General features: G+C 46.9%; 6 protein-coding genes across 11 annotated transcripts; 2 read left to right on the top strand and 4 right to left on the bottom strand.

Moving 5' to 3' along the window:
• The first annotated feature begins 23,213 nt into the window (after positions 1-23,213).
• YTHDC1 (YTH N6-methyladenosine RNA binding protein C1) lies at positions 23,214-44,925 on the top strand. 4 transcript variants are annotated; one of them, XM_054383071.1, is made up of 18 exons: positions 23,214-23,279; positions 27,182-27,283; positions 27,808-28,136; positions 28,266-28,620; positions 30,356-30,445; positions 30,956-31,009; positions 31,606-31,700; positions 34,349-34,457; positions 34,550-34,667; positions 35,537-35,621; positions 37,307-37,473; positions 39,978-40,060; positions 41,414-41,450; positions 41,541-41,580; positions 41,687-41,749; positions 43,322-43,456; positions 44,287-44,479; positions 44,571-44,925. In XM_054383071.1, exons 1-18 carry the CDS (start codon positions 23,252-23,254, stop codon positions 44,600-44,602), a joined length of 2,115 nt encoding a protein of 704 aa, XP_054239046.1. In that variant the 5' UTR covers positions 23,214-23,251; the 3' UTR covers positions 44,603-44,925. The 4 variants fall into 4 exon arrangements, with proteins under 4 accessions (XP_054239046.1, XP_054239047.1, XP_054239049.1 ...); XM_054383072.1 differs by having other exon boundaries at positions 44,287-44,603; XM_054383074.1 differs by lacking the exons at positions 44,287-44,479; positions 44,571-44,925 and adding an exon at positions 44,025-44,253.
• Positions 44,926-49,655: 4,730 nt separating this feature from the next.
• Positions 49,656-65,523, bottom strand: LOC128968538 (UDP-glucuronosyltransferase 2A2-like). 2 transcript variants are annotated; one of them, XM_054383075.1, is made up of 6 exons: positions 64,788-65,523; positions 55,518-55,666; positions 53,495-53,626; positions 52,989-53,076; positions 51,923-52,142; positions 49,656-49,932 (listed from the first exon to the last, which is right to left on the bottom strand). In XM_054383075.1, exons 1-6 carry the CDS (start codon positions 65,521-65,523, stop codon positions 49,656-49,658), a joined length of 1,602 nt encoding a protein of 533 aa, XP_054239050.1. The 2 variants fall into 2 exon arrangements, with proteins under 2 accessions (XP_054239050.1, XP_054239051.1); XM_054383076.1 differs by lacking the exon at positions 64,788-65,523 and adding an exon at positions 57,513-58,236.
• An 8,673-nt stretch (positions 65,524-74,196) lies between these two features.
• Positions 74,197-75,800, bottom strand: LOC128968373 (sulfotransferase 1B1-like). Its single transcript, XM_054382799.1, has 7 exons — positions 75,653-75,800; positions 75,300-75,428; positions 75,121-75,218; positions 74,822-74,948; positions 74,639-74,733; positions 74,384-74,564; positions 74,197-74,309 (listed from the first exon to the last, which is right to left on the bottom strand). Exons 1-7 carry the CDS (start codon positions 75,798-75,800, stop codon positions 74,197-74,199), a joined length of 891 nt encoding a protein of 296 aa, XP_054238774.1.
• Positions 75,801-76,745: 945 nt separating this feature from the next.
• On the bottom strand, positions 76,746-79,193 carry LOC128968749 (sulfotransferase 1B1-like). 2 transcript variants are annotated; one of them, XM_054383326.1, is made up of 8 exons: positions 79,164-79,193; positions 78,179-78,327; positions 77,883-78,011; positions 77,665-77,762; positions 77,444-77,570; positions 77,261-77,355; positions 77,006-77,186; positions 76,746-76,931 (listed from the first exon to the last, which is right to left on the bottom strand). In XM_054383326.1, exons 2-8 carry the CDS (start codon positions 78,324-78,326, stop codon positions 76,819-76,821), a joined length of 891 nt encoding a protein of 296 aa, XP_054239301.1. In that variant the 5' UTR covers position 78,327; positions 79,164-79,193; the 3' UTR covers positions 76,746-76,818. The 2 variants fall into 2 exon arrangements, with proteins under 2 accessions (XP_054239301.1, XP_054239302.1); XM_054383327.1 differs by lacking the exon at positions 79,164-79,193 and having other exon boundaries at positions 77,665-77,751; positions 77,872-78,011; positions 78,179-78,297.
• Positions 79,194-81,082: 1,889 nt separating this feature from the next.
• Positions 81,083-83,755, bottom strand: LOC128968751 (sulfotransferase 1 family member D1-like). Its single transcript, XM_054383329.1, is given in 7 exon segments — positions 81,083-81,195; positions 81,317-81,497; positions 82,727-82,821; positions 82,923-83,049; positions 83,148-83,266; positions 83,328-83,450; positions 83,526-83,755. Coding segments are annotated over 7 exon segments (903 nt in total). The 5' UTR covers positions 83,671-83,755.
• Positions 83,756-89,126: 5,371 nt separating this feature from the next.
• On the top strand, positions 89,127-99,179 carry SH2D4A (SH2 domain containing 4A). The gene is made up of 9 exons (XM_054383147.1): positions 89,127-89,301; positions 90,057-90,216; positions 91,333-91,492; positions 93,948-94,013; positions 94,411-94,549; positions 95,830-96,046; positions 96,431-96,561; positions 97,076-97,296; positions 99,087-99,179. The coding sequence occupies exons 1-9, from the start codon at positions 89,127-89,129 to the stop codon at positions 99,177-99,179; spliced, it is 1,362 nt and encodes a 453-aa protein (XP_054239122.1).
• The last annotated feature ends 40,988 nt before the right edge of the window (positions 99,180-140,167 follow it).

Here is a 140,167-nt window from a genome sequence, read left to right as displayed (position 1 = left end):
AGACCTGGCTCCAAATCCTCATTTGGTAGTTAAAATAAAGCAACCTTGAGCCTTCAGTTGTCCTGTCTTCACACTATCCTGCTAGCCTCATGGAGCACACTGCCAGCAGGAGCTCAGATCCAAAGCCAGTGGATACAGAAGGCATTTCTTATGCCTGTGACCCTTTCCCCCTTTTTTTAACTCATCCTGTTTTGCTTCCTGTGTCCTTAAGAGCAAACTGTAGAGTTTCACCTAGGGGTCTGAGTCAAGCAGCCTTTACTCAGTCTCTCACTCAGGATAATCCTAAGGAATTCCTCCTCATTAAACAACTGTGAATTAGCTTCCTGGTTGGAGCCTCCTGCTGCCTTGTCAATCTTTCTTCTAATTGAGAAACATTATCCAGAACTGCCCTAACTTGCAGAATGCTGAAGAATTGTCTTAAACACTAAGCCATTAACAAGACCTTGCTCTATGATGTGTCATCAGCATTGCTTCAACCACCCTTTCGGCTCCTCCCCAGCGTGTTTGCCAGGACAGCTCTGGTTTTCTTACTGAAATAATAGAGACATGCATGCCCTCAGTGCATACTATGGCAGGAGTGTGGAGCCTCTCTTGAAACAGAGAGAAGCAAGATCATCTGCTGCTGTAATGAATTGCCCATGTAGACCTTGGTGCAAAACCAGAAACTAAATAGGTTCCTTGGGAGGAGGTTGAATCTCTATCCCTGGAGGTGTTTCTAAGAGGCAGAGATGTGGTGCTGAGGGACAGGGGTTAGCACCAGATTTCACAGTTATCTAAAGGTTGGACTTGATGGTCTTAAAGGGCTTTTCCAATTGAAACAGTTCTGTAATTCTGTGATTCTATGATATTCAGGCACAGGTCTACAGCTGACTCAAATCACCTTCACCAGGTTACCTGACACTGAGCCGTGCTAACACTAGCTAAAGATTTCTTCCCATTACTTCAGGGATGGCTGCTCAGGTAAAGGCCATGATGTACATGCCTGGGTAGCAAGACATGCAGCTTAGTCAAGGAAAGCATAAAGAGAGAAGGAACAGCGATATTAAGAAAAGAAAAAATACCTCCTTGTAATTTGCTTTTAGCCATATGTTCACACCTAGGGGATGAGAGAGAGCTCCAAAGAGTAAAGCAATTTTCTGTTTGTTTTTCCTGTGGTTCTGCAAAGCTAGTACTAAGATGGAGAGATTTCATCAGATTTTATTTGCAAAGGATGACATTAACTCCACATTCATGACAGGAGAAAATATTTCCAGGTTATCATTAGTCTGTATGAAGAAAGTGACTCAAAGAAGTGGAAGTGGACGTGATCCTGAGCACAGCTTTGGTTTCTAAATCAGGAAAGGGAAGGTGGTGGTGAGGAACAGTAAGATAAGAATCAAACACACTACAAATTAGCCCTTGTAGTATTTGCCCATGAAGGATGAAGCTGCCATAAATGACAAAGATCAAAACTCAGCTGTGACATGGGGAAAAAAAAAACAAAACCAATCAACATAACATTTAAAACACACAGACAACACCACCAAAACAAAAGAAAAATCAAACTAACAAAAACCAGTGTCATTCTCATGCCCATTGTTAGCCTCCAGAAAGCAGTCAGGAAAATGTCATTGCACAGCAGCAAATAAAGGAATATCAATGCTGGAACTACTGGACAGCAAAAAGGAACAGGTCTTCAGTTCTGGCCCAATGGACCCAGAAGCCTCATCAATCCAGAAACCTTCCTGCCATGCTGAGGACATACCCCACAGTGGCACTACACAGATACCAGACTCAGGGAATACAGAACAAAGACACCATGCAGGTAGCTACCAGTATATGAGGGACACCACCTATGACCTCTTGTCACCACTCTTGTCCATGCTGTGCAGAGGTGCACTAGACCACCAGCAAGGACAAAGTGCTGCCCCTGGCTGTGCACAACTGACTGCAACTCCCAACTCCAGTTTAACTCTTGCAGATTAATCCCAATATCCTTCCTGCAGCCAGAGTGTTTCAACAGCAACCCCAGCCTGGAGCTTCATCCCCCTACAGGAAACTGAGCAGGGTACAGCCCATGCTTAGGTTATCCTCAATACTGCAGAGAATACACAGTGCTGTAACTGGCAGCCTTCCACTGCAAACACTGAGTCACAGTGCTTTGATCTTTTATAAACATGGATTTTTTTGAGTTGGAAAAGCCCTCCAAGATCATCAACTCCAACCATCAACCCAACACTACCACAGCTATTAAACCATGTCCCCAAGTGCCATATCCACACATTTCTCAAATGCCTGCAGGGATGATGACTCCACCATCTCCCTGGGCAGCCTGGTCCAGTCTTTGAGAATGCTTTCAGTCAAGAAGTTGCTTCTAATCTCCAACCTAACCCTCTCTTGACCAAACTTCAGGCCATTTCCTCTCCTTCTATCACCTCATACTGGGGGAGAAGAGACTGATCCCCAGCTCACTCCAGTCCCCCTTCAGGAAGTTGTAGAAAGCAACGAGGTCTCCCTTCAGCCTCCTCTTCTCCAGAGGAAACAACCCCAGATCCCTCAAGCCCTGTTGCCTTTTTCCTAGCTGAAATACAGCATTTTCAGGATATTTTTTTTTTCCCTTTGACTCCAAGAGGAATGTTCCCAGCATGGTGCCAGCACTCACTGAAGCAGCAGGATGCACACACACAGCACTTAGCTGATACAGGGCTGCAGTAACAAAACAGCAGCACCTTTGGGATGTGCCACCTTTCCTGCTTGCTAAATCTGGGTGGTATGATCCCTGGTCTGGGCTGCCAAAAAACAAAAAGGAGAAGGCTGGTGCAGGAAGCCAGGGTACAAAGGATTTGGGTGGGGAGACAAAACCAAGCAGCGTGGTGACAGCTAAGTTTCTCAGGATGTGTCTGCATACTACACATGGTCCGGGTACCTGCCCTGCTTGTGGAGAGATGAGGATCTCTGACTCCACGGGAAGCAGCCCCCATCTCTCCCAGACCACCTCTGCAATGCACAGACATTGCCAGGCACTTGGGGAGCCAGGCCAGCACAGCAGGGCACACATCTAAGCAAGGACAAGCCAGCTCCTGGGGTGCACCAGTGCAGGGACAAGTCAGCAAGACCAAGAAAGCCAGCGGCATCCTGGGCTGGGTCAGGAATAGCATGACCAGCAGGACCAGGGAAGTGATCACACAAGGCCATACCTCGAGTACTCCATTTGGTTTTCAAGACCTCACTCTAAGAAGGACATTGAGGGGCTGGAGCAGGTCCACAGAAGGACAAGGAAACTGTGAAAGGTCTGGAGAATAGGTGTGAGGAGCAGCTGATGGACCTGGAATTTTTTAGTCTGGAGAAGAGGAGGCTGAGGGGAGATCTCACACTCTACAACTAACAAAGGGCAGAGAGTATCTTGCTGCTCCACCTGAAAGGTGGCTCATCCTTAAATTCTCTGCTCCCTCTTGACTGTGGGCAGCAGGACAAGGGAGGGGATCCTGCTCCTCTGCTCCACTCTGTTGAGACCCTACCTGCAGTGCTGTGTCCAGCTCTGGAGTCCACAGCACAAGAAGGACATGGAACTGTTAGAGTGGGCCCTGAGGCCTAAAAGGTGATTAGAGGGCTGAAGCACCTCCCCTGTGGGGACAGGCTGGGAGAGCTGGGGTTGTTCAGCCTGGAGAAGAGAATGCTGAGAGGAGACCTCATGGCTCTCTACAACTCCCTGAAAGGAGGCTGGAGCCAGGTAAGGGTTGGTCTCTTCTCCCTAATGACAAATGAGAGAACAAGAAGAAATGGCCTTGAGTTGCATGAGGGGAAGTTTAGGTTGGACATTAAAAGAATCTTCTTGACTGGAAGAGTGCTTAAAGACTGGAGCAGGCCACCCAGGGAGCTGGTTGAATCTCCATCCATGGTGATGTTTCAGTGAGGTAGAGATGTGGTGCTGAGGGCCATGGTTTAGCACCAGCCTTGGCAGAGCTAGAGCACGGTTGGACTGGATGAGCTTAAGGGGCTTTTCCAACTGAAACAACTCTGTGATGCTACTCCCTTTGAGAGTCCCACACAGAGAACACACCAGCTTGCATGCCAAAGCCACCCATCTTCCATCTTGTATGGTGGCAGTTAAATTCACAGGGAACAAGTGTTGTAAAGTGACCCTGTAAGGTGCTGAAGTTGAGGAGAGATGACTGCTGGCAGTCCAGTCAACACATGTTAGCTAGCTACTAATTACCTGCTAACCTGCATCAACTAGTCAGCTGCCAGCTGCAGGGTAACCTGACCTGACTCCCAGCTGAGGTATAACAACATGCTAAACTGATATAATCTTGGTCTGTGCTGTAATGGGATAAGGACAAGCTTGCAGCCAGCATGACTCTGCTGAGCTGTGCTGAACAGCAGCAATACAAAGGTCACCCCTTTCTGGCATCCCCAAGGATCCTTTCCTGTAACAGTGGTGTGTGGCACTTACACAGCATTGCCAGGAGCTCAGTTAACCCCTTCCCCTATCCTGAAGGGAAATACAGGAAAAAAAAAATATTAGAGAACCTAAGAACCCTGTCAACCTGAATCTTTCCTTCTCTCCCTTTCCCCACCATGGCCTGTATCTTTGTGGTCATCCTCAGCAATAGCCCCAGGACTGGTTTAAATTGTAACCTTTCCTAATTAATGCTGGAGAGGTGGAGCTGCTGTTGGAGCAGTGAGAGGCAGTCTGGCACTAGTCACCAGATTTAAGATAAAAAGCTAAGAGGCAGAATTCTCCCACACACTCTACCAAGGCCTGACAGATAGCCAACCGTAATCAGTTTGAGGAAATGTAAAGCTCACGGTGCTCTACTCCAGGTGTAATGATTGCCAATAACACAGAAAGCTTCATTGTGTGAGGACTGAAGACTCATTTATATCATTTAAGGTACTAGGTCTTCATTAGCCATTCCCAATCATAGAATGGCTCAGGTTGGAAAGGACCTCAGAGATCATCTACTCCATGCTCCCTGCCATGGGCAGGGATGCCTCTCAACTAGACTCAGCCACTCAAGGCCTCGTCCAACCTGGCCTTCAACATCCTCAGAACAGGCAGCTGATCTGTCTGGCGTTCACAGGTATAGACTGTGTCTAGCCTGGCAATTCCTCCTCAGCTCTTCCATCCTAGCAGTAAACAAAAGGGGGTTCAAGATGATGGGTTTCCCTCTCATTTGGATGCTCTGCTTCCTGGGATAAACCTACCTAGAGTTCCACTACTGCACTGCAGTATGGCTGTTCATAAACCCACAATTCTCACAAGACAGATATTGAGGTGCTGGAGCAGGTCCAGAGATGGGCAACAAAGCTGGTGAAAGGTCTGGAGAACAGGGCTGGTGAAGAGCAGCTTTTCCAACCAAAGCAATTCTATAAGTCTATGAATTTATCAGGGACAGTTTTGACTGTGAGACCCTTCTTTTGGCAGCTTACAAACATTACCCAGGTCTGTCACTGCTAAGCAGGTGCCAAGCAATAGCTAACTGCAGGAGAAAGGCCAGGAAAATCCACCCAGGGCAAGCACAACACTAGCATCACTCTCTTGAAGTCCTGCTTCCACCACATATGTGTTGAATGAGTCACCTCTCCCCAGTGCACAGCAGAAACCAGAAACAGTGAGCCCTAGCATGGCACCAGAGGCTCATTCTCTATGCCTCTCTCTGGTGCCACCTCTCTTTAGCCACTTCAGGTGGGTGTTCAAGCCCTGCACACACACAAAGGGCCTCATTTGCCACTGACAGCTTACACTCACATTGGTGAGCCACACTTCCTAGGTTCTTCCTACTTCGTTCCTTCCTCCTTGGTCTGAGCATCTCATGCTTGCACAGGAGTGACCAGCAGTTTAGAGATACTGGCAGTCCCATCTGCACCTAAATTCATTTATTAACCTTTTCCTTTCCAATACAATAGACATAAGACAGTTTAATTGATCAAATTATCTAGTGCCACGCCACCCATGCTCCTCCTCCAAGTCACTTCTGCCTCTTGCACATCAGCTACCCTTAAGCATTCCTTTCACACCTGTATGAAGCAACCACGGTTATCCATGGACATCTCTTTCAGCCAGTTTTGCAGCTCCTTGCTGTGGAAAACTACTCCAGCTAAACCAGCTTTTGATTGTTCCTGAAAAAATAGGAAATGGGAAAGAAATTGCAAAAACAGTGCTGGAGGCAAACCCCTCCAGCCCTGTGAAGCCTTTCCCAGATCCCAGACAGTGACTGTCCAGCCAGCCATGTGTGTGCAGACCTTTCTCCAGGTTTCTAAACCAAACCATCTTAAAACATGGGCCATGGTTTACTGGCCATGGTAGTGTTAGGCTGACAGTTGGACTCAGTCTTGGGAGGGCTTTTTCAACCCAAAGAACTCTATGGTTCTACAAGAACATACCACAGGGGCTCAGCCCAAACCAGAAGAGAAGCAGACAGGTAGCACCACCGCAGTTTAACTGCTCAGTTTATTCCTTCAGCCTCTTTGGCAGCTCCTGCTCATGATCAGACATCCTAGAGAACGCAGTTTAACCCATCTAATGCTGCCTGCAGGATGTCTGCCACACGCCCAGTAACAGCAGCATGGGTGTGTTGGACCTATTCTTAGTCTGTCCCATCAGGTTTCCATGACTAAATAAGTTGAAATTATGTAAGAGATGCGAAGGTTGTTTAAGGTCATCATGCTGAAAGCCAATACCAAGTTTACTGTCTTGTGACAAAAGAGGCTTTAGAAACAAGAAAGAGTCAAGACAGAGCAGAGTGAAGGGAGCCTATAAAGATGATGCCCTTCAAGAAACTGAAGACATGTCCCAGTGCTAACATCAAAATAACAATCCCTGGATCATAAAATGCTTACACAACAGAGGCTGAGAAAAATACCCAAAGAATAGTGTGACCAAGACAATCCAACTAAAACAATCCTCTTCCAGCATGTCAGAGCAGGAAGTCCATAGGATCAACAGACTATCAGATCATGAAGGGAGTATTGACAGGAGATACATTCAAACAAACAGTTAAGGAAGTTCTTCATGTCAGCCTGGGGAAACTGGTACCCTTGAAGCTCTCGGATTGACTCCCACACACTCCTTAAAGTGTCAGCAGGACAGAACTTTTATTCATTCTTCTATTACTACTCACTAAGGTCAGGCAATATTTAGGAGGGGAGGAAATGGCCTCAAGTTGCACTAGGGCAGGTCTGTGTTGGATATGAGAACAAACTGACTGAAAAGAGTTCTCAATGGCTGGAACAGGTTGCCCTGAGAGGTGGCTGAAGGTGTTTCAAAGAGGCAGAGATGTGGTGCTGAGGGCCATAGCACCAGGTGTGGCAGAGTTAGAGAATGGTTGGACTGGATGATCTGAAAGGGCTTTTCCAACCAAAATGATTCTGTGATATTTTGATAGTCCCCCAAACAAAGAGATCTCCTTGAAATGGTAGCTTCTTCCGCTCCAGACTTGTGAGGGCACCTAGGTAGGAGTGCAGCTACATTAAAATTTGAGCTGGTTCTCAAAATTGTACTTCCACAGGTATAAGGTCCCTGGCAAATAAAACAGAGACCATCAACACATGGCAATAAACACAAAGGCAGATGTAGGACAGACATTCAAATTTGTCAAATTCTCAGCTAAACCTCAGAAAGAAACAGGATGTAAAAACAGAGGCCTGAAAGCCTCAGCAGTCTGACACCTAGCAAGGTGGCAAGCAACCAGACATGCCTTCGAAACAGCAGCATGACAGCTTTAACCAGTCTGCACTGTCTCATGTCTCTACCAACTTTTCTAAGCACCTCTAGGCAGAACAAGCCTCAGCCTCTCTCCAGAAAAACAAAGTACCTCCTTTTAGCTTTTTCTCCTTAAGACACCACAACACACAGGCTGTCCATATTGCACTGGAGAGGAGTTAGGGAAATGAGGGAGGATTTCCCTAACTCCACTAAGTCAGAAACTGTGCTGACCTAGACAAGAACACACATCATCTGGCCTTTCCTCTGACCACTGAAGAGGCTGCTTCAACCTACTGCAGAGTGCACAGCTACAGACCTGCCTTGGCCAGGGCTGGGATTCCCACCTGGATGTCAGTCTCAGAATAAGGTCCATGCAGAAGCGCTGTCAGCTGCATGCACAGCCTGACAATTTCAGTACTAGCCTCATTCAGAGGAGCTAATGATCACAGAATGCTGTGATCCCAGTTCCAACTCCCTGCCATGGGCAGGGACACCTTTCACAAGACCAGGCTGCTCAAGGCCTCATCCAACCTAGTGTTAAAGAGTTCCAGGGATAAGCATCCAGAACTTCTCTGGGCAACCTGTTCCAGTATCTCACCATATAAACAATGGCCAAAAGATTGTCACTGTTGTCCTTACTTGTGACCATCCTGCACTAAAATGAGCAGAGCCAGCATGAATTTCCACAGCAGCTGTGTGGAGAAGGGGACACCAGCCTGCCTGCTCCTTTCAGTGCTTTCATCTGTCTAGAGGGTGATTACAGAGCTGTGGTGTGACAGAATCACCTCTGGCTTTAGCTGAACTGTTCAGACTGAGTTGACCTCAAACATATTCTGGTATTAAGAGCAAACACAGAAACAAATCAGATCCCAAACTGGAAACCCAGCAACCAAACGTAGGTGTTTACAGCACAAAGCTGTGAAGTGTCTTTATCTTAATCACTAAACACTGCTTTGTCCCCACCTGACGTAACCACCTACAAATGGTTCAAGTTTCAGCACTTGGAAAATTATCAGACAATGCAAATGCCCCAGGCATGCAGTGAAATTAAAAGTACTGAGCTGAGAGTGGGTTTTTACTCATTACCCAGTCACCGCCTTGCTTCAGGACACGAGTGGGGCAAATAACTTTGGAGTATTTATGAGAAATAGAAAGCAGCTGAGTATCCAGCTTCAAATTAACAGGCCAGTTCTGGGCTGACATCACTCTTACTTGTGACTGGAGGAATTTCCCCAGCTGTGGTAACACTGCAGAAGTCCTCACTTAGCATGCTGTAGAGCAGCTAGCAAATGGCTCATTAAAATGAGGATCTCCCAAGGACATGGCCTCCTGCACAGCTGGCAGTGGCCACAGAGAGACTACCACAGTAGTTAAACGTAGAGCACCCTAAGCTGTAATTGTTCTGCTCTGCCCACCTGGAATTTAGATGACTGCATTGCAATGAGGAACAGAGAAAGAACAAGCAACAAGCACATTCTTACAGGATCTCCCATGGCATTACTCCTCAGATGGTCTGATGGTCAAGTTAGAGACACTTCAAGAATTTCCATCTTCCCGTTGGAACCACAAGTGAAGCAGCAGATCTGGTTTTGGATCTGTATCAGACTGGTGTTACATTCATCCTGTTTGGTGTGAGAAGAAAAACACACCTCAGCCAAGTTTCTTATGGGAAGAAGTCTTCCTCGGTCACACTTCCACCTGTATTTACCCTCAACAGTTTGCTGCTGAGCTAGAAGTGATATCTATACCCCTGCTGAGAGAAAAGCTGGGATATGAACTCAGGTCTTCTAGACAACAGGGAACCCTCATGAGTGAGGTGGTCGATGGCACAGGCAACACCACTGACCAAAAGCCAGCCAGATAAAGATCTGTACAAACCCAGCTTCTTCAGTCTCATAGCAGACAACTGGTGTTACGGGAAGCCAGCAAACCCTAGTTCTGTGAACAGTGCTGGCCACTGGGATAGACAGACAGCAGGAGCTAGGAAAGGCATAGGGGTACTGCTTACCAGCTAAAGGCTCTGATCCAAGAACAGGAGGTTGTAGCTAGGTGGGGGATGGTCTCTTCTCCCTAGTAACAAGCAGAAAGATGAGAGGAAATGGCTTCAAGTTGCACCAACAGAGATCTAGGTTGGATATTAAAAAAAACACTTATTGACTGAATAGACTTTTCAAGACTGGAACAGGCTATCCAAGGAGGTGGTTGAAGCCACAGCCCTGGAAGTGTTCCAACAAGGCAGAGATGGGGTGCTGAGGGCCATAGTTTAGCACCAGCCTTGGTGGAGTTAGAGAATGGTTGGACTGGATGAGCTTAAAGGTCTGTTCCAGACAAAGCAAATCCATGATTCCATTCTAATTAGGCAAAATCTCCTGGTCTGTTAATCCACTAACAGTGGACAGCTTCTAATTGGGAAGAAATCCATGTCCTACTCTACCCTACAGTAGCAGAACAGAAAGCCATCATAACATGCCTTTACTTGCCAGCATGTTCTCGAGAAGCCAGCATCTATGCAGCCCAGGCTAACTGGGACTGCTAAGCAGATGCCTGCAAGCTGTTTGCTGCCATCTGCCACAGCTCTAACCCGGTGAGATGGCCTCTCTAGCTGTATCTGTCTAGATACTTCTTGAGTGCAAAGCTCTGCAGAACATTAGGAGGCTGTTAATCTCAGAAAGACAAATTTTACCAGAACCTAAATTAGCTTTTTAGGCAAAGTGCCTATGCAAAACACAACAGAAATAAGCCAGATTTATAGACGGCTCTCTCCTATGAGACTTGACCCCTTTCTGGTCACTCCAGGGGGTTTCTGGATTGCAGCAAAGCCTGTACATTCCCTCCCCCAAGGAAGCTGCTCTTTTCATCACAAGATGTCCAACTGCACTGTCTTTATTTGTGTACACAATCTAGCTCCATTTGTTTAGTTGAATTCACTGCCTGGATGTGAGGTGCATGGTGACACAGGAACCGAACCAATACTCCTGACAAACAATCCCATAAGTAGCAAAAGACAGCAGAGGCACCAAATAAAGCAGGGAAAGGGCAACCGAAAGGCACGGGGCCCCCAAAAAACTAGAAATGTCTGTTCCAAGGCAGGGCAGATGTCATCCAGCCTTCCAAGATAAGACTGCAACATTGAGCAGGAACCAAGTTTGAAGGTTCCTGGCTTCCTCAGTGCCACAGTCAGATTTGAGACTATGAGACAGTTACTTCAGCTGACTAAAATACCCAGGTGAAATAGCTCAAGACTCTAGGCATTACAAGCAGAACAAGCGGAATTGATGATGTTGAAGTAGCTCAGATAGTGAAGTTTTTTTTCAGTGCTTTTGTGCTGTTGAACGTCTTGGAAAGAAACAAACTCTGTTTAAGTTTGCTTTGTTTAAGCCGGGTGCGGGGGAAGAGTCCTTAAAACTGAAGAGGATCCAGCATTGTCAGAGTAACCACAAGCAAATAAAAACCCAGCCCAAACGTTTTTTGTTCCCAAAGCAAAGATAATTCTGCTGTTCTTTGGATTGTCAAGTTTGCATCTAATATGTCCACATTTGAAGCAACCATAATACCGAAGGAAGCCATAATTAAGATAATTAACCTATCATATACACTTAATTAATATGTCTACTTGAATGATCTGAGGAAGAACTAACATGTTACATGGCACAATTTGAAAGAGAACTTCACAAGTGGCAGTTAGTAGGCTGTAAAATAAAATAGGAGGCAATTAAAGCAGCTGGAACTCCTTGCAGGACTGTTGTCACAGCAAATGATACTTAGGCTGGTGGAGCAGGAGTTAATTTTCCTCACAGCAGCCCACGTGCTGCTGCATTCTGGCTGTGTGACCCAAGCAGTGCTGCTAACACAGCATTTCAGTTGTTGCTGAGCAGTGCCTGTACTGTGACAAGGCTTTCCCACTCTTCTCTTCCCCTCCCTGCGTTAAGCATGCCAAAGATAGGCAAAGGGTGAGGACAGGTGGCAGACAGGGTCGTTGACCCCCACTGCTCAAAGGGATCCACACCACACATGGCATGCTTAGCAAAACCTAAGAACCTGGGGGTCATACTTTCTAACACAGCATTGCTCAGGGACTGGCTAGGCACCCCACTGCTTGTGGAAGGCGGTGAGTTACTGCCCTTGCATCACTTGTCCTCCCCCCCACACACACCCCCCCTCCTTTGTTTGAACTGCCTTCACCTGGACCCACGATTTCATCTTGCTTTTGCTCTTCTGATTCCCTGCCTCACCCCACTGGGTGGGCCTGAGCCAGCAGCTGGTGGGTAATTAGTTGCTGGTTGGGGTCAGCTCCCCTTGGAGTCACACAAGTCAGTTACTCTCAACAAACCAAGGAATTGGGAGTCGTGCAGGCCAGGTTAAAGACAACTTAGGACAGCTTCAGGCAGCAGAAAGGAAAAGCTACAAGTGAATTGAATTGAACAGTTGTGACAGCTAGGGATTTGAAGAGCAGAGAACACAGATTTGCCATGCCATCAGAAGCCAGCTAACTGAATGGTTTCTAACCCACCAGGATGAGCATAAAGCAGATACAAGGCAGTACAGTGACACCACATCCTTCTGCATCTGCTTTCACTTGAGGAGATGCAGACCACAAGATCCTTAGCCTGGTGTTAACTGTTTTCAGAAAATGAGAGGTACTTCTGAACAAGAGAATGAAAACCCAAGGTACCAAAAGGCACAAATATCCTCAGCTGGGTCCCACAGGCCATGCCTGAGGAGTCCAAGACCTGCAAAATGAAGCTTTAAACTCTACATCAGAAATAAGAAGCCAAGTGGAGCTGGTGACACAGCAGTGATGACAAACTCCAAAAACCCCTGCAGATGAAATTAGACCTATGTGTTATGACTCATCTGAATAACTTCCCAACAAGCTGTGCCTGAAAAATAACCATCCCAGCATGCAGGAATTCCTACACCTGGGTCAGAGAAGGTGAGCTGTGCTTAGCTGCCTTGCGCTGCAGCAGAACTTGGCAGTGTCTTGCAAAGAAAGCCAGGTGGCAGAGGAAAAGCAGAGAGGAGAGAGAACGAATGCCAGTCCATAGTGTAGCTGCAAAGAGCTGCAGCAGCAGATTAGTCTGACAATCAAGGCTGAGAAAAAAAGGATCAGCAATACTTCATATCAACACAGAGCTACACAAACTTCTGAGAGGCCAAGTCAAATTCTTAAGCTTTTCTGGAGCGACCCTCTATTGCCTGCATCTCAACTCTTCCATTTCATTACCTACTCCCACAGAAACTCCTCTCTGGGATAAACCTCATGAAAGCAGGGGAGCTGGCTAGGGACCCTCCTGCTACCTCTGACATATGCTGCCTCCCTGAAACTCACTGCCTTTCAGCAAGGCTTAGAGAGCCCCATGGGAAACCTTGCCACACAACTGGTACCACAGCATCCAGCAGCAAGGAATCAGTCTTTGGGAGTTAGCTCACACACAGGGGCTGGAGCAGCTCCAGAGAAGGGTGATAAGCTGGTGAAGGGTCTGGAGGTTTTTAGCCTGGAGGAGACTAAAGGAAGACCTCATTGCTCTCTACAACTCCCTGAAAGGAGGCTGGAGCCAGGCGGGCTTTGGTTTCTTCTCCCTAGTAACATGTGATAGGAAGAGAGGAAACGACCTCAAGTTGCACCAGAGGTTTAAGTTAGATCTCAGAACCAACTTGACTGAAAGGGCACTCAAAGACTGGCACAGGCTGCCCAGGGAGGTGGTTGAATCTCCATGCCTGCAGGAGCTTCAGAGGCAGAGATATGGTGCAGAGGGTCACGGTTTAGCATCAGCCTTGGCAGAGTTAGAGTATGGTTAGGCTCAATCTTAAAGGTCTGTTCCAGCCAAAAGCATTCTGTGTACCACAAAACATATACCATAGAAAGAGAGGGGCTCAGCCACAATGTATTCTAGTTTACAGTGGTGAGGTTTCAGGGGAGGAGATGAGAGAGGCATATGCATCACTGGAGAAAACTTTAAGGTTCTAAATGTGCAAAAGCCCTTCTGGGCTATAGAGCTTTTAGAGCGACACAGACACAGGCTGAGAAGTGCTGTCTTGAATAAGAGACATTTCTTGAGTCCAACTCATGGAGAACTTCCTGAGAAGGACGACCAATTTCTTTGAGCTTCAACTTTTGCAGTACCCTGGGGCTCTTTAGTCTTGAGAAGAAAAGACTGAGAGGGGATCTCATCAATGTGTATAAATATCTGAGGGGTGGGTGTCAAGTGGAGGGGGCCAGGCTCTTTTCAGTGATTCACAGTGATAAGACAAGGAACAATGGGTTCAAACTTGAACATAGATTTCACCTCAAAATGAAGAGAAACTTCTTTACAGTGAGGGTGACAGAGCACTGGAACAGGCTGCCCAGGGGGGTTGTGGAGTCTCTTTCTCTGGAGACTTTCACAACCCACCTGGATGCGTTCCTGTGCAGACTACCCTAAGTGATCCTGCTTTGGCAGGGATGTTGGACCCAATGATCTCTTGAGGTCACTTCCAACCTCTAATATACTGTGATACTGTGAAATCAAGGCTCAAATGCATGCAGTCCTGGCAATACTGATTCTGATCAGTGATTCAGAACCTAAGGTTTTCCTTCCACTATTCTACCTCTTCCCAGTCGTCTGCTGTAGACAAGATACTTCTTGCTAATTGACTTTTATTCCTATAACATTGATGGTGAGGCAAAGCACTGAAGTACAAACTCCATTGCTAAAAGCCAAATCCAACAGAACACACACCCTTCTGGTGTGCAGAACACACACCCTTCTGAGCACTGGACTGTCCAACCTGTTCTCCCAAGCTTCAGCTACAGATGTTCTAAAGCTTCTGTAAATGAACGACCAGGAGCATTTAAATCATAGCTGACCATGGCTGTGGTGGAGGAGGAATTAGAAGACTCATCAGCAACCTTTCAGCCCCAACTTCTATTATAGTTCTACTGTTCAGCTATGAAACCTTACAGTTTTGCTGTCTGATTCATGGTTCTGAGCATCCAAGGACAGCAGCACAGCTTTGATAAATAAGCAAACTCACACAGGAGGAAAAAAAAAAAAAAAACCACAACATAAACCAAACCAAAACAACACGAAACTTAAAACAACTGAAGCAGGACACAGTGAGCAAGTTCAAACTCCAATCCTATGAGGCACAAGATTTCCAGCAGCCCTAGAAACAGAGAAGCATTATAGTTTACAATCAGGGTGTGATACCAGATAACAGCAGTGATTCACCAGGGAGACAAGAGGAGGACAAAAGCGAGAGACAAGCCAAAACTTGCAGGATGATGACAACACACAGAGTCACAGCCTCAGCAGCTTCTTTGCTGCTGAAATTGGAGGTTAGCAGAAGGGCAGCCTGGCTTTCCTGAGACCAAATCACAGGGAAAACGATGTCCATCCCAGAAGCAAAAGCCATCACCAACACAAACGGCTGTTATCAGCTTATCTAGGGATGGTGATGCACACTGCAATCAAATACACCAAGCCCCTTGTGAAACCTGCACAGCTTTTGCAATCCCAGGTATCTCTTCACAACTGGGAGCCTGACCATGGAGAGTGCAGATGCACACAGGGAACAATACTGGCAGCAGAGGAAATTTCCTGCCACAGTAAAGTTGCAGATCTGACTCTGCTTGACCATCAGGCACATGCTTGTATGGGCAGAATGAGAGATTAACTCCTCCTGCAGGTTATTTGCATGCTGCCCCTCTTTATGGGACAACTTAACATTTGGTCCCAGTTCTGCTGGGGTTCAAGTTTTGTGGGCCAGCTCCTCACAAAACCTCTACCCCAAACCAGACATGTATGCTAAACAAACCTCTCCACAGTTAGGAGATGGATTGTATTTGTTCTTAGCTGCATCCTGCCCTTCAATCCCCCCAGATATTGCTCCTAATAATCTCAAGATGCTACTTGGAAGTTGGTTTCTTAAAGAAAGAGCCATAACGGGGAGAGTGCCTGCCAACAAACACAACAGGCTCTGAAATGTTAAGAGCTTGAAGGGGTGGTGGAAGAAGGAACAGGACAGGAAAAGAGGCTACTGCCCCTAGAAGACATTAATGCTCACATCCTATTAGACACCAGGAACCCCACTCCAGATGGGTGGGTCAGTGGGCTGTGCTTTGGTTAGCTACAGAGCTGCTTAACAGAAACCCTACACACTCAGACACAAGCTGCTTGCTTTCTTTAAAGATGACTTCTCAGCAACATAGAATCATAGAATTGTTAGGGTAGGAAGGGACCTCAAGGATCATCTAGTTCCAACCCCCCTGTCATGGGCAGAGACACCTCACACTAGACCAGGTTGCTCAGAGCCACATCCAGCCTGGCCTTGAAAACCTCCAGGGATGGGGCTTCCACCACTGTTGGAGAATGGCTTGAATCCCAGGGATGGTTCTGTGGAACAACTATTTGAGCAAAACGTGTAGGCCGTATTCCTTTCTTTTGCTTACCGTTTGTAGATAGCTTTTATGCGGATATGGCAAGGTCACCATGCCCTTGTGGCTGTGCTTGCAACTGTGTTGTTAGTTTACAGGATGTAACAAGAGAGCTAGTTAGATAGAAGCCTGTGAAATAGCAGGAAGACTTAACCGCAAGTGGGCTGGATATTATAATGTAGCTTCTTACCAAAAACCTATCGAATGATGACACTTGTGCATATTCACCTGAGTTGTACCAATGGAATAGTGACATGTGTGCATATTTGGCTGAAGATGTTATATAAGCTGTGTATTCGAACAACAAAGTTGAAGCTTGCTTATCAATCACACGGATTGCCGCTCGTCTTCCCTCGCGTTTCACCAGTAAATCATATTGATTTCTGCTCGTCTCCTTCGCGGTCGTCAACACACCACCTCCCTGGGCAACCTGTTCCAGCCTCTCACCACCCTCATGGTGTAAAATTTCTTCCTAACATCCACCTGAATCTACCCATTTTTATTTTTCTTCCATTCCCCCTACTCCTATCATTACCTGACACACCTCACCAGCTTTCTTGTAGGCCCCCTTAAGATACTGGAAGGCCACAATAATCATGATCCCGGTCATTATATTCAGACTCCGATCAGACATCCAGCCTTGAACACATCTCTGCAGCCAGAAACTGAGCAAGAGATGTTCAGAACTGTCAGCACACTGAAGGCCTCACTGCACTTGACTCCCACAGCCAGAGCTGGAAAATGGGACTTTTATAGTCTGGTACCTAAGCAGGACATGGGCCTGCCTCTCTTGCAATTTGTGTTTTACACAGAATGGTAAGGATGGAAGGGACCTCCAGAAGACCCTCCCCTGCTAAAGTGGGTTTGCTTAGAACATGTTACACAGGATCACAATGTCCAGGCAGGTTTTCAAAGTCTCCAGAAGAGGTTTCATAGCCTCTCTGGGGAACCTGCTCTAGTGCTCCAGCACCCTCACAGGAAAGGTTTTCCTTATGTTCATATGAAACCTCTTGGGTTCTACTTTGGGCCCTTCTAGACAAGTGCCCATTGCCCCTTGTCCCATCACTGGGCACCACTGAAATGTCTGGCCCCACACCCTTTAGCTATTGATCAGCACTGACAATATGCCCTCTCAGTATTCTCCAGGCTAAAGAGCCCCAGGTCTCTCAGCGTCTCCTGGTCAGAGATGCTCCAGTCCCCTCAGCACCTTTGTGGCCCTCCCTTAGACTCTTTCACTGAAAGTCTGTGCTACCAGAATGGAAAACCCACTGCATTTCTTTCTCAGATAGGGCAGAATGGAGGCAGGGAGACAGAGAAGACTGAAATGTTCTCTTTATTACATTCCTGAAAGCTGTCTGTCTAGCATGTACGTATTTAAAATGGACTGCTGCCAATGGTTGTGGGTACAGCCTGTGCACTGATCACTGGACACTATTTTTGTGGCCAGAACAATTCCCTGGTTCACATCAGGGTGCTATTCATCTATTTCAGGATAAGTTAAGGCAGGGCTATATAGCTAATGATAGGGTCTATCATAGTTCCATTGAGACACCTAGTCTTGTCAGGCCTGTTCTTTAAGCCCCTGCCTAATTGGGCTAGACAGTTTGTACCACACAGTAATTGCTCAGACACCTGCAGTGAGGTGACAGCTAAGAAGGGATCTGTACTTTTCAGCAACTATAAATCACAGAAGGAAGAATGCCATGCACATTCCTCACCCGTACAGCAGCTGGTTTCCGGGAAGAGGGCTCCTTGGCAATAAAGAGTTAACTGTAACACAACTCAGCAAGGAGCACAAGGCAATGTTGAACTTGAACAAACTTTAGAAGAACCTTCTAGGCTGAAAGGGTTCTCAAAGACTGGAAGAGGCTCCCCAGGGGAGTGGTTGAATCCCCATCCCTGGAGGTGTTTCAAAGAGGCAGAGACATAGTGATGAGGACCATGGTTTAAGCACCAGCCTTGGCAGAGTCAGAGAATGGTTGGACTAGATGAGCTTAAAGGGCTTTTCCTAACCAAAACAATTCTGTGATTCTAAGTATCTGATTATGGGTTTGTGGCTCCTGTAAGGCTCAGACAGGAGCTCTCAGTTCTGTAGGTATCCACCTGAACTCAGACCAAGCAAATGGACATGTCAGAAACAGATCTGAGAAACACATCTCAGAGAGGACCTTAACTGGAATCTTACACCCTCTTCCATTTTCCAGGAAAGCAAATGCCACACAAGGAGCAAGAATTTACTACTTAAAGTATCACCCAGAACAAATCCTGCTATCTCCAGACAAGGTCTAGCTAGGCCAATCAGCACTTCCCATGCCAGTGACCTAGAGGGGATCCAGCATTTCCTTCCCTCTGGCCATAACCACTACAGACCACTTTGCTGCAGCAAAGGAAATAAAATAGTTCACATTGCAGGGATAAAAACCAGCACCAAACACAGGGTGCTGCCACCTCCTGACTCCCCAGGGGACTGACCTTAAGACACCCACAAAGCTGCACCCAGTTGCAGCTGGACCAAGTGCATCTAAACACTACTCACACCGCCAGAAGGGTGCAGTCACCTTTTGTCCATTCTGCATCTGGAAAAGGCCTTTCAGCTCATGCTCTGTAAAGTTATCCAGCAAAGAAAATGAAACTGGGCTGGTTTGGGATTTTTCCAATTAGCAATATAAATCAGGTAAGTGATGACTATGAGAACTGGGGCAACATGACTGAAAGCAGGGGACAGGAGAGATTAACGAGAGGATCACCACATAGTGCAACAGAAGTACACTTGATTGCCTCAGCTCTGTCATCTAACCCTGCTTCAGGGCATTTGTGATGGATGGAAAAAAGGACTCTTTAAAGTGCTCAAACCAGGGACAATTGCAGTGACAGATACAAACCAAATGCAGCAGGCCTCTCTGCAAAACCACAAGTCATGGGGCCATGCAACAAACTCAGCTTTGTCCTCACTTGCTTCTCAATGAGGTGACTACTCAACTTTCTAGACTCAGTCTACCTCACCAGCACTTCCCAAAACACTTCTTCAGGTTCATTTATTCAGAAAAATTTCACCTTCCTGAACACCCACTGCAAGCAAACTGCTATCACCTGATCACAGTCAGCATGAGAACCACATCACCTAAGGGAGGAGGGGAAGGAGGAAGATGCTCAAGGGAAAGAAAACTGTCAATTAAGAACACAGATAGGAATGACCCAGGGGTGCCCAGGTGGCCAAGAAGGCCAACAGCATCCTGGCCAGAATCAGCAACAGCATGCCCAACAGGGCTAGAGAAGTGACGGTGTCACTGTACTCAGCACTAGGGAGGCCACAGCTTGACTCCTGGGTTCAGTTTTGGGCCTTCATTCCAAGAAGGACATTGAGGAGCTGGAGCGTGTCCAGAGAAAGGCAAAGCTGGTGAAGGGTCTGAAGAACACAGCTGGTGAGGAGCAGCTGAGGGATCTGGGGGCATTTAGTCTGTTGAAGAGGAGGCTGAGGGGAGACCTCACTGATCTCTACAACTCTCTGAAAGGCTGGAGTCAGAAACAAGTGATAGGAGGAGAGGAAATCGCCTTAAATGGCACCAGCAGAGGTTTAGGTTGGATCTTAGAAGCAATTTTTGACTGAAAGGGTTCTCAAAGACTGGCATAGGCTGCACAGGTAGTTGAATGCTCACCCCTGGAGGTGTTTCAAAGAGCAGAGATGTGGGGCTGAGAGATATGGTAGAGTTAGACAGTGACTGGACATGACGAACTTAGAATTGTTTTGGTTGGAAAAAATCTTTAACGATGGGGAATGGCAGCCAAACTTCTGTGAGACAGGGACAAAACTTGCCTGCTTGCAAGAACTTAGGTCTCCCTTCCCCCCTGCCCTCCCCCTTTTATTAACTTACTAAACAAAAATCTATTTTTGAGTAATACCCAGGGGGAGTTTCCTGTTTACACTGCAGTAACTCTGTGAGCCAATAAACTCAGCAGCCTTGACACATGCTGGGTCCAGAGAAGATTAATTACCTTGTAAACAGGAAGCAGGCTGCTGCCAGAGCACTGGGGCACAGAACAGGCACAAAGGAGGGAGTTCTGCTTCTGCACCAGCACCTCCTGCAGCTCAAGGTGCAAATCAGAAATTGAGCTGAACACAACTGCAGGCTGTCTGAAAGAAAACCGTCACTGTTTTTCAGTTGTTGCAGACACCTCCCATGGGGCAACAGAGCCAAAGTTGTTCCAGGCACTGCAGTAGAGCTGCAGAAAGACTTTTAGGAATAAACAGATTAGAGCAAGAGAGAGGAATATTTGATCACTGACAGCTTCCTCTCACAGCCTGGGGAGAAGATGGCAAGGGTTAGCATGCATAGAACCTCAGGAGGTTCAACCTCAGGAGTTGTCAATAAGGACAACTGCAGGGTCCTGCCCCTGGGGAGCAACAACAGCAGGCACCAGCACAGACTAGGGGTTATCCAGCTGGAAAGCAGTTCCATGAAGAAAGACCTTGGAGTCCTGGTGGACAGGAAGTTCTCCATGGGTCAGCATTACAACCCCTTAAGGCTTTATGCTGTGAAGCACCTCTTCAGCCATCTTCCAATAGCCTCATGCTAGCAGTATTTTCACTTTGTGCCCCATGAAAGGCATGAAACCCACCAAAAGGGCTGCTTTAAAGCACAGCCTTCTCCAAACCTTTGTGCACCTGCAGCTTCAAAGAGAAGCACAGAACTGGGGTTCTTCAGTCTGGAGAAGTGAAGATTCTGGGGAGACCTTAGAGCTGCCTTCCAATACCTGAAGGGATCCTAGAGGAAGGCTGAAGAGGGACTTTTCATCAGGGTGTCTAGAGACAAGACAGGGAGGAATAGTTTGAAGCTGAGGGAGCGCAGGGTTAGACTGGATCTTAGGAAGAAGTTCTGCAGTAGGAGGCTGGTGGGACTCTGGAATAGGCTGCCCAAGGAGGTTGTGGATGGCTCCTCCCTGGGGGTGTTCAAGGCCAGCTGAGTCGAGTTGAGAGGTGCCCATGGTGGGGAGGTTGGAGCAGATGATCTCTGTGGCCCCTTCCAACTTCAGGCATTCTAAGACTATGAAAAAACAGCTCCCTTTAAGTGGGCTTAACGACACCACCATCTAGTGGATTACAAGCAGAGGGACATTTAGGTTTGCTCTTGGGTTTTTTTATTGGCTTTGTATCAGCAACAAAACACCAAGTAATAGCATAAGGTAATTCCTAGTAAAACCAGAGCATGCAGCTATTGCTTCTCAATAACACATTCAAGAAACTTGTGGCTGAAAAGTCACTCTTCCAAGTGATGTGATAGGGACATGGACACACAAGAGCTGCTTCAGATTTTTACTCAAGAACCAAGAGATTAAGTGTGTGTAAAATGACTAGTCTCAGGTCCTGCATGTTTAACAACATAAAACCTGAGAAGGTGGATAAAGACTCATGAAAGGAGCAAATGCCAGAATCACAGAACGTTAGGGGTTGGAAGGGACTTTTAGAGATTCGAGTCCTAGCTCCCTGCCAGAGCAGGATCACCTAGAGCAGGTCAGAAAGGAACACATCCATTTAGGTCTTGAAATTCTCTAGAGAAGGAGACTCCACAGCCCTTCTGGGCAGCCTGCTCCAGAGCTCCACCACCCTCACACCAAAGTTTCTCCTTACATTTAAATGAAACCACCTGGGTTCCAGTTTGTGCCCATTGTTCCTTCTCCTAACACTGGGCACCACTGAAAAGAGGCCAGCCTCATCCTCTTGCCCCACAGCCTTTCTTTAGATATTGACCAGCACTAAGATCCCCTCTCAGTCCACTCTTCTCCAAACTAAACAGCCCCAGGTCCAAAGTACCAGAGAGGACAAAACAAGCCATGATAATTGCAGGTTACACACAACCCTTATATGCTTCCGAAGGCCACTCAAGGGGCCCACCCTCTTCACAAGCTGAAAGACTAACTAAGGCGAGTGGTGAACTTTGCCTCCATTATGTAGAAAAGAAGCATACCCTAATTACACATTGCTTTAAAATATCCTGGGGGTAAAACACACAGAATCATAGAACCGTTTTGGCTGCAAACGACCTTTAAGATCATTGAGTCCAACCAGTATCTGACTCTACCAAGTCCGGTGCTAAATCCTCAACACATCTCTGCCTCTTTGAAACACCTCCAAGGATGGGGCTTCAGCCACCTCCGTGGGCAGCCTGTGACAGTCTGAGAACCCTTTGTCAACAAGCTCTAATATCCAACCTAGGCCTACCCTGGTGTAACTTGAGGCCCTTACCTGTTATCTTGTCTTGGATACAATGAAAAATAAGCTGAATCATAGAATTGTTAGGGTAGGAAGGGACCTCAAGGATCATCTGGTTCCAACCCCCCTGCCACAGGCAGGGACACCTCACACTAGATGAGGTTGCCCAGAGCCACATCCAGCCTGGCCTTAAACACCTCCAGGGATGAGACTTCTACCACCTCCCTGGGCAACCTGTAGGAGCAAGAAGGGAGCGGGGGGGGGGGGGGGGGAAGAAAAAAAGAAAAAAAAGCCGAACCCAGAACCACCCAAACTCCCCACCAACAAAGCCCACCACCCCCCCACAACCCCCCCCCCAAAAAACAAACAAACAAACAAACAAAAAACCCCAAAAAAACCCACACACACAAAAAAAAAAAAACCCAGCCCACAAACAAAAAACCACAAAACCAAACGAACAGCCAAAGGAACGACGTGGGACATTTAACTCTGAGGAAAGCCATGGTTATTTCACTCCACTCCGGATGCACAGAAGAGTTCCCAGAATCATTTCGGTTGGAAGAGCCCTTTAGGACCATCGCTCCCAACCACGCTCTGACGCTACCTGCCACAACAGCGCAGGAATACTGAGAGATGCCGGCTTCCCCTTCAGCTTTCCTCGCTTCCGGAGAATAAAAATCTCCTTCGCTACAACTCTTTTACCCTACTAACACCTTATAACTGCTTTTTAAGGGGAGCCCACCCCGCCGCACCTCCGGCCGCTAACCGGCACAAGCAGAGCAACCTTGCCCTGGCCGCCCCTCCTGCTTGCGGCCGCCCGCCCGCGGCGCACTGTGAGCGTCCAGCGTACACAACGCGGTGCGTTGTGGGAAGAGGGAACCGTTACGTGCCGGAAGAGGCAGCGTCCATCTTAGGCGCTCGGACGCGTCGCGGCGGTGGGATGGCGGCTGATAGCCGGGAGGAAAAAGGTAATCGGTGGTGGGAATGAAGGAAAATAGTAAGGTTATGGGGAGGCGGCGGCGTGGGGGATGGCTTGGGCGTCGGGGAATGCGGCCGCCCGAGCCTCCCCCTTCCCGCGGCCTACTTGGCTGCTGTGCTGGGCCTTCACTCTGGGAGACGTCTGTGAGAAGAGTGGAGGGATGATGGGGTAGGAGCATCTCGTCGAGGACGTTTTCATAATCTTATGGGGAAGCGGCTGGGGTTCGGGAGATGATGGGCCCATCGTGCCGTTGAGCTACCCCAGCGGCAGTGGGCTCAGCGCAAGGTGACTTGAGCAGGGGGAAGAGGGATGAGTTCGTGGGCCACTAAGTTCAACATTAATCTGCAGTAAGTCGTTGCCAGTATCTTTTCGCAGGAAATACCAGATTTTCTTTGTTTCTGCCCGGATCTCTAGCCGTATTTTTTTTTTCAGGGTTGTTTGCCGAGGGTCATAGTTACTTTAGCAAGCAGAAGCTGATGCTGGAATATTATAGGTTTTTTTTGCCTAGGTTTTTGCAGTCAGTTATGCTTTCTGAGCACTGTGGGTGAGTAAGTTTGAATCAAAGGATCTGAATGCTTCCAAGGTAATGTATATTCACAACTCATGCCTGTCGCTGTATGTAGCAGCTGCAGTGATCCACACTTTTTCCAGGAGGTTCTATTAGTCAGCCTTCACAAAGTACTCAATTTGAGGAGTAAAAACAAACTTTAGATGTAGGAGATTGCTGTTAGGTGATTAGTGCAGATAATGGAAGTGTTAAACATCAAGGATCACCTTGATATTGTAGCTTGGTTTGCATTGGTTTAGATTTCCGTGGAATATGTTATGTCAAGGGTTTTGCTTTATGGATAGATGTCCTTAAAACGTCTTTGCCAGAGTAGTGGAAATTTGCTGTCTTTAATATTTATTGTAAAACTCGATCACCTGGAAAATCCTCACTAGATCTTGTTAGAACTGATGAGTAAAATGATTTCTGGTGCTTGATTCTTAAACCAGTGGGATCAAATGCTATCAGATTGTCCTGAAACAAATGTGAGCTACCAGCATGAATGAGCACTGAAATTGAAGTCAAGTATAAATTTCTACTGTTGACATGTCTAAATTTCTACTTATATAGCAATGGATACAGCTGGGCTTAGATTTTTTTACATTTTGGTGGGTTTTGGTTTTGTTTTGTTTTTTACTTCTTTTTTAGTCACTGACAGTGATCAAGTCATGAGTAGTAGACAGACGTTTCTGTTTCTTATTTTAATTTGCTTTTAATTTCCTATGAAAGGGTGGATTCTGACTGAATAGCAGGTGTTGATGTAGACTTATATGTAACTGAAAATATTGCTGCTGTAAATGCAGCATTATTTTTAAGCTCCTTGTAGGACAAAAAGACTAGTTCACTATTTTTAAAAAGTGGAAATAAATCCCATGTGCCCTTTTAGTTTGAAATCACCTGGGTTTATCTCTGTTTGCCAAATTGGATACATGCTTGGACCCTTCCTTGGATAAATCTAATGCTCATGGCCAGCAGAAGAGAAATGTCTTCCCAAAGTTACTTTCCTGCTGTTTCAGGTGAGTTAATTTTGTTCTTGGAAGGATCCAACACCAGAGTCAACGAAAGATGAGTGGCAGGAGAGGCCACCTGGGAGTGTCTATAAAGAAAAGGACTCATTTGGACCTTTCTCCTTCAGCAGTGATGAACTGGAAGAAATCTGACCTGCTGTTTTTCTGGGTCTGTTGGGTTTTGGGGCTTTTTTTGAAGCTTATCTTGCTCTGTCTGAGATAATTGAACTCATCAGGTTGAACCCTAAGAGTCACAGGTGAGGCAGTGTAATCTATGAAAGTGAGTTGAGCAGCATACCCTGTGCAGGTGAGAAATGGGAACTCATGTGCTCAGACTGCCCTTTGTGCATCACCAGGCTGCTAAAGAAATTTGTGATTTTGCTTTTTTAAATTAATTAGGCAGATGTGCTTACAGAAGGGGGTGGTGGTGGGAAGTGAACTCATTCTGCTCCTGTCTTTTACATACTGGTTTAAGGTTACAGCTATAAATTAGGCCCAGCTGACCCAGGAAGGCATCAGAGGGTATGTGTCAGACTTGTTTAGTCCATGAAATTTTTCTCGTCTCCTCGTTTCTTTCTGAACCAGCTGCTGCATGGAGTCTTTTAGCACCTCTGCATGCTACTGCAGTAGCCAGGCTAAATGTCTTTTCATTAGGTGTGCTGTTGCCTCCCCAAAGGGGAGGCAAAGCTGAAGTTTGTGCATGTGGTCTCAGATGGGTGATATGTTTAGTGTTTTAATCCTAGCCTACCTCTCTCGCCCTAGTCTCCAGTGAAATAATCTCGTGCTCTGAACTTGCCTGGGTCTCCACGGGGAAGCAAGACATGGCAGCCCATGTTGAGTGTTTGCACAGCCATGACTGGACTCTTGGATGTGTAACCAGTGACAGCAGGAATATTTGCTGTGGGTATATAGAGGTCTGCAAAGGTGAAGGGCTGTTCCTAAGACATTTAGGATGGAGCTTGGTGTTAAACTGCCAGGGCAAGGCTTGACCTACCTCTCTGCACTACTTCCTTTGCATCAGCTGCAGCAATTGTACAGTTCAGAGGCCACTTCTGCCTTTGCCTGCCACAGCAGATGTGGAGAAGTGCCAGCAGCAGAGCTAGCACGCAACACTGACTTCACCTTCAGCAGTGTGCAGTAGAGACACAGTGGCAGTGCTAACTCTTGCTGGTGTGGCTTGCATCTTTTTTTAATAGCAAGCTGTAAAACTCCTCTTGGGAAACAGCTCAAGCTTTTAAGATAGACAAGTGCCAAACTCTGGAGGACTTGGTTTGCTGCCTTACCCCAGTTCCATCCAGTACAAGAGTCCCTTCCTGTTGTCTTACAGCAGTGTACAACACGTCTGCTATGGACACCATCAGCTAGCTGAGTCCTTGGAGTTTGCTCTGCTTTGCTTTTATATTCTGAGCACAAAAAAATAAGTCATTCACAGTAATACAAAGGGGAAAGAGCTAAGAATTACAGAGGTTAGGAGGAGAAATAGCAGTTTCCCAAATGAATGCCTTTTCTGTTTTCCCTTTGCGTGCTTGTACCTAGTTCACTCTTGTTCTTTAAAGTGCTTGGAAGAGAGATCTGCAGTCTTAAGGATGGTTAGTCCTCCTACCATGATCACCACCTATCCCATATGGTTTCAGGAAAAGTGAAACTGAGTCAGAAACAGTGACAGATTTTAAAAGCTGTGGGACTAGCTGTGGTCATTTGCTTCTGGCATGAATTTTCTTAAATTTCAACCCTTTTGATTAAGGGGGATTAATTGTAGCTTTTTAGTTTATGTTCAGAGCAGCTCAGAATTAATTCTGCAGCAAATCAGTGCTACTTTCCTCTTCTTCAGTGGGGTGACCTTTCTTATGGTCTTGTTAACTTGGCCTGGTGATTTTTTTCCTGCTTGTAGGTGAACAACAAAACTTTTCCCTCCTGACATGGCAACAACAACAAGAACAGTGGGATGAGGAGGGAATATCATTTAAGGCACAGGTTCCTGAGGATTCTGAGAAGGGTCACTCCTCTTTGCTTCTGGTGCTCGGGCTCCTTTTCCTCACATTTTGTACAGGCTTTGCAGGAAAGCTGACCTACAAATGAATGCTTCACAGAAAAGCCTGTGTGACATGAGCGGCCAAGTTGGACCTAAATGCATCCTGTGACGTATTTTACTTCTTTTATTGGCTTTGCTTGATCCTTCCAACTGAAATCATGGCAATAAGTCAGGAAGATGATAATTTTGCCTTGTACCAGAGCTGTAACCCTAAAAGAAATGTTTGGTTTTGTAAATACTCTGCTGTAGTTTATGTATCTGGGCATTGAATAGTTGGGTTTAACTTTTTATGTGTTTACTTTCAGACGGTGAACTGAATGTTCTGGATGATATTTTGACTGATGCTCCTGACCAAGATGATGAGTTGTATAACCCTGACAGTGAGCAAGATAAAAGTGAAAAGAAGGGTAGGTGACTTCAGTAGTGGGTGCAGAAAATCTTTTTGGTAAAAAAATCTTTGAAGCAGCAACTCTTATGACCTGATTAAAAAAGTGGAATAGTTCCACAAATCTTTAGTTCATGGACGTCTGCTTTTTCACCTAACCTTCCAAGCAGACAGTTCTCTGGGTTTCCTTTTGTCTCAAAAACACTTGAGTCTGGCTTGTGGATTCATCTCCTGTCAGAAAATGACTGTCCTGTTTGATTTGACAAAGTTAAATGGAAATGGAGCGATTTTCTCCATTTTAGCTCAGTTCTTGATTTACCTTTAGGCCAGTCCCATAAGCATTTAGTTGAGCATTCCCGTCTCTAAAACTTAGAAAACACCTACAGGATTGGTCTTGTAAAGTCAGTGCCTGTTTTGGAATACAAGCTGTGAGTGTTGCAAAGTCTGCAGCTGAAAGATGAGTATGCAACAGGGCTATGACCTAGAGTGCAGAAAGCAGGAGTCTCTGCTCTGTAAAGTAACATTGAACTCAATCTCTCTGCTCAGGATCAAAACGAAAGGCTGACAGGCTGGAGAACGCAGAAAGCAAGAGACAGAAGCCTGCTGTGCACTCCTCGAGGCAGCTGATGCCAAAGCCTCCCAGCTCCTCGGTGAGCAACAACAAGAGAGTGGTGAGCTCGAAGGCAAAGCCGGTGTCAGACTACAAGAGCGAGGAGTATCAGAGGGCTGAGAGAACCAAGCGCCTGGATGCTGAGCGAAAGATGCGCATGGCCAGCGGCGCCAGGGAGCCTTACAAAGGACAGCCAGAAAAAGCTTGCATGAGGAAGAGGGATATTGACAGGAGGGCAAAGTCTTCTACACCAGATGGTTCAGAGGTATTAAATATTCTTGCTGCCTTAGAAATAAAGCAATTAGATGAGACTTTATAAGGCACGTTCTCTTAGGACTGTGTGCACCCTGAAAATGTTGTATGGCTGCTGACTCACTTTTTCTTTAAACATCAGAGAATCAGGCATGATGTGGATAGAAGACCAAGCAGATCCAGCCATTCCTCTAAAGAAGAGGTGAACTCTGAGGAATATTGTTCAGATCATGAGACTGGCAGTAGCGGTTCCTCTGAACAAGGCAACACAGAGAATGAGGAGGAAGGAATGGAAGAAGAAGATGATGATGAAGGGGAGGAGGATGAAGAGGTAGAAGAAGATGGGGAGGAGGATGAAGAAGAATATGAACAGGATGAGAGAGATCAGAAGGAAGGAAATGACTATGACACACGAAGTGAAGCCAGTGATTCTGATTCAGAATCTGCCTCTTTCACAGATGGGTCAGTCAGATCTGGATCTGGTTCAGAAGCATCAGGTAGGTACCATCCAGCACTCTGATCTGAAATACCTTGCTGTTGAAAGTTTTGCTGCCATTTCATGGCTGTATCAAAAGTACTCCTTAGCTGCAAAAGTCCTACTAGATGTTAATTATGAAATATCATAGACCAAAAATGGTGTTTCCTTACACCAAAACTTGGGAATATCTGGATTACTGTGCTAAGCATTCAGAGTGGTTTTGATTGCTTTGGCCTTTCTATTCAATACTTCAAATTCATCCTGGCTTAAGTGTCTGATGGCTCAATTTCCTACACAGTCCATTTGAAGCTGGTGTTAAGCTGCTCTATGTTGATCAAGAGTGACCAGGTAGAACGGTGTAGTAAAAGCAGCGGCTCCACAAGGAAGGGTAGTTGGAACTTAAATAGTGGCTGCCTTCAGCACAGGAAATGTAAACTTAAGTTGAAATAATTAGCTGTTCAGGCAAACTTGAGAGAAATGTTTGAAGCCAAAACCAGAAACAAATGTTTCATGGTGTATTCTAACTGGTCTTAAATTACAGATGTGAAGTGTTAATGAAGCCAGGAAGTGGGTTTGGGTGTCTTTTAGAGTTTTTTTTAAGAATGTAACTTGCAGTCCTGTTAGGATTCCTCTTGTGTATGTTCCCTGTATGAAGCCTCCTTAGGTTGTCATTCTGTTTAACATAAAGCTTTTTGTGGCTCAACTCTGCAGTTTGAGGTTAGAGAACAGAGAAGTGAAGCTGTAATTGTGCCAGGAAGCATTGTGGCGTAATGAAATACTTCAAGAGTGGGGGTCACTGCTTGTGTTTTGTTTTCATACCTCTTGCCATTTTGTTCAGCTCTGAGCAAATGAGCCCATATCACTATCACAAAATCATGGAATAGTTTGGGTTGGAAGGGACATTAAAGATCATCTAGTTCCAACCCTCTGCCATGGGCAGGGTCACCACCTACTGGAATGGATAACTCAAGGGCTCAGCCAGCCTGGCTTTCAATGAACTTCCATGACTAGAGCCTCCACAGCTTCTCTGGGCAACCTATTCAAGGGCCTCACTGCCCTCATGGGCAAGAATTTTTTTCTAATGTCCAATCTAAATCTAGCTTCTTACAGGTTGAAGCCATTGCCCCTCATACTGTCACTCCATGCCTTTGTCAAAAGTCCCTCTCCAAATGCCCTGCAGCCCCCATCAGGTACTGGAGTACTGCTCTAAGGTCTCTCTGGAGCTTTCTCTTCTGCAGCCCCAACTCTTTCAGCCTGTTCCCATAGAAGAGGTACTCTAGCCCTCTGATATCTTCATGGCCTCCTCTCCTGCTCCTTTGTCCTTCTTGTGCTGCAGGCTCTAGAGTTGGACAGAGTATGGCAGGTGTGGTCTCGCAGAGTGGAGTAGAGGGGGAGAATCACCTCTCTTGACTTGCTGGCCACACAATGTAGTTTGGGCTCTCTGTTGCAAATTTGGTTAAAGGCTGGACAGAATAGCTAAAAAGCAGCCTTACTAAAACACCTAGAAGATCAAATCTGTCTCTGAAGGTCACACAGAGACACTGGGTCTGTAGCCTTTGTCTAAATGCAGAGCTTGAGCAGTTAGCATTTGTCTGCTGTTTCTGAGGCAGCAACTACAATTTTCAGGTGCAAGTTAACATCACTATTACAGATGGCTTTTTCCCATCACAGTACTTTGTTACCATAATTTTGCCTGTCACTTGATGTTTAAAATACTGCTTTTATTATGTTTTGTTTTGTTGTTTTTTTTCCAGATGAGAAAAAGAAGGAGAGGAAGAGAGCTAGAGGTATCTCTCCGATTGTTTTTGACAGAAGTGGAAGCTCTGCATCAGAATCATATGCAGGTATTTTTTCCTTTTATTGCTTGTCATCTTGACCTGCATCAATTCTTAATGTGTAAGCTAAAGCAAATGTAACTGGCTGTAGAGATTGGGGTATGTAGCTTTTCATGATTTGGTATTGATTTCTGGCATGTTGCGTGTGGATACCTCGGAGGGGAAGTAGGCTTTCTCCTTACTTTAATGCTATTCTGTTGCTTAAGTGGAGTTTTCACTTTTTGTTTTTTAAACTTGGAAGATGATGATTCAGTGACTAGTTTTCTGAGTAGGAAATTGCTCAAATGCTATTTCAACCAACCAACCAACCAGCAAACCCAAACCAAAGAACCCAAAACCAAACCAAAACAAGCAAACCAAACCACTCGTGCACATTGAACAGCATTTTTTTGTGTGTGTGGGTGCGCGCCAGAAAGCGTAATTTGTCATGAATGCAAATGGTATGTGACAAGGCTGTAGAAATTGTGTCTTATCTCTATTAAGGCTCAATCTGAACAAATGTGCTTTGGCTAAACACAGGTTCAGAAAAGAAGCATGAGAAATTATCATCTTCCGTTCGTGCTGTCCAAAAAGGTATCATTTAAATTTGAATTTTTAATGCATGCCCCATAGCAAGCCGTGGTCTCTGTTCATCAAATTACCCACAAGTAGTCATGTTCCGATATAGATCGCTCCGAGTGCGTCGTTGTTCTGGGCACAGGTAGATCTTGAGCTGCTTCTGCATGTGTTGGGAGCAACACGCAGAACTTCAGCCACTCTGCTCCTTATAGAGCTGGCAAAGCAACCAATGGAGTGTTTGCATCTGAGAAGGGGCACGCTGCAGCATTCTTTGTTGGATGGCTTGTGCAGATGTGAATATTACCCAGTGTTTAAACAAAGAATCTTAAGCAAGAAATAACTCCTGTATATCGGAACATCACTGAATCATGCTGATTTGATTTGATTTTTTTTCTTTATCTCAAGATTTAAGTTTTAGTTTTGATTTGGTTTTCCCTGGCATTCTGTGCTTCTACAGCTTAGACTTGAAGTTGGGGGTTGACTGTGATAACACATATGTAGGAACTGGGTGGGATATGGTGTATTTTGAAGGAAACAAATGTATACTAAAAGCAACATTTTTAAACAACTGTAAATATTTACAGTTCTGCTTATTTCACACTTTTTTTCAGACCAAACAAGTAAACTTAAGTACATTCTCCAAGATGCGAGATTCTTTCTCATCAAGAGTAATAACCACGAAAACGTATCGCTTGCTAAAGCAAAGGTATGTTGAATTTCCTTCCAGCTGATCAGTGTGGCTATTTCCAAACACACCCACCTTACACACGGGTAGATGCATTTTCTTCTCCATCATTCAGATCATGGCAGAGGCAAGGATGGAAGCTACTGCTCCATGATTCTTCAAGGGTAGCCATTTTGCCTGTACTGTAACCTAGAAGCATTTCTAGACCATCTGTCATTTATCTTGATAAGACTAGGGTTATAAAGGGGCCTCAAGGTCTGTGTGATAACATCCTAAGCCAACCTCCATTGGGAACACTGTGATGCTATTTTCTCCCTTTCATCAGCACCTGTGTTCAGATTGCTGTGCTGTGAGAAGATTCAGAAGGTTGCTTTGGTTTTCATGTGATGCTGTAAATGTAATTTTGTTTCAGCTGATTTGAGGCCTTTTTGCAGAAATGCATGCCTGGCAGTAATGCTGCAAGGAATCCCTCTTTGGGAGGGATTCCAGTGCTCTAGACTTGAGCTCTGATGAATGGCACTGGGCCGCTCTGGTGGTTTTCTTGACCTACTGTGTCGGTGTGAGCTGAAATTCCCCCCCCACCAACAATAACCAGGCTAGCCCAGTCTGGAAGCAAATGAAAAGCTGTATTTACAAGCAGAGTCTAAAATCTACAATGAAATGCAATGAATATGTACAAATATACAAAATTCACAACATTCACAAATATATACAATCAACAGAAAAGCACAACCGATCTCCCTTTGCTTCCCCCCAAGGGGACCCTCCCAAAGGGGCCTCTCTCTCCCAGGAGCTTCCCCCCAGACCCCCCTGGACAGAGAAGCAGAGTTAGTTAAGCAGAAAGTTGTTAACTTAGCTGCCAAGGTCAGTGTGTTATCTTCAGCCAGAAGAGAAGAAGAAACAGCAGCCAGACAGCCCAGCAACTGCCCCCACTGCCGAACGCAGAATGTGCAGAATGCCTACTTTGTTTTGGGTAATAGTTCTTAAACATTTCTATCTATCCAATGGAAGTGTTTAGAACAATCGTTATTTTGCTTTCTTACACCCAAGAGTGACTTATTTACACTCTTTCACTTTCTCTGTTCTGAACTTTGCAAGGAAAAATTAAAAAGACAGTTTCAAACCACCACACCTACGTCGTTTGCAGCAGCTTGTAGAGAAAATACCTGCTTTGCTGTTGCACAACATACCCAGAGCAGGTGATTCTGGCAGTGAAGATGTTCTGAAGCAGAGCAGGATTCAAACCTGTTACATGAATCTTAACATTCCTTGACAGCTTCCCCCAGCTTTGGGCCTGATCTGTGCAGTAAACACCATTCTGATCAGTGTTTGCTTTTGTTCTTTGGAGGAGCATATCCCTGCTGAGCTTCAGCCACATCTGGGGCTGAACTCAAGTTCTTGGAGAAGATGCTTTGTCTCTTGGCATGTAGACATCAGTCTCTTGCTGCTGCACTTCCATGAAAATGGCTTTTGTGGTGCCGGTGCAGGAAGTTGTAGTTCACAGCAGAGCTTCACAGCAGAGCTTCACAAGCAGCCTAAAGTAATACAGCTAATAAAAAACCAACATAGATCTCTAATGAATTGTCTCGTCAAGCAAACAGAGTAGGACATAAGAACGTACCTTTCATAACAAAGGAAGAGAAGGGACATTTTCTTTGGTAGACCCTAGATGATATTCCAAGGCTGAAGTTTGAACATGTCAAACCAGCATAAGCTTCTCCTGGCGTTGTCCAGAGAATGGACTGGGAAGCTGGTCTTGCTGAAAAGCGATAGAGCACACTGTATTCTGATACTCTAGAGCTCAGCACAGTTGGTACCTTCAGACAGGGTGTGTTTTCTTGTGCCATGCCTGGGGAAAAGAGAGGAATTAGTATATGGGGAAGTGGGAGGCTTAACGAACTGGTTTGGAGGGTCTTGCCCATTTAAAATGTTGGTCTGGTGCCTCTCAAGTTTCTGGCTTTTCACTAAGAGTTGCAAAACCTGCAAGCTGTCCTCAACAATCGTGTCTCCTAAGAAGGTTACTGAGGTCTACCTGCACATCTCTCACTGTATGTGCTACTGTTTTATCATAGTTTATCATAGTTTGTGTGTATGATACAATATTTGAGCTTCTAAAGTCTTAGAAGCATGACTTAGTGTGTTAAAGATACTAAAGGTGAAGGTCTTCATATATCTGATCATCATTATAGTTACAAGTGAAATGTCTAGCTTGTGCAAGTGCATCTACAGTGTCTGATAAAGATTGAAAAGCCAGCGGTTTACAAGATCTGTCATGGGGCTGGCTAAAAACGTGTTCTGAAGGAACTGAATTTAGCAATACACAGAATCCCAGAATGTTAGGGATTGGAAGGGACCTCAAAAGATCACTGAGTTCAGCCCCACTGCCAGAGCAGGATCACCTAGGGCAGGTCACATAGGAACACGTCCAGATGGGTTTTGAACGTCTCCAGAGAAGGAGATTCTACAGCCTCTCTGGGTAGCCTGCTCCAGGGCTCCATCATCCTCACAATGAAAAAGTTTTTCCTTACCTTCCTCTTTGCATTGTCTTCTATCTTAGAACACTAGTTTGGACATGTTTTCCTCATCTGCACTATACACCTCTGTTGGCTTCATCTACTGAAATGCACTCTTAACATGTTGATGGTGGGTTGGGGGTTGTTTTGTTTCAGGGAGTATGGTCAACACTTCCAGTCAATGAGAAGAAGCTTAATGCTGCATTTAGATCAGCAAGGAGTGTTATTTTGATATTTTCTGTGAGAGAGAGTGGCAAATTCCAAGGTAAGGGAAAGCGAGCGGATAGCAAGGTAAGTGAGCTTTCTGTGCAACAGCTTTTCTGTTGTCTTTGTTACAATTCGTGTGCAATCCTTTAGGATTTGCAAGATTGTCTTCAGAGTCCCATCATGGAGGATCACCGATACACTGGGTGCTGCCTGCAGGAATGAGTGCAAAAATGTTGGGAGGCGTCTTTAAAATTGACTGGATTTGCAGGTAAATAACTGTTTCTTTGTTAGTAACAAGGCATTATAATGCTGGTTCTGTGGATTATTGCCTTCAGTGCTGACAGCTTCCTTCTGAAAACTCCACTCAGCCAAAGATCTGTCCTCCCATCTCCCCAGATCCATTCCTCTGTTACTGAGCTTGGGAGTCAGCTCTATTCCTGGCATGCACTATGGAATTTATATTTTTTAATATAGGCAGTTAATTAATTTAGAGATTTTTGAACACTTGGGTTCCTTCACTGATCTCTTGCACTGAAAGCAGAAATCTATGTTCTGAAGACTTTGAGTGAAAACAACTGCTCACTTGAATAGACAACTGTGGATAAAAGGGGAGAAGATCCTGTAAGGAAAGATCTGTCTTCATCTGACATCTTGGCATCTGAACAAAGAAAAAGCTACTGCTCTAGAATAACATGAAATCCTAGAGATGTTTGCGTAATGTATAGGTTGTGAGGAGTATGTTCAATGATTTCACTTGAGTCTGTCTTACAGAAAAGTTTTGAACCTTCCCTTGACCTGCGAGAGGAATTTATTTCAGTAGGTACCATGAGCTAGCACCTCAGGTAGAGCCTGGGCAGTGTGTTCAGGTGGACCTCATAAGCAAGCATGATCTTCGTATTGTACAGAGACTGAGAAAACCCTTCTTTAATAGGGTGGGCTATTACAGATGGACTACACTAGTTAATGCTTAGTTAAGTCAGAGTGCAACTTTTGGTTACTAGTGCTTGATACCCACCAAGACATTCATTCAGAGACCTGGCAGAAATATTTTGTACATAATGTCCTGCTTTCTGCATTTGTGAATACTTTTTTAATGTAACAGAGAGGCCACACTAATTTCTGCCACTTGGTGCTTAGGCGTGAGTTGCCGTTCACAAAGTCTGCTCACCTGACCAACCCCTGGAACGAGCACAAGCCAGTGAAGATAGGCCGTGATGGACAGGTTTGTTACTTTTGGTGGTTTTCTCCTCTGTAACCCACATCTCCTTGTGCTTGCTTTCTGCTTGGTATGTGCAGACGGGATGGATTCTTCTGAGATCAGTTGTTACTTACAGTGGAGCACCATGATAAAGGCACTCAGCTCATCTCTAATGTTGTGGAAGAAGGAAACAGCAAACAATGCAGTGCGAGTTCTTGGTGATAAGCAATGTTTGATGCCTTAAAACTGTGTGGTGGTTTGAGTTTGAGATGTGTCATGCATTGGATGGTGTGCAAACCTTGCAGCAGTTCTCAAGAACGAGCTCTGGTGTTTCCAGCTGTGTTTATATACTGCATAGTTTAGGGCAGAGACTGCCGTTATAAAGTCTGTGCTAAGTAAATTGTAAGTGGTGGGGCTCTTTGTCTTGTTAGCTAGAGCAGAGTGCAGCTGTGTTGCTGCCATCAAGTGACCCAGCTGGGACTGAAATAAGAGGTCCTGCTTTCTTAGAGTGAGATGGGAGTTGCATAATCCCCATCTTGTCTGGCACATGTAGACTGTGTGCTATTTTGCCCATAGGCACATTCAATTTGTTGGGCAGCAGAAGCACAACAGCATTTTCATTCTTAATGTTTTGTTCGCTTCACTGTAGAGTTGCAGTCTGGAGGTGGGTTTCATCTTCATAAAACTGATGTCCTATTAGGTGCTGGGCAAGCATAGTTTGGTGCTTGCTCTGCCTGCTTTTCAACTTGGGCTCTTTCCTAAAGTGGTTGTGGTTATCCATTCAGGCTTTGTGCACCCGGGTGGAGCTCTCTTCTGAGGACATGGAACCTGAGCATCTTGCGTTTCCAACAGCCCTTGGGAAGGCAGTGCACAGGCATGTTAGTCACCAGGTGGAAGAAACACTTTTGTAGATTTGCTTTGCACCTGGCTTTTGCCAGCTTCATTTGATGGCCCTTAGTTTTTATGGTAGAAAATGGAGTCAACATGTTGATCTTTGTCCTCCAAACAACTCATGGTATCTGTCTTTTCCCCAGTGCCCCACATAGTCCTCTGTTACTCTAGACTGGGGAGGCCTGACCTGCTCAGTCACTGCATATAGAGCTTGTTGCACTCATTCAGTTACTCTCAGTGGCCTGCTTTGAAGTTCTTCTACTCTTCCCCTATTTTTTCAGATTCAGGGGTCAGAACTGCACCTGATATTTGAGGTGTGGGCTAAAGGTGGTCGTTTGGTATCGTATAATGTTCTCATTCTGTGTTCCTTTCTTAATACTGGCACTTTCATGGACCTGTCTGCCGTGCACTGAAGAATTCACTTTCAAGTGGCGGTAGTCTGCTTCATCAGGCCATGGCTTTATATGTGAAGCTGGGGTGGATTTTTTTTTTCCTACGTGTGTCATTTTTCTCTCTGTAGTAGGTGATTATTTTCTTTGATGACAAACAGTCCTCTGATTTTTTAGCAAAACAGTGATGTGGCCTGTATGTTTCAAGGGAAGATGTGGTTGCCCCAAGTGTTGGACTATTTTATGAGAGTTCTAAGTAGTGCCTAAAGAATGAAAGGTAATGTAAGTGAATTTTGCTGTGTCTCAAGTGATACCAAAACCTCTCTGAAGTGTCTTTTCTTGTTTTTTCATGTATGTTGTCAGTGTATTTGGGCAAGAGTTTTGTTTCTGCAGTTTATAAACTACTACTGAACTTCTAACTAATTCTAGGAAATTGAGCCGGAATGTGGAACCCAACTTTGTCTTCTCTTCCCTCCCGATGAAAGTATTGACTTGTATCAAGTCATTCATAAAATGAGGCACAAGAGAAGAATGCACTCACAGCCCCGATCAAGAGGACGCCCGTCACGTCGAGAGCCCGTGCGGGACGTGGGAAGGTTAGAAACGTTCTTTGGACTGATAGTAGGCACATGTGTCAGAATAACCTGATGGAGGAATGTCAGTCGTCAGAGCTTGCCCTGCGAGGAAGAAGAGAGAAAATCCTCAAATCAAGCTGCATGGACAAGTCTGTGGCTTCATTGAGGATTTCACATGGTTCCCCGGTCTGGCATTTTGCAAGAGGAAAATGGGGATCTTTGCTTTACCAGAAAAAAAAAAAAGAGATCTTAAAGTGCTGTCTAGTTTAGACTAGATCCTTTACTGAGCTAATGCAACGTGTTACACTAGCTGTAGGTAAGCTTGGCTTGATGATGAGCAGGCTAGCTGGAGAGAAGGAAGTTTTTCTTTGCCAAAAATGTGTTAATATCTTGTAAAAGCCTTTTCTTGCAGGTGTGTCTCTGGATAAGCCTTATCCAATGTGGGACTTTTATAAGGATCACTTAGAATTTTGCGGAAGATGCCGCCTCATTTTGAGGATAAAATATTTTAAGTTATTTTGCTATTCAAGAGGAGCATTATTGGGACTGTTTCAAATTGTGTCACCGTGATGTGTTAACCCCATTGCCAAATATGCTCTAACATGCACCCACTGAATTCATGCATCTTGCTGAGCTTCTGCAAACAGTAGGTTCTTCCCAAAAGGGATCGAGTGACCCCTGGAGACCCGGCAACAAACCAAACAGAATGGCTGTTGCTGTGTCTGTATTTACAACCTTTCCAGATGCTGGCAGTACCTGTGGACTTTAAAGTATTTTTAGAGGATCGACATGGTTATTGATCACTGCTATATGAACTTAACATCATTTTCCAGGAAAAAAGGGGGTATAACTTGTTACAGAATTGGAGAAGTCTTTTCAAAGAACTGATATTAGCCCTTCTGCCAAACACCTTTTCCCTGTGTAGCTGCTTTGCATACAGACTGATGTATGGTTTGGGCTGAAACCTTGGGTTAAGTTTCCTCTTTGTGGAAACATGCTGTGGTAGGTACAGATGCCCAACAAGAGGCCCCATTTCCTTGAGCTTTTTAAAAAAAAAAAAAAAAAAAGGACACTGTCACGAGTAGGTAGGAGGAAACCTGGCAGCACCCCCATATTTTTGGCTTTAAAGGACTGAACACCGAGATGCTTTTGAAGTTAAGCTAAGAGGTTTCCAGTGCAATAAAGTATATACAAGTGAAGGTTTTGCAATGGACTGCAAACTATACATATAACACCATCACACCTTCTCAAGCCTGCCAGGGCCTCCATTTATGTATGTGGCTTACAAGCTTAAAGTCAGTAGTTGGACTACTATATGAACTGTTTCTATCATATTTTATACCGGTCGTAAATGCAGTCTCAAACTACAAGAAAGCGGTATGTTTATTCTTTACACCAGCTTTTATTTACCTTGGTCTGATTTTGCTGTAGATGCAACTGCTTTGGTTTGTGGGCCTTTTGCTCATAGTAAAGAATCTGCTTTCATTTTAAAAATTTTAGTAACTGGGCATGGTTGGGGGAAGGGGGGGAGGAGAGGTGACTTGATAAAACTGAAAGCTACGTGAGCTTGTTACTCAGCAAGCAAGTTGCACAGTAATTAAGCAATTTAAAATGTTTATTTCTTGTCATGAGGAATTGTATTGCTGGGATTGGGGTGGAAAGGGAATGGTTTTGTAGCTGCTTTGTTTAGAAACACTGTTGTGTTAGCATTGGAGTAACCCATTAATGTTTATGTACCCTGGTGGAGCAAAATTGGCAGCTACTTTTCAGTGCTTCAACTGAATGTAACTTTCAGAAATTTCCTCCCTGAGAGCCAAGTTTTTGAAGATAACTCTAAAGTAAAAGAGCTGTTTGCACGGAAAGGAAACCAAATTATTTTAGTTCTCAGGAAGTTTAAGCATTCTTAAAGCTTTCTGTAAAAGGCACTGCTGCATTGCTGTTAAGTTGCTTAGAAAAGAAGTTGTTAAAAATACTCTAATTGGCCTACCCAGTTAGAAGAGCTACAGTGAAAGAAGCAACTTCCCAAAGCATGCAGAGCTGTATTTAGAAATGCTCTGGGAGTAGAACACCTATAGAATTCTTTTCCCCATGGCTATCAAATCCAGCAATGCCCTTGCCTTCTGACTGTACTAATACATTCTGCCACCTACTTTTCACTCTATTTAGTCATGTAGATTCTTTTGGTATCCAACAGCCACTTTCAAAATGGAATGTGGAAAGTGTAATGTCAACACTTAACCCTGTTTTAGACAAAATTTTTGGTACGAAAGTGCAGTTGGGTAAAGTTTCTTCCTTAACTGCCAGAGCTCCTGGAGCCAGAAAGCTAACAGTGGAGGGTATTTGATTGGACTGTTGTTCCTGAACTCTTTGAGGTCAAATACCAAACTGTAGAACATTTTGAAGCAGATGGAGTTCAGAATGGTTAAATTGAGATCCTGGGCAGCTCAAGCTATTCCTGTGACATACTCTGCTGTGCCGAATGCTCCAAGCAAGCTTGTTTAATCTTTGATATCTAATTTGTGTAGGCGTCGACCAGAGGATTATGATATTCATAACAGCAGAAAGAAACCAAGGATTGACTATCCCCCTGAGTTTCACCAAAGACCAGGTTAATATCTTACTATGAAGATTTGTGTGCACCAGTTCACAGGTGTTTTCTCTTTCAGTGTGTCTTCGTTAATCCCAAAGTAATGCAGTGATGTGACTTGGATATAAAAACAGGGCTTGGCCCAAGTGCTGCTTGCTGCTTTAACCAGGCTCTCGCAGAAGCCAGTGACACATTTTCACAGCTTTGAGAGTGGGAGATAAGCATAATCTAGGCTGAGCTCTTTGAGGAGCTTCAGAGCTGTGTATATGGTTGTGAATGGGCCTCTTGAGGGCACAAGAACTGGTTTGATCGGTTTGTCAATGCACTAGTCATCAAATTAAGCTGTTTATCAGAAATTTGATGGCCTGACTGGCGGCCTGTGCTTAGAGCTGACAGATTTTCAGTTGTGTGTTCAGAGAGAATTATTTTACCAGCTTGACATGAGGAAGGGAGGGGGAAGCTTCATTGCATTTTACAAGAGAGGGTAATGCTGAATTTGAGAAAGAAATTGTGGTGTTCTGCAGTGGGAATGCAGCAACAACAACATGAGTGATACTGGAGGGTTGGGGTTTTTCAGAAAGCAATTAGTTAAGATATTGTCACTTTTAATTGATCTTTACTGCTATTAGAAATCTCAATTCCATTATTTCTGCAGCAGATTTCTTTCTTAACAAGCTGCCTTTATCTCTAGCATGCTTGCACAGCCTGTGTTCTCTGATGCAGAAAGAGTGTTGTTGCTGCTCCCTGCTTTTCCAGGTCCATTGTTTAAAGTGCAGAACAATTTCGTTTTCAGTAATGAGGCTCAGAAGTATTATTTTATCAGCATAAGCATGTCTGGTGTTCTGCACCACTTCATTGAGCTCTTTAAAGTTTACTTGCTGGAAACACAGTGAAGCTGCAAAAATCCCTTACCCCATGGGGCTTTTCCAGATGGATTTTAGGTCATTTTTAGTCTTGTGTAACATTTTTATCCAAAAGCTTTTAGGAAGTTATCTCTAAGAGCTGTCCAGATGAACACATTGTACTGAATGCAGAGTTGCTGAGCAGTAACTGACAGCCAGGGAATAGTACCCTCAAATTTGTGAGCATCCCCAGCTCGGGTCTGCATTCACACAGACACCCTTTGCATATTTGTTTGTCCTCTGTGCAAGCTCCAGTGGGTGCATCTGCATTATATTTTTGTTCCTGCATTAGAGTAGTGCCTCCAAGAAGTTGTACATTTTTGAGATCTGTCTTGAAAGCAGGGATAGTGGCAGATAGACACAACTTGGTAGCTGGCACAGAATGAAAGAACAGTTTCTAATTGAGTCTGTTTTGTAAGAGTGTCCATTTGAGATGGTAAATTGAATTTAACATTGCTTGATGTTCAAACAGGGTATATAAAGGATCCCAGATACCCCGAAGTAGACAGGTAAGGTGTGTTCCTGTTATCCATTTTACACCCTGGCAACTTGTGTGTGGATAAATTGGATTTAGTTGTACAAATTTTTATTCCCAACAGACGATTTTCAGGAGTTCGCCGAGATGTATTTTTAAATGGGGTAAGTTGGTGCATGGAAACTTTCTGGAGAATTTATTTACATGCAGCTTTCTGCCGTTCTGAAGGATGCTCATCACAAATGTTAACACCATTGTCTTTCATTTTAGTCCTACAATGATTACGTGAGGGAATTCCACAACATGGGACCACCACCACCATGGCAAGGAATGGTTTGTGTCTTGTTGAATTCAATTTTTCCTCTAGAATATGTCTTCAGGGATTTTTTGTTCAACACTGGAGAAGCCTAGCATATTCAGTGTGTTTTAAGGCACGTTTACAATGTGCACCTCTGTATTCTTAATTTTTAAAGCTATTTCAGTGGGGTAGCTGTGCTGTAATTTATTACTGTTCCCTGTGCTACTCTGTCTTGGCTGAGCTACAGGGTTGGCAAGGAGCCAGAGGTGAGAGCTGAGCCAGCCCTCAAGAGGAATTTTTTGAGCATTGTAATTAGCTCTTCCCTTTTCCTAAAATCTGTCTTTGCTGTAACTAGCTAAAAGTTTTACGAGGGGGGAAAAAAAAAAAGGTCTCAAATAATAAAGGAGTAGTCCAGCATTGTAGTACACAGTAGAGCAGCAGGAGCCTAGCTTGCTTTGAGCATACAAGAAACTGAACACTGAAGAAACAGCAGAACCATCCTTTAGCCACAAAAGGCTGTGATGAAAATTTGTGTACATCTTCAGTAGTAACTGGCTACCTCTTGAGTAAGAAAGGAACCACAGAGGTGGACTTGCTGCAGAGGTTCATGGGATGAGCTACCATGCTCTAGACTATGGCATTCAGGAAAGCAGCAGAACTGTACTGCACACTGCAGTCGAAATGAGTCTTGCTGTATTGTGGGGCCCACTGGCATGCACTTCTTCCCCAGGCAGATGAGAACACACTTTTCTGCACTTACCTGCTGCTGTGCTCCATGGGAATTAACTGATGATTCCTTTGTACAGCTGTGGGTCATTCATGTCATGGTCATTCTGATGAGTTATTTCAGTGGTGGTTAGTAATTCTAGTCCTGAGGGTCCTAGGGTTTGATAACGCTCATAGTCTTCTGGCTGTTGTGTGCACTGCAGCACCAGGTGTAGAGATGCTACTGTAGCCTCTTTTTTTTTTTCTCAGCTGAAACACAGCTCTTGTTATAACTGAAGAAAGTGAACAAAATTGTCAGACTGGGAGGAAAATGTTTTTTCAAGCACAGCTAAGCTTTCAGGAAGTCCTATTTATTTTTTGTCCTCCCCTCTTCCCTATTCTACATTCTGCCCATATAGTCATCCTGAAATCCAGCACTTCCTCCTACTTCCTTTCTGACAGCAATGCAAGCAAAGATTGCCTCAGTAACACAGGAAGGGAAGGTCATGCTGAGTGAAGAAGTGGAAGAGAACAGCCAAGAAATGTCTTGTTTAACCAAAAAAACCCCCAAAACAACCCAAAACCTAAAAAAACCAAACAACCCCCCCAAAAAAACCCCTAACCCCAGAATTACACCACATTTAAGTAGCAGGAACCACATGAAGGCAGATACAGGAAGAAGGTGTGTTTGGGAGGGTGATGGACAAACTTAGTAAAGCAATGGTAGAGAAGTAGTAAAGCATGCTGACTGATGACAAATGGTCTGCCATTAAGTTAGGAGGCTGTGGTGGGATACAGCGAGACATTGTGTTTTCCCTCTGGACGAATGTAACTTCTGCTCTTAATTCCCAGCATCTATTTGTTTTGAAACACTCAACAAACTTCCTGTGTCTTTCTTGTAGCCACCGTATCCAGGCATGGAGCAGCCACCACACCACCCTTACTATCAGCACCACGCACCTCCACCTCAAGCTCACCCACCGTACTCAGGACACCATCCTGTACCACATGATGCAAGATACAGAGACAAAAGAGTAGTAAGTGTCCATGGAAGAGAGGCTGCAGGGCAGAGAAGGAATTTGGGGTACAGATGTAGTCTGACCCAAGATGTGTTAAACTCTGGTTTTAAGATCTGTTAGTGTTCCTTGGAGAGATCAGTTAGTAGAAGCTTCTGGCATCTCCTGAAAAGCTCCTCTACCAGTTGAGGTAGAAGTGCAAAATCCTCCCTGGTAAGAACTGAGCTGTGTACTTAAAATGGCTTCCAGCTCTCTTATCTCTGAAGCCCAGTTTGGATAAAGATGTGTGTGCAACACTTGCACAGCAAACCACATCATCAGCAGAGAAGTTTAGGTTAGGACTTAGAGGCACATCATAACTCAGAGCAGATAGCTTGGAGATTGCTGTTAGCTGGCTTTGAAGGCTGCTAGGCTTTGAGGTCTTTCTGGTATCTAGTAAGCTGTAATCCAGGAAGTTCCACCTCAATATGAGGAGAACACTTCTTTGCTGTGAGGTTGCTGGAGCAGGCTGTCCAGAGAGGTCGTGGAGTCTCCTTCTCTGGAGACTTTCAAGACCTGTCTGGATGTGTTCCTGTGTGACCTACTCTAGGTGATCCTGCTCTGGCAGGGGTTTTGGACTGGATGATCTCCAGAGGTCCCTTCCAGCCCCTACCTTTCTGTGATTTGAACCCCAGCCTCTCTACGGTGGAAGCACAGCCCTGAAGATGGAAGAAGCAACTTGTGCTGAGGGCTGCTGGCCATGTTACTTCTGAACGCTAGGCTTTGGCAGGAACAGTGGCCAGCCCTCGGGCTGAGAGAAGGGAGGGGGTTTGGACCTGGGCAAGAGAGTAACCATCTGTCCTCTGATCCAGCACGACTACGACATGAGGGTTGATGACTTCCTGCGCCGCACACAAGCAGTGGTCAGCGGTCGGAGAAGCAGGCCGAGAGAGAGGGAGCGGGAGCGGGACCGGCCCCGGGACAACAGAAGAGACAGGGAACGGGACAGAGGCCGCGATCGGGAGAGGGAGAGAGAGAGGCTTTGTGACCGGGACAGAGACAGAGGTGAACGAGGCAGATACCGAAGATAATGTACCTGGAGTGGTGCTCCCTTGAAACTAAACAGAAAGCTTGTATTTTTTTTGTGTGTTTACAGGTAGTACATTTGATTTTCAGCTGTCTACTTAAAAGTTCGTTGTGTAGAAGGATTTATAATGACCCTCCCTATTCCAAGCATGCAGTGAACTATGAACTGGAAAAAAAGCCTCGAATTGGCCAAAAATAAAATGGGCAAAGCTGGCACTCAGCTTGGTGTGTCTGTTGGAGCAGAACGGGATGCAGCTAAGAATGTAAATCCCAAGTCATTCTCAATACGTGTTCATCTACTTAGTGACTCCACTCTAGGTTTTCAGTCCTGATGGATAACTGCCATATTATAGTTTATTTTTTGCTTTGATGTATTCTTCCTGTAGTTTCACATGGTTTAGTGGGAGAATGCTGCTATCAAGTATGCAAATATTGAACATATTTTTATTTTTGAGTGTATGGCAGTGTTGTAGCAGCCTTTTTTTGTTGTTGTTCCCCTCCCCCCGTTTTTTTAACCCTGTCTGTAAAGTCAAGTGTTTATTTCAGTCTTCAGTAATGAAAGCAATATAAAGAAGACACTCTTGATACCTAATTTTTAACCTTTTTTAAAAATCCTGCCATGTTCAGTAACATTTTTGGTCAATTCTTTTTGTCTGGTCTCTTTCCCAAGTGTGCACATAGCTTGGAATGTTCCCAGCCTGCGTGCGTGGAACCAGAAAATCTTGCTGTATTCTACACTGCTACCATTTTTTTACAAAAATAAATCGGTAATTATTGAACTCATCAAAACTCCAGGTTGGATTTGTTGGTCTTCTGAGCTTGCCAGCTTGGACAGATTTTATCTGATAGATCTGTTCTGATGAAGTCAGGATGGCCAAAGCGTGGCTGGAGCTGAACTTGGCAAGAGATGCCAAGAATAACAAGAAATGTTTCTGCAGATGTCAGCCAGCTAAAGGAAGGCCAAAGAAAGGGCATCCTCTGACAGAACATAATGAGCAAGCTCCTAACAGCAGACCAGCAGAAGACTGAGGTACTCAACAACGTTTTGCCTCAGTCTTCACAGGCAGTCTTTCTCCTCACACCTCCCATATTGATGAACCACAAGACGAGGACCAGGGGAGCAGAGTCCCACTGCAAGAGAACATGTTTGTCACCACCTGAAGAACCTGAGCATGCACAAGTCCATGGGACATGACAAGATGGATCCCAGAGTCCTGAGGGAACTGGCTGATGGAGTTGCCAAGCCACTCTCTGTGGCAATTGGAAAACTCCGGCAGTGAGATGAATCCCTGGAGACTGGGAGAAGGGGAACATTGCACACATTTTTAGAGAGGGTCAAAAAGAGGATCCTGGGAACTACCAACCTGTCAGCCTCACCTCTGTGCCTGAGAAGATCATGGAACAAATCCTAGAAGCTCTGCTAAGGCACATATAGGACAGGGAGGTGATTCACAGAGGGCAACTCCTGCCTGACCAAGCTAGAGGCCTTCTGTGATGGAGCAACTTCATCAGTGGTCAAGGGAAGAGCTACAGATGTCATCTATCTGGAGTTCTGTATGCCTTTTGTCATGGTTCTTTGAAATCTTTAAATGGGAGAGATGGGGATTTGATGGTGGACTGTTTGGTGGATGAGGAATTGGCAGGATGGTTCCATCCAGAGGGTGGTGGTCAGTGGCTCAATGTACAGACGGAGATGGCTGACAAGTGGTGTCCTTTAGGGATCCACACTGGGACCAGTGCTGTTTAATGTCTTCATTAATGACATAATGGGATTGAGTTTACCCTCGGCAAATTTGATGGCTCCAAGCTGAGTGGTGTGGTCAACAGCCTGCAGGGACAGGGTGCCATACAGAGGGACCTGGACAGGCTTGAGAAGTGGCCCTGTGTGAACCCTAGGAGATTCAGCAAGGCCAAGTGCAAGGGCCTGCACCCGGGTTGGGAGAATCCCCAGTATCAGTCTAGGGTGGGGCATAAAGGGACTGAGAGCAGTCCTGTGGAGAAGGACTTGGCGTACAGGTAGGTGAAAAGCTGGACGCAAGCTAGCAATGTATGCTCGCAGCCCTAGAAGGCCAACTATCCTGGGCTGCACCAAAAGTTGTGTGGGCAGCAAGTTGAGGTAGGGGATTCTTCCCCTCTGATCTGGTGAGACACCCTCTGGAGAACTGTGTGCAGCTCTGGAGTCCTCCACACAGGAGAAAAAAAACAATAGACTTGGAGCAAGTCCATAGAAAGGCCACAGAGTTAGAGAGGGCTGGAGAAGCTTCTGGGGAGATACTACTGCAGCCTTTCAGTATTTAAAGAGAGCCTATGAGAAAGCTGGGGACAGACCTCTTAGGGCCTCTTGTGAAGGACAAGGGGTGACGGTTTGAAACTGAAGGAGGGAAATTTGGACTTTGATAGAAATAAGACTTTCTGTGCTTAGGGTAGTGAAACACAGGCCCAGGTTGCTCAGAGAGGTGGTAGAAGCTTCATCCCCAAAACCATTCCCGGTCAGGTTGGAGAGGGCTCTGAGCAACCTGCTCTATTTGGAGATGTCCCTGATGCATGCGTGAGGATTGGAGCTGTAAAGGTCCTTTCCACCCCAAACCAGCCTGCAATTCTGGCAGTTCTAGTTAAGTGTTTGTGTTCAACACTAGTTTAAAGGTTCTGATGCTAGGTGAAATTGATCCAAAGCCTGAATTCAGGCAAAGGACTGCTGAAATCACAGGGAATTGCTTTTCTGTTTCCACTTAGAGCTCTTGCAGCTAATTGGAGTTACTCAGGCTCTATGGGTTGAACATGGTCAAATGATATTTGAGCTGTTGAGAGGCTGTCCTCGGCCATAATCATACCTGTCTGCCATGACTGTGCTAGTCCTGCAAGATCCAGGCTCTCGTCTTGTTTGTAGTGATAGAACTTTGCTTGTTGCTTCTCATCAGTAGGAAGCAGTTGAATCTAAACTGTGAAAAAAGTCAGCCTTGCAGTGGAAGTCCCTCACAGGCCCCCTTCCCTCTTTGACAGCCTTCTCTGCTTTATACACAGGGTCTAGAAAAAAGAGGGTTGGTTGCTTTTCCTTTTCACTTCTAAAATTCAATACCAGATAACACAAAGGAGTCTCCAAGTAAGTTACAGAAAGGTGCAGTCACCTCCTTGAGGTGGCTGCACAGCACTTTCTTTGTGTGCCTTTGCTCAGCTATCCTGTTTCTGTGTCCTTTGTTAGCCCTGTCTGACCAGTGTCTACTTAGTATGCTAGGAGGCCTGCTGGCCTTCTGGGAGCCAGACTGGCATCTCATCAAATCTTGCAGAAGGTGGATGACTGGGGCTGTTACACTCATAGAACCATTGCTGCTGGAAAAACCCTTTAAGATCACCCAGTCCAACCATTCACTAACTCTACCAAGGCTGATGCTAAACTATGGCTCTCAGCACCACATCTCTGTCTCTTTAAAACATCTCCAGGGATGGGAATTCAACCACCTCCCTGCGCACCCTGTGCCAGTCTTTGAGAACCCTTTCAGTCAACAAGCTGCTTCTCATATCCAACCTAAAGCTCCCCTGGTGCAACTTGAAGTCATTTCCTCTCCTCCTATCGCTAGGGAGAAGAAACAAACCCCCAGCTCACTCCAGCCTCCTTTCAGGGAGTTGTAGAGAGCAATGGGGTCTCATGTCAGCCTTATTTTCTTCTGGCTGAACATCCCCAGCTCCCTCAGCTGCTCCTTAGTGATCCAGCTTGGTGGAACTGTGCCTAGGGACCCAGATCTATGAACAATCACAGATCAAATGAGATTCAATCTTCTACTGCTCTACTTTTTGTTTGCTATGAAGATTTAAATACACATAGGATCACTGCATGGAATCTCATTGTGACCACAGGAACAGGGTACCAGAAGTTACATGAGAAGAATAGTATTGTTCTAACCCTTCTTTATTTTGGAAACAATCCATTTGCTAATGTTGTGTTGTGAAGAGAGTTAAGCAGGCACCGAAACACTGACAGCACTAGTAAGACAGTTACTGTAGGACAGGAAATTTTATTGTGTAAACAAGTACAAATCAGCCTGTTCTGTTTTAAAACAGTCCTGCAGCACCCTGAATAGGGCAAGTAGCAGTTAAAACTGGGGCAGGCTCTTTCCTGAGTAACTGGCACAGCAGAGGAACAACAGCAGAGGAAGTAGCATCATTTTGTGGGCTTTCAGTAGTGGGTGCACCTTGGACCATCTCAGGATTGCTGCATTTGCAACCACTCTGACCAGAGCTGTGAGCAGCATTGCTTTCCCTCCTGCCTTTCAGGCAAGGCAAGTGACTGTTTCTCTGTCCCACCCAGAATGCTACTTTGCAAGGTCGCTCTCTGTTTCCTGGCTTCCATCAGCATGGCTGAGAGGGGCGAGTTCCCAGCAGTGGTGGTTTTCACACCTCTGTAGGTCTTGCAATTAGAATGGTGGCCTGCACAGGAGGACTTGAGACTGAGTGGGAAAGAAATGCTTCTCAGCAAAGTAATTTCCCTGCATGCTTCAGGATGCAAGTCTCCCCTCAGCCCCCAGGCAGTCAATGCATTTGACAGATGATACAGGCTTTACCAGCCACCTGCAGCTCTGAGTATTTCATGATCTTGGCCATTCAGATGGGCTGTCCAACCTGGAAAGAACTGTTCTTACAGGAGAGGCATTTTGGTTGGGAATCATCAAGCCCAGGTGGCATTACAGGAGAGGAGAGAGCGAGGGCAAGGAGACTAGTTGCACCCATGGGAAGGTTGAATTTAGGAAATAATCTCAACATGCATTTGAAAAATTAAAGCAGCAATTACCATTCTAGGGACTGTGTGATCAGCTCACAGGTTCCCAAGGGATAAAGAAACTATAATTTGGTCTTACTGAGGCCAGAAGGAATTTTCTAGCTAAGCCGGCAGCTCTGCCCCACAGCAGCTTTCAAGCATGACCAGTTCAACAAGGTGCCTCATGATATGCTCAGCTTTAAAGCATATCCTAATGTTATTCAGCAAGAATGCGTTCCTGTGTGGACTACTCTTGGTGATCCTGCTTTTGGCAGGGAGGGGGGTGGATTTGATGATCTCTGGAGGTCCCTTCCAACCTCTAACATCCTGTGTTTCTGTGAATGTGTGTAAATGCCTTGCTGAATCAGCCTGGAAGAAGGAAACCAGCTGATGGACCTGGGATGTCTAATCTGTCTTCCTCTTTGCAACCCTGCCACATTTGCTACAGCAAAACAAGCAGCACTTGCTAAGTAGGAAGATAGCAGTTGCTGTGCAGGCGAACAAGAACGCCAGGACATCCAGGCAGTGGTACTGGTACCAAGTGAGGTGGTGAGCAGCTGGTCTCAAGTGCTTGGCTCCTTTGTGCCGCATGACAAATTCGATCCAGAAGACAGCTCTGTCCAGAGGCTTAAGGGGCTGGTCATGGTGTATCTTGGATAACCTCAGGGCATTTTCCTTATAGCTGAGGGGAAAAGAAAAAAGAAGGAATCATGGAGATCTGTCACCAATTCCTGAGACAATCAGCTCAGGCCCTGCCAGTCTTCTTGAGGAAGAAGCAGCCTTGCTTTTATTCCCATCAGTGGCATTTAAACAGATTTAAAACTGCCTCATTTTAGTCCCATCTGGATAAAAAGAAATTGTGAATAGTAATAAGAGAAAGGCATTGCCTTTTGCCAAAAAAAAAAAAAGTCTCCACCTTATTCCAGATATCCCTTTTATAAAAAGCCACAGGGAAGCACTTGCAGGGTTTCCTGTTCCATTGTAGCCCAGAGTGATACTTTTGACCGGGAGAGAGTTAATTTTCTTCATAGGAGCTTGCATGGGGCTGCACTTTGGATGTGTGCTGAGAACAGCATGGATAACACAGGGATGTTTTCCTTATGGCTGAGCAGCCCTTACACAGAGGCAAGGCCTTTTCTGCTCCTCACACCACCCCACCAGTGAATAGGCTTGGAGGTGCACAAGAAGTTTTGAGTGGACAAAGTTGGAACAGCTGACCCCAACTGACCAAAGGGATATCACATACCAATAAAATGAAAGCCAGTAACACTAAGGGCACAGTTTGGGGCCAAATGCACCAGATTTCACTCAGGTCTTTGGTTGTCTGTCTGTCTGACTGGTTGTCATCCAGTTTGTTATAGATCACCTCCCTGACAGCTAATTCCTGTGGGTATCTCCAGCAATGTTGTTCCACTTGCTTCAGGAATTTTCAAGTTGTTCTTGAATCATAGAATCACAGAATGGCTCAGGTTCAAAGGGACCTTAGAGATCATCAACTCCAACCCCCCTGCCAGGGCCTGAGACTCCTCTCAAGTAGACTTGGCTCCTCAAGGCCTTGTCCAACCTGGCTTAAACACCCCCCAGGGGGGAGGCATCCACAACCTCCCTGGGCAGCTTATTCCAGAGTCTCACCACCCTTGTACTGAAGAACCTTTTCCTAAGGTCCAGTCTAACCCTGCTCTCCCTCAGCTTCAAACCATTCCCCCTTGTCCTGTTTCTAGACACCCTTAGGAAAATCCATCTGCAGCCTTCCTGTAGGATCCCTTCAGGTATTGGAAGGCAGCTCTAAAGTCCCCCTGGAGTCTTGTCCTCTCCAGACTGACCAACCCCAGCCTGTCCTGATAGCAGAGGTGCTCCAGCCCTTGGATCATCTTTGTGGCCTCCTCTGGACTCTCTCCAACAGCTCTGTGTCCTTCTTATGCTGGGGACACCAGAACTGGATGCAGTATTGGGGATGAGGTCTCAGCAGAGGAGCAGAACCGAGCAAAGGGGCAGAATCCCCTCTCTTGCCCTGCTGGCCACACTCTTTGCTGCAGCCCAGCACACAGCTGCCTTCTGGGCTGCATGAGGGCACTGCTGGCTCACACAGCTTCTCTGCAAACAGCACCCCCAAGTCTCTTTCTTCAGGGCTGCTTTCAACTCGCTCTGTACCCAGCCTGGATTTGTGCCTGGCACACCTGACCTTCGCTCTTGACAAGAGTCAGTGCCGAAGACTGAGGACTCCTGCCTTTTTTCCAGTCCTCCAGTGGTTTTAGCAAGGGCTCACAGTTGCTGGCCTTCCCTACCCTCTGATTCCTGACTGTGAGACATGGTAGCCTAAGGATATTGGTAATTCAAGGGCAGAGAAAGAATTGTGGCTACAGATGCAGTTAGACATGTGACAAGTAGACTTGTTACCCAGAGCCTCCAGAGGACTTATACTAGCAGAGAACTGTCTCAAGAGCTGCCCTGAGCTTTCTGAGAACTCTTTTTCTCAGAGATCATGAAATGAAGTACAAGGAAAAGCAAATGGCTTATCTTCCTGAGAAATGCTGATTCTCAGAAACAAAAGATGGCTTTAATCTAAACCCCAAACTCCAGCTGCTTGGTATTTTTGGTTCCCAGAAGAGCCAGCAGCATTCCTCCTCAGTTTTAGTAACCTCATCCTGCTGTGAGGCAAGAACAAAACTCACGTGGAGTTTGTGATGACTGCATTCAGTGCATCGACTAGGTCCTGTGTCGTCATCGTGCTGAAATCCAGAGCAGCTGCAGCTCCCTTGGCCTTCATGTGAGCGACGTTGTCATGCTGGTCTGCGAACATGGGAATCCCAACAATCGGCACCCCGTGGTAGATGGCTTCGTAGATCCCGTTGGTCCCCCCATGAGTAATGAAGGCCTTTGTCAAGGGGTGGCCTGGAACAGGGAAGGAGATGCAGGTGTAACAGCAGCTGCAGCAAACTGCCCTCCCTGGGACATGAGCACTGCAAACTACCCAGCCAGGTGCACTGCTAGGGAAGGGAACAGCCCTGACCATGGGGTCAGGACCAGAGCTTGCACGCTGGGCTTTCACACACGTTTCTTGTGATGCAATGTGTGAATCAGAATGTTACTCCAGGCCACCCCAGAGTTACTTCAGCCCTTCTGATGTTGTGCAGTTCTAGTTTCACCATGGTGTCAGGTTTACAACAGCCTTAAACCATAGAGTTGTTTTGGTAGGAAAAGACCTCTAAGATCATTGAATCCAGCCTTCAACCTCAGACCAGTATGGCTGTTAAACCATGTCCTGAAGTGCTTCAGCCCTTCAGCCCTCAGGTGAAGTATTTGGAAGAATAAGCCCTGGAGATTAACTGCAGAGGCCAACTCTAGTTCCAGAGTACATGAATAGTTTTACATTTACTGCTGCTTACAGGCAGGTTCTTAGCCCTTCCAGACAATTGCCACCCATCTCTGTAAGACAGAGGCTTTAGCTTTAGAGATCCCTCTTCATAGCTAAGCTCAAGTTCCTGCCTTCCTAAGCCACTGCTCCCTACTACCTTCACAGCATGGCTGTGTCTTCCATGGGTTTTGTACAGTTACTCACTTTCAAATGACAAGCAGGCCAGGAAAATAAGGCTCCAGGCTCAGCTGCCTAAACTGCAAAACTCTTCGTAGCCACAAGTGTGAAGTGGTTCATTTTGCCTGAATAGGTCATTTTAGTGGAAAAACGAAGGAATTTATTTTTCCAAGAGTGCAATGCACCCCAGATAGAATCAGCCTTACCAAGCAGGTCATTTTGGGGTATCCAATCATAAATCCTGGTGTTGGAGCCCAGAGCTTCTGGTCTCTTACCTTTGTACCGCCAGAGGACCTTGAACAAAGGAGGGGTAAGATAAGCACAGTGCATGTGAAATGCCCTTCTCTATTATCATGTGTAGTGCAGAGCTTTATCTTAAACCCGTAGCGCTGTTTGCTGTAATTCACACAGATTTGGCTCCAGTTTAGCTCTTGGATTTGTTGTTTTGTGATGAGCTCAAAAATCAGACGGTGAGTTTTGTACTTTGGCCCATGGACACCTCCTCCAGGACCCTTGGTTCAGAGGAGGGGAAATGCCACCGCTCCCCAGGAGGTGACTCAGCAGTCTGTCTCTGCAGAGCTTTCCCGCTGTGGCACACCCAGCAGTGACGCAAGTAAAAACCAGGCCAGGCCAAATGCAAAAGGCTTGCTGAAGGCAAGAGGAGAGACAAAAACCCCGAAACAAGTTGATTCAGACTTGAAAGGAACTTCACCTTTTGTGGAAGCTGGCTGAGGGCTCTGGCAATCATGTTACTTTTTTCATCAGTTAAGTTGTAGACCATCGACCCCAGAGAGAATACGATGATGCCATGTTCCCCTGAGCTCTGAACAAAGGCTTCCATTTCCTAGGAGGGGCAGAAAACACACCAAGAGTAATGATGCACTGCACATTACCCAGATTTTTGTGAGCAGGGAGCATAACCTTTTCACCTTGTCACGGAGATGATCATAGTAGTGTCTGAGCACCTCCATTGACAGAAGGGCATTACAGAGACAAACCTGGCCCTGAGTAAAACACACAGGTTCTCCCCAGGAGGAGCAGAACAGGTTGAGACAAGTGAGAGAAGCTTTCCCTGTTTGAAAGCAAGTCAGGCAGCTTCAGGACAGGTTTACTGCAGAGCACAAGCAGCAGCAATGGATCCTGGCACCAATATGCAAGGGCCAGACCCTGTGACACTCTTTCCAGCAGTCAATCGTGGGTTTAGATGTTCCTGGAACATGTACTTTGCATTTTATAGCTCTGCAGGAAGGGGAAGTGATGAAAACTAACAGGAATTTTCAGCATCCTGATCAGAGACTCATCAAGTCCTTGCTGTCAGTCAGCCAGTAAGTCACTGTTAGTCAGTTCTCTATTTCTTGCAACACAGCACATGTTACTGAACAGGATTTCTACACATCAGGCCAACAGGTCTGCCTGTTCCTCTTTTTCAGTCAGTACCATGTGAAATGGAGCAACATCATGCAAAAGAGAAGAGTTACCAATTTCCCCAGCCAGCTACTGTGAGTGGGAAGAAGGTTCTTTTGGTGGACTAGTTGCACTGAAGTTACCCTACATCCTCTGAGGCTCCTACAGGAGCAGTAGTCTATACCAGGGCTTCTCATGTGGCCATCATCAGTATCTGGGGGTTTCAAATTCCACCTGAACATTGCCAGTCACAGCAGAGCATGGGCTGGAGATGCTGAGTGTTTTAATCCCTTTAAGATGCCTTAAACTATGCAGATTTTTTTTCTCACTTGTCTCTTTCTGCAAGCCTTGACTCCATTTTCTCTACAGAATTTGCCCCATCATGATGCCTTTTGACTATGAGGTATTTCAGTGTTACCATGGGCTGCAAGACTGTCTTAGTATCAGGGGACAGAAGGAGAGGAAATAGCCTGAAATTGTGCCGGGGGGGTTAGGTTGGAGATTAGGAAAAATTTCTTTGCTGCAAGAGTGGTCAGGCATTGGAACAGGCTGCCCAGGGAGGTGGTGGAGTCACCATCCCTGGAGATATTTAATAAAGGTATGGGCATGGCACTTAGGGACATGGTTTAATGGCCATGGGGGTGTTGGGTTGAAAGTTGGGTGTGGTAATCTTGGAGGTCTCTCCCAACAACAAGAATTCTATAAATTAAATGTTACATTTAAGTACCCTGAGGTAGAACCAACTTTTCCCCCTCCTGCTGATCTCAGCTCTGCTCTTCTAAGACAGCAGGCTGTATACCAAGCCCTCAGACTGCACAAGTACAAAGAGCTTGCCAAAGAGCTCCCTCCTGGCAGCAGAGCAGCTTCTTTAAGGATGAGCCTTCTCTGGACATGGCTTGCAGGGCTGATCAGTGAGAGAAACAGTTTTGAGTTTTAGTCTGGGGAAAAAAAAAAACTGAGAGAGGATCTTATCAATGTCTGTAAATATCTGAAGAGTAGGTGTCAAGAAGGGCCCAGGCTCTTTTCAGAGGTGTCCTGTGATAGGACAAGGGGCAATGGATACAGACTGGAACCCAGGAAGTTCCACTTCAACTGATGAGAAAATTCTTTGCTGTGAGGGTGCTGGAGCCCTGGAGCAGGCTGCCCAGAGAGGTTGTGGAGTCTCCTTCTCTGTAGACTTTCAAGACCTGTCTGGATGTGTTCCTGTGTGACCTGCTCTTGGTGATCCTACTCTGTCAGGGGAGTTGGACTGGATGATTTTCAGAGGTCCCTTTCATTCTGTGATTCTGCTGAGCAACCAACAGACCAAGAGCAGAACAAAGCTGGGGTACCTTTGGTAACGGCTTTGCAGGCTGGCAATGAAGTCCTCCAACGAACTCAAAGTTGGGCAGGAAAGGGCGTGGAAATTCAAAATCCCAGTACGTTCTGATTAACCAGATCTCTGCTTTCCCCATCGTCTCACACAGGGTTGTGGGCCTTCCTAGGGACAAGGTACAAGGGGTTTACAGCATACACAGGAGTGGCCTGCGTCCTTGTGGATTGCAAAGCAGCAGCCTTACCTTTGTCTTCTGCCACTCCCAACCAGTGCAATCTATCAAACCACACCCAAAATGAATATATGGGCAAATCCAGACCCATTCCTTGCCCTGTTCTCTCTTTGGTCTTGGCACTTCGCCATGAGCAAGGCAATGCCAAATTTTTATAAGGATTTTGAACCTTCAGGATGAATTTAGAGCAGCACAAGAGTAAATGGGAAACATTTAGTTCCTGTGACACAGAAGTGAAGTTCTTGTATGACTGGAAGGCTTTCTGACCTGTGCTTGTAATAAAAATTTGGCTTTGGGGAAGAGAACAGAAAATTTAGTTCCAAATTAAAAAAAAAAAAAAAAAGCCCCCAAACCAACCAACCAACCAACAAGGACCCCATTAATGGCACACTGGTAATCAGCAGTCAGGGAGCAGGAAAGTTTTAAAACAAAGTTCTGTAACTCAGTTAGTGGCTGCTCAGACTACAACAATAAACAGGCAAAGTCACTTTGAGTTCTCGTGGGTCAGCTCCTTCTGACACATATTGGAAAAATTTGACCAAATCCATAGATGCTTTGAATGTCATTTTCTGCAAAATCCAATCCCTCTAGAAATCCATCTGTAGAAAAAAAAAAATCCAGTGGATGAAACTGTTTTATAGCATCCCATCTGGGAAAACAATTTGTATTTTGAAGTACAGGTTGCAAGTTATCTTTGCAGTATTTTCCTCACAGTGTGGAACTGGGGAGTTAGAAGGTTAGTAGTGTTGGTAAATGGTTGTCCATAACCAACCTAATGCAAGCAGGAGCCAAGCAATTAATTAAGCAGTAAGATAAAAATTGTCTGTAGGGCACTTTCTTATACTCCTTCATTGGCATTATAATTGACATCAGTAATTGATTTAAGTAAAGAGTAATGAGTCTGACATGAAGTTAGTGGAGTGAAAATAAAGCATGTCTGACAAGCAGAGTGATGTGAGTCTGACATGACATCGACAAAGAACAAAATCCAGGGGAAAGGGAGTGGTTTGCAGAGCACAAAAGCATTCTTGGGAAGTGCTGGAAGAGGTCAAAGGGCAGCAGAACAGATACCCTTGCGCTTGTTGTTGACTCCTTATCTGCCTAACCATAGATATTCTGTTCAAGATTCAAAGTCCATCAGACTGTGGATCAAGCCTGGGCTGTACTAGCTTGGAACAAAAAAACAGTTCCTGTCGTTTAAGGGAGGCTGTTTCAAACCGAACGGTGCCTGAAAGGGAAACCTTCTTAGCGTTGTTGTTGGGGAACTTGAATAGGCAGGGTTGCAAGATGATACCCCCAGGTGATGCATGTAGTATGAGTAAAGGGTGCTTTCCTGCTCCGTCCAGAGAGGCAGTGTTCCAAGTTACAACAGGGTTAACTCCATCCCCATGCTGTCCATGGAGCTGCCTCCAGTGCCTTACCCTTAATTAAGGAATGATTTTTTGCCCTCCAACTTCATCTACTACTACCTGAATTGTAGAAGTGCCTGTCATAGGATGAAGAGGCATCAGCTGTCGTCTGAAAGCACGACAGTGGGCACGGAGCTCACTGCAAGACCTCGCCAGCAGCATCATCATGGACAAAAATTAGAACTCTATGCTCGGAAGAGGAACAAGAGCAAAACTGTACTGCTGTCTGTTAGACTAGACCAGACCTAAAGAAAAGCACAGCCTCCATATGAACAGAGTGGGATTACCATCTCTGCAGGCCTTTGAAAAGGAGTATTTGGAGACAACAGCACTGAGCACAGGAGGAGAAACCACCCAACAGTGGCATTACCTAAGACATTGCTGTAGTACCCATCCCATTTGTCTCGCCAAAATGTCAAGAAAAATAAATCCATGTAAAAGTAGAAGAGGAAGTTCTGTAGCCTTTCCACAAAGGACATCCTGTCTGTCAGCCCCTGTGTGCTAGCAGGCACGTAGGAAGGTGGTGCAGGGAGCCCACCGCACAGCCGCTCGACCACGTTGGCGTCAGAGAAGCGGAAGCTGTAGACAAAAGGGATTGCCAGGAATTCTGCCACCAGCTCCCCGCCGACGGCCAGGGGGTCAGCAAGCAGAACGTCGAACCTGGCCTGCTCCAGCTTTGCTACCAGCTGAGAGTTCGTCATCAAGGTGTCAAAGGTCTGCTTTGACATATTGGTAAAGACCTCCAGTTCCTCTTTCATCTTGCTCATTATCTCCCAGGTGGAGAGATTAGAGGCCTCATTCAACCACAAGTTGAGGAAGCTCTCCATCGCATCATCCAAGTTCTTCTGAGTAAAGGGGACTTGCAGGACCTCAAAAGTGAAGGGGGAGGAGGTATCTTCGTAGTCGATGAGCAGATTGCTTGAGGGCACCAGCACAGTCACTTCATGACCCCTGAGAACAAGCTCTTCCAGCAGCACTTTTATGTTGATCCAGTGACTTGCATCGGTGGGCCAGACCACCACCTTTCCACAAAAGCCAGCACTCCAGCAGCATGCCCAGGCCCAGAGCAGCCAGGGGAACCTTGACCCCATCATCTCAGCAATCAGTCTACAACTCCAGTCTGACTGAGCTGGAAGCAGGTTGCTGCTCCAGTGTGCAAACACTTTAGAGCCAGCCAATGAAAGTGAGATCCAACAAAGGGGCAAAGGTTGGCAAGAGGGCATGGATCAGACACAAAACAACACCCATAGGGAGACTGGACAAGCAGAAAATCGCATTCTGGAGTCTCCTGCAGAGCCACAGCTGATCTCAAAATGACAGCAGCTCCTGCTCTGCTCACCACAAACTGTGTTTTTCAGTGAGGACCAGGAGCAGGCAAAACTCCAAAATAAAGCCAAGAAAAATAAGTAATGCAAAAAAAAAAAAGAAAGAAAAGAAAAGAAAGAGTTGCCAACCAATGCCCAGCTCAGTCCCTGAGAAACAGTGGTCCTGGCAGACTTGCCTCCCCCAGCTTTTTTTGGCTGAGTACAACAGCATATGCCATTGCTCAGCATATTGTTCCCAACTCCTTGTTCACCCTCAGCCCACTCACAAGTGGGGTGGTGTGAGAAGCAGGAAAAGCCTTGTCTGTGCAAGGGGTGCTCAGCAATAACTGAGCATGGTGTGTTCTCCACGCTGTTCCCAACACATAGCCAATACCTAGCCCCATGCAAGCTACTAGGATAAAAATTAATTCCCTTTCAGCCAAAATCTGCAATTCCTCATAACAGATCTTCAAGGTGAGGACACACATTCCTGTACCATGCAGAAGCTCAGGGCAGGTGTGCTGCTGCTGCTGGGCCAGAATCCCAGGCCAGCCACAGGCTGCAGCCCATCAGCACCTCTGAGTCAGCCAACACAGCTGACCTGAGTTGTCTCCAGCTGTGTCCCAGCCTATCAGCATCACACTTGGGATAAATGGGGAAGTCTGGGGAGGGGAGACGTTTGTTAGAGTCTCCTGCATGGGCTTCTCCTCACCCTGCTACTCTTCTGTTTCCTGTGGCCTGCCTTCCTGGAGAGGGTGAGTGCTGTACTTTTCCTGGGCTGAGCAGAGCTTTACATCCCTTGTGTGGACACTGGTATCAATTTGCCTGTTTCATTGAATCCATTTCTGCTTGTGAGGCTTCTCTCTTTTTCCTTATCCCCCTTCTCTGCTGGGGAAGGCTCATAGGGTGGCAGAGTAACTGCTGGAGTTTAGCCTCAGATCAAGGCTATGTGTAGACAGATGGGAAAGCATGTAAGCAGCCCAGGAGACCCTTTTGACCACTGCAAGATGAGCCCCATTTGATCTCTGGAGTACAGCCTAGGTTGGGTTCTTTGCCCTGTAAGCACCAACCTACCTGCAAGGCTGATTACAATTTTCATCTCCTCATTTACAAGCTGCAAAATGTCCCGCAGTGATTCAGCACAACTGGCCCACAGGGTACTCTGGTTCTCTCCTGTCTACAACCAGATGGTTGGGACGCACACAACACTGCTGTTGTCAGGACACAATCCTGGTAGAGCTGACTCCAGTATTGGGCCACCTCAGGAGACAAACAGGAGGTGAGGAGCACAGGTGTTGCTCACCTTGCTGGTTCTGTGCCCTCTCTTGGGAAGAAGCTGTCATCAGTGTATCCATGTCATGTAGTCAAGGACAGATACTGCTAGGGCAAGAGGCCTGACTTCACCTCTTGACTGTTCTGCAGATGTAGTGGAGATACTGGGTGGTACAGCTGTTCTTTCCTGAGCAGAGTGTGAGTAAGGCTCAGGCTAAATCAAAACAGCCTCCTCCAGGAGCTCAGCATCACCACATGAGCTGCCCTCATGAGACTGACAGTGGAGTAAGCAGTCCAGCTTGAGCTAGTCCTCGAAGATAATCGCGATTCAACCTCATCTCTTGAAAAAGCATTTAGGCAGTTTTAGAAAGCAGCTAGAATAATAAGAACCCTGCAAAATCCATTCCAGGAAGAAAGAGAAGGTGCACAGATTTGTGTGAGATACTTGCTCCTTCTGTTCACACCTCCTTCAGGACTGGGCATACTCCAGACCAGAGTATGTTACCATCAGGGTAGAGACCAACTAAGCTACCATAGCTGACAAAACAGGCATTGCACACAGAAGCTTAAATGCTAAACCTCCCATTTAGTAATAAAATAGACAAACTAAGATCAAAGCAGCTGTGAGGCTTGCACAACAGATCAGGAAATCATGTTTCAGCCAGCACAAGATTTTCTGGTTCCTGCCCAACACAGCAAACAACAGAAGTAAACACACAGCACAGTACTCTACTAGCAGGATCCTCTAGCAGCTGAGCTCTCTTAGCAAAGTGACACCATGCTAGGCAAACAGAAACCAAAACACTTAGAATCTCACCTTGAAATAATATCCACTTTATCTGCCCACCAATGCCTTAGTATGTTTGCCCTCTTCACAGAATCACAGGGTGTCAGGGGTTGGAAGGGACCTTGAAAGATCATCTAATCCAACCTCCCTGCCAGAGCAGGATCACTTATACCAGATCACACAGGAATGCATCCAGGCATTTAATGCTCTTTTAAGCATTAAAATAATCACTTGGAGAAAAAATAAATAAATGAAACTTGTTTGGGGGGAAAAAAAAAGGAAAAAACTTATAAACAAATACAGCTGTCTTCTAACTGAGGCTCAGCTGGTCTCCCAAGTCTTAGACCACCATATATGACTGTGTTGCGTACCTTTCCAAAAACATCTTTTTATTTATCCTTCAAAAGTTTTAGCCCTGTAGTAGTGTTTGGTGGGTGCAGAATATTATTTTTCTGGTCTTAGTGTTTGCCCTGATTCACAGAGAATGTAGCAGAACCCTCACAGTAAAGAAGATGCTTCTAAGGATTAAGTGAAATTTTCTGGGTTCTAGTTTGTGCCTCTTGTCCTATCACTGGGCCCCAGTGATGGGCCCCAGCCCCATCCTCTTAACCCCCACCCTCCAGATCTTGATAAGCATTGATCAGATCCCCTCTCAGTCTGCACTTCTCCAGGCTAAACAGCCCCAGGTGTTTCAGCCCTTCGTCATAAGGTAGATGCTCCAGGCCCTTCAGCATTGTTGTAGCCTCCACTCAACTGTTTCCAGCAATTCTCTGTTGCTCTGGAACTGGGGAGCCCAGGACTGGACACAAAACATGACTGATGAGCTCCACCTCAAGTGGCCTCAGCACTGTTTTACCCATACTGGAAGTACCTGGACATACTTGGTTGTACCAGTGTGGCAGGTCAGGATTAACAGATAACATCTGTACTTGCCTGAATTGCTTTCCTTGCCACAGGAACTTTGGAAGAAGGACGGTAAGTTCAGGGCTGTTGTGGTCCTGATTATATGTGGTCCTATCCTGTAAGCTCTGGGTATTTACTCCTGTGTGCACAGCAGATGTAATTTCTGGAAGCAAGAGCAGCCTTACCTAAAAGATCGCTGTAGTACTGATCCCAGCTTCCCCAGAAAAAGTGATGGTACAGCAGATCCTGCAATGCATAGGCCCAGGTGTTCTTCAGCCTTTCCAGGAAGGACATCCTGTCTGTTAGACAGGTTAGGGTGGCTGGTACATAGGAAGGAGGTGCTGGAAGCATCCCACAGAGCCTCTCCACTGTGTTGCCCATGGAGAATCGGATGGTGTAGATGAAGGGGATGCCCAGCTTCTCAGCAAACAGCTCCCCAGTGGGTGTCAGTGGGTCTGCCAAGAGGACATCGAAGTTGGACGCCTTCAGTCTCTCCATCAGTGCCTCGTTCTTCACCACTGCATCACAAATCAGTTTGGCTGTGCGCTCTACATTGGACATTATTTTACCTATCTCGTAAATACTTCTCCAGATAGGCAGCACTCTCTCCTGGTAAAACCAAAAGTAGAAAGCTTCTTGTAGTATGGTATCCATCTCCTTCTTGGTCAATGGCACCTCCACCACTTCAAACTGGAAGGGTGAGGGCTGTGTGGTGTTGAAGATGAGGAAGCATGAAGGTAGCAGCACAGTCACCTCATGGCCCCGGTCCACAAGCTCCTGAAGTATGTACTCCATGTTCAGCCAATGGCTGTTGTCAGCTGGCCAGACCAACACCTTCCCCCCATAACCCCAGCCCAACACAGCCAGCAGCCACAGCACTGCCACCTGCTTCCCAGCCATAGTCTCTCTGTGCCAAAGTCCCTGTGAGTTTCCTTCACCCAGAGGAGCAGTGCTCCCAGGCTTGGCTGGGCATGCGTGCCCCTGCCTTGCTCTGGAGAGCAGGGAGCTGAGCCAGCTGCCTTGAAATCCTGTCCTGGATAATGGAGAAGGTGGCTGGGACTAGCTGGCACCATCTGGTGGTAAACAGTTTGCTGAAGCAGGAAGATGTGCTGCTTCTGGAGCCAAGAGGAGAGCTGTCAGCTTTGGGGTTTCAGTCCAGCGAGGATTGTGTCCTGTTGGTCATCCTGATCCTCCTGTCTGTTTATCCAGAGTCTATTTGGACATGGCACTTCAGGACATGGCTTAATAGCCATGGTGGTATTTGCTTGGTGGTTGGGGTCAATGATCTTAGAGGGTCTTCCCAGCTGAAACAGTTCTGTGATCCTGTGTTCTTCAGCTGGTAGGCACCTAGGGTGGTGATCCAGGGCTGCAGCTAGAAAGTTGTGTCTCAAAATGTATGAGACTGCCAGACAAGAGACTCCCAGTATCAAGGTAAGACTGTCCTATGTGAACTTGCCTCTTGAGACCATGCATGGTAGGAGACCAGACCTGGTAGGTGATGGTGTGGGCTGTCCTGCCTGCCACTAGGTGCCACTTAGGCACCGTAAGTTGAACCAGGAAAATCCATTAAAGGGTTTTATTTATGGTCACCCTCCTGATATACAGTTAAGAAATAATGCAGGTCCTCTTCAGTGTGCTAAACCTATTGTTGCAGGGCTTCTGCCCAGCTCTCTTACATGTTTTTTTTCCTCCTGTTGCTTTGCAAGGCTCTGTGCTGTCGAGAACATCCTTTCTAAGATAGCACTGAGGGTGATAGAAGCAGCTTGGCTGTGATAAACTGAGATACCTCATCTGCTGTCCATGTGACAACATTTTGATGTACTTGTGGAGTCCTGCAGGTATTTGCAGGCAGTGGTATCCTGAGATACTGCTTCAACCCTGTAAGTGTTCAAAGCCAGGTTGGATGAGGTTTTGAGCAACCTGATCTGTCAGGAGATATCCCTGCCCATGGCAGAGGGTTGGAATGAGATGATCTTTAAGGTTCCTTACAACCCAACCCATTCTATGACTCTATTATCTGCAAGTGCTCTTTTTTCATGAGCTGAAGGTGAGGTTAGTAGAAATGTCAAGTTGATCCCAGCTGATTAATACTACAGGAAAGACACTGAGGTGCTGGACCATGTCCAGAGAAGGGCAACAAAGCTGGTGAAGGGTCTGAAGAGCAAGGCTGGTGAGGAGCAGCTGTGAGGGAACTGGGGGTGTTCAGCCTGGAGAAGAGAAGGCTGAGGGGAGACCTCATTACTCTTTACAAGAGGCTGCAGTGAGGTGGGGTTTGGTCTCTTTTCCCTAGTATCAGTTGATAGAAGGAGAGGAAGTGGCCTGAAATTGTGCCAGGGGAGGGTTAGGTTAAAGATTAGGAAACATTTCTTCACTGCAAGAGTGGTCAGGGATTGGAACAGGAACATTTCTTTGCTGCAGGAGTGGTCAGGGATTGGAGGTGGTGGAGTCACCTCCCTGGGAAGTGTTCAAGAAATGTGTGGGCATGGCACTCGTGGACATGGTTTAATGGTCATGGTAGTCTTAGGTGGAAGGTTGGACTTGATGATCTTAGAGGGCTTTTCCAACCCAAACAATTCTATGGTTCTATGATTCTATGTTTATCTACATATTCACTCCAAAACAATCCAGGAGAGAAGCCTGCAGAGGCAAGCCTGCTGCTTTCCCTGTTTGCTTATGAATGGAGGGTATGCTCCAAACAGCACTTGTCTGGTGTGGAAGGGGTTGGGTGTGTATGACCACTGATGTAAATGAAGTTTGTAACACAAAGCCACAATGCACTTCAGCAGTGTTACTGAGGGTGGTAGAGCTGGCTCATAACTCATCATCTCACCTCACCCTGTCATACCCTATGTTAGGAGAACAGCTCTGTTCCTGACTGCTTCCTGTGCAAGCAGTTGCTGGAGGTAAAAAGGTGCAAGCCGAGCTGCCTTGCTGAGGGTCCTACATAGCGTGGAAGTTGTTTCAACCTCCACAGTAAAGATAATGATGGTGAAAGTCAAATCCATCCATTGGGATGGCCTCTGATCTCTGTCCCAAGGCAACGGCGTAGCAGCCTCCAGTTCCACACGCCCCTCCCTGTCAGGGTACTGTGCTTTTTCCCTTTTCCACACAGAGACATCCAGGTTGGATGATGGCTGGAGCAACCTGGTCTAGCAAGAGGTGTCTGTCCCCATGGCAGGGAGTTGGAACTGGATGATCTTTAAGGTCCATTCTAACCCAAATCATTCCATGATGTTTTTATGATCTTGTGAATTCTGTGACATAATGACAGCCTTCTTGCTGGCCTCTCTCAGACCTTGACTTTGCAACCCTGCCAGGTTCCTAGCTCTGCAGATCATAAGGTGAGAGGTTGTGTAGAGAGAAGTAGCAGAAGGCTTACCTAAGATCTTGCTGTAGTAGCTGTCCCATTGTCCCCAGTAGCTCTGGAAGACATAGTCTTGCAGGTGGTAAGACACGAGGTTTTTCATTCTCTCACTGAAGGTCATGCAGTCGGTGAGCTCGGAGAGCGCTGCCGGCACGTAGGACGGTGGGGCTGGGATCTTGCCACAGTGCCTCTCCACGGTGGAGGCTGGGGAGAAGCGCAGTGAGTAAATGAAGGGGATGACCAGCTTGAGAGCCAGGAGGTCCCCACAGAGGGTCACAGGGTCTGACAGCAGCAGGTCATAACTAGAGCCCTGCAGGTGGGCCATCAGCTCTCGGTTGGCTAGCACTGCATCACACATCAGCCTGTTCATTTGGTGCCAGTTTGTGGAGAGTTTTCCCAGCTCTTTGTAAAACTGCCAGAAGGTCCAGGTGGTTGGCCTGTTATTCAGCCACAGTGCCACTATATCCTCAATCAGGTTCTCAATGGTGTCTTTCTTGAAGGGCACATTATAGACCTCAAACTTCTCTGCAGCTTCAGCCTTGGGTGTAATGAAGAGGGAAGCGTTGGAGACCAGGATGGTAACGCTGTGCCCACGGCGGATGAGCTCCTCTATAACTATCTTCACATTCAGCCAGTGGCTGCCTTCTGTTGGCCAGACCAACACCTTCCCACAGAAGACAGGCCCTAGAAGAACGACCTGAAAAAGGAGCAGCTGGAGGCATTTCTTAGAGCTGCTGGCTTTTGTGGCCATGGCAGTGTTAAGGGCTAGAGAGTCTGGGAGTTTTTCCTTCCAGCTGGGAGTGCTGCACCTCGGTCTTGTTTGATGACTCTTGACTAGCACTTAGCAAAAGCAAGAGTTTGCTCTTGCACAAATGGGACCTTTAAAACCCACATGTGATCTCAGGGCTGTAAAGACAGGAAAGGATGTTTAGTGACTTTTTTCCCTTTCTGCTGGTTAGCAGCGTGGCAACAATCCCCACAACTGTCCACCTTCAAACTACTCCCTTTGCTCAAGAATTTAATCTTTTTGCAGTTTTTCCTCAGGAATCCTTACTGTGAAATAACAGGGGATCTTTTCCAGCTGTGTGATCATTGTATCAATAAATGCTGGCAGACTTACTGTAAGCATTATCAAATAAGTGGCTCTGCTGCCAAACAGCACTGGAGAAATACTGAGATTTGATGAAGAATGAATGACCACATCTGACTTCAAAATGCCTGTTTTCATACTAACAGCCATGGCATCTGTATACTGTAATAGTTCTGTTACTTATGACAACAAACCTAGCTGTACTTCTCTTGTTCTCTACCTTTCTTTCCAGAAGCAGCACAGGAGATTGCTTAGCTGACAGGCAGCAGTGTCACAGTGAGTGCTTGCCTGAAGATATTGCTGGACTTCAGGGAAAAAAACTCTGGGCAACACAAGGTGGAAGAACACCTGTGACAGGACTAGCAGTGGTGAACTATACCACAGACTTCCTTAACCCCCATCTACAGCCACATCCCTCCTGGTAGATAATGTGAATTGCTGGCAGTCATGCCCCAGCTCCTGTGGAGAGCTGCTGCATCTCCAGGCTTCACCATTAACTCACCTTGATGCATCTTTACAAAGGAAGAACCTGCAAGTGAGCCGTCCCCCTGAATACCAGCTCTGAGCCTCAAATAGCTCATTGCACTTTTCCCATGAACTAGCAATGCCAGAGGCAGGGCAAGGAAGGAGAGGCCACAGGGTATGTTTCAGTGGCTGACTTGGAAGCAGCATCCTTTTTCAGGGTGCGGTTTTGCAAGTGCTGCTGTTTCCCTTGCTGAGAGAAGGCAGCCAGTCCTTTATTTAGGTGATGGCAATGCCAATAATAAGGTCACCTGATAGATATAACAGGTAGTTTCCAACTGCTCCTAGGGAACTCTTTACACAGGGAACTCATTACTACCCTCTGGGGCACGTCCCCAGTAGCCTGGTTGTGTTGCGGCCTTCATTCAGGAGTCTAAACGTGGGTCTGGGGCTCTCTTGGCCCTTAAGGGTTGTTCTCAAACCAAACCCCACATCTTCTGTGGCAGCTGTTGCTTGGAAAGTCAGCATTTGATTGTCAGGCACTATGTCCTGGAAGGAGCTCTTCTCCACCAGGAGCCAAAATGACATCTGAACCCCTGCACAGGAGAGGCTCAATCAAACACAACCCAGGGGATGGATGCCATGCAGCAGAAAGCTCTTACCTGGCTGAGTCTTCCAATGCACGCAAGCGGTGTGCTCGGAGGTGCAAGGCACGCCTTGCTACACCAGTGTGCTTCTGTGCCTTGCTGCTCACCTCCTCGGAGCCTGGGCTGCCCTGTTGGGGCTGGGTACTGGGCAGAAGGAGCTTAAATAAGCTACCCTCTGAACCGGGCTTTCCAAAAGGGGGAGGTAATACAACCCGGGATGCTCACCACAAGGCTTGTGTTGAGGGATTATGTGTTGCTTTGTTGTGCTCCACTCATTTATTTAACATCTGAGGTGGCCTTCCAATGGCTGGGGGACATTACAATGTTATTACAGATTTGCAGAAGGGCTTTGCATCCTATAGCTCAGAAATACAGTGTTTGACTGATGGAAAGATTTTTTTATTTTTTTTTTCCATTCCCTTTAGGGTCTGAAGTGGTTAAACACAATTATTTGTTAAGTAACAGGCTTGTTTATAAACTGCCTGCAAAAGCAAAGAGAAAATATTGTGGTTTGTTTGCAAAGTCTTTCAAATGTTGGTTTTACCTGTGCTGGACATGTGGCCCTTGATACTGGAGATCTAGGCAGTTTTTTTGTGACCTGAGAATATAGGAATCTGAAGAAAGCACCTCCATACTTCTTTAAATATTGCCCACAATGTTGAGCACCACTTTTCCTAAACCCTCAGAATTCAGGGCAATTTTGACAGCACCTTTCAACAGCAGTTTGTCCTTACAGCCACTATGATCTCTCCATAGACCTTGGTGCTCAGGATAGTATCTTTTTCCCAGCTAATTTAGCTTATTTGGGAAAATGCTGTAAGAAAATCTAAAGCTATTGAAAGGCTATATTCATGAGGGCTAGGGCAGATAGAAACTTGAGTTTCATTTCTGACCCCTCCATAATTTCTCCATGGCAAATGAGAGCTATTCCAGGGGAACCAGAGGGTTAAATATGTCTGTTTTCCATGGCCAACCTCTAAAGACACTACTCAGATTCCTTGTAATGCAGAGAAAATAAACACTTCGAGAGGATTAAAGGACAAAATCCAGAAAATGAAAGAAGAGTAAGGCTGAAGAGAGTAGATGGTGTTAAGTGTCCATATTTCACACATCTAGCATTACTAAGTAGAAGGGCTGCAGACACTGATGCAATCTCCAGCCTTGTTAAATAACAGCAGGCTTTGTGGGGTGAAGGCCAGTTATGCAACACAAAGTAGTGTTTTCCACATAGGGGTCCCTTCAGCGCTTTGCTGAAGGGGGGGTTAGGCTGAGCATGCCACCTTTATTTCTGCAAAACACTGATGCCAGCCAGCACCTCAAAAATCCAGTGCTCAGGGGAGAAAAAGGAGGCTTGTGCCCTGAGCAGCACTAAATGACTCCTTTCTCTTAGTGCAACAAAACAGCTTCTGGATGAAAAGCAGACTTGAAAGTCCTGACCACACTCAATGGGGAAAACATCAAGGCTGGCTTGTCCTTGAGCACAGAGAAAAGTGAGTGGTTGGAGCAGTTCCTCAAAGGAATGTGTGCTCAGTAAAGCCTCTGCCCCCTTGGAATTCCCAGGGGTACTAAGAGAACTCCAGCAAAACTTAATGTGCTGAAACAGCCTTACCACTGATTACCTTTTTCAGTTGAATTCTACCTTTCATAGACTCACAGAATGATAGGGATTGGAATGGACTTCCAAAGGTCATCAAATCCAACCCTCCTGCTAGAGTAGGATCACCCAGGGCAGGCTACGCAGGAACACATCCAGGCAGGTTCTGGAATTCTCCAGAGGAGACTCCACAACCTCTCTGGGCAGCCTGCTCCAAGGCTCTGGCACCCTCACACCAAAGATGTTTCTCCTCATGTTGAGGTGGAACTTCCTCAGTTCCACGTTGAGCCCATTGCCCTTTGGCCTATCACAGGACACCACTGAGAAGAGCCAGGCCCCCTCTTCTTGACATACCCCCTTCAGATATTTGTAGACATTGATAAGATTCCTGTCAGTCTTCTTATCTCTAGGCCAAACAGTCCCAGGTCTCAGCCTTTCCTCATCAGACAGATGTTCCAATCCCCCATTCTTGTAGCCTCCTTTGACTCTCTCCAGTATATCTCTGTCCCTCTTGAACTGGAGAGCCCAGAACTGGACACAGTACTCAAGATGAGGTCTCACTATGACAGAGTATAGGGGGAGGAGAACCTCTTTGTATGACTTTACACTTCTACCTTGCATCTGTAGGACAAAAACCCCACAGCCTACCTTTATGACATTAAACTTAGAATCCTAGAATCACAGCATTGTTTTGGCTGGAAAAGCTCTTTAAGATCATCCAGCCCAACCATTCTCTAACTCTACCAAGGCTGGTGCTAAACTATGGCCCTCAGCAACACATCTCTGTCTCTTGGAAACACCTTAAGGAATGGGGATTCAACCACCTCCCTGGTCAGCCTGTACCAGTCTTGGGAACCCTTTCAGGCACTAAGTTTTTTCCTAACCTTTTCCTTTCCTTTTCCTAAACCTCCCTTGTTGCAACTCGAGGTTATTTCCTCTTTTCCTCTCACTTGAGAACACCACCCATCTGGCTCCAACCTCTGTTCAGGGAGCTGTAGAGAGCAGGAAGGTCTCCCCTCAGCCTCCTTTTGATATTAATTCTGTTTAAGATTTTTTGTACTCTCTTTGCTGCTGTTGCAGTGCTGCAGGGGAATTTTGTCATATGAATGTATAGACCCTGGAGGGCTTGCAGTAGAGCCATTCCCATTCTGCATGCCCATAAAGAAAGACAAATGAGAGAAGGTCCAGGCCAAGCTGTACATACTACAATGCATTTGTGTGTTCTTAGCTCTGACAGAAGCTAAACTGAGAGGGATGTCTTTAGGATCAACTCCAACCCCCCTGCTGGAGAAGGTTCACTTAGAGCAGGTGGCTTAGGAACACATCTAGGCAGGTTTGAAATGACTCTAGAGATGGTGGCTTCACTGCCTCTCTGGGCAGCCTGCACCAGTGTCACATCACCCTTAAGTTCCTCCTCATGTTTAGATGGAACTTCTTATGTTCTAGTTTGTGCCTGTTACCCCTCATCCTGTCACTGGGCACCACTGAACAAAGCCTGGTCCCATCCTCCTGACACCTGCCCTTTAAGTATTGATCAGCATTGATGAGATGCCCCCTCAGTCTTCTCCAGGCCCCAAGTCCCTCAGCCTTTCCTCATAAGACAGTCACTCTAGTCCCTTAATCATCCTCACAGCCCTTTAAGGCCCAGAACTGGACACAGGTTCTCCAGCATCAGGAACAAGTTTTTCTTACTTGGATGCAGCCTGCTCATGGTTCTGAGCCACATCTGTGTCTTGCAGGAGCAAAGATTTGCTGTTTGACACTGGAAGCTGCTAGCATGGGGTATGTACCTGCGCCTCGGTACACCTTCCACTTACTCCCTGGAGCTGTATCCATGTGTGAAGTCTGCACCTCAGCCTTGGCACACATCCTCAGAGGCAGCCTCCCTGCCAGCACTGCCTGTGGCCATGACCCTTCTTGTGATGCAGCTTGCAGGGAATCAGGGGTTGCTGTTCTCCCGCTGTTGCAGGTTTGGAGCTGATCCTTCACAGCTCAGTTTAGGATGCTGAGCGGAGCACCTCACCTGCTGCTGCCTCTGCACCTCTGTCTGGGAGGCAAACAGAGGCACTCTCTCTGCTCCCAGGAAATCATGTCAGGAAGTTTGGTCTTGGGCTTTACTTTGTAACTGGAAGGCAAAACAATTCATCCCCAGGGCTACTTCACCAGGATAGGGTTGTCTGTTTGCTCTGGAGGCATGGGTGGGGTTTTGGCCAGGGCTGTTATATCCTGCACCTGGGGTGTTTTGAGGCTGGATGAATGAGAGAGAGGAACATTATCTGCTTTGGATGTCATCATCTTGGGTGTCTGGATTTATGCAGGCAGTGTTAGAGCACCCTTGGCCACTTACTGTAAGCATCAGAGACTTAGAGCTCCTTCCTCTAAGCCAGTAGGGAAGCCCTTCTGTGGGGTTCACTCCATGGCTCCTCTCCTGCGTGTCTGCATTTGGCTGTGAGGAGGAAGGCTTCTCCATCCCCACCTTTCACCTGCCACTGGTCCACCTTGGTGTTGACAAGCAGTAGGAAGAGAGGCACTGCCTTCATATCAAGTGATTCAAAGTCCTGGTTTTACAAGGGTGTTTACAAGGAAACTGCACCCAACCTGCCCTGATTTGCTAGATAGTGCTTTTGAGGGCAAAGCTACTTCTGCAACCCCTTCTCTGGCCTCCAAACCAGATGCTTCTTTCTTTCCAGGGGTCTTAACAGTTTGGATGTATGCAAAACTTCTAGGGTACAGCATCTTAGCCTCCCCTAGCTGGTCGTATTGCATCTCTTCACAGAGAATCACAGAATGGTAAGGGTTAGAAGGGACCTCTGAAGGGCGTCAAGTTCAAGCCCCCTGCTAAAGCAGGGTCACATAGGGCAAGTCACACAGGAACATGTCCAGGCAATAAGCACCATATCTACAGCAGTGAGAGCAGGTGCTGTCAGGCTTGCTCTTTGACTCCAGGGACTAAAAAGATAAACTCAAAAATAGCTGCTTCTTATGGAAAGCATTTCTTGAAGTGTTTGATGGGCAGTGAAGGAAACCACCCTTGAAGCATTTGATGGGCAGTGAAGGAAAGCACCTCTGCCCCTGTGCATATCACAGGAGCTGCTATCTGAATTATGGAGAGCAAAGAGGCAGTGTTAGAGAATCATAAGACCAGAGGTCCTTTGTAGAAACAGAAAGCAAATCTGTGTGCTTCCACACAAATGGGAACATCTAAGGAGCAAAACAGGAGCAATTGGAAGGCCTGGCTTTGTACCGAAGCAGCAACAAAGAGGCATGTGAGGGCTCTAGGGAGGGAAGAAAATGCCTGAATCAAATTGCAGCAGAACAAGTTGTTGACTTTAACAGAGGAACAGCCCTTGGCAAGAGCAGCGAGGCCAAAATGCATTCTGGTGCTGCTGAGTCACAACAGCAGGAGTCAGAATGAAAGGAAATCCCTGTAGCAAGATGTCAGGATGTCAAGAGGCTGAGATAAAGCAGCAAAGGAAATACAGCACCTGAACAGACTCAGATGCCTTCAGCCTAAAAATGCAGAGCTGGGGAAGGCTGTGCTATGAAGAAAATCTGTAGAGTCCCACAGGATGGGTAGGATCAGTGTGGATGAATTGCCAGTAGGATCTCAGTGCAGGAAGTAAGTGACTTAAAAAAAGGAAAAAAAAAGAACAACAGAAAACCCCACAACCCCCCAACACGAAAACCCAGCATCAAGAAAAAACAACACACACACACACACAAAAAAAAAAAGGTAAGTTTTGGGGCTATGGGATTTGGTGGGTGTCACTAAAATCAAAGTTTCAAAGGCAGGTTAGTAGAAAAGAACTGCAGAGTGACCAGACAGAGGAAAGCACACCTGGCTCAGGAGCTGCTTTCCTACACAGCATCTTCTCTGTCTGACAGAAGTGCCTGAAGCCAGTGATCATCTATTCCTGCCTCTTCTGGCATCTCTGGCTTGGTTTTGAGTGTATTGGGAGTGCAATGTAAGAGGGGACAATGAGGTTCAGAGCCTGCCAACAGATCACCACAACCAGGTGATAGACAAACTGCATCACACAACACAGAGAAGCTCCCAGCACATGAGAGAACCAAAACCCATCTGCAATTATTTTTTTATGACTTCAAGTAACACTTCTTTCTTAGTGAGGGATGACAGTTCTGGCTCTCTCTCCTCATTTTCTCCTTACTCATCTAGGTATGTAAGACCTATCTCTGCTGTGGCACCTACGACCCCCACTTTGCTTGGGTTAGTGGTGCCTGATGGCCATATTGCAAGGATTTTGCTGAACAATGGTATTTAGCTCAGTTTTACTGCCTGTGTTCATGGATAGGTCCCATCTGATCATGTCTCATCCCTGGAACACAGCGGACCTGGTTTATAGCCGATAGCCCCTGTTTCAGCCCTGGGTTGTGCCTGGCTTCATTCCTGTCACCTTGCCTGTCCCACAGGTACTCAGACTTTTCTTAACCTCTTGGTCTATTTCATCTACTCGTGAGAAAAAAAAAAAATCACACCTTCTGAGATGCTCCAGGTTGCAGGCAAGTTTGCCTTGTACCAAACAGAAGAGAGGATGAGTATGAGCAGGAGAGGACAGCATCTGAGGGTCCAGGATTCAATAACTATCTACCTCACAATTTCCTTTCCTTGAATGAGTGGAACACAAACCCAGATGTTTAAAATGCACCAATATTGTGCAGGTCAGGCATTGGAACAGGCTGCCCAGGGAGGTGGTGGAGTCACCATCTATGGAAGTGTTCAAAAGCCATGTGGCCATGGCACTGTGGGACATGGTTTAGTGAGCACAGGGGTACTGGGTTGATGGTTGCACTTAATGATAGTAGAGGTCCTTTCCTTAATGATTTTATGTGCTATGGAGTTGCATCCTGCCCTTTAACTGTGGTTTTCCTGGCCATGATGGGAGAGCAGCCAAGGAAATTCTTTCCTCTGCCCCACTGGGGACCTGCCATACCTGACAGGCAATGTGGTTGGGGGCAAACTGGCACAGCCTAACAGCTTCCAGGTGCCTGGAGGGAAGAACAGCAGGAAAGCTACCAGAAAAATCTTCCTTTTTCCTTCAGTGTCACTGCTCCTAGGTGGAAGGATTGGTCCTAAGCTCCCCAGGCTGCGTCCATCTCCCAGCCACTATTGAGCTGGTTTTGTCCCCATCCTGCTTATCTCATCTCTTCCACATGGCTGCAGCAGCAAGAGGGGTGTGGTGATGAGCCCTGTCCTGTCCCCAGCCAAAGCATGATATCAGCAAGGGAATTTCTGAGGCAGGAGGTGGTGGGTCCAGGGTGAGCCCTGGCCCTGGCAGCAATGTGCATCTGAAGGCTGATAATGATTTTTATTCATACTGCATCACATGCTGGCATTTTTATTTCCCAAAAAAGAGCTGCAGAGGCATCTCCTGCACCTGTCCTGGGCAGACAGCATGTGACTGGGGCAACAGTGAAATGAGATTCTGCAGTGCCTGGTAGCAAAGCAGGAGCCTTCACATGAGTGCACACTGAGGAAGAAGATGCAGAAATAAAACTTCATTTTTACAAAACTCCTTCTGGCACAGGGAGAGTGATGAGATGCAGGAAGACTATGACAGTGCTGGAGGGGACTGGAGGGGGTGTGCTGGGGGGACATGCCACACCACAGACTCAGATCTGGGTGCGGAAGCGCAGGTCGGTGCCTGACATCTTCTCTGCGTAGTCCTGGTCAAAGCGCTCGCTCTGGGCCACCGTGAAGTGGTTCTTCCAGTCTCCAGTGGTGCCTGGGGCCAAGCAAGATAGGGCTCAGCAGGGGCCAGGGGGGTTGATGCTCTGGGAGCCCCCCAGGGCTACTCACCTTTGCGCATGAAGGGGGAGACACTGTGGTCCATGATGTGGGAGGGCAACATGGTGTAGTTGGTGGTGGGGTTGTCCCGCATGGCTTCGAAGGAGGTGTGCTGGATGATGGCATCCAGCACTGCCTCTGGCAGCTGCTGCCCCAGGAACTGGGCCACCTTGACAACCTCCCGGCGCAGGTCCTGTGGGACGTAGGCTGATGCTCACCCCTCCTGTCACTCCTGACCTCTCACCACCCTCCACCTTGGCCCCGCACCTCCTTCAAGTCCTCGTAGAAGAGGTAAAGGATAGGATGCTCCTTCCTCCGCTCCCAGTAGTCCTTGACATGGTCATACCAGGAGCCATACGCCACTGCATGGAGCAAGAGGACAAGAGGCAAGTGTAGAGGCTGGAGAAGGGATAAAGAGTGACCCCCTGACTCAGGAGTGCCATATCCCACCTCTGCCAGCCATGAACTTCTCCAGGTACTCAGTCCACATCCCAGGGTGCTGCTGGAGCTTGTTCATGAGATCAAAGTGGTAGAAGGAGACAGCCACATCCTTGGCATTGCGCCCCATGTAGATCATCTGCGGAGGAGCCTTGGGATATGAGGGGCACCCCCAGGGCCCCCAGAGAGGGGAGACACTCCAGCTCCTAGGGCTCCCAACACCAGGCAGGATGCTGGAAAAAGCAGTGGGGGATCCTGCCTCAGGGGAACAGGGGGGCTTCAATGCCCCCTGGGCTAGAGATGGGGGTTACCTTGCAGCGGTTTTCCCAGAAGGATTTTGGCAGGATGCGTGCAGGCAGGTGAGTCTTCACCACACGGGGCGAGGGCATGGTGGCCAGCACATCTGTCCCTGGGTGACCCCAAAGCACATCCCTAGCAGGTCCTTAGCAGAGTCACCCCCTTGGGGTGCCCATCGCCAAGGCCCCACTACCTGCTGGCATCTCCCCGGGTGCAGCAAACTCCAGCATAGGCACTCTCTTGGTTATAGTGTCCCGCTTGCACTTCTCAGGGTCACCGCCTTGCAGGATCATGTCCACAATCTCACAGACCCAGGTGGTGCCTGAGGAAAGCAACCCACCATAGGGGTGGTCAGGGTGGTGCTGGGGGACTCAGTACTGACACCCCCCCTGGATCTTGAGTAGGCACCACAGGGGTGAGAGGAAATCCCACATGGCTCTATCCCAACTACCCCAAATATGCTGTGTCCCCTGGCAGCTGGTCCCAGCTAGACATTGTGCTGGCCCACCCAGCACCACCATGTCTGGTAGGCTCAGGGATGCTCACCGGATTTGGGGAAGGTGACCACCACGATGTCCTTGGGGCGGCTCTGGAAGGTGTCGATCCGCTCCCAGCCACGGGCAAAGGCATTGACCATGGGGATGCCATGCACCGTGCGACACGGCTGCCGCAGGTAGGTTTCTGCATTGGCCATCCTGCTGCGGACAAGGACACCTGCAGGGGGCGGGTCCGTGAAGGGGGAGCCCCCTCAACCTCCCACGGCTCCTGCCAGCCAGGGCAGTGTTCCTGTCCGAGGAGCACCAGTACCACTGCCAGCAGCGGGATCACAGGTCACCACAGCCCTGCCACTGTGCCTGCTGTCGGGAATAGGGGTGCCCTCTGTGGGGGTGGGAGTGCACCCTGCACTTTAGTTAGAGTTGGGGGTGCCTGCGGGGTCCCACGTCACCCAGGTCAGTCACCTCTTCCCCTGCCTCGGCACCCGAGAGAAGCGGGGAACCAAGTCCTTTGATTTATCACAGACACCCGCGGCCCAGGGTGCTGGCTGCACCCCAAAGTATTCTAAACCCACCATCTTGGACCCTGCAGCCCCAAGGAGTGAGGGTGGGCAGGGCACCCACAGGGCACCCCGCAGCACCCAGCTCACCTAACGCCCTGCTGCTCTGCGCCAAGAGGGTGTTCCAGAGGGTGACCACACCGGAGGGTGTCAGAGGCAGAAAAGCGGCAGCTATGGGACCCCGCGGCCGTTCTTAAAGGGAGAAGAGGCAGGGCGACAGCAGCGATGTTTGCCAGCCGTGCAGCTGCCGGGAGGGAGGAGCAAGTGCAGGGAGAAGCCGGTGCCCATTGACCTCCCCGCTCCCCACCCACAAGTCCCAGCCCGTGTCACCCCACGTGGGAACAGGGAGGCCACCTCTCGTCCCCCCAGCTGGCACCTGCCCTGCACACAGCTTTGCAGAAATCTTCTACAGTCTCCCAAGGTGTCAGAGCCAATCCCTGTGCCAGAGCAGCCAAGGGGATGTGGGGTGGTACCAGCCTGTCCCGAACCCAAGGAGGGACCAGCAGCCCCAGGGGATGGCAGGGTTGGGCTCAGAGCAGGTGCAGGGCAGTAAGCATCCAAGAGCAAGGGGGTCAGCAAGGACATTTTATTTCTTTCCAGAGTGGTGGCAGTGCCATTGTCACAGGTTGGATTCGAGGCAGCGTCCTCCAGAGCTTCCTCAGATCTGGGTGCGGAAGCGCAGGTCGGTGCCTGACATCTTCTCTGCGTAGTCCTGGTCAAAGCGCTCGCTCTGGGCCACCGTGAAGTGGTTCTTCCAGTCTCCAGTGGTGCCTGGGGCCAAGCAAGATAGGGCTCAGCAGGGGCCAGGGGGGTTGATGCTCTGGGAGCCCCCCAGGGCTACTCACCTTTGCGCATGAAGGGGGAGACACCGTGGTCCATGATGTGGGAGGGCAACATGGTGTAGTTGGTGGTGGGGTTGTCCCGCATGGCTTCGAAGGAGGTGTGCTGGATGATGGCATCCAGCACTGCCTCTGGCAGCTGCTGCCCCAGGAACTGGGCCACCTTGACAACCTCCCGGCGCAGGTCCTGTGGGACGTAGGCTGATGCTCACCCCTCCTGTCACTCCTGACCTCTCACCACCCTCCACCTTGGCCCCGCACCTCCTTCAAGTCCTCGTAGAAGAGGTAAAGGATAGGATGCTCCTTCCTCCGCTCCCAGTAGTCCTTGACATGGTCATACCAGGAGCCATACGCCACTGCATGGAGCAAGAGGACAAGAGGCAAGTGTAGAGGCTGGAGAAGGGATAAAGAGTGACCCCCCGACCCAGAAGTGCCATATCCCACCTCTGCCAGCCATGAACTCCTCCAGGTACTGGGCCCATGTCCCAGGGTGTGGGTGAAGTTTGTTCATGAGGTCAAAGTGGTAGAAGGAGACAGCCACATCCTTGGCATTGCGCCCCACGTAGATCATCTGTGGAGAGCTGAGTTACATAAAGTCCTGGTGGGTCAAGTCCCTGCCTTGTCTCTGCTGTGTCCCTCCAGGTGTGTCCCTTCCAGCCTGTTACCTTGCAGCGGTTTTCCCAGAAGGACTTGGGCAAGATACAAGCTGGGATGTGGGTCTTGATGATGCGAGGAGATGCCATGTCCTCCAGCTGCTCTGTGCCTTCAAAGCAGATTTCCTCCAGAAGTGCTCCCACTGCCAGTGGGATGCCCCTCCCCAAAACCATGCCTGCCCCCCCACCCAGCACCTGCTGCACCTTTCCACCCCCTGCCACCCTGCTACCTGCTGGTAACTTCCCAGGGGCAGCAAACTCCAACATGGGCACCCGGTTGATGATGGCATCCTGCTTGCACTTTTCACGGTCACCGCCTTTCAGGATCATGTCCACGATCTCGCAGACCCAGGTGGTGCCTGATGAGAGGCTAGGTGTCCAGCTGACGCCATTTTGACTGCAGCTTCATCATGGGCACCAAAGGCACACCCTCCACCATGTCCCAGGTGCCAGCCCAGAAGCAGCAGGCTGGTGTCTCCCTTCCTGAGCACTGGAGAGGGCTGTGTCAGTGCTCAGGGATGCTCACCAGATTTGGGGAAGGTGACTACCACGATGTCCTCAGGGCGGCTCTGGAAGTTGTCAATCCGCTCCCAGTCACGGGCAAAGGCGCTGACAATGGGGATGCCATGCACCATCTGCCAGGGCTGCCGCAGGTAGGTGTCCGGATCAGCCATCCTGCTGGGAGTGGGGAGGGACACACTGCGGTGGTGGCTGGCAGCAGGAAGCATCAAGTTGCACCAGGGGAGGTTTAGGCTGAGTATTAGAAGGAACTTCTTGACTGAAAGGTATCTCAAAGACTGGCACAGGCTGCCCAGGGAGGTGGTTGAATCCCCACCCCTGGAGGTGTTTCAAAGAGGCAGGGATGTGGTGTTGAGAGCCATGGTTTAGCACCAGCCATGGTAGAGTTAAGAGAATGGTTGGGCTGGATGATCTGAATGGGCTTTTCCAACCAAAGCTCCATTCTATGATCAGGGGCCACCTCATCGTCCCCTGGGTTCCCCAAAATTCCTGCTGAGCCCAGTCATCCCTTTCCTGCTGGCATCCCAGAAGATGGCATCTGCCTCCCGCTGGGATTTTGGGGGCTGCCTGGTGGTGCAGGGAACAGGAAGGGCCACTGCCAGCCCTGGAGGGTTCTCAAGTCAGCACTGCCAGTGGGCAGCTGCCCGTACCAAGCTGGCAGCGCAGTTCCTGGGGTGCAGAAACCCGGGCGGGCTTTGCAGGCTGCGCTTCGGGCTGCTGTTTGACCCCGCCTGCCTCCCGGCTTTTCTCGCCCTGCTGGCATGGGGCAGCCCTGCTTTGTGGGGAGGCTACCTCAGGGTTCGAAGGCGACGGGAGCAGGGATCTGGGACTCGCAAGCTCCTCCCAGAGGCTTGCGGGGACCCCGAGCCCCTCCGAGCCCTCCACAACTCACCCCACCCTCTAACCCCTACCCCCCGCCCTGCAGCCCCTCCGCTTACGGGTCGGGGGCAGCCCCGGGCTGCACCCCCTCCTGCCCGGGCCCGGATCTTTACCTGCTGCTCGGCCCGGAGACGTGGCCGGGATCAAAGAACGCATCCAGCTCGGCTCCGGGACCGGGGCGGGATTTGTTGTGTTCCCTCCCCGCGGGGAAGATGGAGGCACTGGCGGCGGGAGGCTCCTGGGAGTGCGAGGCCCGGGGAGGGGCATAGCTGGGGAAGGAACCCGGAGCCGGCCGGTCCCGGGGCTGCAGAAGGAAGAGACGAACGGGGATGAGGGCGGAGCACACGTGGGGACAGCTCCCAGGCACCTGTTATGAGCTGGGCGGTGCTCAGCACCCCCCCTGCCCCGGAAAGCACACAGATGGAGCAGGGCGGAAATCCCAGCTTCCTCCTCCCGCCCTAAACACGGGGGGTATCTTAACCCACATTCCCGGGTGGGGTGCAACATCGCCCTGTCCCCACACAGGGTCGCCCCTACACGTCCCCAGCTCCTCATACCACCGTGGGGCTTACTAGTGGGATGTGGGAGGCTCAGGCTTTCGTTGCACCCTCCACGTCCTTACACACACACACAAGGGACTCAAACACAGGTGCAGAGTTTGCAGGGTTGCAAAGTATGGGTGCAGCTGGTAAGACGTTTCAGGGATAATGGTTTAAAGGTGCCACTGGTGGTGTAATGCTCTTCCCTACCTGCCCCAACGAGTGAACAGGAGCCAGGAGGGCAGGAGAGATGGCAGCCAGGCTGGGGGAGCAGTGTCATAGAATCATAGAATTATTTTGGTTGGAAAAGACCTCTAGGATCCTCGAGCCCAACCATCGACCTAACACCACCATGGCCATTAGAACATATTCCCAAGTGGCATGCCCACACGTTTCTTGAACACCTCCAGGCATGGTGACTCCACCACCTCCCTGGGCAGCCTGTTCCAATGCCTCACCACTCTTGCAGCAACAAAATTTTTCCTAATCTCCAACCTAAACCTCCCTGATTTGGCCTCAGCAAAACCTTGGTCTCAGTAGGTGGGACATGGCATGTAAGGCATTGGGGTGTTTTGCAGACAAGGACATGCTCTCCCTGCCTGTCCATCCATGCACACACCAGCAAAACTGGATGTGTGTGCAAACCCTTCCCCAGGACCAGGGGAAGCCTGGAGATCACCATCAGCATTGAAATAAATGTGTGGGAAGGTTTTATTCCCATGGCAGAACTCCTGCTTTTGAGGACTCAAATCCAGGCTGCATCTCTTTGGGGATAAGACAACCTCCCTACCTTGCCAAAAGGCTGCAGTCTTGGAAACTCAAGAACAGGATGGAAATGGGATGTAACTGAGGAATGTGGGGGTCCAAAGCAGACCATTGCCCCTCAGTGGGTTGGGAATTGGTTTACTACAGCCAGTCCAGAGCAAAGGCTCAGTGCAGCTGCATCAGAGGTTACAGAGTGAGTTTCCTACCAGTCAAGGACAGCAGTGTTGCCAGGTAGGTGCTGCCCTTCACCTTTGTTCCGCAAAGCATGAGCTGAGGAGCCCCACCAGGGCCAAGTAGCCTGGGGCAAGCCTGGCAACCACCCACTTTGTCAAGAAACCTGCCACAACCCGCAGCAGGAGCTGTGCTGGAGCAGTTGGTTTGCCAATCCTTTGGGTTTTTTCCATTCTTTTCTGACCTTTGCTCCCTCCAGAAGCCTTGGTAGGGTGTGACTGGGGCAGTCCAAGGTGTTAGGGGTCAACTGTGGGTTTTGGGAGGATGCTTGCTCTGGCAATGCCCAACCACCACTGGCTGACTATCCCCTGCCTGCTGAGCACAGGGGATCTGGCTGCTGCCCAGGGTTTGGACACCTCAGAGACAATGGCCTGCCTGCCAGTTATTGAGTTTATTGCATGGGGAAAAGCAAATCACTGTGAGATGCTCTGTCCAAACCCACTCTTGCTGCTGGGTGAATGAGAAGCAAAGATCTCCCAGGAAGGGGTATGAGCTCCTCACACCTCCATCTGGAAGCAGAGGTCAGAGCCTGCCATTTGCTCCTGGTAGTGCTTGTCAAAGCGCTCGTTCTGGGCCACGGTGAAGTGGTTCTTCCAGTCCCCAGAGATCCCTGGGAGTGGGAAAGCAAGAGGGACAAATCCTGGTGCTTCCTATATGTTTGCCACAGATGGGGGCTGCAATACAGCCCAGGGAGACTCCTCCCAAGCCCTCCACCACTGACTGAACCCCACCTTTCCGGAGGAAGGGGGAGAGGCTGTGGTCCATCAGGACGGTGGGCATGGTCTCATAGTTTGCCACAGGGTTCTTCTTCATCTGCTGGAAGGAGGTGTGGTGGAGGATCTTCTCCATTGTCTCCTTTGACACCACCTTGCCCAGAAACTGCAGGATCTTCTCCACCTCCCGCTGTGGGTCCTATGTGATCACAGGATCACAGGATGTTAGGGGTTGGAAGAGACCTCTGGAGGGCTTCGAGTCCAACCCCCCTGCCAGAGCAGAGCCATACAATCTAGCACAGGTCACAGGAATGCATCCAGATGGGTCCTGAAAGTCTCCAGAGAAGGAGACTCCACAACCCTTCTAGGGAGCCTGTTCCAGTGCTCTGTGACCCTTACAGTAAAGTTCTTCCTCATGCTGAGGTGGAACTTCCTATGCTGTAGTTTACGTCCATTGCCCCTTGTCCTATCACAGGGCACAAGTGAGAAGAGGCTGTCCCTTCCTTCCTCACACCCAGCACTCATATTTATATACATTTATTAGATTCCCTCTCAGTCTTCTCCCCTCCAGAGAAGGTCTCTCAGCCTTTCCTCGTAAGGCAGTGATCCAGTCCCTTCAGCATCCTTGTAGCCCCTCATTGGCCTCTCTCAAGTAGATCCCTGTCCCTCTTGAATTGGGGAGCCCAGAACTGGCTGCAATACCCAGGTGAGGTCTCACTTAGGGCAGAGTAGAGGGGGAGGAGAACTTCCCTCGATCTGCTGGACACGCTCCTCTTAATGCACCCCAGGATCCACAAGGGCACATTGCTGTCCCATGGATAACTTGTTATCCACCAGGACTCCCAGGTCCTTCTCTATGGGGCTGCACTCCAACAAATCACCTCCTAACCTGTACTGGTGCAGTTTATTATTCCTTTCCAGGTGCAGGACTCTGCACTTGTCCTTGTTGAACCTCATTAGGTTCCTCTCTGCCCAGATCTCCAGTCTGTCCAAGTCTCACTGAAGGGCTGCACAGCCTTCAAGTGTATCAGCCAGTTTGGTATCATCAGCAGACTTGCTGAGCATGTCATTGATAAAGATGAAGATGTTGAACAGGACCGGACCCAACACTGATCCCTGGGGGACTCCACTAGTTACAGCTCTCCAGCTGGACTTGGTATTCTTGATCACCACTCTTTGCACTCTATTGTGTAACCAGTTCCTAATCCACCTCGCTGTTCTTCTATCCCACACTTCCTGAGCTTGCTCACAAGGAAGTTATAGGAGACATTGTGTCAAAAGCCTTGCTAAGGTCATGGTAGACTACATCCACTGGTCTCCCTGCACCTACCCTTTCAGTTACAACGTCATAGGACACTCAGGGGAAGCTGTGAGAAAGGCTGGGAAAGGGGTGCAACTGTGACACCTTCCCCTGTGTCCCACTCTCACCTTCTTCATGTCCTCATAGAAGAGGTAGAGGATTGGCTTCTCCTGCTTCTTCTCCCACCAGTCGCACACATGCTCATACCAGGACCCATAGGCCACTGTTGGATGTTGTGAAGGGATTAGCCAAAACATGGGGTGGAGGAGGAGACCCTTCCCACCAGAGTTTTGGTGGGAAGGCACCCTGGGGTTCAGCCCTCACCTTTGCCAGCCATGAAATCCTCCAGGAACTCACTCAGCATGCCAGGGTCAGGATGTATCTTGGCCATCTGGTAGAAGTAGTAGTAGGAGATGACAACATCCTTGGGGTTGCAAGCCACATAGATGACCTGGGGACAGCTGATGCTGTAGTTGGGGGTGTGCAAAGTGGTGCCCCCTCCCTTGCCACCTGGAGAGGGAGAGAGGCGGCAGGCCTCTGCAGTGTCACCTTGCAGTTCTTTTCCCAGAAGGAGGATGGGAGGAGCCGAACAGGGAGATGAGTCTTCACCAGCCGCGGGGATGGGGTTTTCTCCAGCTGCTCCACACCTGTGGGACAGGATGGCTGTTCTGGTGAGCTCAGGCCCCTCCCCACCCAACCCAGGGGGGCAGGTGGGCTGGAACTCATCACTTGGCCCCCCAGGAACCTTCATTTCCAGGAAAGGTACTCAATTGTAGATAGCATCGCGTTGGCACTTCTTCTCATCACCATCCTGGTAGATCATGTCCAGGATCTCACTTGCCCGCGTTGTGCCTGCAGCACAGGGACAGTGTTTGCAAAACCTGGCATCACCCTGTCTCCCCTGCGCCCTTCTTCAGGGCCACTCACCCGATTTGGGGTAGGTGGAGATGAGCAAGTCATCTGGCCGGGCTTGGAAGGTCTCCACCTGTGGCCACCCCTGAATGAAAGACTCGTAGAAGGGCATGCCGTGGAGGCTGCTCAGCTCCTTCCTGATCACGTTTTCCACCCCCATGGCCAAGGGCTCTGTGTGGCTCTCGTTTCCACTCTTGCTGGACAGCCGCTCCAATCTCAGAACCTGCTGGTTCCTGTCGCAGTGCCGTTCCCGTCGGGCGAAGTTTACTCTCGCCCACGTGAGCGGAGGCGTTGCCAGTGTTGGGGGGTCCCCGCCGGGACATCTGCTGCTGCCTAAGCACGAGCTACAGCCCCGAAGAGCCAGGAATGGGGCTTGCCATCACCTCTGCTCCTGCTTCTCCCTCTGTGTCAGAGCCTTTGACAAGTGAGAGGGGGTTTTGGAGCCGCCGGGACAGCTCTGGGGCCATCCCCATCCCGTGGGTGCCCGTTAGATCTCCCAGGAGCCTTGGCACCTCCCCTCTTGCAGAACCCAGCCAATCACTGGCAAGGGACAGGCAGGTGGAGCCTTTTTACAGGCAGGCAGATAGCGAGCAGGCCGGCAGGGCGAGCGGTGGCGCGGTGGGGTCGGGGCAGGAGGGATGTGGCACAGCTGGGGGCCTGGTGGGTCGTGCCGCAAGGGCATCACCGGTACCCGGAAGAAAGGGGGCGGATACAATGCTGCTGTGCGGCCGCCAGGGGGAGCCACGGCACGGGGACGTGCTCAGCGGCCCCGAGGCTCCAAACGGCCGCCAGCGGCTGCCAGGGTGCGAAGCCGGGATCGACGGGAAGCGGGGTCGCGGAATGTGCTGGGGCTGTTTCCCTGCCATACCCGGGTTCTGCCGAGGCTGCTCCTGGCGCTGCTCCTGCATCTCCCCACCCAGATCAGAACGGTCACTGACGTCCCAGGCGTGCTTTGGACCAGAGCCGGGGCTAGAGTCCCGCCGTGCTGACAGCCAGCTGCAGCTGAGCCTTGCCTGCCTGTTCCTGTCTCCCTGGGGTTCTCCGGTCAAGGGCTGGCTGCAGCTAGTGACTTCCCTCTTGCAAGAACGGTCTTTTTCCTGACAAAGCCATCTAATGCACTCAGCAGATACCAACACTGCAGCTTGTGTTTCAAGAAATATCCCCAAGCTGATTGCTCAAAGTTGTTCAAAACCTGCAAACAGAATAAATTAGGTCTCATGGTTAGAAAAAAAACCTTGTGTCTTTTACAACAAAAGGCAATAGTTTTAGGACAAGGAGCAATGGTTTTAATCTAGAAGAGGATGGATTTAGACTGGACATCAGGAGGAAGTTCTTCACAGTGAGGGTGGTGAAATACTGGAACAGGTTGCCCAGCGATACGGTTGAGGTCCCATCCCTGGAAACGTTCAAGATCTAACTTGATGAGGCTCTGAGCAACCTGATCAAGTTGGAGATGTCCCTGCTCATTGCAAGGGGACTGGACAAGATAGCCTTTGAGAGGCCCTTCCAGCCCAGCGCTGGTTGGATAACTGATCCTGTGTGTTAACTTATAGAAACCCTCTCCCTTTTCACCATGCTGACCTTTTAATGTATAATTCCCTAGTGAATTTTGATAGGGGAAGATGATGTCTAAGTCACTGAAAGTAGAGCTATGTGACCTTAGACCATATTAAGTAACCACTGCTCTGTCAAATTATGTGTCCTTGTTGCCATCCCCATCCACTTGTGCCTGCTGTAACATACCAAAAAATTCAGGGACCTATAGGGCAAGTCACTTCAGCTATAGGTAATTCCAAGGTAGTCCATGTTATGGTGAATTTTGTGGGTTTGTTCTTTCAGGGCTTATATGTCAGCCTTACACAGAATCTGTTTGTGCTAAATAAGCTACAAACAGGTCTGGTTCTGAGAGCCAGGCTTATACAGTCACATTTCCCTTCTGTTATGACTGAACCAGGAGATTTTCTGTCCATGTGAAACAAAACAAACAAACAAAAAAGGTAGGCTGAAGCAAAATTAAACAGAAAAAACAGAGGAATGAATCACTCCCCTATTTAAAACAGGATGAGGATTAAACCAACCAACCAAACAACAAACCAAATAAACCACCAACCACCAAAGAGCATAAAAACCACAAAGTACAGATGGATATTTTGGTCATAACTTTGCCAGTGCAGCTGCCAGCACAGATGTTTTTCTGACAAAAATGTATTTTATGAACCAGTGTGTGACAGTTAACCCATGAAGGCCTGTGCACTGTAAGCACAGTTTGGGAAGTGATTGCCTTTGGCTGCACTGATTTGAGGTGGGTTTGGTAATTCTGCTTTGTTTCAGCTTCCATAAGGTAGTAAGAGACATGGGGAAGAAAACGCCTCATAAGCACCCCAGCTTTGCTCACTGCAAATTTTAATTTATCAACACAAACCACACTGGGCCATGTCCAATACCTTCTGTGCAGCCAGAGGGTGAGAAGGAAGGCTGACATGATGCAAAGGTGGATTCAAGCTGCTCAATGATGTGTGAAGAGGCAGGGTGCAGGTCTCCAGCTCGTATTCTGTACTCCCAGCTGGTTCCTGCCAGCCAGAGCTGCACACAACCTCTGCTCAGCTGTAGCAAGGACATCCTTACAGGATGGAGTTGGCTGTCCTCTTTTCCAAGCACCCCTCTGGCTAGTGAACCGCAATTGTCCTGAAGAGTTTCTGAGTCTTCCTGCTGATGCAGAGCCAGAAAACAGAGCTGACCAGCTGGCTGGCCTTTTTCCCTCCAGGCAGGATATTGAGTGGCCTCTGTTTAACAAAGCTACTTGGCATTTGGCCCACAAAACCCACAAGTGATACCTTCTCACCTGAAGGGCATAAAAGGGTTTCACCTATGCACATGTCACAAGTCTCTTTTGTTAAAAGTCCCTGCAATTTTAAACACCATGATTCATTTTTGACAGCTTGTGAAAGGCATCTCTGCCACACCATCAAGCTCAGACTACCCAGGGTTACCATCCACTTCGGGTGATGTTTCAGATCCATAAAGGATCCAAACCTATTGGTTTCTCCAAATAAAACCCACCTTGGGCTCAGACAAAGAGGTTCTCATATCCCCAGTGATCAAAGCAACATCAAGTACCCTCTGAAGTTTACCCCCAAATTTGTATCCTTCATAATGTCCTGTGTTGAACTTACCATTAAAACCACAACTAAAAGCTTAAGGGTTGCATTGATGGTCAGAGGTGCTCTTCTCACACCCTGATCTGTTTGCAGATGGCTTCTGCTTCAGGAAGTACTTTGGAGCATGAGGCAGTGAAACTTAGCAATCTTCCAGCATGTCCCTCAGTTCTGCAGTTTAACAGATCAGGTACCCCACGTGGTGAGGGACTGCTCACCAACACATTCTCCACAAAAAGCTCTTCCCTCTACAAGTACCACCCTCCTCTATGGCTGAAGGTCAGACCAAGACCCTTTTTTGCTGCTGAGCTGGAATGATTCTGCTGCCAATGGATACTCAGAAAGCTTTTCCCAGGTGAAACCACCTGCCCAAAAAACCTCTTTCTTTCTTTTTTTTTTTTTTTTTAAATCAAGAAAGGCATTTGGTTAAAAAGAAAAAAAAAAAAAAGCAATGGAGATTTGGAACAGCAGCTTCATACTTCTGGAAATAAGTTACCATTTTTAATAGGGAAAATATAAAGTAACGAGAGAAACAAAACAGAAATAAGAGGGCTCACCCCCAACTCCTGGTTACTCCATGGTCCAAGACTCCTGTTCCTGGCTTCTGGTGCAGCTAATGCTATGCTGGAACTCTGTCCATGCTTGGAGGTCGCTGGGGAGCTTTTTGTTTTCCTCCTTACAGTTTCTCCTGTTGCTCCAAGCTCCTTTCAAGCTCTAACTGCTGAATGTGCATGGGGAGTTAACTTCACTGGGCTTCTGGCCATTTCTATCTCCAGCAAGCCATGTTCAGAAGTGGGGGGATGTCTCTTTAATCCTGGAATGGGGGTGAGATGGGGAAAAAGGGATCAAAGCAGCAAATACTGTCTTGCCAGTCTGACTATGAAAAGTGCTCTTGTGCTGCCCCATTTCAACTAATTAAACATGCACTCTGTGTGCTCCTTGAAAAGTTTCAGTATTGTGCTCACTATCTTGTCCTCCACTTCCTTCTTTGATTTTTTAAAATTATTTTGTTTTATCTGGCAGAAGCCAAGTGGTCATACTCTGAAGCTGAAGGTGCTGCCAACACTTTTCTTCCAACAACTGGATCCCTAGGGATTCAGCCTCTCTCCTGTAAGATGGTTAATTGATTTGACTGAAGGATTTAATATGTACTCCCACATCACCCTGGCACAGGTTCTTCTGCCAAATCTGTGTCCTTTGTGCCTCCACATTACTATCGCACCAGTCCATTCCTACTACCTGCCATGCTATGTCCTAGCATGCTTGCTCTTTAGACTCACAGAATTTGTGCAGAAGAAGGACACAATCCCACTAGCTCCATTTCCTCATAGCCTGAGGGCACCATTTCTCAAGACTATGTCCAGAAAGCCCCTGCCACCCCTGGCCAGCCAGCCACTCTCTTCTGCTGTTGCAATTCATGCACAGCTGTTAACCTGCCTGTCTCATCAAAACTGCTGCCAACCAATCTCTTGCTGTCCCTGAGTTTATACAGAAAGATAAGGTAAAGAGTTAGTTTCAAGGTCCAAATTTCTATTTTCTCATCTGGCACTTTCCCAAGTTCCAGGAGAGTTCCCAGGTTTAAAGTGAAGCCCACATTGTAAATGTAAGCCCACAGACACAAAGCTGCATAGCTCTGTGGGTGTTTGTACCTTTCTGGCATGCACCACACATGATTCAGCATCCTGGGCAGGAACAGAGGTGCTCCTTCTCCCCATCTCTTCATCCTGCCAGACAGGGATATCCCATGACAGGCTCACCACATGGACAAGGTGCATGAGAAAGATGTGTCAGACCAGGATCTGTCTTCAGTTCTTCATCTGCTGACCATCCAAGTTGTCTTTCCAGCTGCACTACTTGCACTCCCTTGACTTGCCATGGGGCTGCCTTTGCTGGATGGGAACACACCAGAATTCGCACTGCCACCTCAAAAGCAGAGCTGAAAGTCCTCCCCACCTTTCTTTCGTGAAAGGAGGGAGGCTGGGCTTTTGATCATCAAAGTTTTCCTCTTTGGAAGGAGGAGGAACTGTCTAGTCATGGGTTCATTGATTCCCTGCCCAGCAGGAATGTTTGCTTGGGCCCAGCCAAGCCACACCTCTGATGACTGTAACAGGCAGCACTGGCTCTCTTTTGATTTCCTATCAACTGGATTTATCAGAGTATCAACACAACCTCCCCACTCCAGGGCTCCCTGCAGAGTGGGAAGGGGCTGCGTGGGTGCTGAGCTCACCTCTCATTTCAAGGAATCTTAACAGCAGGTTTTAAGCTATTTATTTACTTTTTTGGTCTATACAGGAAGTCTGAGCTAAAAAAAAAAAAAAGAACAGAAGTATAATTACTCTGGCACGCCTGCATTCCTGCTCCAGGCTCAGACAGGGGAGGGACTCTTTCTCGTTGGAGCCAGGAAGAGGATCTGATCCTTGGAGATCATCACCACAAACGTGTGTAACTGAGACCTGCTGCCATGCTGAAACAGATATTATCAGACATGTACATTGATCCTGACCTGCTGGCAGAACTCAGCGAGGAGCAGAAGCAGATCCTCTTCTTCAAGATGAGGCAGGAACAGATCAGACGGTGGGAGGAAAGAGAAGCTGCTGCGGACAAGGCTTCAGCAAAGAAGCCACTGCAGAGGAAAGGTGAGTCTCTGCCTGGTGGCTGCTTCCCTCCCTCTGGCAAAGGTCTGGCTAAGTCAGCTGCTCCCTAGAAATAAGAAGCAATGTATCCTTAGAGTCATTTCTTCTCCCAAGGGCATATCGAGTTGTATTTCCAAAGCTACCCCAGCTATGACAGGGTAGTTTTGGCCAGGCACACAATGGTTTACTCCCTGGCCCAGACATGCTGTCTTGAGCAAATTGCTCAACTGCCCTAGCTGGGAAGACAGGGCTTACTTGCCCCCAGGAGATGCATCTCATTAAGTTTCCCACTAAATGAGGCCTCTGAATCTGTCTGTAAAATAAACACAGACTTGAACATCTGTCCTGGGGCGCCAGATCTGCAGGAGGGTTCCTGTAGTGCCTTTAAACCTGCAGCTTCCTTGCCAGGACTACACAGCATGCCAGGAAGGTAGCAGTGTTCTCTCATCTCTCCCTCACGTGCTCTGTTTGCAGATAGTTTACCCTCACCTAGTTTGGGGAGAGCAGTGGCAAGGAATTCAAGCAAGAAAGGAAACAGTGGTGAGTTTTCTCTCTTGACACAGAAATGCCTCCTTATCTGACCTGGCTTCAGCACTGTGAAAGGAAACGGGAGGTGTGCATGGTATCCCAGCTGAACTGTCCCCACATATGGAGGCTTTGGGAGAGGCTCTGCTGTTGTTAGCTGCCAGGAGGGCACAGTGGTGGGATACGGAGCCGCCGAGCAGGCAGCCTTTCCCAAAGAGCTGCTTCCTTTTCAGCCAACGGGAAGAGGGTGACATGGAAGCTCGGTGCTGACAACGACGTCTGGGTGTGGGTGATGGGTGAGCATCCTGCAGATAAATCGTACGCGGCCATCTGCGAAGAGATACAGGCACAGAGGGCAAAGCGGCTAGCAAGGGAGCAAGGCAGAGAGGGCAGGTAAGCACCCTTCATCTGGGAGACCAGGTGGGCAAATGTGGTGGAGAAGGCATTTCTAGGGACCTAGAGGTTGGAGTCTTCTCTGTAGGGGCTTTGATTACCAGTGCTGCGCTGGACTTCTAGGCAAAAGGTACAGGCAAAGCCTGGCTTTCTCTGAGCACACACAGTCATAGAATCATAGAATCCTTTGGATTGGAAAAGACCTTTGAGGTCATCAAGTCCAACCAGTATCTAGCTCTACCAAGCCTGGTGCTACACCGTGACTCTTAGCATTACACATCTGCCTCTTTCAAATGCCTCTAGGGGTGGGGATTCAACCACCTCGCTGGGCAGCCTGTCCTGATATTAGAGAACCCTTTTAGTCAAGGATTTTTTTTTAATGCCCAACCTAAACCTCCCCTGGTGCAACTTGAGGCCATTTCCTCCTGTCCTATCACTTGTTCCTAGGGAGAAGAGACCACGTGCCTCACTGCCACCTCCCATTAGGGAGCTATAGAGAGCAATGAGGTCTCCCTACAGTGTCCTTTCCTCCAGTCTAAACAACCCCAGTTCCCTCAGCCACTCTTCACCAGACCTCTTCTCCAGACCCTTCACCAGCTTCTTTGCCCACATCTTTCTGGACATGCTCCATCACCTGCAGTATCACCCCACACCTGGAACATTCATGGGGTTGTTGTGACCTAAGTGCGGGACCCAGCACTCAGCCTTGTTGAATCTCATACACTTGACCTCAGCCCGTTAGCTCAGCCTGTCAGTGCTGGCAGAGACCAGTGCCAGCCTGAAGCTTGCCCCAGCTCAGTCAGACTCCCACGGTGTGGCTCCTGCACAGTACCCTCTGCAGCCCACAGGAAATGCTAACTCTGTTAGGGCAGCAGGTGAGGCATTTGAGTTGCACTGACTCACCAACAGGTGCCCTCATGCAGCAGGAGGCTGTTACTCACCACAAGTTGTTAATTTAGCCATTCCACCTACCTGGTTTGGGGATATGATAGCTGCCTTTGTGCACATCACTTCATCCCATCACTGCTCTGCTCACGTGCAGCTTCCTCACAAGATGTGCAGAGAGCAGAAAGTGAATCCCTTGGGTTCCTAAGTCCTCTCTTGCTTTCATTCCAGAGAGACTGCCTCTTCTGTAACATGGTCTCTACATCCACAACCAGGAGCCCTGGGTGAGACAGATCTTCGTGAGAAGAAAGACTGTGCAGTGGAGGAAAAGAAGGAAAGTGGGAGAAAAACTGCTGCTGCTATATCACGAAAAAGCCAGGAGCCTGCAAAGGTAGTTTTCCTCTTTTCTTGGAAATGTACTTTAGGATGTAGGAAGTGCAGAAAATCCTGGTTGCTGGAAGTAGACATTTGAAGAAGAAAAAAAAAAAAGGCAGTGAACTGTTAAAGCTTTTCTCCTGTAGCCGGAGAGAAAGCCATGCTGTTACACCTTCCCTTAGCATGGGGGAGGTCCCAGTGCTGGGTGTCAGCTGGCATAGATCTGCTCTGTACTTGTGGATTAGTTACTCTGGATTTCTTTGCTTCTGTTCTCCATGGGTAAAGCAAGGGTCACAGTACTTACCCTCCTGTTCTGCAGCTGGTTTGGATGGCTTTGGGGGCAAGACTGGGGATGCTATCCCAGGATCTGTACATCCAAGGCCACAGCCCTCAAACAGGTCATCTACTTGTAGAAAAGATATTTTTTCCAGCATCCTCTGACATGCATGTATTGTGTTTTGGTGGAGTTTTGTTGTTTGTTTGGTTGGTTTTTGTTGGGTTGGATTTGGTTTGGGATTTGTTGTTTTGTTTTTTTTCTTCTAAAATAGCTAAGAAATAGCTTATGGCCTTGACAGGCACAGGACAGCTCCAAATGCAGAACTACAGAGTCTGCTTTGCTGTGGTAATTCAATACAGAAATAATTTTCTCCAGCAGTTAATACATTTCTACTTTAGAACTGGCTACAAAAAGCTATCTGCAGACAAAGGATGAGTTAAATTAACTACCCATGCAACCTAAGTTGACCAGAAGGACCAGAGCATTCTGCCAATTTAATGGGAGAAGTCCAGTCTCATTCAGCAGTTTTCAATCAGCCTTTTGCTGCTAACTTGTGCAAATGCCTATTCTTTTGTTACACAGCCACTCCATATTGCAGCATAAAATACCTCAATAACTGAAAGCTGGGGTTTGGCAAAGTGCCTCTCCCACCACCAAAATACTGAGGGGAATTTGGAGTGGCTGTCTTCTTTATCACAAACCTCTGAGTCACACAAACTTTTTCTTAGCACTGTTTGCTAAAGTTGAGCAACTACATAGCAGATTATTTTTTTTTTCCCCAAAGGAAGCTATTAGTCACAGCCCACAAGAAGGGGGGAAAAAAGGTAACCCCCACCCTCCAAATCCAAAATGCCACCTCCACCCAAAAAATATCAAACCCTCTTTCAAAATCTTGTGCATGGAGATAGATGGAGTTTGTATACTTCACTTTTATTTTCTGTCATTATATTAATACTAATTTCCCCCAGGTTTCTGGGGCTTTTGCTGTTAGAAGGAAGGACCCAGACTGAAGATTCCTCTTGCATTTTCTAGGCCTGAAGAGGGGCTTGGTCTCACCCCCCTTCAGTTAAGTTTAAAGTTAATTCTCAGATCTAGTTCCCATTCAACCTGAAGGGTCCAGGCATTAAGTTTTGCCTGCTGCAGGGGAGAGGGCTGAGCTAAGCAAACAAGCTGCTCCACACACTTTTGAAGTTCCTAGTTTCCTGTCAAGGAGAGGGAAACTGGAAAGCTGTGTTCATATTAAATATTAGCCAAGTAAGTGATGGAGACAAAACAAAGTGTGCCCTTGGTGAGCAACGTAGAACAGTTAACTCATTCCTCACTGTGCCAGGAGGGCATTCTGGGTCCACTGGGGAGGTGGGTGGGTGTTTGCTCAAAGCCAAGTCTAACTTCATCTTCAAAGGCTGGTCTCAGTAGTGGCTGCTGGCAGGGTAGCTAGACTGGTTTGCAGGAAGAGCAAACATGAGACATGCAATTTGACAAGAAGAGGTTTGCAGCACCTCAGCCACAGCAGCAAACAAGCACAGGCAGGTAAAGCTATGGATGGCAGGTTCTGCAGGGGCCTGCTTTAGAGGGAGGGAGGGAAGGGACTGCTTCTTGGGAGCAGTTGGGAACATTGCTTAGCAAACCAAGGCATACTTATGACAGTCCTGGCACTCCTGAATTCTCTCCCTGTGTCACATTAGGCCTAATATAAGCCTATCAGGCCTCAACAACTCCCTGAAAGGAGGTTGTAGTGAGGTGGAGGTTGATCTCACTAGAAACAAGTGATAACACAAGAGGAAATGGCCTCAAGTTGTACCAGGGCAGATTTAGGTTGGATCTTAGAAGAAATTTCTTGACTGAAAAGGTCGTCAAAGACTGGAAAAGGCTCCCTACCCCTGGAGATATTTCAAAGAGGCAGAGATGTGGTGCTGAGAGGCATGGTTTAGCACCGGCCTTGGTAGAGTTAGAGAATAGTTGGGCTCAATGATCTTAAAGGTTTTTTCTAACCAAACCAATTCTATGGTTCTATGATTCTACTATGATGGGAAAAAAAAACAAAACACTATTTGTCAGAAAAGCCTGGGAAAATTTTTTAGCACAAGTGGCACATCACTGCTTCTGCATTAAACACCTATTGCTCCAAAAAAGAGCAATGATCCTAATCCTACATTTATTTCTCAACAATTTTTTCCTCTTTTCTTCCTCCCAGAGGGAAACCAGAGATATTCACCAGATGCTGGCAGACTGCCACATGAGGAAGCATGGCTTCCAACAGGTAAATGGTAACCTAGGATAATCCTAGCACCTTGAATAGGGCCCAGACTTTATCCTAAAGTCTTAGGCAGCCTCAGAGCCTCATCTGACCCAAGAATGTTCTCACCTCTTGGACTGGTATTATCCAGCATTGTCATGTTCCTTTACATATGATGTGATGATTTGGAGATGACACAAAGCAGGCCAGCCTGGCAGAGTGGGGAGCAGCACAAGGAGATGCTCCTGATGATTTCTGGTAGACTGTTTCTTCTGGTGCCAGCTGCAGTAAAGATGGAGGGTCCCTTTGTTGTTGAATAGATTCACAACAAAGAATAGACCTCTCCAGTATTTCAAGACTAGCAAAAAATCAGGGTTAAAAGTAGCCTGGGACAAAGCTGAACATACTGTTTTTTCCATAGATGAAGGAAGCACAGAGGAGAAATTCAGAAGAAGAGACCACAGCCACCCAGGAGGCAATACCACAGAGCCACCCTAGCTTGGAGAGCCAGAGCACATTGCAGAAATCAGATGAGAATGAGCCTGAATGGCAGGAATCCTGTAAGATCTTAGGATGACCTTTTCCTAAGGGGCTTGAGAAATCCTAGGGCTCTGTGGGGTCATCTCAATCCTTCCACCACACTGGAACTGAACACTGTGTGTATTCTGTCAGTACTGCCAAGAAATACAGCACTGCATCATCAGAAATATTTCTGGACCCACAAAGCATTAGGACTAGAGCCGGGCAGGGAAATGGACTTTTTTCCCTACAGATACTACATTAAACCAAGCAACAAATAGGAACCATGTGAGTAGTAGCCAGAATAATTAATTTTAAACTAGTAGCTAGCCTTTGGTAGGACATTGCAATAACCACTGATCTTGAGGACAAGGATAAGGGGTGTCAGGGACTAAATAAAAGGGGCTTCCCTGTCATCCAGACAGAATCATAGAATCATTAAGGTTGGCAGTGACCTCTAAGCTCATGGAGTCCAACCATCAACCCAACACCACCATGCCCACTAAGCCATGTCCTGAAGTGCCATGTCTACCCTTTTTTTTAGCACCTCCGGGGATGATGACTCCACTTCCCTGGGCAGCTTGTTCCAATCCCACCTAAGCAGAACCCCTGCTGCACTGTCTCGTGTAATGATGCCAAATAATAGGAAGGAAAATGGCAAACAGTATGAGACCTGCAGAAGTATCCATCACTGCTGACAGATATTTCCTGAAGGAGGACCTGTTGCATTAATTTTTACCCAGTTCCTCCCTTGCTGCTCAGTAGATGGCAATGCTGTACTACCGGTTGTTTTCACTTCAGGTCAGGGGGTTGAGTTTTCTTATTGAAAAGTACTCCTATAGACTCCAGAGCTGGACCTAGACAGCCAAGGTAGTTTTACAGCAAAGCTCTCCACTTCCCATAACAGTTTCAGCAAGACTCCCTCTCACCCTCAAAAAATGATTAGCACTTTCAAATCCTTCACAGGAGTGATTTGGGATCATTTCAACAGCTTTTATTCCATATACCCTCCTCTTATGCCAGCTCACACAAGGGCACCACAGAAATCCATGGCCAAAGCAGGAGTCAACATCTGAAACAAAACCAAGTGCCCAGAAAGATGCCAGATTTTAATCTCTTGAAAGAATAAAAACTGGGCCCTGTTAAGTAGCAGGTACCCAGTGGTGATGGGAGATGTGTCACAAATGGTCTTATGATGAAGTGCATCTTGCACCTTGTGAAAAGGGTTGTTCTTCCTTCATCATCAGGAAGACAGCCAAAGGGCAGCAAGCTTACAACTAGCCTGCTTGTTCGCTCCTGTAGGACTCCTTTTCTGTTCCAGTGCAGAAATCCAAGGCAGCAGATGAGAAGAGACGCTCCCTTGCACAGCAAGCCAGGGATGACTACAGGAGGCTCTCACTGCAGGGCATCCACAAAGGGAAGCAGGCAGATATTTCCAAGGGTGCCACAGCAGGAGATCGGCGACCACTCCAGTATCCACCTCTGCCCCCCAAGCCTAAACTTCTACCTCCTGCAACTGCAAACGGGAGAGCAATTAGGTAAGGAAACCCTTGTGCACTGTGGTGGGGAGAAGGGAAATGCTGCTTCTGCTCTAGCATGGTTTGTTTGTGGTGGGAATGGTTAGCTGTCCTTGTGTGGAGGAGACACCCTGCAGGGAGAAATACAGAGCCTAGGCTATATGCGAGCCTACATTGTGCTGAAGCTTTTTTGTCCACTCCTGGATGGTAAGGGGTTTATTCAGTAGAGTGTCCTAAGCCAAGATTGCCTACATCCTCTGTGCCAGGTGTCCACTGAAAACCACATACTATTGCTGATAGCTTCTGTCTAAGGCTGGTCTTAACATCCTGAACAAAAGGCAAGTCCTGCCAAGCACTCAAAAGCTGTTGTTTGAACTTGGTGCAAAACCCAATCTTTTCTAAAAGGAAAGAGGGAATCCAGAGGACAATCTCTAGTTCCACCGAAGAAAGCATCGTCAAGTGGTTCAAAGAGGAGCAATTCCCTCTGCGAGCTGGCTACCAGAAAACCACGGACACAATAGCACCTTGGTTTCATGGTAAGTCTTTTCTGCCCTGGTCCAGCTCTTTAAGGAGTTCATTCTGCCACCACAGCTGCTGCCACAGGCTGGCCCCAGGATGTTTTCAAATGTGGCCAAGTTTTCCATTGCAAATATATAAATTCCTCCATCATTGTGACAAAGGGCAAGCCAAAATGCTAGAACAGGAGCCAGCTCTTCAAAACAGCCCATGCCTCTGTGCCACCCCTGCCTCCCTGTACTGGATGGATGACCACCCTGTTAACTGTTTGGACCAGGGTGACAGAGATTTGGCCACATCTTATCCCACTCATCCTGGCCCCGGGGCATTTTCCCTCTATATGTGCTCATCATCCATCACCTTTCTCTTACCATTCTAGTGGTACATCATGATCCCACCCATCTCTCTTGCTCCAGATACTCCTTCAATCTGAGACTGCAGCAACAAAAGCAGTAAAGCAGATTTCTTTTTAGAACGGTTCCTTCCAGTCATGCACAAATGCTTTTCTCCCCTTTGTGTTTTGGTTTTGAGCAGGAATCCTAACCTCTAAGAAAGCAGAGGAGCTTCTGAGTAAAAGAGTGCCAGGGAGTTTTCTGGTGCGGGTCAGTGAGAAGATCAAAGGCTATGTGCTCTCCTATCGGAGTGTGGAAGGGTGTAAACACTTCCTCATTGATGCCTCCAGCGAGTCCTACAGCTTCCTTGGGGTGGACCAGCTGCAGCATTCAACTCTGGCTGACCTTGTAGACTATCACAAGGTGAACATCTAGCAATGCATTCATTAATTGTTTAGTTGCCTCAGGGCACTTCAAAATAAGCCATAATAACTTCAGTTGTTTCAAAGTGGGTACTCAGACCCATATTAGATGCCATCCTGTATGCTGTTCCAAAAGGGTATGCCAGCCTAATGGGTACATCTCAGGCAACCTGGCAACCTGACACTTCTCAGACATATTAGACTTGACTCACCTCCCCTCAAGTGTGCAGAACCCCTTGCAAACGTGGCTTGCACACTCTTTATTAGAAATGCTGATAAGGTGAGAGATGACAGCATACCCATGTAGACCTTTGGGGGGTTTTAATTATTTTCTCCATGGTTGTGCAGTTCCTGGAAAATTGGGTAAGCAGAAAATCCTGCTTGCCTCCAGCTTCAGCATGAAAGAGAGCAAGGTATCTTTATCTTTATCAAAGCAGGCAAGGTGTGATACTGAACAAAGATAAAAAACAGAAGGGAAGGGAGAAGGTTGGCATGTCGGCAGGTCCTTGCAATGGCAACATCAGTGTTTACTGGCACCAATTCCAGTTACATGAACTCCAAGGAGGGCCAGATGGATTGTTCGTTCCTTTTCCATTAGATCAGCCCAGGGACAGGACAATCATTTTGCCATAGAATCATGGGGTGATTTGGTTTGGAAGGGACCTTAAAAATTGTCTAGTTCCAACCCCCTGCCATGGGCAGGGTGATCTCCTACTAGATCAGGTTGTTCAAAGCCCCATCCAACCTGGCTTTGAACATGTCCAGGCTTGGAGACTCCACAATTTCTCTAAACAACCTGTTCCAGTGCCTCACCACCCTCATGGGGAAGAATTTCTTCCTAATGTCCAATCTAAATCTAGTTTCTTCCAGTTTGAAGCCATTGCCCCTTGCCCTGTTGCTACATGTCTGTGTAAAAAGTCCCGCTCCAGCTGTGCTGCAGGCCCCTTTCAACACTGATTTAAAATCCATGTGTCTTTTAAATAAGTGCCTAGCCTAACAGAGACGTGGCTGAACAAAACTGGACATGAGTAAAATATCTGTGTTCATTGCTATATGGAGCTCTACCTGGATTTTCTTCTCCAGGGGCTCCACAGCTGAGGCTGACATTGTTGAAAGCAGGAGCTATCTGGCTGTTGATACCAGAGTTAGAAGATTTATGATCTGGCTGTGCTTATCTTTGTTAAGGAGAAAGCCAGGTGCACAGCCTGCAAAGAATCCTGCAGAACCCACGCTGCTGAAGTGCTCTGGGAAGTTCTGCTCATCACCCATCAGGTGACCATGGAAGAAGGCAGGTTCTTTCACTCCTGCAGCTGCTGCTAGAGTGGAGGGCAAGATGGGAAGCAGAGACTGTGTCACCAGGGAATTCCGTTGTTAGAACAGGAAATTCCCTGAGCAGGGAGTATGTGCTCATTCCAGGATCCACCCTTGTCCCTCCCACGAACGCAGGCAGGAGTACAGTCCACAGCCACCCTGTCCTGACAAGTGCCTGCCACACAGTCCTGGCTCCAGTGCTTTCTAGGCAGGGCAGCATTTCATGCCAGTAAAGCTGTGGTTGCCTGTGAGACAAGCACAGCTCTTTCTGAGAACTGCCAGTCCTGCTCCTGCAGGGTTCCTGCACTGAGCATGGTTTTATGAAGGTCCAGGGGTCAGCCATGTGGGTCCTTCCCACGGCAGTGAGGATGAGCAAGTCCACACCATAACAGAAGCAGGGAGACTGCTGTCCACCCTGTGATGTTGTGATAGGTAGGGTCTGTTTGAAAGGTGGTGTTTAATCATGCCCTCTATCAACAGGAGGAACCCATCACTTCCTTGGGGAAGGAGATGTTGCTTTACCCTTGTGGCCAAGAGGACCAACAACCAGATTACATCTCTCTCTTTGAGTGAACCTCCCAGACTCACCATGCAACCCAGTGCTTGTATTCACCAAGTCTGAATTTCAAACTAGAGCTGCTGATGCTTACCTGAAATGGTTACTTTAAGTGCCTCTGTTTGATATTCCTTTAAACAAAGCAGTGGGAGAATAAGCACTGTTGTGGGCTTGTGGCATCACCTGAGTTAAGGGATGCAGCAGCCCAGCAAGCTTGCAAAGCACCTGATGTATCCCACACAGAGAAGTGAATGAGGTGACAAAGTCATCAGTGGAACAGGGAGTTACTGCCATGCATTTCCAGTGGGGGTTTTCAGATACCCAGGGGGACTTCTGTACTCAAGATGCTGTTTTGTTCTTGAATGCAAGTTTGTATGCCATCTGGGAAATAATTATCTACAGTTTAATAAGATCATATCACAAAACAGTGTGGAGTGATGAGAGAGATGAGATGATATCACAAAACAACGTGGAAAGATGAATCAGGCTTGATGCAGTAATTTGCATAATGTGAAGCTTACTCCTGTAAAATGCTGTGACCCTGGAATCAAGGATGTTCAATCCAAATATCCAGTCCTTGGTGCCTTTCAGTGAAAGGTGTTCTCTGGGAAGATGTGTTTTCATGAAAACTCCCTTAGCCTCTGAATACAGATCCTCACTCTTTTAAGCCCTGTTTAAATCCCACACTGGCCTTTCTTCAGAGAGAGGGATTAATCTTTTAAAAGGGCAAGAAGATGGGCTACTGGAGTGTGTACAGAAGATTACAACATGCACAAAGACTACAAAAAACGTGTGCAGCAGCATGGATATCAGTATTAGTGCAGTTTGCAAGAGTGTTTGCCAGTAAAGAGTGCTGCTTTCCAAATGGAGCTATTTATCACGAGTTTGTGTCCAGGTTACTGAGATGCATCTGGTGTAAACTTTAATATAGACCTTGTTCCTTCAACATAACAGTCTCTCTGTGTCTGTTACACTGCTTTTTAAAGACATAATTCAGAATACTGGAGGAGAGACAGGATAAAATCACAGAACAAATTAACTCTCACCCAGATTCCCTCATCTTGTGGCACATTGCAAACTGCACAGCTCACAGTTGTGGTGTGAATCTGCTACCAGTTTTTTAATGACATGCTCCTCAAATGATGGAATCACAGAAAGGTGGGGGGTTGGAAGGGACCTCCAGAAATCATCCAGTCCCACCCCCCTGTCAGAGAAGGATCACCTAGGGCAGGTCACACAGGAAAGTCTCCAGAGAAGCAGACACCACAGCCTGTCTGGGCAGCCTGCTCCAGATTTCCAGCACCCTCACACCAAAGAAGTTTTTCCTCATGCTGAGGTGGAACTTCCTAGGTTCCAGTTTGTGTCCACTTCCCCTTGTCCTATCACAGGGCAACACTGAAAAGAGCTTGGCCCCTTCTTGACCCCTTCCTTCAACAGCTGCTCACAAGACCTGTTCTCTAGACTCTGTTCTCCCTTCTTCCCTCTTCATGAACAGTTTCTTTTGAAAAACGAGGCCAAACTGAAAGGCCATTCAGAGATCCTAGAGAAAAGTTAGCATCCCTTCTCATGTGAAGAACATGCCGTAGTTGTTACCATGCTGGAGACAAAGCCTGGAGTATTTTGTGTACCTAACGGCTGGTCAAAAAAGAGGACAAAGTCCACTTTAAAAGGACAGTTTGAAAGGCAAGATGTTAACTTGAGGGATAAGGTGCAGATTGATCTGGTATGGACATAGCAGAACTGCATGCAGGACAGCAGGACAGATGCAGTTTTAGCTCTAAGATCAATGGTAGAACTCCTCAGGATTTGACCTGCTGACCAGTGTACTGGTAGCTTCCCATATCTTTATAACTCCTTATTTGCAAATGTTGGCTCAGTAGAGCCCAGGGACAGCCACTATCAATGTTCACATCTGCCTAATGTGTTTGAAAATTGTGCCTCAGTCTTTTTAAGACTCACAGCTTCACTCCTCTGCTGTGAGGGAAGAAACCTGAAGTTTCATACCTACACAACTTGATCATGGCACTGCCTGCAATGGCAGCACTCTTGCCAGAACAACTGCCCTCCAGACTGGCTCTTCTTTTGCTCTGAAATGTAGTAACCATGAAAATCTGTGGAGCAAGGATAAACACTGGTCAGGAATCAAGGGTGCTGGCTCGAGGAAGGGAGCTTCCCTATAGAATCTTCCTTTCTTCGAGGGATGTTGTGAAAATTGCTACCTGGAGGGATGATGACACCTGGAAGGATGTGGCAATTCATTTTGCCCCATTCCCCTGTGCTTTAGCCAAAGTTATAAAAAAATAAAGCAAGGAGTCCCCATATGGCTTTCCTGTCTGCACAGGGTGATCTCTATTCCCTCCCTGGACAACACCCAGTCAGTTCTCATTCTGAGGAAGACCACAAGCTCTTTCTGGGATCAGGAAGGTAGGGAGCTGTATGGGCAAAAGCTCCAGTCCTGTCGGCTGCTTTCTTTGAATTTCATCTTCTTCTAACTGGCCTGGAAGCCTGATGCAGTTCTGCTAGATTCACAGAAATGGACTTAACTTCAGCTTTCATTTCTCATGTTGCTCTTCACCTCTCCTACCAGTGCAGTCTCCACCTTTAAGACAGAGCTCTGCCAGACTTCCACTGTGATTAGATTCTCCTGCACTTCAGTCACTGGGGCAGACAGTGACTGTGGGATGACTCTCTTCATCTTTGACTCAATCTTACCTCTTGCCTTTTGCAGCCAAGAGACAGGAATTGCACCAACAGTATTATACCTGCCAGGAGAAGCAGATCTCCGTGGAAAAGGATGTGCAAGAGAATCACAAAGGTGCTGTTTAAAGGCATAACTTCTGAAACTCTGACAGGGGCTGGGTGATGGTCAAGTGGTCTTGGAGGTGTTGGGTAGAAAGTTCAACTTGGTTTTCTTAGAGGTCCTTCCCAACCTTTATGATTCTCTGGTTCTATGTGCTTGTTAAGATACCCAAAGTAATAAAGTGCTGGATTTGCAGGAGTCCACATCTTAGAATTAAGAGACTAATACAGGTTTACAGCGACCTCTGGAGATCATCTGGTCCAGCCCTGCTCTAGAAGCGTAGCCAGCCTCAAAGTTAAATAAAGTTGCTGAGGGCTCAGGGAAATCTAAGGGAAAATAATGAAAAATCATCACTGAAATTGTTAAGTCAGGTTATGATTATGAAGCTTTCATAATATCCATCCTGCAGTTTCAAATTTAGGCTAAGTGGGACTATAGAATCAGCTATCAGTTCAGAGCAGCTCAGTTCCCATAGCTCTCTCAAGTGTTCAACAAGCCACACCTGTCTCCTCCTACTGCATAACATTTGTAAAGTTACCCATCGAAATAAAGCCTGGAAACATGGCCTGGAAGAGACAGACATGGAAAATTGTGCATTTCCATGAAGGAAAGGTTAGTGGAGCAGGCAGAGGAGAGCACACGAAGCTAGGAGGAAAGACCAGTTTGCTGCTACAGCTGTGTGCATAGGGAACACTTCCAGTGCAGGTACTCTTAGTGCTCAATAGGAAAAACACTCCTAGGAGAAGGTCTGGCCCAGGCTAGCAAACTTCTTATCTTCTTCACCACTGCAGAGGGCAGATATGGCCAGCAGGAGCGTGCCTGCTGTGCCTGAGCCTGAAAAAAGAATCTTCCCTGACATGGGTGTCCTTAGTTTGTTTCTGCTTTCCTATTTCTTTAAAAAGGGAAAGGAGAAATGGGGTAATCACTTTCCACAGGACTTCACTTTCTCTTCCCCTCTTCTTAAACACATATTTATAAACCCCCTGTCTGTTTCCCCATGGCTAATTAGCAGTGGAGATAATAAGCTGGTTTCATGAAGTTATCATGGATCCATGTGTCAGTTAACTGGGTTAATTACACAGTGGATGGGCACTTGTTTCCTGTGAAGACAGATTGATGATAAGAATGTGCCTTGGGTTCCCAGCAGACACTGCAGCATTTGGGAAGATGCAGCACTGAACAGACTGACCACATCTGATGGCAGTATCTGCAGACTTCACCAGTGGTGTTCCTGGAGCTCAGTGTTAATCTGTCTGCCCAAGAACATCATGTTCCATCTTCCACTCCTGATCTGGAAAATAGAGTCCAAACACTGGTAACTTGTCCATGTTCCCTGCCAGCACCCAGGAGCAAGGAGGGAGAGGGGATGAGAGGAAGGGAAGAACAAGATCTGCTCAGGGGCATTGAACCACTAAGATGAGAGAACTTGTCCTGCAAAGTCAGGGGAATACCCTTCCTCTCCTTTCTGTGCTAGTATTTGACCACACATGCTTCCAGAGATATGCAGCCAACAAGCTGAATACCATCTCCGCTTGCTCCATCCAGCCTGTCCTGCTGGCTATGAAAGTAGGTCTCAGAATGATGACGTGGGACAAGGATTGGAGCCAAGAGGTGTGAGGGTCATTGCTGTCCTGAGTGGGAGCCTGCTGAGCAAGATGCCTCTCAGCGAAGAGAGAGGCCTGCAGGTCTGCATGAGCATTTCACCAGGAGAGCTTCTATTTTAGGTGTCTCTCTGCCAGGGGTCACCTACCAGCTGTGGCACACAGGGCACACACCTGTCAGTGTAGGATCCAGAACCTCCAGGCCAGGCACTGAGTGTTTTGCCAATTTCAAGCAGGTAACTGGAGACACCATCATCAAAATCAAACCCAAGTATCCCTAGCTTCAATTTACCACCAATCCTGCTGCTCCTTGCAGTTTTTGAGCCTTCAGTCTCTCTTCTCCATTCCTTGTTATCTCTGACAACTGGGTAAAGCCTGTGACCCCCAGCACCATCAGAGCAGTGCTGCATGCCACTTCTCCACACAGGCCAGTAATGGGGAGCAAAGGGGACTCAGCAGCTCACCAGTGCCATGCTGTTGCCATGCCAACCCTATCCCCACTCTGCTGCATCCTGACTTGCTTGGGCAAGTTTTCCTCCCTTTCTATGAGATGGAGAAGGGTTACGGCAATAACCTCTTGGCTGGCCTGTATTTGCCCTTCAGAAAATGCAAGTGGTTAATTCACCTGGGGAAGAAAATCACTCTCCTGAGCCCCAGAGACAGGCTCTAGGCATGAGCTAGGGGATGAAGCTGCCGAGGGCTGGGTAGAAATTAATTTCTTCTCTCCAGTACCCAGCACAAGGCAGTGCAGTGTGACTGGGTCATGGCTGCACTCAATCCCCACCTGCAGTCTGACCTCCAGCAGGAGGAAGTGATACAAATAAAACTGAAAATAATTTCTATGTGCCATATGGCTAACTACACAGGGAGAAAATGTGTGTTCTCTCAGTTTTCAGCCTTAAAATATCCCAGGAGATTGTGTGTGTGCGTGGTTGTGTGTGTCCATACCTACACAGTGCACACACACATGGAGAGACAACAAAATAAAGTGTGAACACACAGACAGCCTTCAATGGTTAAGAGCAGCATCTCTGTTGGCAGAGGAGAGAAAGGAGAGACCAATTCATAGGCTTGAGAACCATTTCAGAATCCACTCAGGCTCAAATACAAACTGGTTTACGTTCCCTTCTATGTGTTTATGAGTTCATAAAAGCTGAATTGTTTTATTCCATTGCCATTGTAGCAAAGGCATCTATTGGGAGAAGAATTAGGATTATAAAGTTGCTTAAACAAAGTCACTGCTATCAGAATTGATGGATAAGGTATATTTTATTTTTATTGCACTGCAAGGAATTACCTTGGCAGTAGCTAACTCTGGCCAGAACTGTGGTCAGATGCAGACAGTAGAAAAATTACTTTTCACTTCACAGAGAACACAATTTCACCTGGAGGGTTTCATTTCTTGCTAGGTTCTTTACTTGCTTGCACAATGGCTGTAATTCCCCTTTTTCTGTCACTGTTGGAGAAGAAATGCCAGGTTAAAGACATGCTGGTCCTATCCCAACCAACTAGGCTTATTTTAACCAGAATGTGTGGGCAGGTGTTACAGGCACAAAGAAACTGGCCTTCCTGTAGCACCTTGCATCCTCTCTGACCTGGAAAGGTTTAGGTTGGATATTAGGAAAATTTTCTTTATGAAGAAGAGTGCTCAGACGTTGCAACAGGCTGCCCAGGGAGGTGGTGGAGTCACCATCCCTGGAGGTGCTTAAGAAACGTGTGGGCATGTCAGTCTGGGACACGATTTAATGGCCATGGTAGTGTTGGGTTGGACTTGATCTCAGAGGTCTTTTCCAACCAAAGCTATTCTATGATAACCAAGTGCCAGGCCTTGCATTTGCTAGGCTTTGCACAGAGGGCAGGAGCACCACTTGTGTGCACAGCACACAAGCTACTTTTCTCTCTGAAAGGCTAAGGAACCCACCCCTTTTGCTGTGACCCATAAACTTCTGTCAAAAGCAGCTCCATTCACCCCTTCTTTCATCTCTTCAGACTCAGCTGATCTAAGTGATGAATTTACACTCTCAGATCGGGAAAACGTGGATTAGAAAGGAACAGCAACACATCCATCCATTACTTCCTCAGTGATTCTTTGGTTTTGTTAGCTGAGTTCTTGGGGAGGAACTGGGTGTGCTTCATGCCTTTCAAGTCCTAGGAAGGGGCTTTTTACAAAGGCTTGTAGTGATAGGATGAGGGGAAATAGATTGAAGCTTCAGGAGGGCAGATTGAGACTGGAGATTAGGAAGAAATTCTTGACAGTGAGGGTGGTGAGACCCTGGAACAGGTTGCCCAGGGGTGTTGTGGATGTCCCCTCTCTGGAGGTGTTCAAGGCCAGGCTGGATGAGGCCTTGAGCAATCTGGTCTAGTGCAAGGTGTTCCTGCCCATGGCAGGGGGTTGGAACTGGATAATCTTTAAGGTCCCTTCCAACCCAAACCATTTATGAATCTATGCTGGAGCACAGACAGGAGGAAGCTGACTTCACTTGCCAGGGGCACTTCACTTGCCAGGAAGGTTAATGCTGCAACACAGAGTCCTTCACACTGCAGGCTCAGAGAAACCTCAGAAGCAGTGTGAGGATAGGTGGCATGGCCATCCAGCTTCTTGCCAGTCTCTCTCTTGCGGATATTGCTCTTCTCAAAGCACACCTGCTCTGATAAAGTGATTTACTAGAGAAACCTGGTTTGGGGAAGCAAGTTAACCTCTAACTGTGGTTGCAAAGCAGAGCCTGCAGAAAACAAAACAAAACACACACACAAAACAAACAAAAACCACAAACCAAAACAAAAAATAAACAAACCCCAAACACAAAACCCCAAACACAAAGAAGAGAAAGCTTCAAACTACTAAAAACTGAGCACAGAAATCTTGTAAAACCTGCATGTACAGCCCAGTAAGAATCTAGGCTGACTTTTACCCTTCTACATTGTTCCCATGCTGAAAAGCCTCCATACACGTGGCTAGTGTTCCAGCTGCAACCTGTTAGTATCCAGGTGGTGCTGAGGCTGCCTGAGATACTTAATTTCTGCATAGACTGCTTTTGAATCTGTTTCCTCCTCTTCTCTCTGATCTAATAATTTATTCCTGATAAGTCTGTGACTACTCCATTCACCCCAAGCAAAGCCCAGGTAAGTCTCTGAAATCATCCCCTTCTGATATGGCCACCTTGTTTCTAATGACAGCTTACTGGAATTCAATCAAACCTTCTTTCAGAGCAAGATGTTTGATTAATGGCCTGGGAAACCCTGAAAGTAAAGCCATTCCTGCAAGAGGAACATGATTAAATTTTATGAACAGTGGACACTGATCTCAAGGTCTAGAGAACGGTCAGCAGCCCACAACTGCCACATTATTGAAGACCCCAGAAAAAGTGATGAAAATTGAACTTGGTATACACCAACCTGCAGAGCTGCTGCATCATCTCATCCTCCACCCTGATGGGAGCAGTCTGGGCCATTCCCCCGGGGCAGAGGTACCTTGTTCGTTTCCCTCTCACTTCTGATGTGAGCAGAGCTCCTAGTCTCATTTTCTCACCCTGTCCCAAGAAAAGAAGCATGGAATGGCTTCGATTGGAAGGGACCTCAGAGACCATTTACTCCAACCCCCCTGTCATGGGCATGGACATCTTTCCACTAGACTTGGCTGCTCAAGGCCTCACCCAACCTGGCCTTGAACACCTGCAGGAAGGAGGCATCCACAACCTCCCTGGGCAACCTGGTCCAAGGTCTCACCACCCTCACTGTCAAGAATTTGTTCCTCATCTCCACTCTCAATTTGCCCTCCTCAAGAATCAATTCATTCCCTCTCATCCTATCACTACAAGACTTTATATAAAGTATCTGCCCAGCTTTTTCTAGCCCGCTTCATATACTGGAAGGCTTCTCCAAGATCTCCCAAGAGTCATCTCTTCAGGCTGAACAGCCCCAACTCCCTCAGCCTGTCGCCATAGGGGAGGTGCTCCAAACAGCTGTTCAGCTTCAGGTGATGCTACATACTTAATTTAACCTGGGTGATGTGGTACCTGCTGTTATCAAGCAGATGGCTTGCTGTATGAGGAAATGTGAGTGCTACAGGAAGACAGTAGGGGAACACTGTTCAGGAATGGGCTTAGGACTTCTTTGCAGAACCCTATCTTCAGTTTCTAGCTTGCAATATTTTTGGGGCCTCTGGAAAGACTAAGGGATTGCTGAAGAAAGGTTGGTCTGCCTTGTAATTTAGCACAAAAATAGACGATGGTGATAAGCCTTGTTTGGAGAGATTGAAGGGCAATTGCTCTGAGTTTGTGTCCTGCTCTCTGGACTTGATTTGTCAGGCAATAGAAACAGCTGGCTGGAGCAAAGCATAAAGACTCCACCAGAGTATAGTTGGGAAGGGCAGGTGGGAAGGCAATGAGAGTGCTGGGGTCAGGACAAAAGATTCCGAAGAGAAGACAACACCAGAGATACCAGGATGTAGGGGGCACAGAGCCGGTGGGCAGGACGAGCTCCTGCAGATAGGTTGTGGCAGATGTGTGGAGGTAGATGTGGGCAGAGGAAGCAGAAAGTATCCCGTGTGTGGTGGGTGGGCTACCAGAATCCTGAGGGACATGAAAGAGCGGTGGTCAGGCTTGGCTCGGAGCCGAGGGATCTGTAAGCGCTGCAGCAGGGGTGGTGGAAGGATCTGTGAGTGCCACACTCGCGTAGCGGGGAGCAGCAGGGTCTGCTACTGTCAAAACAGAGAGGGGTCTGGGAGAGCCCTGGGGGTCCCTGCGGCGCGAGGGCCGCCTCGCCGCAACTCGCCGCCATCAGGGGCCGGCACTCGCCGCCTCCGGCTCATCAGGCGGTGCCGATGTGGGAATTGGAACGGCCAGAGCTGCCCGGCTCCGGTGAGGGACTGAAGCCAAGCCTGAAGTCCAGTGAATTGGGTGGCCATGGAGGGTGGCTCTTGAAGTGGCCCCGATGCAGAGCTCGGGCTGTTAGAGCACTGGCAAGGCATCTCAGAGGGTTCGGGCAGGATTTGTGAGGGGAAAGCGCAGATGCCTGTTAGCGGGACCAGCGTGAGCTTTATCGGAGGAGAGCTGGAGCGCCTTAAAGAGGAAATCGCCTTTTTGTTAAAATCCGAGGTACTTTCCTACATAGCTTCGAACATTCATATAATTCTCTTGTTTCTTAATAAATGGGCATTACTGGGTGGGGAGGAGATCTGTGGGGGTCATAGTAGGGGTTGCGGCGGAGGGACTGGGAGCGCCGTGAGGGTCCCGGCGGGGCCGCCTCGCTGCACTTTTCCCGCCGCCGAGGGATTCCGCTCGCCGGTTGCCCTCAGGTATTGTCAGTGTGGGAACTGGAACGGCCAGAGGTGCCCAGTTCTGCGGGCCGGGGTGGGATGGGGGCGTTATGGTGACTGAAGCCAAGCCTGAAGGCTCGGTGAATCGGGTGGGCATGGAGGATGGCTCTCGAAGTGGTCCTGGTGCAGCGCTCGGGCTCGGCAGGTACCTCAGAGGGGTTTGGCAGGATTTGTGAGGGGAAAGAGCAGATGCCTGTTAGAGGGACCAGATTAGCTTTATCGGGGGAACACTGGAGCACCTTAAAAGGGAAAATTGCCGTTTCTTAAAATCCGAGGTACTCTCCTACATAGCTTTGAACATAGATATAATTCTGTTGTTTTTGAATATATGAGCATTACTGGGTGGGGAGGAGATCTGTGGGGGTCATAGTAGGGGTTGCGGCGGGGGATCTGGGAGCGCCGTGAGGGTCCCGGCGGGGCCGCCTCGCTGCACTTTTCCCGCCGCCGAGGGATTCCGCTCGCCGCTTGCCCTCAGGTATTGTCGGTGTGGGAACTGGAACGGCCAGAGGTGCCCAGTTCTGCGGGCCGATGTTGGTGTTGGTTGTGGTGACTGAAGCCAAGCCTGAAGGCTCGGTGAATCGGGTGGGCTTGGAGGATGGCTCTCGAAGTGGTCCCGGTGCTGCGCTCGGGCTCGGCAGGTACCTCAGAGGGGTTTTGGCAGGATTTGTGAGGGGAAAGAGCAGATGCCTGTTAGCGGGACCAGATGAGCTTTATCTGGGGAGAGCTGGAGCACCTTTAAAGGGGAAATCGCCTTTTTGTTAAAATACAAGGTACTCTCCTACATAGATTCGAACATTCATATAATTCTCTTGTTTCTTAATAAATGAGCATTACTGGGTGGGAAGGAGATCTGTGGGAGTCATAGTAGGGGTTGCGGCGGGGGATCTGGGAGCGCCGTGAGGGTCCCGGCGGGGCCGCCTCGCTGCACTTTTCCCGCCGCCGAGGGATTCCGCTCGCCGGTTGCCCTCAGGTATTGTCGGTGTGGGAATTGGAGCGGCCAGAGGTGCCCGGTTCTGCGGGCCGGGGTGGGATGGGGGCGTTATGGTGACTGAAGCCAAGCCTGAAGGCTCGGTGAATCGGGTGGGCTTGGAGGATGGCTCTCGAAGTGGTCCTGGTGCAGAGCTTGGGCTGTGAGGCACCTCAGAGGGTTTTGGCAGCATTTGTAAGGGGAAGGAGCAGATGCCTGTTAAATGGACCAGCGTGAGCTTTCTCAAGTGAGAGGTGGGGCAACTTAAAGGGGGGAAATTTCCTTTTTGTTAAGATCTGAGGGGCTCTCCTACATATATTCGAACATAGATATAATTCTCTTGCTTTTTAATAAATGAGCAATAAGGGGTGTGGGGGAAGTGTGTGAGGGTCATAGTAGGGGTTGCGGCCGGGGGGCTGGGAGGGCCCTGAGGGTCCCGGTGGGTCTGCCTCGCTGCACTTTCCATGCCACCAGGGCCAGAGCCCGCCACATCTCTCAGGATTACAGGGCCCAGGGATCCCTCTTCCCTTGAGGCAGGGAGGAATCAGCACTACTGATGCCTAACTCTGTCCTCCTTCCTTGGCAGCAGCTGGCACAGAAGGAAGAAGAGGCCCGCTGTGGAGTGGCAAGATGGCGAGGCAAGAGGCAGCAAGGTGAGACGGCGGGGCAAGAGGCAAGAGGCAGCGAGAAGAGGAGCAGCGTCGGGCTGAAGAACAGGACACGAGAAAGGTGGCCTGGGCAAAGAGACCTCCCTCTCAATTTGGCTGTGGTACCATAACAACTTTGCCAGCACCGTTAGGGTGCCCTGGCTGGCTTTGCGCTGGGCGACCTCCCTGTAAGCAGGGCTTGGTCTTTGCTTTTGCTGTTGTTGGCCTTTTGCCACTTTGCTCCTTTGGCTGCCTCGAGACTGCCAAACCTGTAAGGAGGGTGTAAGCTGGTGTCTCCATGCCCTCGGGGGAACCAGAGCACCCTGGACCCCAGCCGCCCCTGTAAGCAGGGGAGGACTCTTTAAACAGCCCCGGCAGTTTCTTGGCTGCTGGCGGCCTGGCCAGTGTGACCCCCTGTACTCGGGGCATGTCACAATGTTTGCCCCTTGGCCACCTGTCAAGGCCCTTGGCATCCCGAGGCCCCTCTGCCTCCACGCATCCCCGGCGGGACCAAGTCTGACACTCTGCTCTCCTGCTCTGGGGTAAGGATGGCTGCCCCACCAGTGGCTGCCCAGAGCTTGCTCCCTCTCCTGGGAAGGGCTGTGTGTGTGGCCCCTCTTGTCTCTGTGTGCCTGAGTTTGCTTGTCCTTTAGGCCCCTTTGAAAATGCTGCAGCTTAGCTTAGGCTTCCCAGGAGGGAAAGAGGGGCTCTGGGCAGTAACAGGACAGCCTCCTTGGAGGCCTCGAGCAGAGTGGGAGCTCGGCTTGCCCCTCCTTATATTTGAAGGACACAGCGAAGCCGCTTAGTCCTGTTGTGGCAAGGTGGCCCACCTGTAGTTCAGGGCCTGGGTGTCTGCCTTCACGGCAACCTGTTCTCTTGGCACCCTGTCAGCTTAACAGCCCTGTACTCGGGGCCTGTGTGATGAGTTGTGGAGCCCTCTGTCTCCTTCTGTCCCACTCTGTCCCCAACAGCAGCCCCAGGTGTCCCTGTAAGCAGGGCTGGGGAGGATGCTTTAGGCAGCTAACAGGAACGAACCTTCCCTGGCCCTTAGAGGGTTGAGGTCAGTCCCTGGGCTCCTGAAGATGTGGTGTTGTGCTGCAGCCAGGAGGGCCGGCCCGTAAGTCGGGTGCAGGCCAGAGCCTGTGGCTCTCCGTGGAGCTTTTTTGGGAGTGCCGGGCCGAGAGCGACCGCCCTGTAGCTTGGGCCGTGTGTTGCCATGGCCTGGTGGGAGGTTCAAGGAGTGACCCCCCCTGGCCCCGGCCTTTCAGAGGCATGGGGCCAGGGAGCATGTGGGGCTTAGCTTAGCGTGTTTCCCCCCCCTCCCCCGGCTTCGGGGCTGGGGCCATAGCCCCCTGGCCTTTGGCCATGATGCTCCACTGCCTGGCTGCTGAGTCTTCTTCCTGTAGCTGCGGGGCCAGGCCAAGCTCCTAACTCCCTGGGTGTCGACCCACCTGTAAGCGGGGTCAGGGTCTGAGTGCCTTTGTGCTCAGCTGGCAGCCTGTGTGGGGTGCCCACCCCGTTAGCGGGGTGTGGGTCAAGATGCCCCTGAAGGGGAAAGAAGGAGCCTCCGTGGGCCTTTGGGACCAGGGCTGCCCTGTAAGTCAGGGCCCGGTCGGTGCCCTGGTATCCCGGGTGCTTTGCAATGCCGGCAGTGGCTCCAGCCCCCTGTAAGCAGGGGCGTGCAGCCTCTCTGGCCGCTGCTTTGCATGCCCAGCTCCATTTGTCCAGGCTGCCCACCTCGGTGCCCGCCTCCAGTCCTGACCGCAAGTCTGCCGTGTGCCGCTTGGGTGACTCAAGCAGAAGTGGGAAGACTTTGCAGAGCTGGGGGTGTCTGCAGGCAGGTAGCTGGCTGGGTGGTGCCCTTAGGGAGCTGCCTGCGGGGCCAGGGATCCCTCTTTCCCTCAGGTGGGGAGGAATTGGCACTACTGATGCCTCACTCTGTCCTCCTTCCTTGGCAGCCCCAAGGTGAGGTTTTCCAGCAGAGCAAGAGCTTTCATTTTTGTCTAGATATTGAAGAACTGTATTAATTTACATGTAGATAACTTTTTTACCCTCTGTGTATCTCCTGTCATATAAAGGCTTCTACAGTATTTATGTGTTTTGAATTTGTTTTTTTTTAATTTAAATATTAACGAAGGAACAGAGCCTACCTGAGTGGCTCTTCATGCATAGGGGTAGGTGCCCAGTCAGTACTCAGTGCTGGTGCCTTGTGTTTAACTGTTGGCACTGCAGTTCAGTGCATGTACTGCCCCATTAGCCCTTGGTTCTGCTGCATCATCCCTAAAAGTCCTGAATGCTTGAAATGCCTGAATTTTCTTGGCGGGGTGGGAGGGGAGGAGGAAGGCAGAGAAGAAAAATTATTTAAACTTGTAGGTTTTATTGTGAGGAATTATATCAACATAAATCTCTTATTTTTATGTAGATATTAAAAGTTTGCATTCATTTATAGTTAAAAATTAATTTTAAAATAAAAATCCTTTATATACTGTATTATAAAATGGTTTTTGCAGGATAGAAACCTGTGCTGCAATGGGGCTGGCACATTCTTATCAAGTTGGCATGTGCACTGTAGAACCTATTGGCATGGCTCTGTTTTTTGGAGCAGAGGAGTCTTAGATAGCCAGAGACGTGGCACTTGGCAGGGTTCTGAGCAGCTCCCGGGTACCTGCATGGTGCCGTCCTGTTGAGGGGGGAAGAAAACCAACCTCACACAATCACTGAGGAGAAGTTCGTTCATTTTGCCTTTTACACAAGGATTTAGTAAATCAATTGATCACATGAGACAGGTCTGAGACACATATTAGAACAATTCATGTAAGTAACGGACTTTGAAGTTGCTTCATATATATCTTCCCTTTAGTTTCAATAGGAAAAAAAAGTCGGAACAGAGCTGTCTCCGCTTCCTGTGCTACACAGTAAATCTAAGTAGATATTTTTTGCAGCCTAGAGACTAGCTAAGCATAACTAGAGAACTAAGCCTAAGCCGTCTAATATCTAATTGTAAGTAGGTTTCTAAAATGGCCATAAATACTATTTATAGCAAAGATTTAAGAACTTAGAGATCAAGTATTTGTCTCTCCCAGATAGAGAAACACTTTTAAAAGCCCTCACTTTTCCTATTCCCCTTTTCCCATCCCAATTTGGGGCCCGTTTTCCCCAAACAGGCACCTCCCCCCTGCAGGCATTGGTACAGCCCTGAGCATTGCTATGGCACTGGAGCTGCATGTTGCTGTAGATGCAGGGATATTTTCTTTTACATTGTCTGTGCCATTACTCTAAACTTTATTCCACCTGTTTAGAAAGTCCTATTTGGGGTAGTAATTTATCCCTATGCTCATGATAGGGGAGCCTCACTTTTCCTAGCTGTCTGCAAAGGACCCACATTAGTTTTTCATCTGGCAATCAGATGATTGCATGAATACAAAGGGAACACATGTAAGAAAACAGCCACAAGGTGACCATGTTAAAAGATATATACTTTTCATGCTGAAAGTTAGAGTGCTTCAGCCAAAAACTTGTGTTAGGGAAACTAAGTCTGCCCTTTTTAGTGGTAGTAAGCTCTGGCCCATTTGTGTTTTGTCATTCCCCTACACACCCTTAGTGTTGAGCTACAGTGTACAGAGCAAAGGGGATTTGGAGCAGTGACTGAGCAATGCTTGGGCTGGAGTGTGCATTACATTCCACTGTGTTATTTGCCTTAAATAGCAGACCTGCTTGAGTGCGAAGATGGGTATACCTCTAGTGGAGTGCCACAATTAAGTATATGAAAACAACTGATTTCTGGAGAGATCTGAACATGAAAACAAATGTTCCAGGCTAGAACACAGAATTCACATTATACTTTTGCCCAAATTTACCTTGAGGGACAGTCTCTGTCTGTAATCTTCATACTGTTGCTGTTACAGTTCCTTGCTACACTTTTCTTCCACAGGACAAGTCACATAGCAGGAAACACTCATTCATACTACTCAAAAGAAGTTTGACCAAGGAGATAGGGTCTTGGACCTGAATTTGGGAAGTTTGGTCACTATTCCTGCCTTTACTGGCAACCCTTTTCATTGTATTGAGTGATGCCTTTTTCACTGCTACTTGCCCACTTCTTCAGCCAGAAAGCCTTCCAGGTCATTTTTGGTTTGTTTGTTTCTACAGGAGTCAGCATGTTGCAGCCTTTATCTCCATCTAGGCTTCTAGATGACAATCTAAGTAAGAATAATAAAAACATAAATAATAATAGCAATATTCTTAAACAGATCAGATCAAGACAACATATGTGACAATGGTCTTTGTAGGGGACAACATATGGAAGGTGTTGCAGTGGGAACACAATGCAGGAAGGACTTCTGGACGTGACTGGTCAATGTGAAAAGGTTAAGGAATGTAAAAGAGTTCATTCTGTGAGTCACACAGGAAACTTGTGGTGTGAACTAACAGGCCTAACTGCAGGAGGCAGAGACACCACCTTACTTTCAGTACAGCTTTGAAAGCCCTAACAAACATTCAGTCAAAGCCCAGACAAGAATTACTATGTTTTACTGAAGGAAAAGCAGGCGATTTCTTACAAACCACTATTAAACTAGACCTTTTAACACCTTGTAGAAGTATACATTTGCCCAAACTGCTCTCCAAATGTATTTGCAGTAAGTAGTGACTGCTATAGTCAGTAGACAATCTCAATCTCTCAAAAGAAGCAGCAGGTGATTTAGCACAGTATCTTCAGCCTGATCTTGCCTCAGTTATTAACTTGCCTTCCAGGCCCTCAGCCAAAGGAAGAAATTTCATGGGTAATTACTTTTTATTAATCTTCCTTTCTGGAAAATCATCAGTCTAGAAGAGGAGCAGTTTCCTTGGACTCTTTTACAACTCTAAACAGCAGGAGCTGCTACTGGCCATTGTGTGCTACTGTACACAGAGCCGGGCCGGAGCTCAGTCACTCCTCACTCTGCTGCATCACGACAGGAAGCGGCTTGCCAGCTCAGCTCTGAGCTTCAGATCATGGCAGAGGAGAAAAAACAAAACAAAACAAAACAACCCAGAAAGGTTATACTGTTACCTGCTGCTAGCCAGCTGTCCTAAATGGTATCACCACCTGCTTCTTCTCTGCACAGCTGTAAATTCCTCACTTCTCCTCCCACCTCCCATTGCGGTATCTGTCTAGCTCACCACAGTTGAGGACACACATTACCCAGGTAGGCATCCTACCTTAGTACCTGGACAAGCCACACTGTTGATTGTTAGCCTAGGTGACTAATTCACTTTCCTACATTCCTGTGAGATAAGAAAGTATGCTGGATTCCAATACAGGATAAAGCAAAAGCAGTGTGATTTTTCAGGAAGGCTCTATCAGATGCATTGGAGACAAACTTCTGTGAGCAAACTCCAGGCCTGAAATATAAGTCTTCTTCCCTCTGTAAGCCTTGCTTGCCTTGCATGTATGGTTCTGCTTACAAGCCTGTAGACACCCAACAAGTTAGTAAATGGCCAATTGAAATAGCACAGGCTTGATCTGATGTGTGATTCTGCTACATGGATAACAAGGCAGAAGGGAAGTGACTTCTCTGAGAGTTACTCATAGGATCACAGGATGTTAGGGGTTGGAAGGGACCTCTGGATATCGAGTCCAACCCCTCTGCCAGAGCAGGACCATAGACTCTAGCACAGGGCACACAGGAAGGCATCTAGATGGGTCTTGAAATTCTCCAGAGAAAGAGAGTCTGCAATCTCTCTGGGGAGCCTGTTCCAGTGCTCTGTGATCCTCACAGTAAGTTCCTCCCATGCTGAGGTGGAACCTGCTGTGCTGTAGTTTATATTCATCACCCCTTGTCCTATCACAGGGTGCAAATTACTCAGCAAGTTAATGATAGTCAGAAACAGATCTGATCCCAGAGCACATGAGCACAGTGGGACTGTCTGCCCACCTGAGACCCTGACCTCACCTCCCAGATAAATAGAAGAAAGTAAACTCCTACTGGATCTGGAAGATCACCTTCCTCTTTGAAAGTGTGACATGGAAGAGCTCCCTAGATTTACTGTGAATTTGCCAACCAGAGAAGCATCAGGAAAGAGGGGCAGCCTGTGCAACTGCCTCTCATTGGTGCAATGACACGTAGAGTAAAAACTCCAGATATCCAACAATGAAGCAGATGTAAAGCTGTTTCTTTCTTCCATAAATATCATAGAAGATATAACCTCTGAAGAGTTTTGCCTACATCTTCCACTCTAGAATTTTTTTTTTTTTTTAAGTAGAGGTATTGACAAAATTCACTTGAATCGTTCAACTAAAATTCAGCCATCTATTTATTTCTATAAAAGGAATGCTTGCCATTTGTTAAATAAAAAGGCCCTAGGTGATTCTTGGTGCAGATCAGTGCAACTTCATTGAAGTTTCAGGAGTTAATTTCAGGAACAAAAGGAGTCTGCTTATTTGGGCTCCTCCCATAGCTACAACAGAGCTGTTGTTTCTGAACTATTGCACAGGAGACTAGAGAAGTAATTCCTTCAAGCTGGTATTGTTAGTTTTTCTTGTGAAATCCAAACCTGTTTAATAATATTGCCCTTAATATTTAACTTTCAGAGACACCATGTCTGAAAGTCACCAACTAAACCTGCTGAAAAGTCAAATACAAAGACACTTTTTCTGTGTTCCATGGCTGCTTCCATTTGCAGCACTTTGGCCTCTAAGAACAGAGTAAATATTTTCAACAGCAGGAGTTGAGAAAACTACCAGTAAAACCCACTTGAACTTACAGTAAAGATCATTTCAAGTGATAGATGAAGCTTTAAATTATTGTTATTTTATCTGCACCAACTGTTCTTAGCCCACCATCAGGTAGAGCTTGCAGGTTATATCCTTTGATGACTTCTCAGAAAGCAGAGTAAAGCTTTCCAAGCGGCCTCCCAAACATGTGGTAATTTAAAAGTGCAGAATGAATTGATGTTAATAGCTTGCTTCTTTGTAGCAATAACTCTTCATTTGCACTCTTTTATTTATTTTCTTTTACCTAGACTCCAAACATTATAAGGTATTGCCTCTGATAACAAATATTGCACTCTGATTGTCACTGGGTAACAGTCACCTCCAGCCAGAAGAGACTGAATCGTTCTGTGAGACAGACAGCAGTGCCCCACAGGTTGATGGGGAGAAAATCAAGAGTGGAGGGCATCAAAACTGAAAACAAGTCAGAAAGGAAGTATGCTGTAGAATTGTCATCTGACCGTTTCAGACTGGTCAGAACCTGAGGAATTCCTGCCCCTAGGAACTCAATTTGCAGATGTGAATGTCTCCTCGCTGTTGTGTTAGCTCATCTGCTAAAGGAAACTCAAGAGACCCAAAAGCCAGCAAGAGTAAAAGCTGTTGTGGCTATTTGCAAGGTTGGTTAGTGGTTAGGGGTTTGTAGAGAAGGGAAAGTTTAGTGTGCATGCTTTTAATGTGAGAGAGGAGTGAATTCTGCTTTATGTGAAATCACTGCTGTGCTTACAGCAGAACCAGATGCTAGGTGCCCTAGGTGATCCTGCTTCGGCATGGGGGGTTGGACCTGAGGATCTCTGGAGGTCCCTTGCAGCCCCTAACAATCTGTGATTCTGTGAGTTTGTTGGGTTTTTTTCTTTCTGTTCATATATGATTTGTCTCTATGCTGGTAAAAATTGCATAGATATTACGATGCTTGAAGAGTAGTGGGGAGCTGAGAGCACAGTGTTATTCTGCAATGCATGCGAAAGCCATGGGCAGCCCAACAGCTTTGGACGGCTGTCAGTCAGAGGAGGCAGACATGTGCCAGGCAGAGGAGGCAGGACAGAGCTGAGAATGTCCAGCTGAGCTGGCTTGTTCAGGGGGCAGATGAAGCCTGAGGTGTTGCTGAGCAAGGGGGAAAAAAATGAAGGCACGATTTTGCAGAAACTTAAATATTTTAAAAATTAAATAATCATTTTCAGTCAATAGTGATAGTATTGAGGTGGATGGTGTGTTTACAAATAAAAACTTGTTGCTATGTTGGATCAGAACCACCAGACGCAGGGTCTGTCAGAAGTGGTTTTGGTCCAGGAGTAGAGCTTGCTGCTTGGCTCCTTCAGCAGTGACCCTGCACAGCTTTGCAGCTTGTGAAAATAGGAGCAGGAGCTCTTTGGAGAGGATCCAGAAAATGTGTATCAAATTCCTCTAGATGGCGCAGCACCTTGACAAATCTGGAAATGAACTGCTGTCAGCAGATGGCTTGCTTTTCCTGGTAAATTGTTTTAACTCCACTGTGATGCTGGAGCTCGCTCTTAAGGCAAAAGGGGCTTTTATGACCAAAGCCTTGCATACTCTACCAGCCTGCCAGGACATAGGGGCTTTGTGCTGTCTGCTCTAGGAAGTCATGCAGGGATGGGGCACATCCCACTGGTGGTTATGCACTGTGGAAAAGATGAATGAGGAAAATTTGAGTTGCCCTTGATTCTTCTTATTTTGCAGCGTGCAGGGATTTTTCTCTTTTTTAACAAGTAACTATTTGCTTTGGATTCAGTAGTGAGCTGCTATTCAGTCAAGTTCCGTGCTCTCCAATACAGACTTTTTTCTTTTCTTTTTTTTTTTTTAATGGGAAAACAGCTTTCACGAAGCCACTAAGTGGCATTGGTGTTCTGTAACAGTAGCCATGTGAGGGAGCTATCAGATGGTTCCTACAGAGCTATAAGCCAGGTTGCTCCTTGAGTTACATAGGAAAGCTGTCAGACCAAACATATCCGGCTTGCAGTAATACAACTTTTCCAGTGCCAAATGCCCTTGCAGTGCTTTGCTCATCTTGTGAATCTCACCTCTTTTTTCTGAAGCTACTGTTTCACTTTTAGGGGTCGATGACAAATTTCTTCAAGTCTCACCTTCCTACAACATACACCCTTCTGGTGAGGACAGAAGAGTGGCAGTATTTTAACCTCATCTGAGGAGAGATTCTGCTGCCAGAATTTCTTGGATTTATTTCTAACTCTGTTTGGCATCTCTGCTGCTCCACCCCAGTGAGCAAGCAACTTTTTTCATCTCCTAGGAAAGTCCTAGGTACTGGTCCTAATGAAACAATAAACAATGTTTTATTTACCCCTAGCGAACTCCCCACTAGGCTCTTTGCTTCCCCAGATATTCTGTTTATGGTTAAAACCGTAGTAATCCAGGGTTAAGGACCTAAGCCATGCCATAAATGGACTAAATGATATGCACACTGATACAAAGCACAGGAGATTTACAGAAAGCTGAGCAAATTGAGATATATACCACAGAGGAATGTACATTTCCCTTGACCACACAGCACTCATCAAAAGATAATGAATACGCAAATCACTTTTGACATGCAGGGAAAGTTGCAGCCCCAGATTGCAGCAGCGGTACTGGAGCCACATTTCCCCCCAAAGTCACCTTGGCTGCTTCACTGGGCTGAGCGCCTGTGGAAATACAAATGAGCAAACTGCTGGTCACCAAGCCCGCTGCAGCTCCTTACCACACCAAATGTTATAGATCATTTCTAGCACCCTGTGCTTGGAGCACAGGGGAGATCTTAATATAGAGTATTTTCAGATGTGGTGTTTCTCAAGACATGATCCATCTGGAATCAAGCCCAAGCACAAATTGTTAATTGGGGATTGTGCTGGCTTCCTTGCAAGTTAAGGTAGAGAAACTGCTTATGTGAGAGCTGAAGTGTGAACTGAGATCATCTTGCCGATTGTTTCCAGTTTACACTTGTCAGTTAATTTGCACTAGATGTGCTGCTATACAGCCACAAAGAGAATAAAGAAACACATGCTAGGCAGGAGGAGTGGTATGACAGACCAGAGTCTGTCTACTTTCAGCAGCTGCAGTGTTTGAAGACTCCAAAGTTTAGTGTACATAGTCCTCCCTTTGGGTCAAAACCATATTTCCATTTGTGCTTACAGCTTACAATTTAGAGTGGAGTTATGCCTTTCCCTGTATGGCCTACTGCTGTCTGGTTGTGTAGAGCTGCATCTGCTACAGCTTTTTTCCTTACATCATTTTTTTTTCCTTACATATATTTTTTTTTTCCTTACATACATTTGGCCACAACAACCCCATGCAGAGCTACAGGCTGGGGTCAGAGTGGCTGGAGAGCAGCCAGGCAGAAAGGGACCTGGGGGTACTGATTGACAGCAGCTGAATATGAGCCAGCAGTGTGCCCAGGTGGTCAAGAGAGCCAATGGCAACCTGGCCTGCATCAGGAATAGTGTAGGCAGCAGGAGCAGGGAGGTCATTGTACCCCTGTACACAGCACTGGTTAGGCCACACCTTGAGTACTGTGTCCAGTTCTGGGCCCCTCAGTTTAGGAAAGATGTTGAATTGCTGGAGCATGTCCAGAGAAGGGCAACGAGGCTGGGGAGAGGCCTTGAGCACAAGCCCTATGAGGAGAGGCTGAGGGAGCTGGGACTGTTTAGCCTGGAGAAGAGAAGGCTCAGGGGAGACCTCATTGCTGTCTACAACTACCTGAAGGGAGGTTGTAGCCAGGAGGGGGTTGGTCTCTTCTCCCAGGCAGCCAGCACCAGAACAAGAGGACACAGTCTCAAGCTGCGCCAGGGGAGGTTTAGGCTGGAGGTGAGGAGAAAGTTCTTCACAGAGAGAGTGGTTGGCCATTGGAATGGGCTGCCCAGGGAGGTGGTGGAGTCACCATCCCTGGAGGTGTTCAAGAGGGGATTGGACGTGGCACTTGGTTCCATGGTTTAGATAGTCATGAGGTTTAGGGTGACAGGTTGGACTCGATGATCTTTGAGGTCTCTTCCAGCCTTCTTGATTCTATGATTCTATGATTCTATGATCACAGGTAATGATAGTATGGGTACTGGTAATCAGAAAGCAGCTATGGACTGTCATTTCAAGCACTGTCTGGTTTAAATCCTGGAGAGGGATATTTTGTACAGAATGAGTCATTGAAGCTCGTGCCTTCTCTGTGTTCTGCAGCCACCAAAGTCCCTGCTCTTTGATCTCCTTTCTCAGGGTGTTAAAAAATAAAAAATGGGAACATCTCTGCACCAGGGCTTCCAGCAAAACTGCATCAGCCTTAGCAACAACAAAGGTTTTCGGGGAAAAGCACGTGTGTTTGGCAAAGTTCAGCAATGCCATCCTCCCGTTGTGTATGCCCCTGCTTTCCGTGCACTACCCCAGCAGTTCTGAGAAGCCAGGAACAGCACAGCTTCACTCACACACTTTGTTTTGCATCCAGAATCCCCCAGGCTGCATGCATGAGGCCAGTCTATGGCTCCGGAGAGCTCAACCTGCCACCTCTCTGGCTTATTAAAGGGACTCAGGGATTTAGAATCATAGAATCAGTCGGGGTTGGAAGGGACTGCAAGGATCATCTAGTTCCAACTCCCCTGCTATGGACAGGGACACCTCACACTAGATCAGGCTGCCCAGAGCCTCATCCTGCCTGGCCTTAAACACTTCCAGGGATGGGGCCTCAACCACCTCCCTGGACAACCCATTCCAGGCTCTCACCACTCTCACGGTGAAGAACTTCTTCCTTACGTCCAATCTGAATCTACCCATTTCCAGCTTTGTTCCATTTCCCCTAGTCCTGTCACTCCCTGAAATCCTGAAAAGCCCCTCCCCAGCTTTCTTGTAGGCCCCCTTCAGATACTGGAAGGCCACAATGAGGTCACCTCAGTGTCTTCTCCTCTCCAGACTGAACAGCTCCAACTCTCTCAGTCTCTCCTCATAGGAGAGGCGCTCCAGCCCTCTAATCATTCTCACGGCCCTTCTCTGGACATGTTTCAGCATGTTCTCTCAGGAAGCTTTGCACCTGTTATTGCCATAAGGGACAGCTCACATCAGCTGGGCAGGCCAGCGCACACTGCAGCAGCCATGTCATGGGCTTAATCAGCCCATGTCAGGCTCTGGTGATTGAACAGATGATTTTCAAACCTCATTCGTCTCTACTTGCTAGTCTTCTACCATGCACAACTCAGACAGATCATACTGCCAGGGCTCAGTGGCTTTGTTCAGAAAGGAGTTAAGCACAGCGACATAGCACTGTGTTCCCCTTCTGCTGCCACACTGAAGGCATCAAGAGAGCACTGTACCTGGCAGGGTGAAGTCCCTAATGCTGTGTACCTGACAAGGCTAAGTCATTAATGTATGTAAACGTAGCAGCAAAAAAGAAAACAAGGCGAACATATGCATGCTGCTTTGGCATAACTTTGACTAGAAAGGAAAGAAAGTGATACTAAAGGCTGCTGGAAAAGTTGCTCACCAGGAAAGTGACTGGGACAGGGAATGTCTGTGTTTTGTATTGCTTTGTTCTTGCCTGGTCTTTAGTAGTAGCATAATAAAATGGATGAATAACCATAACTCTGTCCCCATGCACATTTATAGTTTAAATCCTATGCTAATCCTAGCAGTGCAGTCTATTGTACCTGAAAGGAAAGGGGGGAAAAAAACTCAACCCTGGCTCCTAGCTAAACAAGTCTTTCCTCTGGAAAGGTAATTAACAGCTGGTCTCCATGGAGGCTTTATCACAAAATCAATAGTAGTCAGTTCTGATTTCCCTTTTTCTTCTTTACTTTCTGCTGCTTTCACTGTTTATAAAAATGCTCGTGGGTCTGGCTGTTGGACTTTCATTGGAAAATGAGGCTGAGAGGGTTGTGTCAGCTGAAAAGCAGCTCAGTGCATGAAATCAGGTAAGTTTGCCTTGTAGTGAGATTTTGGCAAATCTTTATTTCAGGATTTTGCTCTACCTTTGTTTTCCTGAGCTTCCTATTATAAGCTGCCAATTTTATCTTCTGTGTGCCACTACAAAAACCGTACAAACATTATGACTTTCTGTTGATTTTAACCTCAACAATACAACATAAGACACTTTTTAAAAAGACCACAGTGAAAGCTGCTGCCCTTAAGGATAAACCCAGTGGCAAAGTGGAAGACAGCGATGTTTCTATGTTGTGCTCCCTCTAGGATTATCTGGAAAGGCTTTAGAAACCTGGATTGGATTTAAAAAATCATAAATAATCAGACCTAGTAATCACATAGTTAAATTGTATCAAAAAGAAAATGAACAGATGGACATTTATTGAAATGAGGATATTCTAGCAAAAGAGGAATTGCACAAGAAAGCTGACAGATTGTCTGTTAAATGGGTGTTTAAATCAGATCAGATGGTCTTCTAGAAGTCTTACCATGGGTGACACAAAAGTGGGCCTTATGTAAAAATCACTGGATAAATTTCTCTGGCTAGTGTTGTGAAGGAGGATAGATTAGATGCACACAGTGTTTTTTCTGCTGACCTTAATCATATAGGCTATTTTAAGCTTCTAGCTGCCTGGTACGGTCAGCATGGCTTGTAGCTCTCCTTTTGCAGGTCTTCTGAGAAAAAAAGGACTCTTTCTCAGATAGCTTGCATGAAGTCCACAGAGGACTCAGAAATTAAGTCTGATTTCTCATGCCTTTCTAGATAAGCTAACCTCTTGTTACCTTTCTCTCTACCTTTTGCTTGGTTTTTCCAGTTCTCATTTAATGTGACCTTCACGGTTGTAATACAAAGGGACTTGAAAGTGAAGAACGTTCTTATTCCCTTATCTGTTGGCTGCATCCCAAGAGAGCAGAGCTGCCTGGGAACATGGACTTTATGGAGTACCAAGGTGTTAAATATTTATTATATCATGTGCAACCTACACTCCATAAAGGCCTTCTTTCCTTTCTGTCCTCCTTTCCAGCCTTTTTTAACCCCTAATAAACTTGCTAGGCTACAAACAGGAAAGGAAGAACTCAAGGCAAGCTCTGCTGCTCTTAACATTATTGACAGGGAGCAAACTGCTGCCAGCAGAAGGATACAAAAAGGACTTTTTTTTTTCTCATACAGTGCTCTGGATTTTTTGCTATGGATTCTGTGTTGGGTTTTCCCCTTACTGTTTGTAACAACATGGGGAAATGAGATTAAAAATCCAATACTGGATGCAAACAGACCTTTAGGTTATACTTTGTTCAGCAGTGCTTCATGTTTACTTTACCAATATAACCTTTCTAGACATTGGCCACTTCTGGTATGATAAATTAATACTATCTTTAAAATAGAAGCCTTACATCACTGCATATGTAACAGATCTGAAAGCATAGACACTTAATGATCACCATAAAGAAGAAATAGTCATTTACAGGTACTGAGATGCCTATCAAGCCATGAGCTTTAATATCTACAGGAAGATGAAGAGTAAGAACATGTGAACCTAATACCACATCTGTAAAAACTTCATCTCAATGGATTGATAGGAAATGGAAGTTCTGTAAAGGAAATGTTAGGAGGGTTGGTTGGTTCATTGTGGCACTTTTTAAAGTTTGGATACTGCTTGATCTTTCTGCTCTCAAAATAAATGAAACCTATTTCCAGAAACAACAAAGGAAATGCACCTCTGTCTAGACATATATTTATGTTTTGTAGGTAAAAATGGTAGCTAATCTGAACTAGGCATGAACAAGGATTTCTGGTCAGGGTTTGGCATGCCGCTCTACAGGATGCAACACTGGAATGGAAGCTGGGACTGAGACTCGCTGGGACAAATGAGCAGTTTCCTTTTCCCACCTACCCTGGATTCCGTGGGGTTTCATCCCAGCACTGTCATTTGGGGGTTTTAATTTTAAGAAATACAAAATATCACCAAAAGAGACCCTGTCGCTTCTAAAGTCAATAAAAAGATATTTGGGAATTCATTTCAGTTGAGTTCTCATGATGCACAAATAAGTTGAAACCAAGAAAACCAAGTTTCTCTTTCAGCTCTGTAGATCATAGATGTTTTCTTAAAAGTTCCTTTCCAGCCACTAAATACTGCAAGATTTAAAAGATTCTCTATAACCTTGAATTATTTTTAGCTGCATAGAATATGAAAGCACTTCTCACATCATTACAGGCACAAAACTAGAACAGCCACAACAATGGTTTTTAGTATAAGTATCTTTAGCTAAGCAAGTGACTTCTAAAGGTGATGAGTGTGTAGATGATTTTTTTTAATTGTCTGGCCAAACCCACAGATGACTATTCCAATGGAACAATAATTAGCAAGAACTATAGCTTAACAAAAAGACTGAACATAGCCATCTACAGATCCCACATACAGAGAAATGTTTTACTCTTACTTGCTATGATAAGGTGACTACTCCATATACACTAACTGCAAGGAGTAATGAAAAGAATTTTCATGCCACAGAAAGGATGTCTTATTTTCCTGTCTAATTAAATGATTATTTTTACTCTTTTCTAGTACAAAACTCGTTTGTGTTCTGTTTCACACCAAATTCTCAGAAGCAAATGCTCTTTTGGAAGAGAGAGGTTCTTGATTCTTCCAGTTTGTAGTGTTATGCAAAAGGATATTTTAGATTTCAGTGTGTCACTACTGGCTGATCTATTAGAGCAGCCCTTCTGTGGTGGATACCTGGGCCAGAACCAGCTCTGCTGCCTAGACCTGAATCTGTTCAGATGTGAAGTTTGCACTTTGATCAATTCCTCACCAGTTTTTGGATCCTTTGGCCTTCAACACCAGGGATAAGATGTGGCTGAAGTTAATAAAGGGCAGTATACTATTGTCATAATTTTTCTAGCAACAGCCAAGTTATGAAAGGGATATGAAATCAGATGGAGCAGCAGCAAAGAAAGGCAAAGCACACATTTTTAACTATTGGCTCTTTCTCGTGATTTTCCAAGGATACCTTTCAAAGCAGTCTTTTGTTGCTTCTTGTGTAAAGGAATTGGTTTGGGAAAGATTCAGGCTGCTCAAGTGGTAAACCTGATTCATGCCTGAGGAGACTTTTTACTGCATCTTATAGCTTTGTCATATCACACAGCTGTAATACCTCTGTACCTGTTCATGTTTCTGTGTACTCTTCTCAGAGCTGCTGTAACTGCAGCTGTAATAGGGAAGACATTATTTGTTCCTTATTCAGGAAGTGAATTTGTGTTGAAATCCATGTGGTGTTGCCCTGAATATGACCAGGGTACTACGTTTGTTAAAGTCTGACTGGAATAGCTTTCAAATTAATGGGTAGTATTTAACTGACTTCCAAGGGCATGCAGTTGAGTGGTGCAAAGATGCCTGTAGAGTAAGACACATCCTCAGCTACTGCACCCTAAGTCACTGAAGATACCTGAAGTCCATGGGGCTATGTTAGCTTGTCCCAATAAGATAGTCTGTCTGTGTGGAGATATGGGAATAAAATGCCTTACACGTGGAGAGAGCCTGTAAGAACATACAGGAAATTACCTGGGATTGTGGGAAAATGATAAATCATTTCATCAACATTTAACTGTGAAGGGGAAAATAACTGTGAAGGGGGAAAAATCCAGCTGATAACTGTCAAGCAATTGCATGATGGCCTGTGGAAAGACAGAATATTTTTCTTTGGAGCTCTTTGGCAGTTCTCAGTCCTCTGGCCTTCTGGGACCTTCAGGACTTTCTAAGACCAGCTCAGAATTCATTCCAGTGACTATGAATGGCACATACATAGCCTTGCACAGCAGTGAGCAGGCAGGTTGGGATCACAAAGCCTGACCTAGAATGGTGGTGGCTGTCACATATCTATCAGGGAAAGGGGTGTTCTGGGCTTTTGACAGCACCACTAGCACTGAGTCTGTGGGAAGATCTACATCTTCTAGTATGGACAAATTAATCATTTATTTAGTGGGATATGTTCCTGAATGCCAGCAGGATGAAAAGAAGTGTGTAAACAAAGTAGTCTAACACCTGCTGTACAGCTCTTTGCATTAGCAAACTTGTGGTCAGAGCACATTGCAGCAGGGAGAGCCACAAGGGCAGCACTGACTTCCTCTCATGCCCATGCAAACTACACAGGCACAACTTGGTTCTGACCCCAGTCACTGGCACACAAGTCTAAATACACCATATAAGAATTTCTTTGGCTTCCCACTTGTCACACCTGAGTACCATCTAATGGTGAGGAGCTGGCAGAGGAAACTGAGACAGATGGTTTCTCAGACCCTTCCTCATCCAAAGGTCTTCAAGTTCTTGTATTTCCCTAGAAATCTGTCTGCATTTCCATTCACCAGCAAGGACTAAAGAGCAATATGGCATCTACCACCTTATTCTCCCATGGCTGCTAAAACTTAAGGGCAAAGCCCTTTCTCTTATGCCCTAAAAAAAACCCAGAAATATGTGCTGAGACCTCCCACATCACCAGCATGTCTTGTTTCCAACTCACACCTTCCTACTCTTTTTCCTCTAGCCTTTCCACTGCTTTTCCAGCTTCGTATAAACACTTCAAAACCTGTCTCAGCTTCATACACCAAGTGCACAGCAACGCCAGGATTGGCCAGGGTTATCAGCAGGAAGTCTCAAATCTGCACCAGATGGCTGAGAGAGTCTAGCAGTTCCTAGCAGTGGGGGAGGCAGAGGAGTGACAGTCTGACATGACTATAAGGAAATATTTTTTTGCTCCACAGCACACTTGTCTCACCATTTGCAGAGCTGCTAAGCCATACAGTACACTGCCAGAAGAAACAAGCTTGGGGAAGTGAAGTGGGGAGAACCACTTCAGTCAGTGGGCTTGGCTTCCTGCAAGGAACTTTTACTTCTCACCCAGCTGCTTTTCTTGCTTTAATGCTGGCTATTGTGGAAGAAAGGGGCTCGTTAAGGAACATTGCTGGTTTTCCCATATGTTTTTGAGATAAAAAGAGTGGTAGAATAAGGTGACTGAAAATGAAATCTGGATGTTTAATTTTGTTTGAGGTTTGGGGTTTTTTGGGTTTGGGGATTTAGGGTTCTTATTTTGTTATCGTGAGTTACTTTGGGAGTTGGGCATAGTTTTGAGTGCTGGGAAAGAGGCTTGATGAGGACAGTCAAGGTTTTGCCTGTCCTTAAAACAACTGCCAAAAAGGATAACTGCTTATATGCTCTTTTTCTTCAGCTTTCAAAGCTTTTAAACTACTCCCTCTCTTACTCAAGTTGTTGAGGCAAACTGTAGCTTGTCCACACTATTTGAACCTGATCTCAAATAAATTAAAGCAGACCACGACATTCTAGAATACCTTTCTTCTTACACAGCAAAACCACTCTAAAATGTCAGCCCTTAGTGAAACTGCATTGCAGAAACATAGGAAAGGTGCATGCACACTGCACAGTGTACAGAAAAATGAGCTAGATGAGATCCTTGCTGGCAAGTAGTTATCCATAAAAGCTCACTGGCTACGCAAGTGCCAAGCAGGGTGCCCGACTTGGCACTGTCTCAGCTCTGCTGCTTGTTATTGTTTTTTCAGGACAACCTGGCTCTCTCCCTTCCTGCTCTACTGCAACAATGCAGCATGGATGTAGCTTTGAGGGTTGCTGATAACTCCAAACATTTAAACCCACAATAGACAAAGAGGAGGGGAAATGAAGTAAAAGTTGCCCGCTTCTGATGATGATCTGGCTGCGGTTGGCTGAGGTTGTGTCTGCCAACTGCAGAGCTAGAAACAGAATCTCAGTCTCCTGAGTACTGGCCAGTCTCTGCACTTGACCAGAAAGATGAAAAACATTGGGGATAGCAAAGCTCCACTTCACAAGGCTGCTGGCAGAGACTGTGCTGCAAAGAAATGGTCTTCCAGTAGATTTGTAAGCAAATACCACCATAAAGTGGAAGTTCCTCTTCCCTGCATCAGAGCTTCTCAATCTGGCAACAAGTGTATCCAAATTTAATTTATGTTTCCAAGTAAATTGGCATTTAGAGCAATTTGCATGTTTTTTGGTTTGTTTGTTTGTTTGTTTGGGGTTTTTTTAATTAGTTGCAGAGCCCTAATGTGGTCAAGCATAGATTCATCAGTATTTCAAATAAACAGGCTCTCTGCCCCAAGTCAAATTCTCCAAAGTGACTGAGATCTCCGTAATTCAAACTGATGTGCTAGGAGAACTAGAGATGTTTTCTCCTCAAGAAGTACAGTGCTGTGGCAGTAACATTAGTGGCATCTAGCTGAAAAGGTAAACAAAATGATGGAACACTTTGGGATGAATATTAATCAAAACCTCAGGGAACCTGGGGCAGGTTCAGAGCAGGATCTATGCTCTGCATGATGGACCCCTTCTGCCAACCTTGGCAGTAGTGCCATATAGCCATATTGTGGTATTACAGATCATTTGACAAGAGATGGATGTCACACAAGCACAGCCAGGAAGAAAACTTATTTGTCCCCCAAAGACCATGTGATTCATGATTTTCTTTTAAAGCTTGCCATTACATTCCTGTCTCCAGTGTGCAAGTGCCTTATATAATGTTGAATCTCAGCAGTTTGGGACTGACTTTTCAGCATTCCAGCCCTCTCCCAGGACTTCTCAGCCTGAAAAATGTTAGCTATGCTAAGATACCTGTTCCCACAGGGAATGCCTTTAGTCCCTTACTGTATACTGAAAGCAGCCTGGGAGACTCAGCATGCTGGAAGAGCGAGCTTAATCTTGACATGAAAAAGAGATGTACTTCTCATTGGTAGAGTGAACAGGAAAATGTAGAAGCAGGCCCCCCAGACCTCTCCCTGTCTGTTCTCCCATAGATGAAAGAAATCTGAACGGGATCAAGCCTCCTGTTCTGTTTTCTTTCTATTCTCTAGTTGTGTTTTTCAAAAGCTATAAACCTTTTGGGAAGGCAGCAGTTTGCCTATGTATCTAATCAGGAGAAAAGATATTTAGCCTCCTTGAAATAATTTTCTTTCTTCACCTTTCAGTGTTTTTGCCAGACAATCAGAGAACCTGACCTGTATCATTTGATAGACACCTTGTGAACACAGAACAGATAGCACATGCTCAATCTGTAAGCTGGGATAGGTTTACATTTGCATTTACAGCTGCAAATTCAACAGCTGTTCCTGAGGTAAGAGTCCTAGGGCTCTGAGAAAGGCAGATGTCAGGATCTTACTTGTAATGCAACAGCCATTTATGCACAGAAGAAAAAGCAAGCCATCAAGTACAATCTTTTCAAGGAACTGCTTATCCATATTTATTTTAAAAACAGCAACGCCCTAAGAACACGAAATACAAGACATGGGAAATTAATACTTATTTGACATTGAATGTGTAATCATTGTTATTTTTCTCTAGGTAGTTATTACACATTTGAAAGAACTTGTTTGCTTCTCCTTAAGTCGTTGCAACAACAAACAAGCAAAATTGTTACTACTGTTGCAGTAACAAATACAAACAAATAAAAATATCTCATCCCATTTTAGTTAGCTAAATGAAGTTTGTGGCTAATTGCTTTTCTAATGTCTTTGGACCTGAGGATGATGGTTTTGATGGAAGGAAGGAAATTATACAGTGTATGACTGCTGGGGAAAAGAGCTTATCCCATAATAAGTATACCCAAAATATGCTAAGAAGGAAACCCACAACTCTGAATGAACTTGTTCCTGCTTGCACTAGGAGTTGTGGTTGTGGCTCACCCACCAAGGTGAACTCAGGTCCTTTGCAAATGACTCATCAGTGTCCTTTTTTGAAGACACAGGTGGAGGCATCAGGTCCTTCAGACCTGCCCAGGTGTCATGGTAAGCTGATTTGAGAGCAAACCAAACTTTCTGGCCATGCTATAAAACCAGCATGAGGAGGAGAGTAGTGGTAGGGTATTTTTCAGGTTTCATCAAGCTCCTGAAGCAAATGCAATGGACTTTGGGATGTTCAGGGCAGTTTTGGGTAGGAGGAACTATAGTCTTAAAGTTCCACTGACCCTTTTTATTCCCTTTTTCAGCCCACCACGCTTTCCTCATGGTTGGTCTGCTTTCCTGGGCTACCTTATGGTATGGTTCCTCTCACTAACTCGGGTCACATAAAGCTGTGGACTTAAGCCTAACTCTTTCTGAAGTGTGAAGAACTGATTACTGGTATTAGTTTGCATCATACCACATGCAGCCTCCAATTGGAAGCTGAATCTCTTTTCTGCTGAGAACAGGTGACTTTCCTACATGTTCTCTTTAAAGTGCCTTTGCTCTCTTTCTGAGTAGAGTTATGTTTGCTGCAAAGGGTGAAAAAACATTTTCAAATGAAAAATTAATGGTTAAAGTCTTTGCTGCCCTTTCTAGATTGGAGACTAGGAATTTTGAACAGTGATCTACTTTCATGGTAAAGTATGAAAAAGAGAGACTGCCTACTAGGGTGTTGTGTTTTTTTGGTTTAGTTTGGGGGGGGAGGGGGAAGCCAATGAGTTTAAATCTAATATAACTGGAAGCATTCCATAGTTTGCTCGTAAAATTGTAATCAGACACATTATTGTCATTTCTGTTTCATTTGCACACAGTGATGAAGGGCATGTCAAAACATTTTCACACTCCTTGGCCTAAATGAGGTGAAACACCATGGAAAAAAAAAAAAAACATACAAAATCCCTTATTTCACTCCTTTCCCCGGTGCCCCTGAAAAACCACCAGCTGAAATTGCATCTGTCCAAAAACTGAATGTTTGGCTCTGCCTCAGTGGCACCAAAGGTGAGCAAATGGCTGTCAGTTACTGCAGACAGTTTGTGCAGGTGGGCAGAGCCATTGAGCGTTCACATCTCCCCACGTAACCAGTCATGTAGGCTTTGTTTTCTGTATTCTGACCATGCCTCAGCCTGCCTTATATTGATCTTCAACAAGGTGAAGCTGGTCTAAACAGTGCCTGTGGCCTGGAGATGCCCTACAGTTCATCTCCCTTGGCTATATTGGGTCAATTTTTTGTGTGGCCCACCTGTAAACTGGGTAGCAACTACCACAGGATTATCTGGGAGAGGGCAGGAGGATGGGCAAGCTAAGGGTCCAAACAAAGGGTCCAAACAAAGATCCAAGTGCCCCATGATTTGTATAGCCAGTTCTTCTAAAGTACTCTCTACCCACGTTTGCAACCTAAAAAAAACTTTTATGGACCAACAGGCTGGTTACAGCATAATTTTGCTCATTTGGTTAAACTGTTGTGTCTGGCAATGAGATTGTTTTGGTTTCTACTACTTTGACTGGAATGAATTAAGCCTAATTCTGAAGGAACTTCCAATCTTAAATCAGATTTTTAAATGCCACAACCACATGTAAAGTCTTAATCCAGTTGAAATTCATCCAGCCAGTTTCTATTTGTATAGCTAAAGGACTAAGGCTCTTGCAGCCACAGCCTAGGAATCTGAGTACTGCTAAACCCTACACTCAGCTCCTGGTTTTGGTGTATTTCAGGAGGTGGTTTTTTGGGTGGTTCGGGGTGTAGTCAGGGGAGGTGTTTTGGGGATATTTTGAATTGTTTCTGGCATAATTTCATGTGTGTTTTCAGTTAGCTTGGGGGTCTTTTGGGAGGGTGCTTTGGATATGAGTTTGGGTGTGCTTTCAGGCTGTTTGGCATTAGTTTGGGCATCTTTATGAGTGCTTATGTGGGTGCTTTGAGTGTGATTTTGAGGTGGTTTTGTATTGGATTTGTGGTGGGCTCTGGGGGGGAGGTGTTTTGGGGTGGTTTTGGGGGTGTTTTGGATTGAGATTTGGGCAGATTTGGGTTGCACTTTAGGTTAATTTTAAATGTGTTGGGTTGGTTTTGGGGTGTTTTTAGGGGTGGAGTTTGGGGGATGTTCTTTACATGGTTTTGAGTCGGTTTTGGGGGTGTTTTGGACATGTTTTTAGGTTTGGTTTTGGGGAGGTTGATGTTGGTTAGCAGGTCTTTTGGGGGCTTGGAACAACTGCAGGTAAACAGCACAGATTGGGGAGATGAGCTCTGGCACGTAGAGACAGGTTGAGATTATCAGCCTGGAAAGGATAGCAAAGAACCTGATGCTGGAGAGAAACACCACAGACATGGAGCAGATGGGTCATGACCAGTGCCTGTATATCTAAAGGTTTAAATGATTTCACAAATCCTTCAAGCAACTTAAGCAAGAGCTGCATTCCTTTAGCTAAGCAAGGCAGAGGGGTAGCCTTGATGGTGCATAAAACAGTGGTGGTGTTTACATCACTCTTGAAGGAAGCTGATCCTACCCAAATATCCAGGCTGTCCCTCTGCTGCCTGCTGTGGCTCCTCTGCCATGTCTCTGCATGACAGAACCATTTGCCTTCTCTGCCAGTGGGAAAGGCTGGCTGTTAAAAATTATGCTTTCCAAAGTATACCCAAAGCAATTTATCTGTGAGCATTTAAAAGTCACAGCATTGAGCAATGGTCTGTGCTTCTACTACTAGTTATATTTTTAAAGTAATTATATGTCAGAATATTGTGGGTGGTTTTGTGGTTTTTTTTTTTTTGCTTTTGCTTTATGAAGACTGTTACAGTCCAGAACTCATGAAGTACTGTGTTTTTTTCACTTCATGCTGGTAACTTGTAAGCCAAAGGTCCTCGTATTTTTTGTCTCTTTAGGAACAGAGACAGAACATGGCAGTTACTGCTAATGACTGCAAAATGGAAGACTGTGCTACTTTTGCACAATGACAGTTCACTTTATACAAATTAAATATGAAGAAGGCAACATTCTAAGTAATGTTTAAGAACTAAGTAAGACAAGAAGTGTGTTGTTTCCACAACAAGTTTAATGGACTTGCCATTTCCTTCCTCTGCATGGCACACACATAACACTAAGCAATTAATGTGGTATCTTTGGATTACTCCCAAATCATACTTCATTTGACCCTTTTCCCTTGGCACCATGAGTGTGCAGTCAGACCCTATACTAACTGCATGGCTCATAGGCAGGGCTTTCTAGGATTTTGAATTTCCAGTACTTTCTGAAGCTGCGATTTTCTCCTCTCAATCTCACAAGTTACCTGCTTCATGGCTTAACCCACATGCAGCAAGCTCTTGGCTGAAATGGGTCAGGTCTGCTAGAAAGGAACCCTTCAGAAAAGCCAGTCCTGTAGGCTGCTGTGGCCTATACATAGGGACTACACGACATATCAACTCTGGAATATGTGTAGGAGTCTGGGAGACAAAGACCTTCTGGAGCAATAGCTTACTATACAGAAGGGAAAAAAACCTCCACCAGGAGATACTGAGACGATATCCATTGTCGCAGGCTCAAAAAGATAAGACCTAGAAGTTCAGATGGCCTAGATCCCAGATAGTGATACATTAACAGGTCCATCTTGATTGTGATCTCTGTGGTTAATGAAGAGCTATCTGACAGAGCTCTAGCTGAGGAGCAGTACAGACTGACAGCCAAATGGAGAAGGAGGTGAACAAACCTCAAGTCCCTTTTTAATATGATAGAGGAAGAGCTACGTCTGTTGCATCATAGAGCAAGCTCAGATTCAAGGCTCATTTGATTAAAGGGAAAGCTGTCTGAGTTTCTCTCTCTTTTTACTCACTCTGTTTTGTTCCAGAAGTATTGTGTCTTTAGAAGTCCATGGCTTTTTTTCATGTGTAACAGAGAGGATTCCTGAAATCTTGACATTTCACGAGACAAGAAAGTACTTCTTGCTCAAGGAACTTCCCAATGAAATAAGAAACAAAATTCTGAAAGCAGTAAAAAGTAAATCTTGCTTAGAGACAATAGCTGTGGGAAAAGTAGCCTGGAGAAAGCTGTGAATCTGATCCAAACAATTGTCACCAACCACGGTCCCACAATATGGCTTAAAGGACTTGCTTTGCTGAGAACCTCTGTTTTCATCTTGAAGAAGAGCAATATCACATTAAAGAAATTAATCTGTTTTCCCCGGTGCTTAAATAGGAGCAAAACCCAACTATATTTGGAGTATCTCCTGAGAAAGATCTTTCATTAAACAAAGATGGCAAATGTGTTCATGTACCAGCATATGCTGTCAGGTAATTTGTGTTGGTGTGTTTGCAGTCAGATCTTTACTTCCTCTGGAAGTGCAAGAGTGAAAAGAAGGATGCTAGGAAGCATTGGAATACCTACCAGTATGTGCAGTTTCCAGGTAGAACTCTCCAGGGTGTTTTATATTTGTTTGAAAGCTTAAAACACAAGGAGGACGAAGGCTGAAATTTTTGAGCTCTCAGAAAAGACAGGAATTGAGATTATCTGTGCAATCTTCATTTCGTTTCTTGTATATGATAGAATCATAGAAGGGTCTGGGTTAGAAGGGACCTCCAAAGTTCATCCAGTCCAATCCCCTCTGCAGTAAGCAGGGGCATCCTCCACTAGATCAGGTTGCCCAGAGCCCTGTCAAGCCTCACCTTGAATATCTCCAGGGATGGGGCCTCAACTACCTCCTGGGCAATCTGTTCTAGTGTTCCACTACCCTCATGGTAAAGAACTTGTTCCTAGCATCCAATCTAAATCCACTCTTTTCTAGTTTGAAGCCATTGCCCCTCATCCTATCACTGCAGGCCTTTTTAAAGAGTCTCTCTCCATCCTTCTTGTAGCCCCATGGAAGGTCATTATTAGGTTTCCCCAGAGCCTTCTCTTCTCCAGGCTGGACAACCTCAGCTCCTTCAGCCTGTCCTTGTAGCAGAGGTGTTCCAACCTCCTAATCATTATCATAGTCCTCCTCTGGACTCACTCCATCAGGTCCATGTCCTTTCTGTATTGAGATCCCCATCCTGGGACACTGTACTCCAGGTGAGGTCTCACCAGAGCAGAGCAGAAGGGCAGAATCGCCTCTCTGGATCTGCTGGCCATGCTGCTTTTGACACAGCTCAGGATGTGGGACCACCTCTCCAGCTTGTCCAGATCTGGCATGTCAACATCACCACTCTCTTGTGTTACACCCTTAGCACCAGATAGGAAGTCTGCAACTGACTCAGAACCTGTGACTCATTTTCTCATGCTTTAAGCCCAGGAAAATCAAAAACAATTGAAAAAAAAACCAGCCCTGTCTTTTCCTACGTTTTCTTCCTCATGCATTGCCCACTTAGTGCACTCCCTAAGCTAACAACCTTTGCTGGGTCACTAGTAAGAAAGGAGAGATTGTGTTCATGTACAATTGGAAAGAAGGCATTTATTTGTCACACAGACTGCCAGCATTTACACTATCAAAATAACTACAAGAAAAGAAACAGCAAATCAAAAGGTTTTAGCTTACGCAGACTATCTTCTAGAGGTTGATGTATATGTGACTCTGCCATTTTATGGACCCATGTCTCCAAGCATCTGCAACAGGACACTGCAGCCAAGACTGGAGCTAGCATGTTGAAGAACTATGGACATAGTTCCCTAAATATGTTTGGGAGTGCCACTTCAGGGCTGAAGTAAGGACAAAGGAAAAAAAAAAAGCTGTAGTGGTTTTACTTTGGTGCAGTGGTTCAGCAGTTCTCTGGTTTCCTTCTCCAGATCAGCTTGTCCAGCATTTGTGGTTATGGTTTAGCACACTCTGAAAATTGCTGTGTAAGTCTTATGAAAGAAAGCAGATGCTCAACTAATGCCCGATGCAAAATTCTTGAGAGAAGAGACCTTAGCTCTGAGCAGTGTGTCTCTTAATGCAGGAGGCCAGCCTCTTCTCCTTGATGACAAGTGACAAGACTAGAGGAAATGGTTACAAGCTGAGCCAGGGGAAGTTTAGGCTGGATGTTAGGAAGTTCTTCTTCACTGAAAGGGTTATTAGACATTGGAATGGTCTGGCCAGGGGAGTGGTGGAGTCACCATTCCTGGGGGTGTTCAAGCAGCGTGTGGACCTGGTGCTTAGGGACATGGTTTAGTGCTGACCCTTCAGTATTGGGTCGAAGGTTGGACTGGATGATCTTTGAGATGTCTTCCAACCAGATATATTATGTGATTCTGAGGGCAGTGCCAACCAGGGCAATGGGTGCTGCATGACAGGTTGCATTATGAATGAGACAGTGTCTCTTATTTGATTGCCTTATTGAAGAGGACAAGTGAGTGTTTTATATACGCCTTGGTGCTTTGTTGGGAGTGATTATAAGGATGTTGAAGCCTTACTTATCTGTAGGCATTCTAGCAGATGGAAATGTCATCAGGAGGAATTTGAAGGTGGCCATTAAAGCAGGAAGGGTGCTATTGGGTACACTTCACTGACATTTCCAATTAACCTAGGAGCTAATTAAAGGGAGAGCTGGCCAGACAGGCAGTTTGGACATCACAAACACCACAGACTGAACCAGAGGAGCTAACTCAGAACACTATGATTTCGCAAACAGGTGACAGGAAGAGCTGGGCTCAGAACCTGCATGGGATGCCACCTCAGCACAGTGTCCCACAAGCGAAAGCTGGCAGGTAGTGTTAGAAACTGACTTGTCCTGTATTTCTGTATGATATGTACATGTGTGTGTGTCTTTTTGTTAGGACTGCACATTAACATACCCTGAAATGACTTCCACTTCCATACCATGTCCCTCATTCCTTTTAACCTATGAGCCTTTCAGGTCAGGGGTCATCTCATCTATTTGCCATCTGGGTGTTATTGTAACACCGATTAGAATAACTACTCAGAGTTGTGTTGACAGATGTTACTGACTCTTGAAATCTTACCATGATGTCCAAAACAAGGTTTTGTTTCCTTTCATCAAAAATACCCTTTTCATTCAGAGCACAAGGCAAGGCTAATCATTACTGTTATCCTGTAATGGAGTGATAAAATACAGTGACACACATGAAGCAGCTGTCACAGCTTCGCTCAGCCGGCCCATCAGCCACGTCTATTTCTTTATGACAGTTTTAATGGCAGTGCCATGCTGATGTCAGGGACACGAAGGGCTGCAGGAGAGGCAGAGCATCATGTCATTTGTCCTGTCACCCAAGGCAACTGAGTGTGCAGAGACCTTTGCAAGCTGCATGAAATATTATTTTCATGGCCCTTGTCTTGCTTAATTATCACTTCAGCAATATAATTTCATTTATTTATTTCCATCCATCCCTGCCTATTCTTTATAAAGATGTCTCTTGGTGTAGAAAAGGTCAGCTATGGAAAAAACATAACAGAAACCAATACTAAATAAAGGTTAAGTGATTTGATTTGACTCCTGTAAGCAGCAATTGTGTTTTCTTCTGTGTGATATATTTATGAGAGAATTGACAGACATGTCTATATTTAGATTGTGTGAGAGATTTCACTATAACAGGTTCTTGAGACTTTCTTTTTGCTTGAATAAACCTGATGCTTAGCAGGCTGCCCCATGGCTGTAGAGCCCTTTTCTTTGCTCTTGGAGCTGCACACAGTGTCATCCCTGCAAACGTGTACAGCCAGACAGGGGGAGAGTCAAAGAGGCTCTGGAAGTCTCCTGAAGTTAGTAACCAAAACATTAATCCAGCCCAAGTGGCCAGCAACTTTGGAAGAGATGTAAACTCTACACTTGCAGAAAGAGGATATTACCTCTGTTCCCTGTCATCTGTTAAATTAGTGTTTTTACAATGGACCATGCTCCCTGTTTGGTTTCTAGGAGTGACTATGGATACTTCAGATCTTAACTGACATGGCTTAGAAATAGTATACACTTCAGAGTCTAGAAGATAAAGATATAAAGGAACTTTACTTGATGCTTTGAAAGCACAGAGAGGTGCTTCAGGAAAAATAAAGCTAAAGTTTAGGTGCTGAACCCTTTAGGCCTTTTATTACTTTTTTTTTTTCTTTCTTTTTCTTTTTCTTTTTCTTTTTTTTTTTTTAACCTAATACACTTCCATCTTCTAGCCACTCATCATGTGAAGCTGTAAGACTTAAGGGTCCCTTGCACCTCCCTATGAGTGCTTAATTATGTGATACTCACCCTGGCTGGTGTTCCCACCTTCTCTTGGGTCTATTGAACTGAACATTATGGAGCTCAGATGGTTTGTGTCTACTCCAAAACATCTGCAAGACAGAGTCTGTTGAATCAAGGCACTATAACATAATAGTACAAACAAAAGAAGCACAGGGTGTTGGAGAGGAAAGTCTTCCAGAAACAGAGTGGGGTTAGAGGGAGATTCAAGGTATAAGACTAGAGGAGGAAAGGAGTATTATTTCAGTTGCAACAGGCTGAATACTGAGTACCAAAAAGCCAGACAGTTTTCACAACAGGCTTTTGCGTTTCCTATCCATTTGTATGCAACACAACACACATTCAAGCTTGTGGAAAAAGTGACCTTACACAAGGGAAAGTGAGAGCCAGCCCAACCACTGTGCTGCTCCAGGGCAGCCAATCCACAGCCAATGCCTTGTTGCTAAATTAAGCAACGGCCAGGGTCTGAAGCAGACATGGACTCAGGCCTTCATAAATTAAATTTCCCTGCAGCAAGAGAAGCTTGCAGGGGAAAAGCAAACAGTGCTCTTACAAACCCATTCATGCATTTCCAGAATAAGTTTTTTGGAGGTTTGGGTTGTGGGTTTTGGGTTTGTTTTTTTTTTTTTTGCCATTCCTGAACAGTTCACAACTATTAGTAAATAAACGTTGCAACAGATTTTTACTGCATGATAATAGAGCACTTATAGTATTACTGAAATATTTACTGAAACTAAACAGTATTATGTGTGCAAAACCCAAATCTCATCTGCAGGAAAACTAAAACAGAAGCGGTATAAATGTGGGATCATAATTATCCCTAATTGCAGAAGCTTTGAACTAGAAAAGAATTGAATCTTTCCCCTTGCCGGGCTTGATTTAGCACTTCATTAGTCAGATTTTGCACCAGTTACAGAGCTATTTTGGAATTCAGCTGGAGTAGCACAGCAGTGAATAATGGGCATGCTTTACAGATGTGGAACTGGAGATTTTAGTGCATCTAAGGTTGAATTCTAGAGGGCTGACAACCAGGCATCACCTGAATTTCCTCTCAAGGGAAGAATACCAAAGCTTTTTGTGTGTAAAATGTGCATGGTACGTTCGAGCTAACATGTCCTGAACGGATGCTAGACCCACTTGAAGTTATCA

The sequence above is a fragment of the Indicator indicator genome, chromosome 8 (genome assembly GCF_027791375.1).
Source record: "Indicator indicator isolate 239-I01 chromosome 8, UM_Iind_1.1, whole genome shotgun sequence".
Lineage (NCBI taxonomy): Eukaryota > Metazoa > Chordata > Aves > Piciformes > Indicatoridae > Indicator > Indicator indicator.
The sequence above is the reverse complement of the archived record's forward strand: the minus strand, read 5'-3'. Positions and strand labels throughout refer to the sequence as shown.

Bases quoted from the DNA above. Each gene is read 5' to 3' on its own strand.
- LOC128968749 (XM_054383326.1), bottom strand. From the start codon at position 78,326: ATGGCTGATCCGGACACCTACCTGCGGCAGCCCTGGCAGATGGTGCAT. The intron at 77,763-77,882 runs GTAGCAGGGTGG...TCTGCTTTGAAG, and splicing joins CCCTGGGAAGTTACCAGCAG to GCACAGAGCAGCTGGAGGAC. The intron at 77,356-77,443 runs GTGGGATATGGC...TGCTCCATGCAG, and splicing joins GGAGTTCATGGCTGGCAGAG to TGGCGTATGGCTCCTGGTAT.
- LOC128968538 (XM_054383075.1), bottom strand. From the start codon at position 65,523: ATGGCCACAAAAGCCAGCAGCTCTAAGAAATGCCTCCAGCTGCTCCTT. The intron at 55,667-64,787 runs GTAAGCCTTCTG...CCTTGTCCCTAG, and splicing joins CTACTACAGCAAGATCTTAG to GAAGGCCCACAACCCTGTGT. The intron at 52,143-52,988 runs GTAAGGCTGATT...TCCCTGTTCCAG, and splicing joins ACCCCAAAATGACCTGCTTG to GCCACCCCTTGACAAAGGCC.
- LOC128968373 (XM_054382799.1), bottom strand. From the start codon at position 75,800: ATGGCCAATGCAGAAACCTACCTGCGGCAGCCGTGTCGCACGGTGCAT. The intron at 75,219-75,299 runs GTAGTGGGGCCT...GGGGTCACCCAG, and splicing joins ACCCGGGGAGATGCCAGCAG to GGACAGATGTGCTGGCCACC. The intron at 74,734-74,821 runs GTGGGATATGGC...TGCTCCATGCAG, and splicing joins GAAGTTCATGGCTGGCAGAG to TGGCGTATGGCTCCTGGTAT.
- SH2D4A (XM_054383147.1), top strand. From the start codon at position 89,127: ATGCTGAAACAGATATTATCAGACATGTACATTGATCCTGACCTGCTG. The intron at 94,014-94,410 runs GTAAATGGTAAC...TTTTTTCCATAG, and splicing joins GGAAGCATGGCTTCCAACAG to ATGAAGGAAGCACAGAGGAG. The intron at 96,562-97,075 runs GTAAGTCTTTTC...GGTTTTGAGCAG, and splicing joins AATAGCACCTTGGTTTCATG to GAATCCTAACCTCTAAGAAA.
- YTHDC1 (XM_054383071.1), top strand. From the start codon at position 23,252: ATGGCGGCTGATAGCCGGGAGGAAAAAG. The intron at 34,458-34,549 runs GTAAGGGAAAGC...GCAATCCTTTAG, and splicing joins AGAGAGTGGCAAATTCCAAG to GATTTGCAAGATTGTCTTCA. The intron at 43,457-44,286 runs GTAAGTGTCCAT...CCTCTGATCCAG, and splicing joins GATACAGAGACAAAAGAGTA to CACGACTACGACATGAGGGT.